Source organism: Nothobranchius furzeri, chromosome 18 (genome assembly GCF_043380555.1).
Source record: "Nothobranchius furzeri strain GRZ-AD chromosome 18, NfurGRZ-RIMD1, whole genome shotgun sequence".
In the NCBI taxonomy this organism is placed as follows: domain Eukaryota; kingdom Metazoa; phylum Chordata; class Actinopteri; order Cyprinodontiformes; family Nothobranchiidae; genus Nothobranchius; species Nothobranchius furzeri.
This window is the reverse complement of record NC_091758.1, coordinates 7,702,594-7,845,065: the sequence shown is the minus strand read 5'-3', so window position 1 is coordinate 7,845,065 and position 142,472 is coordinate 7,702,594. Positions and strand designations below refer to the sequence as shown.

General features: G+C 45.7%; 6 protein-coding genes, 2 long non-coding RNA genes and 1 other non-coding gene across 22 annotated transcripts; 8 read left to right on the top strand and 1 right to left on the bottom strand.

Moving 5' to 3' along the window:
- Positions 1-8,327: 8,327 nt before the first annotated feature.
- LOC107372643 (uncharacterized) lies at positions 8,328-12,180 on the top strand. Of its 5 annotated transcripts, XM_070546913.1 has the most exons (9): positions 8,328-8,432; positions 9,653-9,991; positions 10,067-10,237; positions 10,428-10,637; positions 10,723-10,841; positions 10,914-11,000; positions 11,113-11,129; positions 11,392-11,579; positions 11,753-12,180. In XM_070546913.1, the coding sequence occupies exons 2-5, from the start codon at positions 9,653-9,655 to the stop codon at positions 10,801-10,803; spliced, it is 801 nt and encodes a 266-aa protein (XP_070403014.1). In that variant the 5' UTR covers positions 8,328-8,432; the 3' UTR covers positions 10,804-10,841; positions 10,914-11,000; positions 11,113-11,129; positions 11,392-11,579; positions 11,753-12,180. The 5 variants fall into 5 exon arrangements, with proteins under 5 accessions (XP_070403014.1, XP_070403016.1, XP_070403013.1 ...); XM_070546915.1 differs by lacking the exon at positions 10,723-10,841 and having other exon boundaries at positions 10,842-11,000; XM_070546912.1 differs by having other exon boundaries at positions 10,723-11,000.
- A 22,181-nt stretch (positions 12,181-34,361) lies between these two features.
- Positions 34,362-35,930, bottom strand: LOC139063859 (uncharacterized). Its single transcript, XM_070546768.1, has 5 exons — positions 35,924-35,930; positions 35,567-35,758; positions 35,086-35,099; positions 34,693-35,004; positions 34,362-34,613 (listed from the first exon to the last, which is right to left on the bottom strand). The coding sequence occupies exons 1-5, from the start codon at positions 35,928-35,930 to the stop codon at positions 34,362-34,364; spliced, it is 777 nt and encodes a 258-aa protein (XP_070402869.1).
- A 3,761-nt stretch (positions 35,931-39,691) lies between these two features.
- LOC139063884 (uncharacterized) lies at positions 39,692-43,976 on the top strand. Of its 2 annotated transcripts, XR_011517182.1 has the most exons (4): positions 39,692-42,784; positions 42,869-42,926; positions 43,002-43,071; positions 43,190-43,976. It is a non-coding gene; the product is annotated as an uncharacterized lncRNA (long non-coding RNA). The 2 variants fall into 2 exon arrangements; XR_011517181.1 differs by having other exon boundaries at positions 42,869-43,071.
- Positions 43,977-70,966: 26,990 nt separating this feature from the next.
- LOC107374019 (uncharacterized) lies at positions 70,967-84,816 on the top strand. Of its 9 annotated transcripts, XM_070546905.1 has the most exons (6): positions 70,967-71,326; positions 82,543-82,867; positions 82,947-83,218; positions 83,453-83,639; positions 83,750-84,049; positions 84,167-84,816. In XM_070546905.1, exons 1-4 carry the CDS (start codon positions 71,205-71,207, stop codon positions 83,493-83,495), a joined length of 762 nt encoding a protein of 253 aa, XP_070403006.1. In that variant the 5' UTR covers positions 70,967-71,204; the 3' UTR covers positions 83,496-83,639; positions 83,750-84,049; positions 84,167-84,816. The 9 variants fall into 9 exon arrangements, with proteins under 9 accessions (XP_070403006.1, XP_070403005.1, XP_070403012.1 ...); XM_070546904.1 differs by having other exon boundaries at positions 83,750-84,816; XM_070546911.1 differs by lacking the exon at positions 70,967-71,326 and adding an exon at positions 72,204-72,341 and having other exon boundaries at positions 83,750-84,816.
- On the top strand, positions 79,531-80,423 carry LOC107374018 (uncharacterized). The gene is made up of 4 exons (XR_011517206.1): positions 79,531-79,664; positions 79,779-79,866; positions 79,955-80,074; positions 80,153-80,423. It is a non-coding gene; the product is annotated as an uncharacterized lncRNA (long non-coding RNA).
- Positions 81,107-81,212, top strand: LOC129163746 (U6 spliceosomal RNA). The gene has a single exon (XR_008563545.1). It is a non-coding gene; the product is annotated as a U6 spliceosomal RNA (small nuclear RNA).
- Positions 84,817-88,130: 3,314 nt separating the features above from the next.
- On the top strand, positions 88,131-94,630 carry eapp (e2f-associated phosphoprotein). Its single transcript, XM_015942161.3, has 6 exons — positions 88,131-88,318; positions 89,868-90,046; positions 90,225-90,338; positions 90,406-90,514; positions 90,592-90,720; positions 94,046-94,630. The coding sequence occupies exons 1-6, from the start codon at positions 88,239-88,241 to the stop codon at positions 94,320-94,322; spliced, it is 888 nt and encodes a 295-aa protein (XP_015797647.3). The 5' UTR covers positions 88,131-88,238; the 3' UTR covers positions 94,323-94,630.
- A 1,394-nt stretch (positions 94,631-96,024) lies between these two features.
- On the top strand, positions 96,025-101,281 carry sptssa (serine palmitoyltransferase, small subunit A). Its single transcript, XM_015942160.3, has 2 exons — positions 96,025-96,355; positions 100,627-101,281. The coding sequence occupies exons 1-2, from the start codon at positions 96,253-96,255 to the stop codon at positions 100,728-100,730; spliced, it is 207 nt and encodes a 68-aa protein (XP_015797646.1). The 5' UTR covers positions 96,025-96,252; the 3' UTR covers positions 100,731-101,281.
- Positions 101,282-115,666: 14,385 nt separating this feature from the next.
- Positions 115,667-121,205, top strand: egln3 (egl-9 family hypoxia-inducible factor 3). Its single transcript, XM_015942162.3, has 5 exons — positions 115,667-116,140; positions 118,316-118,435; positions 118,863-118,999; positions 119,839-119,912; positions 120,369-121,205. Exons 1-5 carry the CDS (start codon positions 115,781-115,783, stop codon positions 120,401-120,403), a joined length of 726 nt encoding a protein of 241 aa, XP_015797648.1. The 5' UTR covers positions 115,667-115,780; the 3' UTR covers positions 120,404-121,205.
- Positions 121,206-142,472: the final 21,267 nt, after the last annotated feature.

The window sequence follows — 142,472 nt, the reverse complement described above, 5'->3', positions numbered from 1 at the left end:
CAACAAAAGGCTGGCGTTAGTACGGCTGAAGCATCTAAAGAGGAAGCTGGACAGAGATCCCAAATTCAAAATAGACTACGTGAGATTTATGGAAGGTGTCTTCAAGGATGGAGATGCAAAGAAAGTGGAAAACCAAGCAGAGCTGGGGAAAGTCTGGTATATCCCACATCAAGGAGTTTACCACCCCAGAAAACCAGGCAAAATCAGAGTGGTTTTCAACTGCTCTGCAAGGTATGAAGGCACCTCCTTAAACGACCATCTGCTAACAGGACCTGACCTCACAAATAGCCTAACAGCCATGCTGTGTCGCTTCTGTAAATATCCCATCGCAGTCATGTGTGATGTGGAGAAAATGTTCCACAGGTTTCATGTGAGCAAGGATGATAGAGACTACCTGCGATTTCTCTGGTGGGAAAATGGAGACACAAACTCCGAACCCAGAGAGTACCGCATGAAGGTTCACCTGTTTGGAGCATCATCCTCCCCTGGCTGTGCCAATTATGGCATGAAACACTTTGCCAGCCAATGTGAGAAAGAGTACCCCTCCGCAGCTAGCTTCATCCAGAAACATTTCTATGTCGACGATGGTCTCATAAGTGTAAAGTCAGTGGGTAAGGCAATTGAACTGGTCAAAGATGCCCAAGCTGTGTGTGCCAAAGGAAAGCTGCACCTTCACAAATTTCTCTCCAACAGTCGAGAGGTCCTTGACTCTGTGGAGGTTGCAGCGCGTGCTACGGAGGTGAAGAACGTTGATCTTAATCACGATGATTTGCCAGTTCAAAGAGTACTAGGTAAAAGGTGGAACACTGAAAATGATAGCTTCTCCTTCAAGGTGTCACTTGAGGAGAAACCGGCAACGCGCCGAGGGATCCTCTCAATTGTGGCCTCCTTTTATGACCCTTTGGGGTTTCTAGCCCCAGTCATTCTTGAAGGAAAAAAAGTGCTGCAAGAGATGTGTCAGAGAGGCACAGGGTGGGATGAGCCACTACCCAAAGACTTGAAGTTAAGGTGGGAGACTTGGATGAAAGATTTGGAGAACCTGGAAAGAATTGAAATTCAAAGATGCTTCATACCTGACAGCCTTGGTGAGATTCAGAGAGCCGAGCTTCATCATTTCTCTGATGCAAGCAGTCCAGGGTATGGCCAGTGCTCTTACATCAGAGTGGTAAGCAGAGAAAGGGTATGCTGCTCCTTGGTCATGGGCAAGGCGAGGGTTGTACCAACCAAAATAGTCACCATACCGAGACTAGAGTTAACTGCAGCAGTAACCTCGGCATCTGGGAGCAGCATGTTAAGGGAGGAGCTAGAGCTCAAGTTTGATGACGAATATTGATCTTAATGAGGAAATAACAGAATGCATTGACAAAAAGAAGCATGCAATAGGGTTGTTTTTAGATCTGAAGAAAGCTTTCGATACAGTAAACCATGATGTATTGATGAGAAAAATGGAAAAATATGGTTTCAGGGGTATAGTATTGGACTGGATAAAAAGTTATTTATCAAATAGACAACAATACGTGCAAATAAATCAACATAAATCAGGACTAAGACAGATACAATGTGGGGTGCCTCAAGGATCAGTCTTAGGACCTAAACTATTCATAATGTACATAAATGACATTTGTAGGGTTTCACAAGTTTTGAAGTTTGTATTGTTTGCAGATGACACAAATGTTTTTTGCTCGGGGGTGGAATTGCAACAGGTCCTGGATGTGGTCACACAGGAAATAAATAAATTAAAAAAATGGTTTGATGTAAATAAACTGTCACTAAATTTAGAGAAAACAAAATTTATGTTGTTTGGTAATGAAAGAAGACACAATGAATTAGATATAGTAATTAATAATGTAAAAATTGAGAGAGTATATGAAATAAAATTTCTTGGGGTGGTCATAGACAGCAGAATCTGTTGGAAGCCACACATCAAATATGTTAGGGGGAAGCTTGCACGGGGCATTGCTTTATTGGGGAAAGCTAAGTATATTTTTAATCAGAAAGCACTTTATATGTTATACAATACGATGCTACTGCCATATTTGAGCTATTGTGTAGAGGTCTGGGGAAGCACGTACAAAAGTCATTTACAGACATTAACAACAATGCAGAAAAGGGCTATCAGATTAATAACAAATGCAGGATATTTGGATCACACAAATGAACTTTTTATTAAAACACGGATAATGAAGTTCCAGGACTTGGTTAAATACAAAACAGCACAAATAATGTATAAAGTAAGAAATAAATTAATGCCTGATAAAATACAGAAACTGTTCACAGAGAGAGAAGGAGGATATAACCTGAGAGGAACACTAAACTTAAAGATACATAAGTTTAGAACAACATTAAAACAGATGTGTATCACAATAATTGGGGTTAAATTATGGAACAATTTAGAAGAAGAAATTAAAGTAAGTACAAATATAAATGTGTTTAAAATGAATTATAAAAAACATATTCTGAACAAGTATATAGTAGAAAATAGATGATTTATGTGAGTGTCCTTTATTCTAAGGAAAAGTAAATTGTATCAATTGTAAAAAGATGTTTTTTTTTTCTTTTGTTGTTTTTTTTCCATATAATTTGGTGGTTTTTGGTGACTTGTACCACTTTGTTTGTTTTAATGTCGGTTTTGTGTTAGATTTAGTAAACAAGTAAAAATTACTTGTATAAAGGGGTAGGGACATATAAGTTTCCACTTCAGCCTACTCCTTTTCAAACACAGAAGAAGGGATGATATGTATTTTTTCTGTTTGTGGTATTTTTTTAAAAAAATGTATGTTTTCTTTGTTTGAAATAAACTAAACTAATTCTTAAAAATTCATATTTTTGGACAGACTCAAAGGTCGTGCTTGGTTACATCAATAATGAAGCAAGAAGGTTCCATGTGTCCGTGGCCAATCACGTTCAGAGAATTCGAGAAAACACAGATGCACGGAAATGGTATTATGTTGACACAGGAGAAAACCCTGCTGATCATGCATCGAGAGGCCTCAAAGTAGCTGACCTCATCAAGTCAAATTGGTTCTCTGGCCCAGGCTTTCTATGGGAAAGAGAGATAGCCACCAAACAGGCTACTTCAGATTTGCTGGTGGGAAACCCAGAGGTGAGGACTACTCAGGTGTTGAAGGTTGAGGCAGCAAGACAGTTTGACATCCAGAAGCATCTGCTGCGGTACTCAAGATGGGCTACAGCTGTCAATGTCATTGCTCGTATCCAGCGGCTGGCGAAGAGGATCAGGACCGCTGAGCCTTTAAACGTGGAAGAGAGAAAACAAGCTGCACAGACTCTCGTCAAGCTTGCACAACAAGATGCCTTTCAAGAGGAGTTAAACACACTCAGCCAGAAACTAGGAAGACTGCCTTGCAACCACCCACTCTTTCAGCTTGACCCATTCCTCCAAGATGGCATAATGAGAGTAGGAGGAAGATTAAGGAAGGCATCTGTGCCTCTCGAGTTAAGACACCCTGTGATCCTTCCTAAAGATGGTGTTGTTACAAACCTCATCATCGCACACCATCATACCAAGATACAACACCAAGGCAGAGGACAAACCCTCAATGCACTCAGAGTCAATGGTTACTGGATCGCTGGTGGAAGTAAGGCTGTAGCCCAATACATCAGGCAGTGCGTACAGTGCAGGAAAGCCCGTGCACCACCAGAGGAGCAACGAATGGCAGATCTACCTAGTGACTGTGTTGATCCCACACCACCATTCACTTATTGTGGTATGGACTGCTTTGGTCCTTTTCACACCAAACAGGGTCGCAAAGAACCAAAACAGTACGGCCTCCTCTTCACGTTTTTGCTCAAGGGCAGTGCATATAGAGATGCTGGAGGATTTGACGACTGACGCGTTCATCAATGCTTTGCGCTGCTTCATTGCCCTTCGTGGAGCTGTTAGGCACATTAGGTCTGATCAGGGAACTAATTTTATAGGGGCAAGAAACGAGATGGCAAAGGCTCTGAAAGAACTTGATAAGGAAAGAGTGACTGCATACCTAGCAGAAAAACAGTGTGACTTCCAGATGAATACGCCCCACTCTAGTCATGCTGGAGGTGCATGGGAGCGCCAAATCCGGACAGTGAGAAGCGTACTGAGCACGGTCCTTGCCTGCAGTGTGGGAAGGTTGGATGATGCCTCATTAAGGACATTCCTTTATGAAGCTATGTGCATCGTGAATAACTGCCCACTCACTGTTGATAACAACAACGACCCCAAAAGCTTGGAGCCACTCACACCGAACCACTTGATCACCATGAGATCCTCAATCCCACTTCCACCTCCAGGTAAATTTGTCAAGGAGGACCTGTATGCTAAGAAATGGTGGAGAAGGGTCCAATACCTGACTGAGCAATTTTGGCACAGATGGAGAAAGGAATACCTGGCCAATATTGCTCTGAGACAGCGATGGCATACACCAAGACGTAATGTGGAGGTGGGTGACATTGTGATTCTCAAAGAAGAAGATGTTCCTCGCGATGAATGGAAACTCGCTAGGGTTGTGGAAGCACGTGAGGATGATGATGGACTTGTACGGAAGGTGACAATCCAGACTGGTTATCAGAAATTAGGAAAGAGAGGCGAACGCCTTGTCCAACCATCCGTCATTCAAAGACCCATTCAGAAATTAGTGGTCCTGGTAAAAAAAAACTACTAAAAAATGAGAAAAAAAATGTCATTCATTTATTAGATTTCCCTTCTAAAATACAAGTTGTCATTATGCTGTACTTCATGCACATGTTGTGGAGATGTAAATTCTGTTCATATTGTTGAGTTCATTTGTTGAGAAAAGAATATTGTTTATGTCAATGCAAGAGTGATTTAACATAACAACATGGTGCTTGGGAATTACCATTGATTTAATGAACAATACAAGTGTATTTACATTCACAGTTGTAATAATCAAAGGTAATTGGTAGGAGTGTAACTTACGTTGAAATGTTTGTGTTGGTTGCCATGACAACACCAGCAGCACATCTGAGATCGTTATGTTGTCTCTGTTTGTTTTCTTTATTTGGTACTCATATTTGTGTACCTGTGCAGTGGAGTGATACATCTTTCTTATAAGAAATGTTTCTGTTGAGATTGTTGTGAGGTAGTCGCTTCCTGTGAGTCGCGGGAGAGACGACACAGAGCGGTAACACGACGGACTTTTTGCAATATACATCTTTTCTACTGCTGGGTTTACAAGGTGTACATGGTAAAAAACGTTATACTGTTCTTTGTTTAACACTTGTGCACTTTATGAAAGGAAATAAGTGGCTGAGATGAATATCATATGTGCTATTGATATTATTTTACTTGTTTCTAGTTTTCATGGTGCTCCATTATTGTGAGAGAGAAATAAAAGAATTGTGGACATCAGTACGAAGCGTGGATTCTTTCGACCAGAGTAGCTATAGTCTGAATGGCTTAAATAAATATACTGTAATGAGTGTGTTTAAAGTGTAAAATACAGAGGTGTGGACGCGAGTCACATGACGTGGACTCGAGTCAGACTTGAGTCATTATTTGAACGACTTCTGACTTGACTTGATAAAATCTATAAAGACGTACGATGACTCGGACTTGAAAGCCAATGACTTGCGACTTGAATGGTCTTGCATCTGTTGACTTGATGATGACTTGAGCGTATTTTATATTTTAACACAAAAGTGGCGCAGACATGGACAAAAATCCTGATTCATTCTTGGTTCTGGGTGATGTTGTTCTGCTGAATGCAGCAGCACTTTCTGCTGTTTGAGTGAATAAATGAAGCTTTAAGAAGCTTTATTTCTGGAATTTATTCATCATTGTCATTAAATTGAAGTTGGACAGATGATTTAGTTATGACTTGAAAATTCAAAGTTAAGGACTTGACTTGCAATTCCACATCATTGGCTTTGGACTCGACTTGGACTTGGTCTTTACTCTATACTTGACTGGAAAGACTTGTGACTTGCAAAGCAGTGACTTGGTCACACCTCTGGTAAAATATGTAATTTAATCTAAATTCACTGAAGTAAGATGGTTTGACATTAAATGTTTGTAACGTTTCTGCAGCATGATGGTGGACACCTCATTGTCTCACAATGGCCAGGTCAAATTCTGACTGAGGAAGAAGAATTGTATTTAGAATAAAATAGAATAGAATACTTTATTTGTCAATTCTTCGAATGTGCTTGCCATACAAGGAATTGAAATTACGTTTCACACTGTCCCATGCGTAGACATTTACATAAAGTGCAGATGCACAACAATAACAAAACAAAAAACATCCCTAACAATAAGATAATATTAAACAGGTAAATATCGCTAATAATATACAAAACATATAGCAGCAGGTGTGTGCAATTTCTATGCAGAGGTAGTTGTTTACAATCAGAAATGTTTACCCCATTATTGGTTCAACCACTATTTCCTTTTTGTATAATGTGTATGTGTGTGGTGTGTGGTGTGTGTGTGTGTGTGTGTGTGTGTGTGTGTGTGTGTGTGTGTGTGTGTGTGTGTGTGTGTGTGTGTGTGTGTGTGTGTGTGTGTGTGTGTGTGTGTGTGTGTGTGTGTGTGTGTGTGTGTGTGTGTGTGTATTTATATAGCACTTTCCACAGAAACAATCACAAAGTGATCCACAAAAGCACAGGTGTGATTGTTTTATACATACATTTGCAGGGTTTGGGTTTATGAGGGGATTCTCAGGTGTTTGTGTCAAAGCTCTGATGGAAAGACAGGGAAATATTTTGTTCCATTTGTTCCATTAGGTTGACCAATCAAATGGCCTATTTGTTCCATGTCTTGAGACTGACATTTTTGCCGACGAATCAGAGAGCTGGATTGTCACAGCCTGTCCGAGCGGTCCGCCATTGCTCTGCTCCGAGATCTGAGAGGTGAGAAGTACTATCTTTTATTCTTTTTATTTGTAATAAAAAAAACTTACAAAAATTAAAAGCATTACAGCTCGTTTAGGAGGATTAAGACGTTACAGGACTTTGTTTTTACCGTAATGTCGTGAAATGTCAACATTGTTTTAGCTAGCGTGCTGCTGCATTACGCTACTGTTAACCAATGCTTGTATTTACGGAATTTTTTAAATGAACACCATCCTGATTGCATTAATAACCACGTGTAAGTGTTTATTCAACCATGTTGTTCATCATCACGATCGTGCATGTTTGTGCTCTGATTAGTTTTATCTTCACTTATAGAAAATCCAGCCAACAACTGGGTTTGCTAGTTAGCTTTTGGCTACCTAGAAAATGTGAGTGTTTGTTTCTTATGCTGTTTATTTCACATAAGTACGGAGCCCCTCTCAATGTTCTATTCCAATCCTTCCTATCTTATCTATTAAAGGTCTTCTGTTAACTGACAGAAAATGCAACAATCTTACAATAAGATCAGCCTTAAATGAATCTCTTTTTCCTGGAAAAACAAACAAAAATAACATAATTTACAAATTTGATAAAATATCTGTTGAGAAAATAAGAACTATCTACCTAAAATTACCTATACCACCGAAAGCTAAAGAAACCCACTTTAAAATAATGAATGCAATCTATCCTTCAAAAGAGTTGTTAAGAGCTCGTTTTAATATTGATAGCAACAACTGCTCTTTTTGCGAAAATCACATAGAAACTATAGATCATATATTTTATGAATGTCAGAAAACACAATTGTTCTGGAAAAAGCTAGAGATGTGGATCAGAACTAAAATACCACTCCCAGTTCACATCACTAAAGATATGATAATATTTGGGATTATATTCAATAATAAAGATAAAGAACTCTGCTATAATATCATCCTCTGTTTAGCCAAATTTTTTATCCATAAACAACGAATTTTGCAATCATCCCCTGTCTTCAATGTTTTTTTAATAGAATTTCAATTATATTTAAAATCCCGGAAACAACTCAACAAATATAGTGAAAATCTATATAACATGTTAGCTGAACTTCCAAAGTGATTTCCTAATTCTATATGATATATGCTGTACCCTCATTGAAAGCTGTACTTGTTCTTCATGTTCTTTTGTCTCTTGTTGTTCTCTTTTACTGGATACTTACAAATGTTATATTAACTGCTCCTTTTGAATTTAAGTTTTGAACTTAACATTGTCAAGGTGCCATGTTTGTTTGAAAATTTACTAAAAAAAAAACAAAAGAAGTACGGAGCCCCTCTGATGACATGGTCCAAAAAATAAATAAATTGTGGCCATGAAATAGCTATAACGTGCCCACGAAATACTTATTTGTGGCCACGAAATAGCAGGATGAGGTAATCTGCTCCTGATTTTAATAAATAACACCTGACCCCGCCAGTCACCAGTAGGGGCGCTGTGGGTATAAATAGCAGACTCGGGCAGTGTTTCCTTCCTTGTTTACGGAAGTAGCTGCACTACCCAAACAGAAGCTGTATTTTGGAACCGTGGCAGCGTAAGCTGGATGCGTGTGGATCGCGGTGAGTATTCTGATCAGCTGTTAAAAAGCAGATTGGTGATAACTGATATAGGCTATATACAGACAGAGGCGACATTTGGAAGCCTGACGAAAGCTGTAACGCTACCGCGTGCTGTTGGAAAAGAAGCGTGCTTGCCTTCTAGGTGGTATGTCGGCTGTCGGCGTGGTATGTATGTATGTGCCCGCCCCCCCCCCACCCCCGCCCGCACACTCAGTAGGAATATTCTTTTCTTGGGTTAATAAGGTTTATTACCACTTTTCTTTTTAGGGCCCGAGGTGTTGTGGTGCTATGACAAAGTGTTTTTGAGTCACTGCTGTGATTCCCCCCCCCCCCCCCCCCCATGTGTGCCTAAAAGGTACCAATTTTATTTTCCTTGGGTGAAATTCCCAAGGTGGCATTGTTTTAACCTTTTTACTTAACATTCTGTTTAGTACCAGTAAACCCCATACCACCTCCGCCTCGCCACATTAAGATATTAGCTTCTATTTTGGGATGACGTATTAAAGTCGGGTCCGCTCCAGCCAGTGACTCCGAACCTGACCACATCTCCTGTTACTGCAGCATTTGTTATTCCAGTCCGCGTGGCAGCGGATCACAGATTCAGCCACACCATAAAACAGCAACAAGTCGGTCTGAGGCAAAAGTGGACCTCATGGCTTTTCCATCTTTCCCCCTATAGACATTTGATTACGCACAAGTAGGTGATCAGTTCAGGTTTACGCAGAGCAGAAGGAAGGAGAGCGCTCTGGCCGCACAGGTTAAACGTTCCTACTTTAAGAAAACTATTAAATTGCATTGTTTATGTGCTACCTGGGCACTCTAAATATTTATTTAAAATGAAATCAAAGGAAACTGTAATGGTATTGAATGTTCATTAATTACTATTTAAAAAATGAAAGTGATGGGGAAAAAGGTCGATCTATGACAGCTGCAGGCGCGTTCCAGTGGAACCACGGCTCACTGGTGCACAAGTGAGCACATCTGGGCTGGGCAGCTATTTCGTGGCCACGAATAAGTATTTTGTGGGCACAATTTATTTATGTTTAGGACCATGTCATCAGAGGGGCTCCGTACATAAGACAGGACAGCACGTCATGTAAACTAAGCATTAATGAAAAATAAGATAATCTGTTACTGATCAGCAGTTGCTCAGGTTTTGTATGAACTGTAAACCTGGTTTTCCTGCAGCTTCTCATCCAGTCTTTTGCTCCTTTATTTAGATGGAACATCCAACATTTACAAAGGCCAAGAATGGGACCCTGATCCTCAAGGCCTCAGATGAGGCAAAGGCCGTGGGACCCCAGAGGCAGGGGTACAGGGCCAAGCAGCCAGAGGAGGTGGAGGCGGAGGCAAGGGCCCACGTCGCCAGCGAGGGTGGCGATGTCAACAACGCCACCCTCGTGCTGAGCCAGTGGAAGGTCCAGTTTGGGACGTACCAGGGCAAGACTTTCCACTGGCTCCTGCAGAACGACGTGGGCTACGCCGTGATGGTGGTGGTGGCTTCTCACCAGAAGGAGCAAGAGAGAACTGGCTCTCAGTCCCCTCTGATGGCCAACAAGGTGGGATCTCTCAGCTCCCCTCCTCTGTGCATAACAGAGTTTGATCATTCTAACCTTTACTTTGTGAACACACAGGACGCCTTCACCCGTTACTCCTTGGCATGCCTGGAATTTGCTGAGGCAGTCCGGTTCCGGCAGGCGTTTGAGGAGGCGCGGGTGAAGTCCCTCCAGCCTGGTCAGGAGGGACTGGCCCTTGTTGGCTTTGGGGACTTTAAGTTTGAGAGCCTGCAGAGCCAAAACGATCCGGTGGTTACTTTTATTAATAATGATGATGATGGTATTATTTATAATAATGGTAATAATCCACTTAGTTTGTAATAATCCACTTAGTTTGTAAGTTCCTTTCTAGACAGTCATGGTCTCCCACCAATAGAGTCAAAACACAACAACAACTTACAAGTTAGTCTAAATGAACTTCTGTGTCTCACCTGTACAGGTTTGTCAACTACCTAAGGAGGACGACGCCAGCTCCAGGCTCGCAGATGGAGAACGCTGTCTGCTACGTGAAGAAGAGGGACAGACAGAGGGAGGGCGCTACTGCTGCTGCTGGTGCTGCCACCACCTCCACCCCAGTGGCTGCATCCTCCTCCAGCTGCAGCAGAGTGTCTGTCTCTCCTTCCTACCAGGGGCCGAAGGCTGCATCTCAGTATGTTTTCTGTCTATTTAATCTCTGATGGTTTACAACACTTTAAAATAACATTCTGTTAAACAAACACTTTGTCACCTTTCAGATTTGCAGCCTTTGTGTCTGGGTGGCGTTCTGTGTCTGCAGTGGAAATGCAGGCAAAACTGAAAAAGATGGTGGCCCCTAAGTCTGTTTAATGATCTCTTTTGTATTCTTGTACTCAAGGTCAGCACATTGAGTGTTTCACACTCACACTTTCTGGAGCAGAAGCCTGATGTTTGATGGTTTGATTTCCAGCCTCCTTCAGACCAGCTCGTCCACCCACTTCATCTGGGGAGCCCAGTGATGAAGAGCTGGTCCAGGCGGTAGCTGACCAAGGGCAACGTAAGTGACAGAAATGTGCTCATTTCATATTTTGTTGGTAACAGTCAGATGTGAACAGATGTTGACTCGTTTCTCATTTTTCTCTACTTCATAAAAACTTGTGTAACGACAGATGAACTGGGAGTGTCAGTAAGTTTGGGTTCAGTTACACTTTAATTGGTTGTTGGTAACTCACAAGTAGCAACCCGCTGCCTCTAACTAGTCTCCATCACTGATGTCATGGTCTGTAGATGTCACCTTGCTCTGTCTTGCCTAATAAACACACCTGGTGCTCATTAATCGTCAGATCCTCGTCTCTCTAGCTGCTTCCTGCTTTGGCTTGTGGTGTCTGTGCAGCTCACAGTTCAACTGAATTGTTACTAGTCACTAACTCGTGGCCCTTGTGCTTCAGCCTCTGGAGTACAGGCACCTCTCCTGCTCCCTCCTCCTCCTCCTTCCCCGCCGCCTCCTGTGGCTACAAACAAACAATCTGCGGGACGGGAGGAACCGACAGATGAGGAACTCCTGGAGGCCACGCAGGAATCTCCAGCGCTCCCTGCTGCAGTCCTCCCTCCCCCACCTCCTGCTGCCAGCTCTAAGGTGAGGCATCAGACATTAATTCAATTCAAAGAAACTTCATTAATCCCAGAGGGAAATTGGTTTCAGTACACAATTCTGAGAGCAGACATATGGGCATAGACACATGACAAGAGTTGGTGACTGCAACCCGAGTCGCCTTTCTCACTCTGCTGCTTTGTTTTCCCTTTCTCTAGTTGCTGCCGGAGTCCTGGCAGGCAGCTCTGAGTGGATCGGCCGGGTGCTGTTCACCAGGGACCGTGCTGGGAGGCCGCGGCTCATCACGGAGCTCAGTCCCTGGTGGTACCCTCCCCAGCCCCGGGCGGTCTACAGTCAGCCTCCCGCCTCTCCCGACCCCTTCTTTGCATGTCGGCTCTTCCTGTGGATGCCTCACAGGATGTGGCACCTGCAGCTGACATGCCCCCAGCCTTTGTGCAGCGGCATCCTGATAAAGGCTGGGCTCTACAGGACCATCCGGAGGGTCCCGGACATCAACGACTGGTATATCATGGCCACTGAGTACCTGGAGTGCCGTCGATGTAAGAAGAAGGTCGGAGGGTGGTCGTAGGGCATCGTAAGGCAGCTGCCCCCCACCTACAGCTGCCAGTTTCTAGCTGTACTCACGTACAAGTATGAGAGAAGTGAAACTGTGTGCTCGTGTGGGTGTGAGTATAATGTGGTAATGTTTGTTTTGTTCACGCAGGCTGTCCTGTGACCAGAGGGTGGTTGCTATGCTGAGATCTCGCACTCTGGGCAACAGTGCCACTCAGCTGTGCAACACCCTGCGGGAGCAGCATTCCGACACCTGGATGCGGAGAGCGATTCAGTACCTCGGCGTCTGCGAGCAGTTCCTGGCCTTGGGTACCACGAGGGGGCAGATCGCACCACCTCCCCAGATGCCCCCTGTGCCCTCACCCGTCTGGCTGCTGACCGTTTACGGTTACGACGTGCTGACGCGGCTGGACGAGTTCAAGGCCAGGATCACGTCCACCTTCGGATCTATCCTAAAGATGGATTCCACAAAGAAGGTCGGTCACCGCGTTGTGTTTACTTGCTGCTCGTGAACAACAGTTCTGCTGGTCTACGCAGGAAGTTCTCTGTGTGCAGGTGACGGAGAAGCTCGCAGGTGCCGCCTCTGGCACAGCCGCCTGGGCTACCAACGTGGGCAACGAGCACGGCCAGGTCCTCATGAGCGTCCTCACTTGCTGCGAGGGCTCAGAGGGCCTGTCCAAGATGGCGGCCGGACTGATGAGGCGGTACCGATTGGCCGAGGTACCTGCCCCCCAGCTCATCTACGTGGACCGCGACTGCTGCAGACAGGACGGCGTGTCCAAGATGGCTGCCTTATTTCCGGTATAAACTTGCATCGTTGCTGACTGACTTGTTTAGTTGTTTATTTAAATTTTCATAGCAATGATTCGTTATTTTGTTGTGAATTACTTTAATGGATCACCAGGTCACCTGAATTTCTAAACAATGTCTTTCTGAAAAATTTAAAACAGACACCCAAATAAATTTCTGTAAAAGACAATTTATAGAGCAGTGAATGTGTTCGGGGTTCTGATCTTGACTGTGGTGCAGGTAAAACATGGTGTGCAACACTCCAATGACTAACCTCTCTGTCGCAGGAGTGGGAACAGCTCATAGTTCGGCTGGACATCTGGCATCTGATGCGCCGCTTCTCATCAGGTGTCACCAGAGATCCACAAGCTGTATCCCACATTCATGAGGCAGCTGTCTTACTGCATCTTCGAGGTGGACGCCGAAGATGCTCGCCGTCTCGTGGGAGCAAAGCGGTCCGAGCTGGAGGGGACGCACAGGATGGTCAACCTGACGGACGCTGATGTGATCCAGTGGGATCAGCAAGGAGGAATGGAGGCTCCACTGCCGCAGGAGGACGCGTGGAGCCGAGGAGTCGACGCTCCTCATCCAAAACCTCCTTGACACCTTCAGAGGGCCCGCAGGACACAACACTCTGAACATCCCGTTGCTTGACGCTCTCCGCATCCAGGTCATCTGGGACACGCAGAGGCGCCACCTCAGCTCCATCTAGGAACCCCTGGTGTGCAGCTGTACACCCAGACGGGCAGTCTGCAAAAAGGAGGGGTCAGGCTGCCCGTCTATCGCTGCGTGAGGGGCTCCACTTCCCTGGAGTCCTTCCATCTCCACCTGAACTGCTTCATCCCAGGTGAGAAACCAGAGTCTGTCAAGAAATCTGTTTTATTTCTGTAAACTGTTCATTTTCAGGTGTCAGTAAAAGCTTGAGCTGATTTTCTCATCTAATCACACAGGAACGTCGGCCAGTGCCAAGTACTTCCAGGCGTTCCTGATTGAGGGACTGGTCAGGTGGAACGAGGACCGCGCAGCGGCAGCTGAGGGACACGAGGCGCCTCTGCTGTCCTACAGTGGCCACCTCAGACACGCCCCTAACCAGAAGAGCCAAAGGGTGCTTGGTCATCAGATGGTGAAGCCTGCTGCTTACACAGGTAGAGGAACAGAGAAACACGTTTTATTTACTCGTGATGTTTAATGACACTGTGCACCAATACTTTGCTAAGAAGGGCTTTGAACCGTTTACATTTCCACAAAATCTCAGGTGAGCTCATCGGGGTGGAGTACCTGTTCCAGCAGACAGGCCGCGTGCTTGAGGACGTCAGCGTGGACCCTGACGCTCGGGACGAGGCTGCTGCCGTCATCGACCTGGACGAGGTGGACGTGGGCGACTTTGTCGCCGCCTTCGTCCTTGACGTCCCGTCCACCAGCACTTCAGGAGCAGCCCGGTCAGGTGATCCAGCTGTCGCAGCCGGGTCTGAGCCAGCACATCCTGCCGCCCCTCCCGAGGTCCCTGGAAGCCAGACTCCTGAAGAGAAACACTCCTCTGATTCAGAGGTCTTTGATCCCCCGTCTGCTAATCATTTCACAGCTGACCCACCTAATTTTGTTTTTTCACGTATTCAGAGATAATTCAGATTTTCTTTGTTTCTCAGAAGGAGATCCAGGGTCCTGACGGCCAGCCAGGATACCAGCATGTCCTGAAGCTGGCTCAGGCCCTGGTGGAGCTCAGGAGTCTCCAGGGGCTGTCTGACAGCAGGGTAGACAAGACTCATCGCGCTTTGGCAACGCCTGCCAGAGCGTGACAAACAACAGATCGTCTACCCTAGCAGATACCGGGAGAGGCAACCAAAGGGGCGGTTCAAGGCAGCGAAGGGGAAGGACACCTCCTGTCTAGGGATAGTGAGTCTCCAGCGGTACGAACTTTTTTCCTGAGTCTCTGTTCTCGTCGGTGTGTTCTGTCCATTAAAATGACTTCCCCATCTTTATCTTCCAGCTGCCTTGGAGGAGAACCCTCTGGCGCTGCAAATTGGCCAGACGCCAGCCGTGTGGTGGAGGCCATGTGCAGCCAGCTCTGCCGTCTGCACCCTGCAGCCGGTCGCGTGGACGGGGTCAGCAGGTCACGCTGGTTCCTAATCCGCGACGACTACATGGCCGTCAGACAGGTGGTGCTGAATTGACCGAGGCTGATGGCTCAGACCCAGCTTCAACTCTGAGCTGAACCAGAAGACCATCTCTCAATGGTGAGAACTGGTAGACCTTTGCTCGTGTTTCAGACTTCAGGTTAAAGCTTGCAGCCTCAACTCCGCTCATCCTCCTGTCCTTCCAGGTTCAGCCATAGACAGAAGGGGTGGGAGAAAGGTGTGCTAGAGCAGAGGACTGGTGCCGTTTCTGCTCCAACTTTCTCCCACCAGCCCATCCCTTCTGCCAAAGGGCTGTCCTCCGTACAGGTGGGAAGAGGACAGCCCTTTAAATACAACCTCCCCGAGGAGCAACAACCTGGTCCCTCCTCCAGGGGACTGCCGCCGCCACCACTACCTCCACCTGCTCCTCATCCCGGCCCCTCTACCAGCTGCAACCTCCCTCCTTCTTCTGCTCAGAGCCTGCACGCCATTCGTCCCTGCCTGGAATCCACTCCGCTGACTCCTCCTGTTCTGACTATACCTAGGACAACAGCATTTAGGAGGAGAAAGGCAGCGGAGGCTGTTGCTGCTGCTGGCGTGCAGGCTCCACTGATCTCTGATCAGCTCCTGCTCTCGGATCCGTGTTCATCACAGCAGCTGAGTCACCATTTCACATCAAGACTAGTTTCTGTGGTTCTGATTTCACCTCCCCGAGTCAAGAGTTGTGAATTTACTTTGATTTCAACTTGTTTTAGTTTCAGTGGGTTTAAGGTGAGCCAAGGGAAACATTGTTGTTTAGATCCTTCTGAGGTTCTTTTTATCATCCAGACTCGTGCAAAAACATCGTTTAGATGTTTTAGATCAGATCTGACCATCAGGAACTGGATCTCCTTTATAAAAGCACACGTGTAGAAATCACCCTTCACTTTAATTTCCCACATGAGCTACAGTTAGCCTTTGTTTTTCATCAGGAGCTCAAACGTTATCCATTTCAAATGTAAACAAGTTTCTTCACTTAATTGTTTTAAAGTAATCGTTTGTTCCATTTTTATTTAAATCTGTGGCAAAATGGTGCAGAAATAAAAATCTGATGTGACAGATATCAGCACATAGTTTAAAAAAATGCATGTTTGTATTTCAGATCAAAACATTTACCTGCGTTTTTATATGTGAAATATTTAAGATTTTATTCCTGCAGGTTTATTTTTACCCCTAAAAGAGCGCCCATTCAGCTGATCCTAAGTTAAAGAGCAAGTCACCCCTTACCAGAGTAATACTCCACTCCCACTTCCTGTTTGAAAAATGCAGCAAATGCTGTTGCCTAGCAGACTGAAATGGCAGAGCCGACGACAAATACACACATACACGCAGGCTCACAACGACATTGTGATCTCATATGGTATCAGCTAACGATCTAGGGTACCTCTTAGCCAATAGCGATGGCAGATTTAAATTAAAATGTAGTGCAGAGTTTTTACCTGACAACGGCACAACACTGACAGTTTTAGGTAGAAAATTAAAATTTTAACTAAAATGCACTAAAGTACTAAACTATTGACTTCACGTGTCTGCAGCACGATTAGACACACATTTATATAGTTTATCAGGAAAAAAATTTGATTTAGAGGTGATTTGCTCTTTAAACGGAGATAGCATATTCTGTCCTGCAAAACACGAAAACACAAAACTTAAATCTTGTCTGATGTTTGGTGGGTTCCCAGCCGCTCTCAACACTCAATCAATGAATCCAGAGCACAGATCCAATAATTCTCCAGATCAAACTTTTCCTGCTGCTTGAAGCTTTGAGGGAAAGTTATTTTACTGCAGGAATCTAAATGCTGAGCTTTAAACATGGAAATTCCACACCTGCTGCTTTTTCTGGATTAGCTTTTTAAACTTTTATCCGTTAATGTTTCATAACCAGAGAGTTGGTGTGAGTTAAGGACCGTGCAGGATGGAGAATCAACCAGCAGGTGGCAGCAAATGCAGAAAGATGCAGGAAATCAGCATCAGAGCGACTCTTCTATCTTTGGGTCATGGCTGAAATGGACAAAACCTTGATATAAACTTATTTTATGTAGCAGGATGAGGTAATCTGCTCCTGATTTTAATAAATAACACCTGACCCCGCCAGTCACCAGTAGGGGAGCTGTGGGTATAAAAAGCAGACTCAGGCAGTGTTTCCTTCCTTGTTTACGGAAGTAGCTGCACTACCCAAACAGAAGCTGTATTTTGGAACCGTGGCAGCGTAAGCTGGATGCGTGTGGATCGCGGTGAGTATTCTGATCAGCAGTGGCGGCTGGTGAAAAATATTTTTGGTGGGGCTGTGCTATTTTTTTTAAACAAACTTGTGCTTTCTGAGCTTTGTGCTAGTGATGATGATGTGAAGCCTTTTGAACCAACAAAGCTTTACAATCCAATTGTATTGAAAAAAGGTTCAAGGTTCAATGCTTCAAAACTCTGAGGACATCTGCTGGTTAATGTTTGTATTTCATTGTATTGTCAGCCAATTCTACTGAAAATGAATGGTGTATTGAACTTTATGGACAAATAAAGCATTAAAAAGCTTCCTCAGGATCATATAATAGTATCTTGAATTTGAACATTACATTAAATATACTAAAATTGCTTTTCTTGGTGTGAATACTTGAAATGAAACAATGTTTATTTTTATGGGATACGTGATGAAATATATCTAATTTACACATATTAACATTCTCTACATATTCAAATATTTTACTTTTCACATTTCTATTGGATTATTAGGCAGGAATAATTAGCTCAATTTATGTATCTTTTTTAGAAATAGAGTAACAAAATGAAGATTAGAAAATTCACATAAGGATAGGACATACTAAATTCCATTACATGTACAACCAAACTGAAAAGCTCATCAACTATTATATTAATTACAAATAAAAGAAAAAAAATCATACCAAACTAGATTTTAATTTAATTAAAGGAAAATGACAGACGGTCTAAAAGATATAGCCCTACAATATGCACCAAGTATTACTACTATAAAGGTAATTTACTAGACTAGACCAAATACATTTTCAAACCTTATTTGGAGAGATTACATTGAAACATTCCCACATCTCAGAACGCCCTCTTTTTGCTACAGGGTCCATTTTTGCGACTCGGTGTTTTATCACTGAATACTGAATCCTGAACCGTCAATCTCAGGTCATATAAACCCTGTATGGCAAGCCAAATAAGCATTTATTCTGATATCAGGATGTCAGCCAGAATTGTCATGAACATGTAAGCCATTTCTGTCCACTTGTCAACTAGTTAAATATCTTCGTCTTCGTCTTCCTCCGCTTATCCGGGTCCGGGTCGCGGGGGCAGCATCCCAATTAGGGAGCTCCAGGCCGTCCTCTCCCCGGCCTTGTCCACCAGCTCCTCCGGCAGGACCCCAAGGCGTTCCCGGACCAGATTGGAGATGTAACCTCTCCAACGTGTCCTGTGTCGGCCCGGGGGCCTTCTGCCAGCAGGACATGCCCGAAACACCTCCCCGGGGAGGCGTCCAGGAGGCATCCTGACCAGATGCCCAAACCACCTCAACTGGCTCCTTTCGATCCGGAGGAGCAGCGGTTCTACTCCGAGTCCCTCCCGAATGTCCGAGCTCCTCACCCTATCTCTAAGGCTGAGCCCGGCCACCCTACGGAGGAAACTCATTTCGGCCGCTTGTATCCGCGGTCTCGTTCTTTCGTTTATTACCCAAAGCTCATGACCATAGGTTAGGATTGGGACGTAGATCGACCGGTAAATCGAGAGCCTGGCTTTCTGGCTCAGCTCCCTCTTCCCCACGACAGATCGGCTCAGCGTCCGCATCACTGCAGACGCCGAACCAATCCGCCTGTCGATCTCCCGATCCCTCCTACCCTCACTCGTGAACAAGACCCCGAGATACTTAAACTCCTCCACTTGAGGCAGGACCTCTCCCCCGACCCGGAGGTGGCAAGCCACCCTTTTCCGGTCGAGAACCATGGTCTCAGATTTGGAGGTGCTGATCCTCATCCCAGCCGCTTCACATTTGGCCGCGAACCGACCCAGCAAGAGCTGAAGGTCAGAGCTGGATGAAGCTAGGAGGACCACATCATCCGCAAAAAGCAGAGACGAGATTCTCCTGCCACCAAACTCGACACACTCCACACCACGGCTGCGTCTAGAAATTCTGTCCATAAAAGTGATGAACAGAACCGGTGACAAAGGGCAGCCCTGGCGGAGTCCAACCCTCACTGGGAACAGGTCTGACTTACTACCGGCTATGCGGACCAAACTCACGCTCCTCTGGTAAAGGGACTGAATGGCCCTTAACAGAAAGCCACCCACCCTATACTCCTGGAGCGTCCCCCACAGGGTGCCCCTGGGGACACGGTCATAAGCCTTCTCCAAATCCACAAAACACATGTGGATTGGTTGGGCAAACTCCCATGCCCCCTCCATCACCCTTGCAAGGGTATAGAGCTGGTCCACAGTTCCACGGCCAGGACGAAAACCACATTGCTCCTCCTCTATCTGAGATTCAACTATCGATCGGACCCTCCTCTCCAGTACCTTGGCGTAGACCTTTCCAGGGAGGCTGAGGAGTGTGATCCCCCTATAGTTGGAACACACCCTCAGGTCACCCTTCTTAAAGATGGGGACCACCACCCCGGTCTGCCACTCCCTAGGAACTGCCCCCGATGACCACGCAATGTTGTAGAGACGTGTCAACCATGACAGCCCTACAACATCCATAGCCTTGAGATACCCAGGACGAACCTCATCCGCCCCCGGGGCTCCGCCGCTGTGTAGTTGTTTGACTACCTCAGCAACTTCTGCCCCTGAGATCGGACAGTCCATCCCCAGGCCTCCCAGCTCTGGTTCCTCCTCAGAATGCGCATTGGTGGGATTGAGGAGCTCCTCAAAGTATTCCTTCCACCGTCCGACTATAGCCTCAGTTGACGTCAGCAGCTCCCCATCCCCACTGTAAACAGTGTGAGCGAGTTGCTGCCTTCCTCTCCTGAGGCGCCGGACAGTTTGCCAGAACCTCTTTGGAGCCGATCGATAGTCTTTCTCCATGGCCTCACCAAACTCCTCCCACGCCCGAGATTTTGCCTCGGCAACTGCCACTGCTGCACCCCGCTTGGCTATCCGGTACCTGTCTGCTGCCTCCGGAGACCCACAGACCAGCCACGCCCTGTAGGCCTCCTTCTTCAGCCTGACGGCTCCCCGAACCTCTGGTGTCCACCAGCGGGTACGGGGGTTGCCACCACGACTGGCACCGGCCACCTTACGACCACAGCTAGCAACAGCCGCCTCGACAATCGCAGAGTGGAACAAGGCCCACTCGGACTCAATGTCCCCCACTGCTCTCGGGACGTGGTCAAAGCTCTGCCGGAGGTGGGAGTTGAAGACCGTCTTGACAGGTTCTTCTGCCAGGCGTTCCCAGCAGACCCTCACTATGCGTTTGGGTCTGCCAGGTCTACGCGGCATGTTCCCTTGCCATCTGATCCAACTCACCACCAGGTGGTGATCAGTTGACAGCTCCGCCCCTCTCTTCACTCGGGTGTCCAAAACATACGGCCGCAGGTCAGATGATACGACTACAAAATCTATCATCGACCTGTGACCTAGGCTGCCCTGGTACCAAGTGTACCGGTGGGCATCCTTATGTTCGAACATGGTGTTCGTTATGGCCAAACTGCGGCTTGCACAGAAGTCCAATAACAAAACACCGCTCGAGTTCAGATTAGGTGGGCCGTTCCTCCCAATCACACCCCTCCAGGTCAAGCTGTCATTGCCCACGTGAGCATTGAAGTCCCCCAGCAGGACAATGGAGTCCCCTGATGGAGCACTATCTAGCACTCGTCCCAGGGACTCCAAAAAGGGTGGGTACTCTGAACTGATATTTGGCCCATAAGCACAAACAACAGTCAGGACCCGTTCCCCGACCCGAAGGCGCAAGGAAGCTACCCTCTTGTCCCCCGGGGTAAACCCCAACACACAGGCAGAGAGTCTCGGAGCTAACAAAAAGCCAACCCCAGCCCTCCGCCTCTCACCCGGAGCAACTCCAGCAAAGTAGAGTCTCCAACCCCTCTCCAGGTCTCGGGTTCCAGAGCCAATGCAATGTGTCGAGGTGAGTCCGACTATATCTAGCCGGTACCGCTCAACCTCTGCCACAAGCTCCGTAGTTAAATATCGAGGGTGAAAATGTGCCCACTAGTTAACTAGTGACAGCAGAAATGCGCACTAGTTAACTAGTGAACACATTTAGGCTTCAGTAGTTAACTAGTTGACACAAAACTGCTCACTAGTTAACTAGTAAAAGCAGAAATGCATACCAGTCAGCTACTTGAAGGTATTTGTCTCACTAGTTAACTAGTGAGGGTCAAAATGTGCACACTAGTTAACTTGTGGTAGACATAAATGCACACTAGTTAACTAGTGAACACACTGAGCAATACTAGTTAACTAGTAAGATATGAAACATTTTAACTAGTTAACTAGAGAGAATTTAGGCCTTACTAGTTAACTAGTTGACATTTAGGCTGTCACTATTTAACTAGTTGACACAAACATGGCTAACTAGTTAACTAGTGGACAGAAATGGCTTACTTGTTCATGACAATTCTGGCTGACATCCTGAATTCAGAATAAATGCTCATTTGGCTTGCCATAAACCTGCGCCTCTCGGTTTGCGTTGCTTTAAATGTTTGAAACAACTTGTGAAGCGGTCACGTGGGTGGAAGGGTGAACGAAGCATCGTTGCTCATTGGTCACGTGACTTTCAGTAAACAAATCAAGCTCCGACACAGTGCTTTGCTCTGCGGTGGTTCGTTTTGGTGATACAAGCTTCGAATCCTGCGTGTCACAGGTAACATCACTAACTTTGTGCACAACTTCACTATTTCCTGAATTAAGCACAGCTCTTTTATTTCCTGTCTTATATTACTGGACAAAGGGATTAATCCACGTGTGTCTGACTATTGGCACACTGCCTTGCGGACCAAGGTTGAAAAATACTGCATTAAATTGCACATAAAATAACATGACCATATATGGTCTACATCCACATTACTGTTTGTGAAACTAACATACTGGAGAATTTCATCACAATAATATTAAATAAACAAGTATGTACCTGATCTTTTGCATACTGTTGGTGAAGCTCTGGATGACCCCTGTGATGGAGACAGAGTCAATTTTCCTCTTCTGCAGCTGGTTGAACAGCATGTCCACATGTGGCATGATCTTGTGACACAATGCCAGCAGAAAGCCGAAATCTTCTTCCTCCAGCATTCTCACAAAGCCTCCTGCCTCTCTCTCAGTGATTGGATCAAAGTCATTCGAGTCTCTGATCATCTGGAAACATCTGAGGAGGTCATCCTTGTGCTCTTACACTGTGTTGACATCTCTCTCTTGGACAAAATGTGGTTCTGATCCACTTCTTCATTGTGTTTCTTCACTGCAAGCCTGTGCTCGTCTCTAGCTGCATGGCAATGTTAGCTCTGCCTAGCATAGCTAGCTTCACCGTGTTGTCCATGTGTGCCCGGGATAACTCATGTTTCTTCACCTTCTCAGAAAAATGTTTCATGTCCGTAACTCCTGACTCAATCCATGCCTCATCTGTCACAGTCGTTTGGAAAGCAAAATAACGCATTAGCTTGATTGCATCCAGCTAGCCAAGCCTTCCCAGAAGCCTCGTGTGTACAGTTTACCTCTCTCCTTCTCCTGCTGGCTTATCTTTACGTCGGGCTGATCTGGTCCAAGCTCTTTGACATTAAGTTTTTCCACAATAGTTCACCTCTCGAACAGATACTGGAGAAGATACCAAACTGAATTCAGTGGCTGCTGAGATCCGGTATCCTGGTTGTAGGCTCACTGGCGTCCATTACATCTGCGTCACGAGACTCTCCGAGTTCTACCGAACACCAACGAAAGCCTTGGCGGTAGCTCTATTGCCCATCATGCTTCTGAAACGTTCTGAAACAACGTTGACGCTGATTGGATACATTCCCATTCCTACCCTTTGATTTTCTTGTCAGCAATTGGACAGCGGGTCTTGTCCTGTTTGGGCGATTGAAACACAGCACACAACCTCCACCGCTCGGCAGAGATCGGCAGAGACCGGCAGAGACCAATATATATATATATATATATATATATATATATATATATATATATATATATATATGATTTATTTTTGTTACAAAACACACGATTAATTTAGAATATGTGATTATTGTTAATTTTATTTTATTTTTTTAAATAAAAATTAAAAAACACTGGGGAAACTGGGAGGGCGGCGCCCTATCGCCCTCTACTGGCCAGCCGCCACTGCTGATCAGCTGTTAAAAAGCAGATTGGTGATAACTGATATAGGCTGTATACAGACAGAGGCGACATTTGGAAGCCTGACGAAAGCTGTAACGTTATCGCGTACTGTTGGAAAAGAAGCGTGCTTGCCTTCTAGGTGATCTATTGCTGGTTTTCCACCTTAGATTTAGCCAGTGGCTATAATCAGGTGGCAGTGGCAGAGGCTGACCGTTCAAAAACTGCTTTTTGTACTCCCTTCGGTGTGAACCGTATGCCTTTTGGACTGTGTAATGCCCCCAGTACGTTCCAACGATTGATGCGGAGGATTTTTGGGGATCAACAGTGTCAGTCATTGCTGATTTATCTGGATGACATTGTGGTTTTTTCCTCTAGTGTGGACGAACACCTGCAGAGACTGGAGGTTGTGCTGGAGAGGCTCCAGAAGGAAGGCCTGAAGGTGAAGTTGGCCAAGTGTTCATTTTTTAAGCAGGAGGTCAGTTATCTGGGCCACATAATTTCAGATCAGGGTGTGGCTACGGATCCCAGTAAGATGGAGGTAGTGGCTAGGTGGCAGACTCCAACTACCACTTCAGAGCTACCCTCATTTCTGGGCTTTGCCAGTTATTACCGACGGTTTGTGGAGGGTTTTGCAAAGTTGGCGGCACCCCTCCACAAGCTAGTTGCTGACACGGGGAAGGGAAGGGGTAGAAGGAAAACCCAACCTGAGTTTGGTGAGAAGTGGACTGAGGAATGTCAGGTGAGTTTTGAGGCCTTAAAGCAGAGACTTGCCACCGCTCCTGTCTTGGCTTACGCTGACTTTTCCTGTCCTTTTATTTTAGAGGTGGATGCAAGCCATGGGGGACTAGGCGCTGTTCTGTCACAAGAACAAAATGGGAAGATTAGGCCCATAGCATATGCAAGCAGAGGACTGAGGCCCAACGAGCAGAACATGCAGAACTACAGCTCCATGAAGCTGGAATTTTTGGCGCTGAAATGGGCCCTGACTGAGAAATTCAGGGAGTATTTATTGGGTCAGAAGTGCCTGGTTTACACGGATTACAACCCATTGAGCCATCTTTCCTCGGCTAAGCTCGGTGCGACTGAACAGCGCTGGGCAGCCCAGCTGGCCTCGTTTGATTTTGAGGTGAGATACAGGTCAGGGAAGAGTAACATCAATGCAGATGCATTATCCCGGCTGCATCCCCCTGGAGTCCAAGCCTTGGGTGGGATGCTCCCTTTTACACCTCTTCCTGAACCTCTACAGCATGCGCTGCAGAAACAGAGACCCAAGGCAGTACAGGCTACTATGACTGCATTTCCCCAGTACACCACTTCAGATTTGTGCGCTCTCCAGTAGGGCTGCAACTAACGATTATTTTCATAATTGTCGATTATTTTTTCGATTAATCGATTAATCGGTTTGTTATTGTTTAGCTATTTAACCTATACAAGTGATGAATACATTTCAGTTAAGAAAAAGAAAAACATAAGAGAACTGTGCAGTTGACTGCAATCTATTTTATTGCACATGAACACAGTCAGCGGTGTAAAATGAGCTAAACAGTGCAAAATATCAGTCCAGAATAATTTTTTGGCATCAAAATATAAGAGGTAAATTCCATAAAAAATAATGTAGAATCTAGAATAGAGTTTGTAAGTGGTATGCATTGCTGGGGGGTGAGTGTCTTGTTCCCCATGTAGTTGTCCATCGTTGCTTGTTTTTTTCTGCATGAGAAACACAAATTGACTGACATAAGTACACATATAAAATAAAGCAGCACACACACTACAACACTAAATCAATATTACATTATTTGAATTAATTAACAATATACAGTGATCACTTATTTTGACAAAAATGTGTTGTGAGGCATTTTACAGCATTAGATAGTAAAACAGCCTTTTAACAGTAAAAAAAATGACTTTCTGAATTTCTCCTGTATTTAAAAATTGAAAGCGTACAACTATGCCGCGTTATATGCACCTGGACACAGCTTGTCTGTGTATTTTTCTCCGCGGAGTTGTCCTTTTTTGAATGAGGAACATAGTGATGGGTTTGTGCCGTTTTTCTCTTAACGAGAACATTCTTATAAACAGACATGCTAAATTTGGCAAGCGGATGATACACAACACGGAGATTCACGATTGCATTTAGTCAATCAGAAGTAGAACAACATAGACTGACGCGGCAAAAAACATGTTTAACATCCACTATAACAAACTCGGCTCCCAAATTTGATCTGCGCTAGCTTGTTTATTTTCTGTTACTTACCGGATTTACCGGACTTTCCTCTGCTGCATCAGCCACCACATGTTTTCTTCTCAAATGTTCACTTAGGGACATCGTGCTTCCGTGCCATGCTAGATGGTTTTTGCATATTTTGCAGGTCACCCGTCTTTTCATGGCATCTAGAGTGAAGTGCTCCCATACTCGTGAGGTTTTTGTCCGGGGTTTCTCTTCAGTTTTGTCGCTTCTATTTTTCTTCCGTATTTCTTCTTGTTCCGCCATCTCTCACAGCAAGATGCGCGTCAGTAACGTTATACGTCATGAAAACCGAGGGCACTAATTGGCTCGTTTCTTCTTCTACGGCTCCACTGGTAGATCAGTGGCTCATTACTGCCACACACTGGCGGCAAATTTAACAGATTGTAACCGATGTCAGATTGTGGTAAAAAATAGACTTTATGCGGTAAAATGTGATCATTAAACAACTAATCGATGACTAAAAAAGTTGTTAACTATTTTAATAATCGATTATAATCGATTAAATCGATTAGTTGTTTCAGCTCTACTCTCCAGCAAAGTGATCCGGTTATTCGGGAAGTCGTAGGGTTTTGGAGAAGGAAGAAGCAGCCAAGTCTGGAGGAGCGCAAGTGTCTGTCACAGTTGGCATTAGTGTTGTTGAGGCAGTGGGACCGGTTGCCTGATAGGAGGGGAGTTCTGTACCGTCAGGTTACCCTTCCCCGGACCACAGCAGAACCGCTACAGCTAGTGTTACCAGAGGCCCTTAAAGAGGAGGTCTTAAGGGAGGTTCACCAGAAGCATGCTCACCAGGGGATCGAGAGAACGTTAGAGTTGCTCCAATGTCGGTGCTACTGGCCTGGCATGTCTGGGGACGTTGCAGAATGGTGTCGTAAGTGTGAGAGGTGTCAGATGGCCAAAGAGGGGCCTATAGTGGGCAGCTTTATGGGTCATTTGCTGGCTTCACGACCGAATGAGATCCTGGCTATGGATTTCACGGTGTTGGAACCTTCACGAGATGGGACGGAGAATGTTTTGGTACTTACAGATGTATTTAGTAAGTACACGTGGGACCAACATGCTTCCACTGTAGCACAAGTCCTGGTCAAAGAGTGGTTTTCAAAGTTTGGAGTCCCCGCCCGTATTCATTCAGATCAGGGCCGGAACTTTGAAAGCTTGTTAATCCGACAGTTGTGCGAGTTGTATGGTATCCAAAAGTCACGTACCACTCCTTACCACCCTGCTGGTAATGGGCAGTGTGAGCGGTTTGCACAACTTACTGTTACCTGTGTCCAGAAAGAGGGAGTGGAGCTCCTGTTTACCACAGTTGTGCTTTTCGTACAACACAACATTACAGCAGTCGACAGGAGAGTCTCCATTCTTTCTGATGTTTGGCCAGGAACCGAGGCTCCCAGTGGATTTCCTGCTGGGAAGGGTCCAAGAGCCTGTGAGTGGCAGTGTTCACGACTGGATCGTAGAGCATCAAAACCAGCTGCAGATGGCTTTCGAGGACACTAGGGAACGGTTGTTGGAGGCTGTCGCAAAGAGGAAGAACATCCATGACCAGCGGGTGAAAGACTCTACACTGGAAGAGGGTCAGTATGTGCTGATAAGACCGCTAGGCTGGAAAGGTCGACACAAGATCCAGGATCGGTGGGGCAGGGTGGTGCACAAGGTTCTGAGGGTCCCGGTAGAAGGAGGCCCAGTGTATACGGTGGCACCTGCTGACGGTGTAGAGAAGGTGAAGAATGTGCACCGGGCTATGCTGAAGCCAGTGGTTTGGGCTGGATCACCTGTTGAGGTGATTGCCTCTGGTGGACATTCAACGGCACAGGATCAAGTGGAGTCTTCTGAGGAAGATGACTGGGTACTAGTGAGAACAGGCCCGTTACAGCATACCCAGCCCAGGGCGGCTTTGGTTTCCCAGCCGGCTCAGTTGTTGCACCCTGGAGTTCAGCTGGATCAGGAAATGCCTGGCTCTGGTGGAGTGCAGGCCCCTGTGGAGGATTGGCCACCATTGGCTGTGCCATGGACACAACCTGAGGTCTCGGGCGGTACTATCATGCGACGGTCACAGCGTACAACAGCGGGGCGGCACTCGAATGTTCACCATCTCCCAAGGTCGGTGGGTGTCTCTGTGTTACAGCTGGCGGCGCCCCCTGATCAGTTGTCTAGTGCTTGGAGTACTGTTTTTAGACCGTGGACTTATAGGTGGGGTTGGATTAAAAGTTTTAATCGTCGGGACCACTATTTCCTGGGGGGGGGGGGGAATGTAGCAGGATGAGGTAATCTGCTCCTGATTTTAATAAATAACACCTGACCCCGCCAGTCACCAGTAGGGGAGCTGTGGGTATAAATAGCAGACTCGGGCAGTGTTTCCTTCCTTGTTTACAGAAGTAGCTGCACTACCCAAACAGAAGCTGTATTTTGGAAACGTGGCAGCGTAAGCTGGATGCGTGTGGATCGCGGTGAGTATTTTGATCAGCTGTTAAAAAGCAGATAGGTGATAACTGATATCATAGGCGTCAGTTTAACCGGGGACGCCGGGGACATGTCCCCGGCAAAATTTGTGATTGGCAGCTGTGTCCCCCCCACTTTCAAAAAAGCCTGCTGATGAGGATTTTTGTTTTACCAGCTCAGGGGTCGGCAACCTGTTCCCATCAAAGAGCCATTATTACCCGTTTCCCACAGTAAAGAAAACACCGCAGTAGCCGCAGCGTTGTGGGCGGGGCCTACCCTCAGACAGCAGAGGGCTGCTCACAACCAGGTGACAGCAGCAGGTACAGGTCGCTCGCATGGACATCGCACCCGTGGGGGATGCAACACCCACACTTTTCCAGCTGTTTTGCTCACCTCCACACCAGTCTGGTTTCTTTACGTCGCTCTCACTCTGTTTGCCTCATCTCCTTCTTCACCTCCACTTCTGACAGCCGATGTCGGGTTTCCAGGAGAGCAGGAGAGGGAGGGAGGGAAGAGCTCGACTGAATTCATAATTTTACATCTTGACATTAGCTGTACAAAGTCTAAGTTTGATAAAGTGAAGAACAACAATTTGCAGAGGTTTATAACTGGCGCGGCGCCAGGTTTTCATTTTTGGGTGGGCCACGGTAATTTTGGCCGGACCTTAATAAGCAGTGACTTAGTGAAGCAGGCAGGTCGCGCTAGAAAATTTAGTTTAAAAAGACGTCATAAACGTGTTCCCCCGTAATTTTAATTTCTAAAATATGAAGTAAAAACTCACAATTTAATTTTCATTCATTTGTCATTAATATGTAGTCTACACCCGTGCGTTAAGTGGACCATCTTCCAGTAAACGCAAAGCATCCAGTCCACCTCTCCAAATGCGTAAAATGTGCACCACAGCCGTTAGGCGCCCTGCGCGCACCGTCAGCTACATCAGTCCAGACAAGAGCAGAGCAAATAGAATAGAGGATTATTCCGTCTGGATGTGGATGGAGATTACATTTTACAGCAGCCTGATCATCATTTAAATATAACCATCACCTGTCGTCTAGTCCATGCTATCAGCATTATTTTAATTGGTGTGTGTGTGTGTGTGTGTGTGTGTGTGTGTGTGTGTGTGTGTGTGTGTGTGTGTGTGTGTGTGTGTGTGTGTGTGTGTGTGTGTGTGTGTGTGTGTGTGTGTGTGTGTGTTTTCCACTTCCAACACTGGTCTAACCAACCAGACCAGCGTGTCCAGTAACATATTAATGTTACAATTAAACAGTTTCACTTCATGTAGGCTAGGAACATTTCACCTGCCGTGGCCCGACCGCTTCTGCTCCACATAAACTTTGTGCGTGATCAAATGTCTCTACAGGAGCTTTCTGCGCTGCTATTCTGCCTCAGACTGGATGCGTCATGCGTGTCCATATTAGAGACGGGAAAAAGCGCTGTTCAGCCAAAGTTTCATAATTTCATAAAAAGAAAATTTTTCCAAGCTCATCCATGCGCATCAGTGTGCGTCGGGGTAATTCTTTCAAAACAGCCAGCATCCTTGAGTTTATCCGTCAAAATAAAAGTCTAATATAAATATCTGTAACCTGCCATTTAACTGTTTTGCCTTCTTGTGAAGATTGTTGCAAAGAGAAACAACTAAACCTGATTAACCCCAGAGCCACGCGCACTGCGCTGTACGTCGTGACTGTAAATGAGGGGAAATGATTTAATCGGATCCTTTTCTTTTCAACATGGTTTAATGTAAAGTTTCATTCAGTACAAACTTTAGTTACACCAATCTAACGAGACGGAGCCTGGATTTGTATTCTGAACAGTTTAAACATGTTTAAAACGGAGACATGCGTGACGCGTCTAAAATTCGCACCTGCTCCGCTATTATGGAAATTAAACTAACAAGGTGAATAACATCAAATTATTTTAGGCACAGACAACATCCCCCACACTTTTGAAAATCTTGCAACGCGCCTGGTCGCTCGTGTACGTCAAAGTTATCTTTCATAAGAAGATAATCAATGAAACGATTTATATAAAGATGATCCAGAAGTTGTAGCCCGTCTCTGCCTTCAATATTTTGATATTTTTCACCCTGTTGGTGGTTTTACTGAGCAGGTGCCACTTTTGTCTTACGTTTCTTTTAAAAACATGTCTAGACTGTTCAGAATACAAATCCAGGCTCTCAGAACCAGAGCGCATGCGGGAAGATTCCTCCCACTGAAGCGAGTGTTTTCCAAACCCTGTCTCTCAGAGAGACTTGTCACTTAGAAAATGTTCCCTGATTATGAAACTTTGGCTGAATAGTGCTTTTTCCTGTCTCCAATGTGGCGACACATCCAGGAGCCGTCTGAGGAGAATCCCAGAATCTGACATCCTCTTCAGCTCAGGAAGCGCCTATGATTACGCACAAGCGTGACGCGTCAACCCGGTCTCACAGTAAGACCGGGTTGGAACTGTTCAGGTTTACGCAGACAATCTTTACATTTAGAATTAGCATAAAGATGTAAAATTAATGCAGTAAAATATAAAGCTTTTTATTTAAATATCCATTCATTATTTTACAAGCACAGAGCATCAGATGGATGGAAGAGCCGCATGCGGCTACAGAGCCGCCGACCCCTGTGCTAGCCTACTTTATTGTCCCCAGCAATTTTTAAACCCCACTCAAGTGTATGGTTATTGTCCCCAGCAATTCTGAAAACAAACTGACGCCCTTGACTGATATAGGCTATACACAGACAGAGGCGACATTTGGAAGCCTGACGAAAGCTGTAACGTTACCGCGTGCTGTTGGAAAAGAAGCGTGCTTGCCTTTTAGGTGATCTATTGCTGTCGGCGTGGACCCGAGGTGTTGTGGTGCTATGACAAAGTGTTTTGAGTCACTGCTGTGGACCCCCCCCCCCTCAACCGAGGAGCGGTTCGACAGAGCGGACCAACCTATTGGGATCTGTTTGGGCCGCCGCTCACTCGGAGCATAACGAGGATTTTAACCAGTGCTGGTGCTCCGCCGCCAGACGTTCTCCCACCCAGCGTGTTGGTTGGAGTGGAAAGGGAGATCCTTCCTCCCCTCTGACGCACGAGGATTCTGGAGCACTATTGTACATTTTAACAGAGTTTATTTTATTGTGGTTTTTAACTTTGATTTGTTTTGTCCATGCTGGAGCCAAGGGTGGTGGCAGTGGTTCTTCTGTGTGCGAGTTGGTGTGGGCCCTCCTTCACATCTGTGTGACTGTTCACTGGTGCTTCGGGTGATTTTTGGTATTTAGTTTGTGTTGCTAGAACCTCCAGTGGGTCCACCTTACCTTGGTAAGCTCCAGCCTGGTAATACTAATTATTTTCTTTCCCTTGTTTTAATTCTTCCTTTCTATTTTTAAATTGGTAGTTTAAATTGCTGTCCTTTTTAACAAAACATGAAATAAAATTGTGGACTGTGCGTACACCTCGTTTCTGCCGCCTTTGTGGGAGCATTGAACCCATGTGTGCCTAAAAGGTACTGATTTTATTTTCCTTGGGTGAAATTCCCAAGGTGGCGTTGTTTTAATCTTTTAACTTAACATTCTGTTTAGTACCAGTAAACCCCATACCACCTCCGCCTCGCCACATTTACATCAATTAAAAGAAAATTAATGTGAGAAAATTCTGTTCAACCAGCCATTTCTGTGGTCTTTGACGTTTGTCTTCTTTGTAGGTGGGAAGACAAAAGGTTTCAGAACCGTGTGTTCCCGTGGAGGAAAGAAGAGCAGACCGTGCTGCTCTAAAAGCACGGTCTGCTCTTCCTTCAATTTTCAAGAAACTCCTGAAGACCCTGCTCTTCAGAGAGCATCTTCTAAACTAGCACCCAGCCTGCACCCGTCCCCCTCTCTACTGTCCACTCCTTGTTTCCTCCTCTGCATGATTGATGTCACGTTGTTGTTGTTGTTGTTGTTGTTAGCCTCAAGGGCAACATGCCGATTATCACTTGTAAGTCGCTTTGGACAAAAGTGTCTGCTAAATACATAAACATAAACATAAAAGCGTAAAAGAGCCCGGGCGTCCAGACAGGAAGCTGCTGCTCATAACTGTCACTGGGTTTTGTGCCAGCATGAAGTCAAAGTTATCAGCTGGTGGATATTTTTTTGACTAGGTGTTTTGTCATCATTCTGCCATCTTTACTGTCAGATTTTTAAAAGCAGAAGTTCAGATGTTTATGCCCACATGTCATGGGCATGGGGGGGTGGGGGGGTCACCTGCAGGAAGAAGCAGAAGAAAGTTTTGGAATGCTTTTATCAGTTTTCTGTAAAACAATGACAATAGGAGAACCTCTCCTTGGATGATCAGTGAAAATGACATCACAAACTATTGTGTCCAATCTTCTTTCCCCCTTCAGAACACAACACGGCGCCCCGAGAGATCGAGCCTTTGTCGCCGTCGCCCCAACCATCAGGAGCTATAAAGCGCTGTATAAGTCTTATGAATATCATTATTAACTCATCTCTATTCCTCATCAGGGTCAGGAGCTGGCGTCTAACTCATCGACATATATACGACTCCAGTAGACATGAGGTGGAGGACACGTCTCTGGACGGGTCTCCAGTCATCACACACACACACACATGATGACCTTTAATAAAGCCAACATGCATGTTTTTGGTCTGCAGGAGGAAACCAGAGTGAACCCACACATGCACAGAAATCAGCCAGAACGACTTTGTTTTGCAGGTCCCAGTCATTCCTGTGTGTGTGTGTGTGTGTGTGTGTGTGTGTGTGTGTGTGTGTGTGTGTGTGTGTGTGTGTGTGTGTGTGTGTGTGTGTGTGTGTGTGGCGAATTAAACTTGTCATTTGTTTTAAGGACAACGGAGCAAAGAAGTGTTTTTATTAAGCTTAGAGGTGAAGAGTGAAGCTGTTTACACACAACCACAGAAGTTCTTCTGTGAAAAGTAGTTTTACATTCGGGGATTTACACAGCTGACACGTTTTAATGAAGTAAAAAGTTTGTGTGAAGAATATAATTTTTATCTTCTCGTGTGGATAAATGTAAAAATGTGTTTATTGCCTTTTTGTCACCTGTGGTCTCTGATTTTCTCTGTAGGATTGCAGGTGTCCAGGGTCAGGAGAGGCTTTACCTGTTGGTCATCCTGGGAGAGAGGCCTTCTAGTGTCATCATGTTATTGTTATTAAGCTGTTTGATATTTGAACACATTTATTAAAACAAATACTAACTGATAACTTCTTCTGGTCACTGATTTTATCACCAATTTTATTATTACAGATGTTTTTGAACATGTTACATGAACAGAAAATGAAAAGATGGTAAGGAGACAAGATTATTTATAATACGTTACACTTATTTACAGATCAAAACCAGTATGGACCAGTTATGTACGGTTAAAGCAGGATTAACCTGAGTGACTCTTCCTGGATCCTTTATTTAAACTGAGTGAGCAGGAAGTCTTTAACAGTGCAGCTGGATCTGCTGCAGGAGGATCCAGACGTGGATGGAGGGCTGGAGCAGACCCGTGGCTGGACGTTTCTGGCCAGAGGAACATCATACAGGACGGTCTGCAGAGAGAGTTTTGGGACGCTTCCTCTCACTGTCCACTCCATCGTCCATCTACAGGGCCTGCTGGGCTGGCTCAGACGACGGCTGTTATGGGCCATTCCCATCTGTACCGGGCCGGGTAGCCCCAGTCGGCCCCAGCCTGGCCCGGTTGATTCCACACATCCTTGCCTTAAGCCCATGTGGGCTGATTCCACCCACCAATCAGAGGCTTGCTCTAATGGAAGGTGTGAATTTGCTGTCAGCAGTGGGTGTGTTGGCCCTGGTCGGCCTGAAGCAGACCCCCTCGAGAAGAGGGCTGAGAATGAGCCTTGGTTGGCCCGGAAAAATACCAGGCCACCCAGATATGTAAACAACCTACGCTACCCGGCCCGGGCCGACCCGGTACAGATGGGAATGGCCCTTTACATCTCTGTGAATTACTTGCCTGTTAACAGTAGTGGTCTGCTGGTACCTCCTCCACACACATCTTCCTCACGCTTATCCTGCAGACCCACAACTTCACCAGCACCAATGCAGATGTGCAGCACAGTGCATGCTGACCTGTAATAGATTAAAAACTGTTTTTTTTTAATGTAAAACAAAACATAACCTGCAGTACACTGGTTCTGTTCAGTTTAAAGAAATGCAGCAGGGAAAACTACAGAGAATTTACATTTTTAAGACAAATCTAATCATTCTTAGAAATTTTTTATTGTGTAGAAATTCAGGTGACCTGGTGATCCATTAAAGTAATTCACAACAAAATAAGGTATCATTGCTATGAAAAATTAAATAAACAACTAAACAAGTCAATCAGCAACGATGCAAGTTTATACCGGAAATAAGGCAGCCATCTTGGACACGCCGTCCTGTTTGCAGCAGTCGCAGTCCACGTAGATGAGCTGGGGGGCAGGTACCTCGGCTAATCGGTACCGCCTCATCAGTCCGGCCACCATCTTGGACAGGCCCTCGGAGCCCTCGCAGCAAGTGAGGACGCTCATGAGGACCTGGCCGTGCTCGTTGCCCGCGTTGGTAGCCCAGGCGGCCGTGCCAGAGGCGGCACCTGCGAGCTTCTTCATCACCTGCACACAGAGAACTTCCTGCGTAGACCAGCAGAACTGTTGTTCACAAGCAGCAAGTAAACACAATGCGGTGACCGACCTTCTTTGTGGAATCCATCTTTAGGATAGATCCGAAGGTGGACGTGATCCTGGCCTTGAACTCGTCCAGCCGCATCAGCACGTCGTAACCGTAAACGGTCAGCAGCCAGACGGGTGAGGGCACAGGGGGCATCTGGGGAGGTGGTGCGATCTGCCCACAACAGGCAAAGAAGGGGTCAGGAGAGGCGGGAGGCTGTTTGTAGACCGCCAAGGGCTGGGGAGGGTACCACCAGGGACTTAAGCTCTGTGATGAGCCGCGGCCTCCCAGCACGGTCCCTGGTGAGCAGCGCCCGGCCGATCCACTCCTGCTGTTCTGCAGTCAGAGCTGCCTGCCAGGACTAGAGAGAGAAAATAAAGCAGCATGAGAGGGAACCCTTAATGTCTGATGCCTCACCTTAGACAGGGTATCTGCAGGTTTAAGGGAGCCAAATTTAAGACTTTTTAAGACCTTTTTTAAGGCCACTTTGACCAAATTTAAGCTACTTTTGAAATTAAATTTAAGCTATAATTTCTAGCTATTGCCTGGAACCACGCAAAAGTGGGATTAACCATCCAGTTACCATCAAACTTGCACTTCCCCATGGCGCAAGCTCCCACTAGCTTGACCAGCTAATGTGCTCATCTAAAAATATTCCCCTTTCACAACCAACTGAATGTGTACGGTTCTGCTTACGCCAACATCATACACAAAAAATGCTGAACACTAACTAGAAATTCACAAAATTTAATAGAAACAAAATGATTTTGTTTATTGGGTCTTTGGTAATTTAAGACCTTTGGAAACTGTATTTAAGGATTATTTGTCATTTGTAAGGATTTTTAAGGCCTTAAATTTGGAAAAGCAAATTTAAGACTTTTTAAGGACCCGTGGATACCCTGCTTAGAGCTGGCAGCAGGAGGTGGGGGAGGGAGGACTGCAGCAGGGAGATCTGGAGTTTCTTGTGCGGTCTCCAGGAGTTCCTCGTCTGTGGGTTCCTCCCGTCCCGCAGATGGTTTGTTTGTAGCCACAGGAGGCGGCGGAGAAGGAGGAGGAGGAGGGAGCAGGAGAGGTGCCTGTACTCCAGAAGCTGAAGCACAAGGGCCACGAGTTAGTGACTAGTAACAATTCAGTTGAACTGTGAGCTGCACAGACACCACAAGTCAAAGCAGGAAGCAGCTAGAGAGACGAGGATCTGACGATTAATGAGCACCAGGTGTGTTTATTAGGCAAGACAGAGAAAGGTGACATCTACAGACCATGACATCAGTGATGGAGACTAGTTAGAGGCAGCGGGTTGCTACTTGTGAGTTACCAACAACCAAGCAAAGTGTAACTGAACCCAAACTTACTGACACTCCCAGTTCATCTGTCGTTACACAAGTTTTTATGAAGTAGAGAAAAATGAGAAACGAGTCAACATCTGTTCACATCTGACTGTTACCAACAAAATATGAAATGAGCACATTTCTGTCACTTACGTTGCCCTTGGTCAGCTACCGCCTGGACCAGCTCTTCATCACTGGGCTCCCCAGATGCTGTGGGTGGACGAGCTGGTCTGAAGGAAGCTGGAAATCAAACCATCAAACATCAGGCTTCTGCTCCAGAAAGAAAAAAACACTCAGATTTTCTAGGTAGCCAAAAGCTAACTAGCAAACCCAGTTATTGGCTGGATTTTCTATAAGTGAAGATAAAACTAATCAGAGCACAAACATGCACGATCGTGATGATGAACAACATGGTTGAATAAATACTTAAACGTGGTTTTTAATGCAATCAGGATGGTGTTCATCTAAAAAATTGCTTAAGTACATGTATATATTAGTTAGAGTAGATAGAGTAGATAGCGTAATGCAGCAGCACGCCAGCAAAAACAATGTTGACATTTCATGACACTACGGTAAAAACTAAATCCTGTACCAACTTAATCCCCCTAAACAAGCTGTAATGTTTTTAATTGTTAAAAGTTTTTAGATTACAAATAAAAAGTATAAAAGATAATTACTTCTCACGTCTCAGATCACGGAGCGGAGCAATGGCGGATCGCTCGGACAGACTGTGAAAATCCAGCTCTCTGATTCGTCGGCAAAAATGTCAGTCTCAAGACATGGATCAAATACGGCCATTTGATTGGTCAACCTAATGGAACAAAAAGAACTGCACTCGGTTCGTGAAGCGTTCCTCTTTTTTTTTAAATAACATAATAACCCTAAATGACACTGTTATGAAGCAGTTAGGAGCGTGTCCCCCTGCTCAGTTCCAACATTTGACCAATCAAATGACTGGGTTGTTCCAAGTTAGAGAAGCAAGGGTTTTCAGCATCTAACCAGAGAGCTGGATAGATCCTTTCACTCCGAGCTGGCGTTCCTCCGCTACTGAACTGACTGAGACGTACAATTGTTACTTTAAAACAACAGTTAGACTTTTAACATGTTAAAAAAACAGTTTGTTGTCTTACAAGCGATGTTTAAGATATGGTAGTATTTTCTTCTGGCCTCAGGAGGAGGAGAGTAGTGTGAAATGATCTTTCACCACGTCCCCAGGGTTAGGGTTAGGGTCAAGAATACAGAGAGCTGGTGGACCACTTTGTGGCGTGGTGTGGGGACACTCACATAATCTTGAATGTGAACAAAACAAATGAGATGATTTAGAAAGAAACGGGAATAGCTCAACGTGCATTATTGGGGAGATGGGGGAGGTGGTGGAAGATTACAAATACCTCGGTGTTCATCTGGACAACAGACTGGACTGGAGACACAAGCGTGAAGCCTTCTCCAAGAAGGGACAAGGTAGACTGTATATCTTGAATAATATTTTAGATCCTTCAAGGTCTGCAGCAAGAGGCTGCAGATCTTTTACAGGTCTGTTGAGATCTATGGGCCACCAGCTGTTGGGGCAGCAGCATCAGAGCCAGCAGGGACCTAAAAAGGCTCAACAACCTGGCAAAAAAGGCTGGTTCTGTTCTGGAGACGACTGAGAACCATGCACTGGAGATGATGGTGCAAAGAAGGATTTTTCATAAAATCAATAACATTATAGACAACACTGAGCATCCTCTTCATGCAACAAGCATCTTCAGAGCTGCTGTAACACAGGAGATCTTCCTGCCCACAACCTTCATCGTCTTTAACCGCTCAGAGTTCCAACTGAGCTCATTGTTTTATTGACTGCTTTGAAGAATTAGTTAAGACAACACTTAACTTCCTTCTGGGATTAATAAAGTAATTTTGGACTTTAGACAGAGAACCTTAGTTCTGTGGAGTCGATGAAGAAACCCAATAATGAACCGGTGACACTGCTGAACTCAAACATGTTTGTGATGTTCTCTAACGTGTAATAAATGTGGCTTGTATAAAATCCACTCCACCGCCTGCTGCTCAGCAGCAGTTTCTCCTCCATCACAATAAAAGCTCACTGCAAGAATTTAAACACTTTTATTTAAATTGATGAGTCCCAAAGATAAGAGAATGTCTATGCCTAGGGCGACTTCATTCATAGAGGAAGGTAGCGGAGGCTACTGCTGCAGCTGCTGCTAGCGTGCAGTCTCCACCATCAAAGACAGCCCGCCTGCAGCAGATGTGGTCAGCCCAAGCGACTGGACACTGGCGGCCACACACTGCAGGCGTGTCCTACTGCACATCTGTTGGCGGAAAGTCTGTAGAGGGGTGGAGGGAGGAGATGAAGAATAACACTGGAGGGAGATTGGATGTGTCGAGGAGGTGAGGGACCAAGACAGAAAAACTGTCTTCACTTTTTTGGATTTTTCTTTTTAAAGACTTGCGACTAGGGCTGTCGCGGTTGAGGAATTCCCCCTGCGGTGATTCAGGGTGGCTTAATATTGCGGTGTGCGATATTATTGCAGCACTTTTTTTTATTGCAGTACTATCTAAACATAATGTTTACACATTTAAAAAAGGTTAAAAATTGCCGTGCCTTCTTTTATAACACTTTACTGAATGCAGATCAAAGGGCAGTAACAACACAGATCGCAGTAACGTTTGTTTCTCCGACAGTCGGAGTCCGACTGAACTTAAAAACAACAAAATTCAGGAGAAGGTTAAACTTTTAAATGCAAATTTGGCTGCAGCATCTAACAAATAAGAAACAAGTCCCCATTTTGTTTAGTTGTTTAAAATCAAGCATAAAAATTACATGTACCGGGCGCGGGGCACTATCATTTCACTTTCACTTTCACACACACGAATGACGGTGATTTATAGCTCGGTCACGTCCTTGTTACCCACAAGGATAACCAGCATGTTAACCGTATACGGTTTGAGAGAGGATCTGAGAGGGGTGGCAACATTTCCAGCAACACTGAAAACCCTCTTGGATGGTGCGCTCGTTGCACTAACGCACACGTACTTGCGTGCAACTCTGGCGAGCAAAGGGAATCTCTCCCGGTTGTTAGTCCACCATGTCAGGGGGTTTTCTTTAGGGTGGATGCATTCCTCCTGCAGGTAGCGAGTGAGCTCCAGCTCGGCTCAAACTCTCTTGGGGTCGGTTGCAGAAGCAGTGCTTGTTCGGGACTTCAGCAGGTCTCTGAGCGTTTATTTATTTATTTATTTATTTTTGCCGCTGGTGGCAGTTCTGTCTTGGCCAAGGACTCTGGCTGCGCAGCAGCTGACGTACTGAAAACCAAAGTGCTTCCAAAGGAGCGAAGTAACGTTTCGTTTTGATACCAGTGCAGCCATCCTTCTCAACATGCATCACTGAGTTGAATCAAGTTCAGTAATCGCGGTGGCCCATGATGCAGCACTATGGGTTTCTTCATATTGCGATATTTCATTTTTGCGGTTACCGTGACAGCCCTAGTTGAGACTTTTTCTTTTGTTTCATATATATGCGGCGAGGCGGAGGTGGTATGGGGTTTACTGGTACTAAACAGAATGTTAAGTTAAAAGATTAAAACAACGCCACCTTGGGAATTTCACTAAAGGAAAATAAAATTGGTACCTTTAGGCACACATAGGTTCAATGCTCCCACAAAGGCAGCAGAAACAAGGTGTACGTACAATCCACGTACAATCCTGCGGTTTCCAGTAGCCCTAAGGTCTGTGATGATATTGAGAGGGTCTCGGTGTGTGTGGATGGACATTCCGACACCAGATCTCACTCCGGCTTCATTAGTTTAACGTGTGGTTCGCTATGTTTCTAATCATCAATCGTTTTCGGAACGTGACACCTGACATGACACTTTTCCACTACCTGGTGGAACGTTACAAATTCACTCGATCCTTTGTTGGATGAATTTTTAACAGTTGAGATATCCTTTGAGTTTTTTTTTCAGGTTACCTGCCTTCAGCCAGGGTCCTGTTACTAACTCACATTTTTAGGGACTACTAATCTGCTGATTTACATTTTAGTACTGATTTACATCTCTATCTTTTAATAGTTCTTTGTGTAGAGTGATTATGTTTGATTTCAGGGTTTAACTTGTTAAAATTTCCCTTACAGGGCTACAAGCACATTTGCCCTTCGTATGATTTTCTTTATATGAGCCTTTAATCAGTGCAGCCTGATGATTTTCACATATCAGTTAGGACTTAAGTTCTTTTATTTGTGTTTTCTCTGCATCACCTTTTCACATGACAGGTAGAACAGGGTGCAGAACATTTCTTTAGATAATTCACAAAATGCCATCACATGGTCCAAAAGGTACCCATAGATAGGTTTGTGATTATTTTCTTTGATTTGCATCAAACGCAATCTATCGTGTGGGCTGCCTCACTCTGTGTCTCCTTCTCCTGAGCTCGTCTGGCCTCCATTCTGTGAGGGTCGTCTTCACCTTACTCCACCTGGTTTCCTGCCGCATGGGGCTTCGGTCGTGGTTCGAGAGGTATCGAGGTCTTCGCTGGACTTCGCCTGCCCACATCACCTGCTCAGCTCCGTGTGGACACATGGGCTACCTTATCCTTTTGAAAATGCCTTTGCATTGTTGCTGATGAAATTGACTGCTATTGAAAAAGCTCTGCTTTCAAGATCTCCTAAGTGGATTACTTTACAATGATTTGCAACAGTTTTGCCTTAATCACCTAATCAGGATTTAATCCTTTCTTCACGGGACGTGGGGAGACGCTTCCCTTCTCCTGCCTTCATCTGGAACACTGTAATGTCTTCCTTCATGGGTACATCACGTTGTTGAGGTCACGATGTCAGGTGGTTTTCGCTTGACCACCATGTCGTCGTGAAAGGGGGAATTGTAACGTGAGGAAGTATGGGTTTTCTGTGTCAAAAGTTGTATTTGCCCGGCTGGGTCAAAGCTGGGTCACGCAGCACCTTCACCCACAGATTAAGACTTAAGCCGCCAGCAAGTCTGAAGGACTCCACAACATCCAACACCTGCATCTCCAGAAGAAGGACTTCACACACAGCCTAGTCATAATAAAACAGAGTCTTAAAGAGCAAGTAACGTCTAAATTAACTTTTTTTTACTGATGAACTGTATAAATGAGTGTCTAATAGTGATTTAAATGTGTGTATTCATTATTTTAGCATTTTGGTGCATTTTCTTTAAAAATTAAAAATTCTGCCTAAATACCACAGTATAGCGCCACCTTCAGCTTAAAACATAGAATTTGACTCATTTTGAATAAATTTTAGCCAATGGCTAAAGAGTAAGATACTACGTAAACCAGTAGAGTACTACGTAGCAGCTCTGTGTCAACGTTATAAAGCAACGAGCGTCTCGGCCACGCCTTGTGGCGAGTTGGGAGTTGGATTTGCAAGCGAGTGTAGGAGGTTAGCGGTAGTTCAGCATTAGCATATAGCATTAGCATATCCTAGTCTTTAGCGTAGCCTTTAGTGTTATACATACTTATTTAGTGTTAGCTTGGCTGTTGGATATTGTAGTTTAGTTAGTGTTTGGCTGTTAGTGTTATTAGGAAAGTAGTTCGGGTTTAGTGCTCCATATCGTGTTAGTATGCTGTGAGAAGGTGTAGTGTAGTATGGTTGCGGTGGCTCTGTGGGGTTGTACTCCTTTCCGCTGGACTTAGAAATTAGGCGCCAGTGGTTGCGCACAATCAGTGTCTGGAAAACATTCAGCTCCCACCTGGTGCTGTAGTTTGCAACCAGCATTTTACCCGCGATTCTGCACGTCTCCGTTTGAAGAGGGAGGCTGTGCCCACCGTGGCTCTACCGTGATTTTGATGCAGCCCACCGACTCTGCTCCCCCACCATGACGGGCTCCAGTCTGAGGTAAGTAAGCTAAATAAAAGTTAACATCTTCTAAAGACAATTTCCTACCTAAATGCAAAGTTTGCGAGACGTGGTTCACTCCATTTAGCTAATATCAGCCTGCACTGCCTTCGGGCAGATTTGTCAAGTTCACAAAATGTGGAACGGGATGTAAGGTTAGAATCAGCGGCGAATCGGAACATATCTCGAAGCCCTGGCCGACAAAACGGTCCACATGACTGTCAGGCTCAGAGAAAATTCGGGTTGCTTTTGTGTCAGTCGGCAATTCTGCAACAGTGACTCTTAACGCAGCACTAGTTGACAGACATCATTACAGCGTGAAATCCAGCACAGCGTGACCCGGTTCCGTGAGGAATTCTGTTTAGGAGGTCGCATTTCAGGCTCTCCACATCATATGTGACTGACTTTTACGTTATAATAACGATCACACACTAGGAATGTTATAAAGCGCCTATATAGGACAGTTTCTTTTGTATATTATCTGACTTTATAAACAACAATGTGCTTCTATTTTTTTTTTTCAGGCTAAATCTACCCAAGACATTGGCTGTCAGACTGATTTAGCTGCAAGAATGCACTTGTCCAGGCTGACGTGAAGCGTTACCCGTAGCAAAGGTGAATTATTTTTAATAATCTTCTATGTAAACATTTTATTATTACCTTCTAGTTTTAATTTGTTTTACAGATCGTTACACGTAATTTTATGCTCTTTTAAGCATTTATAAATGTGCTGCTTCTTTGTTTTTTATAGAGCTCACAGCTGCAGTGTGTCTTGTGACACAGGGACCATGACGGAAATTCATCTTCCAGAAAGTCCCAGAGCAGCGTCCACACCCCTGAAAAGACCAGGATGTGAGGTGTCTGCTGTTGATTCCAGCTTCCACCTCAGTGACACTGCAAGCTCAGTGAACTGTTCAAGGTAAAAAAAAATTAAAACATTTCAGAATTTTTAAGATATTAACAATTAAATAAACGTATGTGATTACATCATGACATCATGAAGGAGGCTACTGATTCTGGCCCTGTGACACTTGGTGGTGACGTGTGAGCTGATTCACCTGGTAAATAACTTTTACATTAAATATTTTGTTCTTTGCTATCAAAAGTAAATTAACTAATAACCTGCATTATTGCAGGACACTCAGCAAAATATGGACTCTACACCATGAGGCAGACACACGTTAATACTCTATAAGAGCACATAAGGTGAGCAACACCACAGATTATTATTATTACTGTACACTGTCCTGGATTTGTTTTCTTTCTGCATCTCATCATTAGCCTGGCTGATCACCTGATAACTCCTGTCATCTGGTTGTGACAGCATGAGGACGTCCTCACACACCTGTAACCTATCAGCTCATCTGGCAGAATAGAGAGAGAAGAGACAACACCACATCTCCTGTTCCTAGAAAGCCTTCAGCCATCCTTCGATGACTGAGAACCTCCATCAGCTCTGTCTCCTGTCTGCCTACAATTTTTATAATAAATATTGTGTTTGACAAGTTTTTTGTGCTGCCAAATATCTCATTTAGATTCCAGTTTTGATATTTTAATGGATATTTATAAATTACATTAATTGAATTATCACATTGCATGTTTAACTAGCTCTATTGTGATGAATTAAACTAGCACCTCATTGTTAAAAGCTCGTTTTAATTTCAAGCATGTTTAAGTATTTATGGACATGAACAAAAACAGGAAATATATAAATTGAGATTTATTTAATTAATATAACAAATAAGGGGGAAAGAGTAATTGAAAGGCACATTCTTCTGGAAGCTCCTGATCCTGACGACACCAGAGACCAGCTGCAGACACCAGAGGATCACCTGCAACCAAGAGCAGCTAGTATCAGTAAATAAATAATGAAATCAGGGCAGTTTTAGTGGGCTGAACACATTACAGAATGATTTTCTCATGGGATATTTTCATAACTTTATGCAGCAGACTGTCCTGGACAGCTGCTATCCAGCACGTTTCAGTGGTTTTCCTGCTTTAACAGGTTAGATTAGCTGTTAAGCAGCTCAGCTATTTGTTGCTGATTAAAACCAGGTGTGTTGAAGCAGATAAACCTCTAAAACATGCTGAATACTAGCTCTCTTGGGCCGTGGAGCAAAACCCTACAGCTAATCTGATGCTATGGATAATGGCTACTTACAATTCAGAGCTGGTTCTGTTGGGTCGGTTCCGGTAATTTCAGGCAACTCACAAGCTCAAAACAATAAGGCTCAGGTCCGCTTGTCTCCTCCAAATAGACTTGGTCCCTTTCTTCTCGAGTGTCTGGGTAAGGAGGGGGAGAAACGTCCTCCACTTCTAATGACTGCTCAGAGTGAAGGGAGCTAGCTTCGTCTAGTTAGCCATCGTCTTCGTCACTGCCGCGGTTCCGCCCTCTCGGTCCTCAAGGTAACGCCTACTAATGTTGCAGTTTTTAAAATTGATACGTGGGTGGAGTAAGACTCTGAGGGGGACATTACCACGTCTTTAAGCTTTCTTTGTTTATTAATGTTAAATAATCATTTGATCACTTTGCTCATTATAAATGTATTTTAATCAAATGAATGATTATTATGCTTTGGGTAATCATAATGAACTATAAAGAATCAGTATACTTAATTAAATAATGTTTTTGAAGATGTTTAGCGATGACCTTCACACCTGCTCATACAGGTCCGTATCCACAGTAACTTTAAAACACATTTGCTCTGACGCACTACAAGTTTGCTTTGGGAAGAGAAGTGGTTTCGGTAAGAACGAGAGTAAGTTTGGATGAGAGCTGGAGTGCGGAACGAACGCCACGGGGAAAGGAGCCCTGCAGGCTCCTGTTCTCCCACCACGCTATTTCTGTCAAGCCAGACAGAATAGCTGAAATGCAACCCGCTAACGCAGACTCGTCCCAGAGTCTTTTGATTTCTGAGTTAATTTAAACTTGAGAAAGCGCATCTGCCTAAACGCTTCAGCAATGTGTACCGAGGTCAACCCTGGACTGGACCGTCGCATACCTTTGTCTCCTGTGCCAGCCAAGGTGTGACCTGGATAAACATCCTCCGAGGTCCGGATCTAAAAGGGGGTCCTAAGTACAGTGAGGCAGAACACGATAGATAGCGTTCTGATGCTGTTTTTCTAATAAGAACTAAAGTTTAATTGCAAAACATCATTTTTCACTCAGTTCACCTTTTCTCTCCCTGAAGCAATCTCAGACACCTGCATGCACGCATTCATAATTCCATCATCCTCAAATTTTAGCACATCCAACACAAGGTCTATTTGAGCAAGCTTAAAATATCAACTGTTAAAGATTGTCCAAAAAGGTTGCCAATGTTGATTGTCTTTTCCTATGTTTGTCATTTCAAATCGTTAGTTTAAATTGAAGAAATAAATCTCTTAAAATTTAAACTTGCCTTTTCATTTAAGTGAAACACAGACAAGCGGATACGATCGTCAGTTTATCGATGAAAAAAACCTTCTTATCTCTATAACATTTGGTTATTAATTTGTTAAAATTAATATTCCAGATTATTATGTAGAATGGTTCATCTTTCATAAAAGAGCCAACAACCATTACGCTACAACAGCAATTTAAACTACTAATTTCAAAATAGAAAGGAAGAATTAAAACAAGGGAAAGAAAATAATTAGTATTACCAGGCTGGAGCTTACCAAGGTAAGGTGGACCCACTGGAGGTTCTAGCAACACAAACTAAATACCAAAAATCACCCGAAGCACCAGTGAACAGTCACACAGATGTGAAGGAGGGCCCACACCAACTCGCACACAGAAGAACGTTGGTTAAGTATTGTAACCCCAGATTCTATGAGTCTAGTCGCAGCCCTTAAGCGAGCTGCTATTGGAAGGGTGATCTCAGCATCAGCCATTCATGAAGAGCTTAAATGTACGCCCACCACGTGGGCACCCCTTGTGGGTTATATAAGTGGAGCGACTCCACTGTTCGCCTACGATGGCTCTTATCCTAACAGAACCAGTGGGGCCAAGCGGCTTAAGGGCTGCGACTAGACTCATAGAATCTGGGGTTACAATACGTAACCAACGTTCTATTTCGTCTAGTCTTAGCCCTTAAGCGAGCTGCTATTGGAATAATGCGCAGCTGGATGGGTTTACGCCACACTGGTTAGCTCAACCAATGGACACACCCAACATGTCTCCTTTTAGTGGGGGTAGCTCAGCCTCAGCCCAGGGCTTAAAAGGCTGAGGCAGCCAGAGAGAAGAGTGGGGCCCCCACTAAAAATATCATCCACAAGAGGATGAAATTCATTCAAGCAGGGCTGATGAGGTGCCATTATGCGTTCACTCAGCCTGCTGAGGTCCAAGCACTGAACGAATGATGGATCCTGAAGACACATCTCGTAAATAATAACGAGTAAGGGAACAGGGTGAAGCCAATGAAGCAGCCTGACAAATGACTGCCATTGACACACCACTGTGGGGCGCCACAGAAGAGGAAATCCCTCTGGCTGAGTGAGCCCTGAGTGTCTCAGGAGGATCCAGCCCCAATGATGTGTAAGCGAGTGAAACGGCGTCACATAGCCAGAGTCAAAGGCGCTGGGCCAACAGCGCGTGCCCAAGGGAAGACTCCCTGTAGTGCATAAACAGGCTTTATGAGCGGCGAATCCCTGAAGTGCGTGACACATATCGTGAGCGCGCGCACCGGGCAGAGAAAAGGGGAAGCCGCCTCCTCCTCAGAATTATGGGGAGGAGGAAAAAGTCCAGCCAATGAAATTGACCTGGATTTGAAGGAAGTATTAATGTTTTTTTGGGCACAAAGGCTGGGTTGGGGCAGAAAACAGCAGACCCGCCATCTGCCCGGATCCTGAGGCATGCAGGAGCCACTGAGAGGGCGGTCAGGTCGCTCACCCTCTTGACTAATGCCAGTGCCAGCAGCAAGGCAGAACCACCGTTAGATCCCACTGGGGAATTAGCGGACGGGACACAGGTCTGTTCCTCCTGACACCTTTTAGAAAACGTTTTGTGAGGGGATGATTGAAAACAGACCTATCACCAAAACCCTGGTGACAGGATGAGATAGCTGCAGCATATATTTTAATAGTGCTGAATGCGAGGCCCCTGTCCATCAGTATCTGCAGAAACGATAGGACATCCGCCAGCTGGTAGGAGAGCGCTTGAACATTCCGCTCTGCGCCCCAGTTCTAGAAAGCTGCCTATTTAGCAGTGTAAGATGCAACGGTAGAGGGCGCCTGCGCACTCTGAATCGTGGTGACCACACCATGCGGCAGCCCAGAAACCCTGAGCGTGACCGCTCAGCGGCCAGACCCACAGCCGATGGCCTATTTCCGGAGGATGTTTGATTATCCCATCCGCCTGGGGAGAGGCGTCCTCCCTTCGCGGGAGTCTCCACGGGGAGCCGGACAGTAGCGCTTGCAGGTCCGGAAACCATGACGCGGACATGCGTCTGGGAGCCAAATTACCGAGAGCTGTTCTGACAGAACTCGGTCCAGGAGACGGGGAATCAGAGGGACTGGTGGAAACGCATAAAGGAGCGCTCGAGGCCTGGGCCGGTGTGAGAATGCGTCCGCTCTGATCGGGGGGTGGTCCCGGAGACTCAGGGAAAACCACAGGCGACACTGAGCGTTTTCGCGAGCCGTGAACAGATCCACAGACGGTTTCCCGAACCTTATCCAGATCTGTGATATCAGTGCGGGATGCAGACGCCAGTCGGAGTCACGGGGACCCCCTTCTCGACAGGATGTCTGCCGCTACATTCAGGATCCCCGGAATGTAGGTGGCACAGCAGGTGGACATGTGCCCAACACAGTAAATATGTGGCTATGCGCAATAGAGGGGGAGGGGGATCGAACTCCCCCTTGGCGATTTATGTAGGCTGCCGCCACCTGGCTGTCTGTGTGAACTTCGACATGACGGCCATCGAGAAGGGCAGTGAAGTGTCTGAACACATTCCTCACTATCATAAGCTCCAACACATTTATGTGCTCGTGCGTGTGGGAGGGCCAGCGATCTGGCGCGTATGGGACAAGCACGTGCCCTCCACCCCAGACAGTGACGCATACGTAAACACAGATACGTGTGACGCAGGACGTCCGATGGGAATCCCGTGTGAGATGATGCAGGGATTCCCCCAGTGAGCGAGGTCCCCGCCCACTGAGGGGGGAACCCTCAACATACGTCTCTTCTGACGCATCGGGTGTACCCGGAGGCAGATGAACCAACTTTGCAGGCGCCTTGAGTGCAACAACCCTAGCAGCACCACCGAGTGGGCTGCAGCCATCATGCCCAGAAGTCTCATGACCAACAGGGCTCTCACGATCTTGCGGGGTTGCACGCGGGAGATCACCGTGGTGAGATCTGCCGCTCTCACCGGCGACGAACGTGCTCTCATTAGGGAGGCGTTCAGCTCCACCCCGAGAAACATAATCGACTGGGATAGAAGAATGGAGTTCTTCCCCCAGTTTATAGAAAACCAAAGGGTTGACAGATGCTCTGTTAAATTCCTGGTTTGCTCTGACGCCCCGCCTTCAGACCGGGCGCATCGGAGCAGATTGTCCCGGTAAAATAAAACCCTCGTTCCCGCCGTGCGCAGTGGCTGCAGCGCGGTCTCCAGACATTTGGAGAAAGTGCGCTGGGCTAGCGAGTAGCCGAAGGGAGGCATTCGTGCGCGCGTTCCGACAGCGGACGTGTGCTCGAGGTCACGTGAGCAACGCCTGAGGATTGGTTTCGCGCCCTTACCGTCGTCGCTCGTACCAGAGAACTGGGAGCGACCCATGGAGGGCTGTGCTCGAAAGGGCGAGTGTGAAACAGCTGGAAGAGGCTGATCCGCACCGCAGAGCGTGGAGTCCAAGGATGAAGGACGAGTGGGAGCTGGGCCCGTGCACGGGAACGACAAAGTGCCAGCGGATGGAGCTGCGCAATGTGCGCGCTTTGCTCGTGGTCGCGACAGCGCCATGACATCCCGTCCCACCCAACGTTGTGGGGGAAGCGGGATGAGTCGGTCCTGGCCGTAGGCTGGGGGTGGTGCGCAAATGGAGCGCACCCTTACAGCTAACCGTATAACATGACCGAGTCCGACTGTGTGAACATGCAGATGTGCTGCAGTGCTTGGTGCGGGGAACATCATGTGTGGGGATTCGGCAGAAGGTTCTGCAGAGGACTGTAGGATTGTGCTCTCGATGTGACGTTTTTTGGGTTTTATTTCAAAACCAAATCATTCACAGAGTTAACATTGCAGCCATAAGCACACACATTCCCCCCAACGAGTCGTTTTCGTGGTCGTTTTCGGCGAGTTTCCTGTGACTGAGAATGCCAAGGCTGTCTGCTGGCTCCTTCGGAACCGTTGGCTGGCTCCGCGGGGCGGGTCGTGCAGCTGGGCGCATGGAGTTTCCACGCCGTTCGTCCCATCCTCTGGGGGAACGGCCGGAGTGCGAGGCTGACCGAGAGTGGACCAGGTGTCGCACCGTGGCTGAAAGTTCAGCCGCTGAGCCCTCTAGATGACGCTCGTAAGATGGAGAGAACGTCAGAGGTGATGTGGCCTTCCAGCATCTCCCTGTGCAGGTGTTCAGGAATGGAGGGCAGGGCCGTGAGCCACAAGGCCGCTGGATAAGGGTCTGCCAGGCAGCAATGCGAGCAAAACCGGTGAGTACAGCAGCGCACAGATTGAGGATGGCATCAGCAGTTTTAGTAATGATGTTTTTTTGACTCGACAGGAGAGTCAAGCTCCTCCACCATTTTGGAAACGCCATAGGCGAGAAGGCGATGTTATTTCCTGCAGCGCCAGTCTGGAAGGCGCACTGGTGTGTGCGATCGGCGAGCCGCCTCAGCAGCTGGTTGTGCTTAGCGGGAACTGCTCGCGGTCCAGTGAGGTGGTTCTTGACGCCACACAGCGAGGCCAAGTCCGGCTCCAGTGGGGGAACGGATGGCCAGCCCAGGTCGGAGAAGCCCTCGACCTTGGTAATGGGCGCATATGTGGAAATTGGCGCCTCGAGCCTGGCAGGCTCGGAGAAGGCGGCGGACCAGCAGCTCATGGCAGCGGGGAAGCGCGGCCAGACGGGTTCTGGACGGCGCGTCTGTGTTGCCCCGAAAATTCCCGCCAATTCATCTGCCTCAGGGGAGCCGGTTCTGGAACGGCTAGCCGCTTGCGGGTCGCAGCCGCGGAGATGATGGCGGGCAGCTCCTGGAGCAGTGTTCCAACTGCTGGCAGGGAGGAGCGAGAAGCCACTGGGGCAGAAGTACCCGCTGAGCAAGGCTCGTCGACCTCCGTGTTGTACAGGAGGGAATAATGCCTGCGGCAGCCAGCCTCGTCATGCTCCTCACGAGGCTCGTCGACCTCCGTGTTGTACAGGAGGGAATAATGGCTGCGGCAGCCAGCCTCGTCGTGCTCCTCACGAGGCTCGTCGACCTCCGTGTTGTACAGGAGGGAAAAAGGGCTATGGCAGCCAGCCTCGTGGTCGACCTCCGTGTTGTACAGGAGGGAATAATGGCTGCGGCAGCCAGCCTCGTCGTGCTCCTCACGAGGCTTCTCGACCTTCGTGTTGTACAGGAGGGAAAAAGGGCTATGGCAGCCAGCCTCGTGGTCGACCTCCGTGTTGTACAGGAGGGAATAATGGCTGCGGCAGCCAGCCTCGTCGTGCTCCTCACGAGGCTTCTCGACCTCCGTGTTGTACAGGAGGGAAAAAGGGCTATGGCAGCCAGCCTCGTGGTCGACCTCCGTGTTGTACAGGAGGGAATAATGGCTGCGGCAGCCAGCCTCGTCGTGCTCCTCACGAGGCTTCTCGACCTCCGTGTTGTACAGGAGGGAAAAAGGGCTATGGCAGCCAGCCTCGTGGTCGACCTCCGTGTTGTACAGGAGGGAATAATGGCTGCGGCAGCCAGCCTCGTCGTGCTCCTCACGAGGTTTCTCGACCTCCGTGTTGTACAGGAGGGAAAAAGGGCTATGGCAGCCAGCCTCGTGGTCGACCTCCGTGTTGTACGGGAGGGAATAATGGCTGCGGCAGCCAGCCTCGTCGTGCTCCTCACGAGGCTTCTCGACCTCCGTGTTGTACAGGAGGGAAAAAGGGCTATGGCAGCCAGCTTCATCGTACTCCTCGCTGTCGATGACATCGTCCAGTCGGTAGGAGCCAGCCGGCTCCTGGCCGACGTTGAAGACCCATAACGCCTTGTCCAGCGAGTACGTGCCAGCCACCGGAATTTCCTCATCGGTGGAGGGGGTGAAGTACTCGACCCGGCGGACCTATTCAGCCACGGGCAGAGTGGCACAAAACGGGCACGAGGCCTGGGGGTCAAGGCCAGGCCAGCGTGGTGAGCCCTGAGACAGACCTCACATTTGGCGTGCAGGTCGCCGCTGGAGATGAAGCCGTCTGGCAGGCCGGGCAGGTCCTGGCGTCGCTGGACATGGTCGGTGAGTAGATTTTTCTTGTATAATTGCTCTTAAAGGAAGCTCTTAAGCTTGGCGTGAAGAGAAAACGGAGGCGAACAGTGGAGTCGCTCCACTTATATAACCCACAAGGCGTGCCCACGTGGTGGGCGTACATTTAAGCTCTTCATGATTGGCTGATGCTGAGATCACCCTTCCAATAGCAGCTCGCTTAAGGGCTAAGACCAGACGAAATAGAACCACTGCCACCACCCTTGGCTCCAGCCTGGACAAAACAAATGAAAGTTAAAAACCACAAAAAAATAAACTCTGTTAAAATGTACAATAGTGCTCCAGAATCCTCGTGCGTCAGAGGGGAGGAAGGATCTCCCTTTCCACTCCAACCAACACGCTGGGTGGGAGAACGTCTGGCGGCGGAGCACCAGCACTGGTTAAGATCCTCGTTATGCTCCGAGTGAGCGGCGGCCCAAACAGATCCCAATTTGGTCCGCTCCATCGAACCGCTCCTCGGTGGGGGGGGATCACAGCAGTGACTCAAAACACTGTCATAGCACCACAACACCTTGGGTCCTAAAAAGAGAAATGGTAATAAACCTTATTAACCCAAGAAAATATTCATACTGAGCATGCAGGGAGGGGGGGCGTGCCGCACAGACATACCACGCAGACAGCAATAGAGCTCCGGACCCCACGTGACTCTCAGTTAGTAGACGCCATTTTGGCAGGTAAAAAAATGTAAACAAACACATGAACGTGAACGGGATCAGCTTGGATTTTACTTCGTCGGAGTTTACTTCACACTTTAAAACCGAAGAAATCGTTTTATATAGTCAGAAATTAAATAGACTAAACATCTCCAACCCTTACCTTGCCCCTGGGATACTTTTTAAAAATGCCAGAAGCTGTCTGAGCGGACTTCTTACCGACCTGGCCGGGGAACCCCTTGGGATTCCCCCGGAGGAGCTGGCCTAAGTGGCTGGGGAGAGGGAAGTCGGGGCCTCTCGACGCTACTGCTCCCGCAACCCGACTCCGGATAAGCGGATGAAAATGGATGGATGGATGGACAAATAACATAGATTTACACATAAGTAGTTTAAATAGAGTGCTGTGCTGTTTGAATGTATAAACTGAACGCCAAGAGAAATCAATAGTTTGATTTTTTTTCCGTGAATAAAATAAATATGTCAGGCAGGAGTGTCTCAGGATCTGTCTGAGATCTGTCTCGGCGAGACAGATAATAGCAATCCAAAGTGCTTTTTATGTGTGATCTGACAATTGATCAACCATTGCTTAAAAATGAAATACCGCTTAGCCGGTTAATTGCTGTGATCATAAAACACGTAAACGGCAGCACGCAGAAATCACAAGGCAACGTTTTACGTGATGTTTACTTGCTGCTGTGAGTAATAAGACAGAAAAAGCCACGCCAAAATAAGTTTAGGAAGCCCACTAAGAATCGTAATAAAAGCATTTAAAATAAATACCATACACAGTTGAAGAAACGGTTTAAGCAGATGTGGAAAGAGTACTAAAATGTTGTACTTAAGTACAAGTATAATTACTTTCATGAAATTTTACTCAATTACAAGTAAAATTACCTGCCTCAAAATGTACTCAAGTAAAAGTAAAAAGTAGCTTATTTCAAATGTAGTCAGAGTAAAAGTTACTTAGTTACTTTTTTGACTGTGCAAGGACGGGCTCTTCGGAATAGTTAAAAAAAAGACAATGGGGTATAAATGTCAAAGTGGCCGTTTTTTTTATTAAATGAACAAATATGCATAGTGAAGTACAAAGGCAGTTACACTGCAAACTAGTAACATAAATTAGGTTATAGTCACAAGCCCATGACTTTTCTCTGAATGACACCCCCCCCCCCCCCCCCCCCGGCAGATCCTGATAGGCCTACCCAGTCTCTCAGCCTCTCCAGTAGCAGGTGATGGTCAACAGTATCAAAGGCTGCAGTCAGGTCCAGCAGGACCAGAACAGAACAGTCCCCTGCATCACTGTGAGTCAGAAGGTCATTAGAGACCCTAAGAAGAGCTGTTTCAGTAGAATGAGCTCTACGAAAACCTGACTGGAAGCTATCATAGATGTTATGTTCATCAAGAGCAGCTGTGAGTTGTTTAGCCACAACCTTTTCCAAGATCTTGGAGATGAACGGAAGTTTAGAGATGGGTCTGAAGCTGCTATGGAGAGAGGGGTCGAGACTCGGTTTTTTAAGAAGCGGGTGGATTACAGCTTTCTTAAAGTAAGCAGTGACCTGACCAGAAACCAGAGAAGCATTAATTATAGAGAGCACGCTGGGACCGATGGACTGAAAAGCACTTTTAAACAAAGATGAGGGTAAAATGTGATGACTGTTGCTTGACTTGCTCCGCCCCAGCCTCTGCCATCTGGTCAAGGTGTCTTCTCATATTGATCAAACCTGTTGAATGACAAATACATAACACATATTTAATATATCTGGCAATTAAGTTTTGATAGAAGATGCAACAAGAATTGCTTTTAGTAATACATGCCTTACAAATACTATAATTTGTGTCGACAGACTCGTATAATTGAACTTTAAGTATGTTGACAGGATTGAAATGAATAAGAAACAGATTAAGGTATGATATTAAATTATTAAAAATTACCTGCTTCAATGATATTGTGCCTCTCAGTCCAGGTGGTCTTGAACTTTGGAAGAAGGATTGCAGCAGCGTCTTCCATCATCTCGCCAGAGTGCTTTTGGACACCATCCTGAATGGCTCTGAAGAGTGGCAGACACATCTTGGAGACAGTCTCCAGTCTGCTGAGCTTTTCTTTTAGCTGGAAGATCACTTGAGGGGCGGGACTAGGAAGCTCAAAAATGACCAATCAGAAAAAAAGGAAATCCCGACTGTACCACTCGACGTGGTAGATTTCTAGTTGTAGTAAAAAAAATAGCATCTGACAATGGTGCAAACATCTTTTATTTTTTAGAAGAAATGCTTTTAGCGCTTCTACTTGTGGTTTTAAAGACATCTGTGTCATTTAGACCAGAGGAAAGAGCCGCAGCGAACTCCGTCTTCGTTGTTTATGAGAAATTGAGCATCGCCGTGTATGACGTGAATTAAACAGGAGTCTGGCAGGCCAGGCTATCTTTCTCGTACCATTAGCGCCTATTTTCTTCTCCTACCCATCATTCATTGCACTGTAAGGTCACTGAACACATGCTTCACACTAAGAAGTTCAACTCACCTGTTGACCCCTCAGACATCCCTGCATTAATCCTTCTCACAAGCTTTGATCTTCTTAAGTGATCCTCCAGTCATCCGAATAGTCAGTTAGTGTTTCTTATCCTTTCCTTCGTACCCCGTAACACTCTCGTAACTTAAGCACTCAGTTATTCTGGTGCGCGCCGCCGCCTTCAGCGTCGGCAGCACTTCCGTGTTTGGGTCTTACAGTATAGACATATATACATAGACACTTCATTAAGCGCTGGATCGATCTCGAGCGCGTTAAGACGCTTCTACATATGTATATGTTTATACTCTCGTCTCTCTTCTCTGTGGTTGTGTCTGAATCCAGTGCGAACCGTGCCGACACAGTATTTTGCAATGTTGTTTTTTTTACTTGGTAACGGATAAGATAAAAAATGTAGCGAAGTACAATACTTACAAAAAACAATACTTAAGTAAAAGTAAAATTACAGATTTTAAAATCTACTTAAAAAGTATAAATGTGCAAAAAATCTACTCAATTACAGTAACGCAAGTAAATGTAATTCGTTACTTCCCACCTTTGGGTTTAAGTACCTGATATGAAGCGGTCACTGCATAAGTGAAATCCTTTACTCTCGGGGTCCCACAGTTTCATTTAAGCCCGGTCACTAGCACGTTTTATTACAACGATCCAACGTTTGCGGCGCTCCAGATCTTGGGGGATCCTGTAGAAGGATCTTCCCTTGACTTGTCCCCGTCTGTTCTGGCATCCTGGGGCACAACAGGAATGGACCATATTTCCCGTGTGAGATTTATGACAACAAATAGTCTAGCTGCAGGCTTCTGCCTGCCAAAATGGTGCCGTTTCGATTTGAACTGTTGCATGCTGGGAGAAGTGACGTCAACTCCCGGAGCTCTATAGATCACCTAGAAGGCAAGCACGCTTCTTTTCCAACAGCACGCGGTAGCGTTACAGCTTTCGTCAGGCTTCCAAATGTCGCCTCTGTCTGTATATAGCCTATATCAGTTATCACCAATTTTTTTAACAGCTGATCAGAATACTCATCGCGATCCACACGCATCTAGCTTACGCTGCCACGGTTCCAAAATACAGCTTCTGTTTGGGTAGTGCAGCTACTTCCGTAAACAAGGAAGGAATAGGAAACACTGCCCGAGTCTGCTATTTATACCCACAGCGCCCCTACTGGTGACTGGCGGGGTAAGGTGTTATTTATTAGGAGCAGATTACCTCATCCTGCTACATATATATATATATATATATATATATATATATATATATATATATATATATATATACCGTAAATCCTCTAATACAGTCCCGGGCCTGTATTTGACTCAAGCTCATCAAGCTCCAGGTCTTTATTGGAAGGAGGGCCAGTATTAGAGGCAGGCCTCTATTTCTATTTGAGCAAAATGAATAATGTTCGCTGGAGTTTTTGACAATTAAAATTGCGCCCACATTTTCAAAGTTAAACACATTTCTTTTAACAACCGTAGTTTCTGCTTCAGCCATCTCCCCCCTCCCCTGCTTCAGCCATCTCCCCCCTCCCCCTGCTTCAGCCATCTCCCCCCTCCCCCTGCTTCAGCCATCTCCCCCCTCCCCCTGCGCAGCGGCCGCAAACTCACTGATGCACCTGCAGCCTCTCGGAGTTCCTGCTGCTCTAAACATTAAAATAATTATTTCATTTTCTGTTCCTCACTTCTGATGACCTTCAATGGTGTCTGTTTGTTGCAACCACCAGGTACAAAAACTAACTTGTTTTTATTTGACTGTTTTTCTGTCCTGTCTGTTTATTATCTTCCTGCATCTCCTCTCAATCCTAAAGAAAAACTGCTACCTGGGTTCATATATATTCACCTCATGAGTTACCTTTGAACTGCAGTTCTAAAAGATCTACCGACCGCAAAAACAGCGGAGCGCTCACTGTTTGGCGGCCGTATCAGTGATCAGTGCGTCGGAGGACAAGGTGATGCGCGCAGCGCCCCGCTCCACAGCATGCAGCGAAACGCATCAGGCGCAAAATAAAAGACAGAAAACATTAAAGGAAATGAACTGACATGAACGATCGCGTGTTAAATTAGTTTTGAGGTGGCGACACCTGATTGTTACTGTGGCCGTGCTCAGGAGGCAGATCTACCGACCGCGAAAACAGCGGAGCGCTCCCTGCTTGGAGGCCGCATCAGTGATCTGTGCGTGGGAGGACAAGGTGAAGCGCCCCACTCCACAGCAGCGATACACATCAGGCGCAAATAAAAGACAGAAAACATTAAAGGAAATGAACCGACATGAACGATTGCGTGTCAGTACCTACGGTCTGGCCTCCCAGAGGAGGTGGAGGCGGAGGCAAGGGCCCACATCGCCAGCGAGGGTGGTGACGTCAACAACGCCACCCTCGTGCTGAGCCGGTGGAAGGTCCAGTTTGGGACGTAGCGCAGGAGCTTGTCACCTGCTGACAGCAGGCTGCTGTCTTTTCCGAGGGCTGCATCTTGCCGGTCATTATCACGTGACAGCGACTAGTCGACGACAGGCATAAAAAGTCACTATAGTGAAGTTGACTAGTTCATACACCCCCTACTGCTGCTCTCCAGAGTGTTCTGCAGCATAATCAGCACGTTCTCTCTGAACTTGATAGTGTAATGACCTGGCTGGGGTTGTAAGCCAGGTGCATTCTGGGTATTGTGTTATACGTGTTTCCTATCGTTCTGCTAGTTCCTATGTGTTGATTTGCATGTTGTGTGAGTGTTATGTAAGCCACAGGGAAGGTGATGTGTGTTCTGTGGAGCGGGTTGAATTAGCATGGTTAACTGACACCGTGACTCTGTGTGGTAGGAGCGTGATAGAGGATCGTGTCTGTAGCGTTACAAAGCGTTGAAGAAAAAGCCTAATAAAGGTCTGTGTGAACCTCTATTGCCTCCTGCTGGTTGATTTGGTGACTATAACCCTGCCGTTGAGACGCTCATACTTGCTTGTTACCACATTCCACCTGGCCACAATAAGAGACCGGCCATTATTCAAAATCTCAAGGCCAAAACTCAAATCTGAGGTTCAAGATGGCGCCGGTGTACGTGGCAAGCCGTCTGTCTCCTGTCGGATATTTTATCTTTTTATTATTTTTAAGTGTTTTCGTGTGTAATGTGACTTTGTTGCTGACTTATGACCGAGAGGCTCTTCTAGAACTTCGATCAGCTGCTGGCCTGGTGAAACCGGGTGCTTGGACGGGCTGGAGGAGTTGCGGTTTTTCGTCCTCCTGCCAGTGCCGCTCGGCTCCACTACTTGTGCCTCGGCGGCTCCTGGATCGGGCTAACTGGAGGAAGCGTCGTAGGGGTCATGGAAGGCGTGGTGGACGGCGGGTGAGACTACGGTCCAAGCTGTCACGGTCCCGTAGGGAGCTTGCTGAGCTGACGGGTATCAGCTGTCATCTTGTGGCGCCATCACGCCTGTTGGAGACAGCTCCGTCCTGCCTCGTGCCGTTGGTGGGGTTTGAGGAGGAGACTGCGCACCCGCGCTTTCGTCCAGTGTCTCGGTACCGATGGAGGGGAGTCAACCCAGCGAATCTCCACCCGGTGACCTGTACGGGGGTAGCATCCACGTCCCTAGGCTTAAACAGCGCTGAGCCGACGACTCCACATCTCACACGGCTAGGTCTGGTCAACGCCAGGTCGGTAATGAATAAAACTTTCATTTTGAAAGACTTCTTTGTTGCACAGGGGTTGGAACTCCTGTGCATATGTGAGAGCTGGCTTCCTATGGGAGATTCGAGTGCTTTACTGGAACTGCTACCAGTGGGTTGTAGCTGTTTTAATGTCCCGAGGTCTTCTGGCAGAGGCGGTGGACTGGTTGTCGTGTATAAATCTCACTTCAACTGTAAACAGCTTATTCCATCAAATCCTCCTTCCAGCTTTGAAATGTGCCTGTTTTAACTTGGCCCACCTCCTCTGTTGCTCGTGGCATTGATATATCGTCCTCCTAAATTTGATGTGGACTTTTTAAAGGACTTCTCTGGCCTCCTGTCTGTAAACATGCTAAAGTATGATCATGTTTTGATTCTTGGTGATTTTAATATTCATGTGTGTTGCCCTGATAAGCCATTCGCCAAAGACTTTTTACATCTGTTGGGCTCCCTTAATCTGTCACAGTGGGTCCTGGGTCCTACTCATGTGCAGGGACACACCTTGGATTTAGTGATGTCTATTGGTCTCTCTGTTGCTGGTGTAGAGATACTGAGCCTGGTTTTTTCTGATCACTCACCCATTTTATGTGATTTTAACTTGCCCTGCATGCCTGCTGTGGCTTCCTCTCATGTGAGATTCCGTCGTGTTTTAAATGCAGCAAAGGTTATTGAGCTTGGTGAGCTCCTATGTGCAGAAGGAAGTGAGCTACACACAATGTCACTTAATGCAGAGGAGCTTACACTCCAATTTGACAGTATTTGTAAAAACATTTTGGATAAAATTGCACCTCTTAGGATTAGAAAGAAGAGGCCTAGGCCAGAACCATGGCTCTCTGATGATGTTCGGGCCTGCAGGCAATCCTGTAGGAGGGCAGAAAGGAAATGGAAGAAAGACAGACTCCAAGTCTCTCGTGAGATATTCAGAGAATCTTTGTTTAGCTACCAGCAAACTCTTAAGGAAGCAAGGGTGAAGTTCTTTGCTGATATCGTGGAAAAAAATTCTCATGATCCACGCACTCTTTTCTCCGTAGTAAATTCGCTACTTGAGTTCTCTGATTCTAGCGCTTTGCCTCCCACAGTTGAAACTTGTAATGACTTTCTTCACTTTTTTGTTGATAAGGTTACATCTATTCGAGCTGCCATTACAAACTCACCATCTGACTCTCTACTCCCAGAGCCGCTCCAGGCTACACTGGAAACATTTGAGACTGTTACATTATCAGACTTGGAAAAACTGGTCGCTCAGCTCAAACCTTCTGGCTCTCCTTGTGATGTGCTGCACCCTAGAATTTATAAAGAACTCTTTCCAGTGATAGGCCCTTTGCTGTTGGCAATCATAAATGGCAGTCTTACTTCTGGTATGGTTCCGTCCTCGTTTAAGAAGGCTGTTATTCATCCCATGTTAAAAAAGCCGGGGCTGGATGTGACAACCTTAGCTAATTACAGTCCCATCTCAAAACTCCCTTTTCTTTCCAAACTGCTGGAGAAGGTCGTGTATTCACAATTGGTTGCCTTTTTGGACACAAATGATTTATGGGAAACCTTTCAGTCAGGGTTCAGGAAAGGTCACAGCACTGAATCTGCTCTTTTAATGGTTTTTAATGACACGTTTTTAGCCTGTGACATGGACAATGATGTTGTTCTGCTATTGCTTGACTTATCTGCAGCTTTTGATACAGTTGACCACGAAGTCCTTCTGGACCGACTACAGCATTGGGTAGGGATAACTGGGCAGGCCCTCCAATGGCTTCACTCTTATCTTCAAGACAGGACATTTAGTGTTCAGATGGGTGAGGTAACGTCACCCAGCGTGAAACTTCATTGGGGTGTGCCACAGGGCTCTGTCCTTGGTCCTCTCCTATTTGCAGTTTATTTGCTTCCTCTTGGAGTCCTCCTTCGCCAGCATAATATGAAATTTCATTTCTTTGCTGATGACTGCCAGATCTATCTCCCTCTTCAACGTGGGGAGGATAGATCTGTTTCTCCTTTACTGGATTGCTTGAAGGACATAAAGTGCTGGATGGCTTCTAATTTTTTACACCTAAATGAGAGCAAAACGGAAGTTATAATACTTAGTCCTGGCAGAAGAAATGGCTCTGGTGCTGATATTGACCTTGGCCCATTGACACCCTATGAAAAGAAAATGGTCAGTAATTTGGGGATTAAAATCGACTCAGCACTTAATCTTGACACTCATGTAAATACAGTGGTGAGGTCCTGTTTCTTTAACCTGAAAAGACTATCCAGGATCAGGCCTCTGCTGTCCAGAGCTCATCTGGAGTCTGTGTTGCATGCCTTTGTCCTGTCTCGGCTGGACTACTGCAACGCTCTGTATGCTGGTCTGGCCCAGTGCACGGTTGCACGGCTCCAGTTTGTGCAGAACTCTGTGGCTAGGTTCCTGACAGGCACTAGATGTCGAGAGCACATTACCCCAGTGCTGACTGCTCTGCACTGGCTCCCGGTAAAATATCGAGCTCAATTTAAAATCTTAACTCTCGTTTACAAGGCCCTCCAGGGCAGTGCCCCCCCCGTATATTATTGCGCTTTTGAACAGGTATGCTCCATCTCGGGCTCTTCGCTCAGCCGAGCAGGAACTTCTGGTGGTCCCCCGGTCGAAGTTTCGATCGAGGGGTAGTCGTGCTTTTTCTATTTTTGCTCCAACTCTGTGGAACGAATTGCCACTGAGCATTAGACAGGCTCCATCCCTTCAAGTTTTTAAGTCTCGTTTAAAGACTCATTTTTATCTGATTGCGTTTCAGCGCTAGGGTCACTTGAATTGCCCTAACATTATGGTTTTAACTATTCTTCTTTTTATATCGGATGCTTGATTTTATTTTGTCTGACATTTGTTTTTTTAATCGATTGGTCTTATTCCAATATCTCTTATCTGTAATACTGTTTGCTTGCTATTTTATGATTTTATGTTTTTATCGTGCTTTTATGCCCATGTATTGAGAATGTTTTTCTTTTAATGATGTTGTTCAGCACCTTGGGCTTCGGATAATGTTGTAGAAGGTGCTATACAAATAAAATTTGATTGATTGATTGATTGATTGATTGATTATTCACCTCCGCTGACTCTGACATCGGCCAAAATTGGAGACCCGGCCTTTAATTGAATACCGGCCTGTATTAGAGGATTTACGGTGTGTGTGTGTATATATATATAAATATATATATATAAACGAAAAACACTTTAAATCTTTGAATGTTTTTATGATCTTGGACACAGGTACATTTATTACATATGTTTTATAACATCACAAATATATTTCAACACAGATGTATTTTTTCATATATATTCTATAATTTTACATGTGTATTATCACAAATATATTTCACAGCTCAGTGGTTCTTCATCACAATAATAATTAAATTTAAAGTGGTAATTGTGAAAAATTATTTACGTAATAATTAGTGTTATTATACAGATTTCGCATACATTTCTACTTTTGTATTCGCACTGAGCGGGAATCAAACCCACGCACTTCGACTCCCGGACAAAACAGTTTAAAAAAACACCGAGAAGAATGAGCAGCAACCGCAGTTCCTCGTTCCATTTGTTCCATTTGTGCCATAAGGTTGACCAATCAAATGGCCGGATTTGTTCCTTTCTTGAGACTGACGTTTTTGCCGACGAATCAGTGAGCTGGATTGTCACAGCCTGTCCGAGCGTCCGCCATTGCTCTGCATTGCTCTGCTCCGAGATCTGAGGGGTGAGAAGTAACTATCTTTTATACTTTTTATTTGTAGTAAAAAAAACTTACAAAAATTAAAAGCATTACAGCTCGTTTAGGGGGATTAAGACGGTACAGGACTTTGTTTTTACCGTAATGCCGTGAAATGCTAACATTGTTTTAGCTAGCATGCTGCTGCATTACACTGCTGTTAACCAATATATACTTGTACTTGTGGAATTTTTTAAATAAACACCATCCTGATTGCATTAAAAACCACATGTGAGTGTTTATTCAACCATGTTGTTCATCATCACGATCGTGCATGTTTGGGCTCTGATTAGTTTTATCTTCACTTATAGAAAATCCAGCCAATAACTGGGTTTGCTAGTTAGCTTTTGGCTACCTAGAAAATCTGAGTGTTTGTTTCATATGTTGTTTATTTCACATAAGACAGGACAGCACGTCATGTAAACTAAACATAACATTAATGAAAAATAAGATAATCTGTTACTGATCAGCAGTTGCTCAGGTTTTGTATGAACTGTAAACCTGGTTTTCCTGCAGCTTCTCATCCAGTCTTTTGCTCCTTTATTTAGATGGAACATCCAACATTTACAAAGGCCAAGAATGGGACCCTGATCCTCAAGGCCTCAGATGAGGCAAAGGCCGTGGGACCCCAGAGGCAGGGGTACAGGGCCAAGCAGCCAGAGGAGGTGGAGGCGGAGGCAAGGGCCCACATCGCCAGCGAGGGTGGCGATGTCAACAACGCCACCCTCGTGCTGAGCCGGTGGAAGGTCCAGTTTGGGACGTACCAGGGCAAGACTTTCCACTGGCTCCTGCAGAACGACGTGGGCTACGCCGTGATGGTGGTGGTGGCTTCTCACCAGAAGGAGCAAGAGAGAACTGGCTCTCAGTCCCCTCTGATAGCCAACAAGGTGGGATCTCTCAGCTCCCCTCCTCTGTGCATAACAGAGTTTGATCATTCTAACCTTTACTTTGTGAACACACAGGACGCCTTCACCCGTTACTCCTTGGCATGCCTGGAATTTGCTGAGGCAGTCCGGTTCCGGCAGGCGTTTGAGGAGGCGCGGGTGAAGTCCCTCCAGCCTGGTCAGGAGGGACTGGCCCTTGTTGGCTTTGGGGACTTTAAGTTTGAGAGCCTGCAGAGCCAAAATGATCCGGTGGTTACTTTTATTAATAATGATGATGATGGTATTATTTATAATAATAATAATCCACTTAGTTTGTAAGTTCCTTTCTAGACAGTCATGGTCTCCCACCAATAGAGTCAAAACACAACAACAACTTACAAGTTAGTCTGAATGAACTTCTGTGTCTCACCTGTACAGGTTTGTCAACTACCTAAGGAGGACGACGCCAGCTCCAGGCTCGCAGATGGAGAACGCCGTCTGCTACGTGAAGAAGAGGGACAGACAGAGGGAGGGCGCTACTGCTGCTGCTGGTGCTGCCACCACCTCCACCCCAGTGGCTGCATCCTCCTCCAGCTGCAGCAGAGTGTCTGTCTCTCCTTCCTACCAGGGGCCGAAGGCTGCATCTCAGTATGTTTTCTGTCTATTTAATCTCTGATGGTTTACAACACTTTAAAATAACATTCTGTTGAACAAACACTTTGTCACCTTTCAGATTTGCAGCCTTTGTGTCTGGGCGGCGTTCTGTGTCTGCAGTGGAAATGCAGGCAAAACTGAAAAAGATGGTGGCCCCTAAGTCTGTTTAATGATCTCTTTTGTATTCTTTTACTCAAGGTCAGCACATTGAGTGTTTCACTCTCACACTTTCTGGAGCAAAAGCCTGATGTTTGATGGTTTGATTTCCAGCCTCCTTCAGACCAGCTCGTCCACCCACAGCATCTGGGGAGCCCAGTGATGAAGAGCTGGTCCAGGCGGTAGCTGACCAAGGGCAACGTAAGTGACAGAAATGTGCTCATTTCATATTTTGTTGGTAACAGTCAGATGTGAACAGATGTTGACTCGTTTCTCATTTTTCTCTACTTCATAAAAACTTGTGTAACGACAGATGAACTGGGAGTGTCAGTAAGTTTGGGTTCAGTTACACTTTGATTGGTTGTTGGTAACTCACAAGTAGCAACCCGCTGCCTCTAACTAGTCTCCATCACTGATGTCATGGTCTGTAGATGTCACCTTGCTCTGTCTTGCCTAGTCACCCTCCCAAACACACCTGGTGCTCATTAATCGTCAGATCCTCGTCTCTCTGGCTGCTTCCTGCTTTGACTTGTGGTGTCTGTGCAGCTCACAGTTCAACTGAATTGTTACTAGTCACTAACTCGTGGCCCTTGTGCTTCAGCCTCTGGAGTACAGGCACCCCTCCTGCTCCCTCCTCCTCCTCCTTCTCCGCCGCCTTCCTGTGGCTACAAAAAAACATCTGCGGGACGGGAGGAACCCACAGACGAGGAACTCCTGGAGACCGCACAAGAAACTCCAGCGCTCCCTGCTGCAGTCCTCCCTCCCCCACCTCCTGCTGCCAGCTCTAAGGTGAGGCATCAAACATTAATTCAATTCAAAGAAACTTCATTAATCCCAGAGGGAAATTAGTTTCAGTACACAATTCTGAGAGCAGACATACCGTAAATCCTCTAATACAGGCCCGGGCCTGTATTTGACTCAAGCTCATCAAGCTCCAGGCCTTTATTGGAAGGAGGGCCAGAATTAGAGGCATTTGTATTTGAGCAAAATGAACTAATGGTTCGCTGGAGTTTTTGACAATTAAAATTGCACCCACATTTTCAAAGTTAAACACATTTCTTTTAACAACGGTAGTTTCTGCTTCAGCCATCTCCCCCCTCCCCCTGTGCAGCGGCCGCAAACTCACTGATGCGCCTGCAGCCTCTCGGAGTTCCTGCTGCTCTAAACATTAAAATAATTATTTCATTTTCTGTTCCTCACTTCTGATGACCTTCAATGGTGTCTGTTTGTTGCAACCAGCAGGTACAAAAACTAACTTGTTTTTATTTGACTGTTTTTCTGTCCTGTCTGTTTATTATCTTCCTGCATCTCCTCTCAATCCTAAAGAAAAACTGCTACCTGGGTTCATATATATTCACCTCATGAGTTACCTTTGAACTGCAGTTCTAAAAGATCTACCGACCGCTAAAGCAGCGGAGTGCTCGCTGCTCGCCGGCCGCATCAGTGATCGGTGCATCACCGGATGACAAGGTGATGCGCCCCGCTCCACAGCGAAAAGCATCAGGCGCAAATAAAAGACAGAAAACATCAAAGGAAATGAACCGACATGAACGATCTCGTGTTAAATTAGTTTTTGAGGTGGCAACACCTGATTTGATAATGTTACTGTGGCCGTGCTCAGGACGCAGATCTACCGACCGCAAAAACAGCGGTGTGCTCGCCGCTTGGTGGCCGCATCAGTGATTGGTGTGTCACTGGAGGACAAGGTGATGCGCCCCGCTCCACAGCAGCGAAACGCATCAGGCGCAAATAAAAGACAGAAAACATTAAAGGAAATGAACCGACATGAACGATCGCGTGTCAGTACCGACGCTCTGGCACAGCGCGTTGCCCCCCCGAGCGCAGGAGCTTGTCACCTGCTGACAGCAGGCTGCTGTCTTTTCCGAGGGCTGCATCTTGCCGGTCATTATCACGTGACAGCGACTAGTCGATGACAGGCATAAAAAGTCACAATAGTGAAGTCGACTAGTTCAAACAAGCCCTATTGCTCCCCAGTGTTCTGCAGCATAATCAGCACGTTCTCTTTGAACTTGATAGTGTGATGACCTGGCTGGGGTGGTAAGCCAGGTGCATTCTGGGTATTGTGTTATATGTGTTTCCTATCATTCTGCTAGTTCCTATGTGTTGATTTGCGTGTTGTGTGAGTGTTATGTAAGCCACAGGGAAGGTGATGTGTGTTCTGTGGAGCAGGTTGAATTAGCATGGTTAACTGACACCGTGACTCTGTGTGGTAGGAGCGTGATAGAGGATCGGTGTCTGTAGCGTTATAAAGTGTTGAAGAAAAAGCCTAATAAAGGTCTGTGTGAACCTCTACTGCCTCCTGCTGATTGATCTGGGGACTATAAACTAGTGATGGGAATTCCGGCTATTTTTAGAGAGCCGGTTCTTTTGGCTCAGCTCAAAATAGAGCCGGTTCTTTTGGCTCAGCTCACCAAAAAGAGCCGGCTCTCAAGTGGCTCCTCAGATTTTCTGTTGTGTAGAGTACATTTATAACCAAAATAATGCAAAACTTTATGTAAAATGATTTACTAATGTAAAAAAATGCTATATATCATATATTTATCATTTCTATGGGTTTAATAACTGAACACTTTCAGAAATCTCCACTTTCCGATGTCGCATTCTCCTCTCTCTCGCTCGCATTTTTCCTCCTCCTCATTCCCTCTTGTCTCCCTCCTCCCACATGTGCTCTGCTGTGTGTCTGAGTCTGATCCTCCCTCTTCCCGCCCCTACTGCTCTGTGTGTGGACAGTCTGGACATGCAGTTACACATGTTGACCAATCGCCTGTAGCTTTCACCAAAGCAAAAGGGGAGGGGGGAGGGGAGGGGACGGCTCCCAATGACGAGCCAGCTCCCGTCGTTCACTTCAAAGAGCCGGCTCTTAGAGCCGGCTCGTTCACGACTGACACATCACTACTATAAACCTGCCGCTGAGACACACGGTGTCCTACAATATCAAATTTTCGCCTCCTCTTAATCTCCGCACGGTTAAAGGTCTATCACTGGCAAATCAAAAGTGAGACGAGGACACAACCGCCCCCCGTACTTGCTTGTTACCACATTCCACCCGGCCACAATAAGAGACCGGCCATTATTCACCTCTGCCAACTCCAACACCGGCCAAAATATGAGAATTGGCCAAAATATGAGACTCGGCCGTTAATTGAATGCAGGCCTGTATTAGAGGATTTACGCGAATGGGGGTGAGGCGGTCAGTAGTGCAATTCCCCTAAACGATGGTTGGTCGATTGTTCAAGTATGACAAAGTGACCCTGTGGAGATGCATGATGGGTAATTTTGTCACCGGGGCAACTCAAAGGAGAAATTGTTTGACATTAGGGATGTTGTATGCTCTAGATTAACAGTAGATTGTAAGTGACGAGCAGCTGCTCGTAGCTGCAAGTTAGTTGAAAAAATGCCAACCACCATCTACTGTCTGTGTATGTTATGGGCGTGCTCTCAAAGATGGCGGTCCACCATTTGCATATTTTCCCCCATTGGTTCTACATTTCATGTATTTCTGGGGTCCTGTGATATAACTTGCAGTCAGTTGATGTCTTGTGTAATACTGAGCAATAATTTGTGCTTAATTTCAGTCAAATCTTGAATAAAATCATGAAACAAAAGCATTTGTTTTGTTTTTATTTTGTCTGGTTCCATCTGGTGGCCCAAAAAATCCATTACACTTACCTGTATGTTATTGTTACATGTGGATTTGTTTGTTGTTAATCAGTTGTTTATTTAAAAACAGTCCTTGGTGTTTTACAAATTCACAACTTTCTTCAGATGTGGGATTAATATTCTGCTTTTAATTCAAAGTTTGTAAATTTCTAGAGAGAATTTATTCAATTTTAAATGCTCACACTGTGCTCAAAAACTCACCATCTCATAAAGTCATATAAATTCAAGCAGTCCAAGATGTGTAGATGACAATTCAGGACACGTCAGGACGTTTGTTTTACTGTAACAAATATTTTATTAAAAATTGGAAATGGTCAATAACCATCAAAATTATTGTCACAAGCTTTAATGTTGTTAAAAAATACAAAAATAACAGTACAGATGACAAACATCAGCATCAATTATTTCAAAATAAATGTGTAAAAAATGCTAAACAAAGTTACAGCTGACAAACAGCATTGGTTTGTGCAAAGAAAAAACAAAAACAAACCAGACACAAACTTTGACAGTAAGAAAAAAAAAACATTTAAATAAAACGACAGCTGCAGTGCATCTGCGTCTGTGCAAATCAAGCTAGCTCCAACCGGCTCTGCAGAGCTCAACTGTACCAAGTACAACAGAAACTAAACAGCAGCGGTATCGCCTTTGGAGTCTCTGTGAATTTATAGTCCATCACGGGGTAACTCGGCGGAGGGAGGACGGCAGGCTGAGGAGGTGCCGGAGGAATGTCAGCCGCTGAGATGGAAGTCAGCTTGGTGATGGTGGCTGGCTGTCTGGTGGCGTGGAAGCTGACGAGTCTCTCTTGATGAGATATGAATTCATGCACCGTTTTTGAATTGATTTTTGGTAGAGGAATGCCCACTCTGCTCAGAACAGGGTCCTCTACCAGAATCCGGTGCTGCACCTGCTCGTACGCCTTCAGGATGGCCGTCTTCTCTGGGCTTTTCTTTGACCCGTGGGACAAACGCAGCCACAGCATCTTCACAAGCGTGTACATCAGTCTGTTGTGCTGAGCGCTGATCTTGTGTGCTGGTGTGTAGCGTTTAGACATCTTTAGTTTCTGCACCACAGCAGCTTCAACCAGGTCGTCCCTCTTTGTCCTGCAGTACAAAGTGTTTCCCCAGTGACTCCTGTACAGCTGAGTGAACTGCTGCGGCTGCTTGTCGTGCTCCTCCACAGCATTCCAGGCTTTGAGGATGCCATCCCTTGCCTTAGTGGTGACAGAGAGCTTGTTCTCCGTCAGCCCAACGTACACAAGAACAGAGCAGAACCTTTCCAGCTGCTGGAAGCCAGGGAGGGGGTTTGCACTGCAGACGTCGTCCTGTGGAAAAAACACACATTTTTCGTTAAAATAAACCACTAAATATCCAATAGTGACCAAAATCAAATGAATGAAGTGCTTACAAAAGCTGGGTGGTGCACAGTCGCCGTCTCATTGTTGGTGAAAGCGATGTGGGGCAGGTCAGCATCCAGGGCTCCATCCTCTGCATCGCTGTGATAAACCTCGTCGGTCTCTTCCTGTTCTGGCTGTCCAGGCTGAAGCACCTCTTCATCAGGTTCTGGACCATCCTGCGGGTGGTGGAGGGAGTAAGTGATGGACGGAGGCGGGAGATGTTACGCAAGTGAAAATAAGCAGACCGGGTAATATTGTTGATGTGAGATTGAAAAGAAAGTGTGCTGTCGAGGATGACGCCCAGACTCTTAACATGAGGGGAGGGAGTAACTGCTGAGTTATCAGTAGAGATGGGGAAACTGTTAGATGTAGAGAGAACGTGAGGTGTGCCTACCTACCAGGAGGACTTCAGTTTTAGAACTGTTCGGTTTGAGGAAGTCGGAAGTGAACCAAGAATGGATTTCTTGGAGACAGAGGGTAAGGGAGGAAGGTGGGAGTGAAGTTGAGGGTTTAGTTGAGAGGTAGAGCTGGGTGTCACCCACGTTAACAATGAAAATGAATGTCGTGTTTACGGAAAATGTGACCTAGTGGGAGAAGGTAAATGATGAAAAGAAGGGGCCCCAGGGGCACACCAGCAGAGACAGGAAAATGATTGGATTTAGATGACTTCAGCTGACTTTAGTTTCCTTTCAGATAAAACATACGACCAAGACAAACAGATGGAGACCACACTCACTTAGCCGTGAGCACGGCAGGAAAACCAGCTTGGTGAGCCTCACTAAGCTGGGACAAAATAGCAGGGTCCCACGCAAGCCACCGTCCCACGGTGCCGCCATCTCCAGCTCTTGCAGCCTTGGTGCACGGCCCGCAGCACAGCACCTCAGTCAGCATTGTGTACCAGCTGGACACGTCACAGATGTGGCGTACCTGTGGGACAGATGGGAGAAAATGACATTTATTTTCAAATCGTTGTTTCACACTTTGGTTTTTGTGAAAAGTCACATATTGTGTTAATATCTGATGATGAGACAAATACCCGGTGATGGAAGCCAGATTTGTACAGGTGCACGTCACGTCCTTTCCCCGCCCACCCATCTCCACGCGGACACTTCAGGGAGCATCTCCAGACCCCAACAGGTCTCCAAACACCAGCTTCCCCAGACGCTGCTGTCGCGTTGGTGAAGAGACGCCGTTGGCTCTGAGGAGCTTCTCTGCACACTCGAGGGCAGTGGCCTGGTACAACAGCTCTGGATGGGGCACAGGAAACCACAGCTTTTTGTCCCTATAAAGGCCAGACTCCTTGGTGGCCAGGAGTACGGGTTGCTGGCGATTCAGGGGAGCTCCTGGGTTGACTATGCGAATCACTGGTGATGTCATCTCCAGACCTGTGCACAGAAAGTTGTTTACATCCTGTTTCATGAAACAACTGTTATATTTGACTGAGACAGTCAATAAGTCATGCATAACAAAAATGCATCTTTAGGCTACTACTACTCCCAAAATTCACCCACCAGTGCAGCCCTGAATCCCTGCCTCTCTGCATCCATTGTGCCCGGAGCTTGTTGGACAATTGTTTAACAACCAGATTATGATATAAACACTTTACGATGAACCACAAGACGCACTTGTGTTATGACTGACATATGCATGGTCATATAGTCATTGAAAGCTAAATAAAGACTAACCTGAACGATCTAAGCACCAACAGCTTTGAAAGAGACAAAAAGCAGCATGCAACATCACGTGGAGTGATTAAAACGAGTTTATTTTTTTAATCTTATCAATATTTAACTAGCATAAATGCTACTAGCATTTTCGCTACTTAAATATTACCAGATCGGATCGTAGATCGTAGAAAAAATGGTTTAACCATTTTTAGGTACGATTGTAACTCAACCTTAAAAGAAAAGTTTGTTGTTTTATTGTTTTCTGGCCTCATCCCCCCAGCCTCTTCGCCTGTTCTGTGATGATATCAGTTCGAACGGGTAAAAACTCGGTTAAAACACAATGACACACACTAATCGCGGGTAACTTACGAAGAAAAGTTTAGAACTGACCTTTTTAAAACACGTAGTTATGTATTTTCCCGCAGGTAACGGTGTCGACGTATCCAACTCGCGCTCGGGTCGCCGGCACCGGAATGTTTGCTGGGAATCCGAAGGCGCACGCGAGGAGCCGAGTCGAGTCGAGTCGAGCCGACCAATCAGAAGACGGAACGTCAGTTTCACTCCCAGCCAACCGGGAGGCGATGTCCAGAGTCGCACCCTGGACGAGCAGCCAATCCGGAAGCCGAAGTGTCCGTGGTCGACCCTGGACATTGCACCACCCTGGACCCGACGCCTGCGCACGATCGGCCGGTTGCTGTTCACCAGGGACCGTGCTGGGAGGCCGCGGCTCATCACGGAGCTCAGTCCCTGGTGGTACCCTCCCCAGCCCCGGGCGGTCTACAATCAGCCTCCCGCCTCTCCCGACCCCTTCTTTGCATGTCGGCTCTTCCTGTGGATGCCTCACAGGATGTGGCACCTGCAGCTGACGTAACCCCAGCCTTTGTGCAGCGGCATCCTGATAAAGGCTGGGCTCTACAGGACCATCCGGAGGGTCCCGGACATCAACGACTGGTATATCATGGCCACTGAGTGCCTGGCGTGCCGTCGATGTAAGAAGAAGGTCGGAGGGTGGTCGCAGGGCATTGTAAGGCAGCTGCCCCCCACCTACAGCTGCCAGTTTCCAGCTGTACTCACGTACAAGTATGAGAGAAGTGAAACTGTGTGCTCGTGTGGGTGTGTCCAGCAGAGTTTAATGTGGTAGTGTTTGTTTTGTTCACGCAGGCTGTCCTGTGACCAGAGGGTGGTTGCGAGATCTCGCACTCGCACCATTTACGGTTACGACGTGCTGACGCGGCTGGACGAGTACAAGGCCAGGATCACGTCCACCTTCGGATCCATCCTAAAGATGGATTCCACAAAGAAGGTCGGTCACCGCATTGTGTTTACTTGCTGCTCGTGAACAACAGTTCTGCTGGTCTACGCAGGAAGTTCTCTGTGTGCAGGTGACAGAAGAAGCTCGCAGGTGCCGCCTCTGGCACGGCCGCCTGGGCTACCAACGTGGGCAACGAGCACGGCCAGGTCCTCATGAGCGTCCTCACTTGCTGCGAGGGCTCCGAGGGCCTGTCCAAGATGGCGGCCGGACTGATGAGGCGGTACCGATTAGCCGAGGTACCTGCCCCCCAGCTCATCTACGTGGACCTGCCCCCCAGCTCATCTACGTGGACCGCGACTGCTGCAGACAGGACGGCATGTCCAAGATGGCTGCCTTATTTCCGGTATAAACTTGCATCGTTGCTGACTGACTTGTTTAGTTGTTTATTTAATTTTTCATAGCAATGATTCGTTATTTTGTTGTGAATTACTTTAATGGATCACCAGGTCACCTGAATTTCTAAACAATGTCTTTCTGAAAAATTTAAAACAATCAGACACCCAAATACATTTCTGTAAACTGTTCATTTTCAGGTGTCAGTAAAAGCTTGAGCTGATTTTATAATTAATCACACTTGAACGTCGGCCAGTGCCAAGTACTTCCAGGCGTTCCTGATTGAGGGACTGGTCAGGTGGAACGAGGACCGCGCAGCGGCAGCTGAGGGACACGAGGCGCCTCTGCTGTCCTACAGTGGCCACCTCAGACATGCCCTTAACCAGAAGAGCCAAAGGGTGCTTGGTCATCAGATGGTTAAGGACTTCACCAAGCCTGCTGCTTACACAGGTAGACGAACAGAGAAACACGTTTTAACCCGGCTAGCTTGGATAAAGAAGATGAAGGGGGTTGCTTTGATTATATTTGTTCATATATGTCTTCATCACTCTTACTTGAGTTAGAAGATCAAGGTCTATCGTATTTACTGTCTTTAAAATATGTTGTTTAGGAGTGCCACACACATCATAAACTAGATAGGCTAACCCATCTGCTAAGGTTACACGTTCTACCAATAATCAGACTGGTGATGGAGAAACTACCACACCGTCTGATGGTGGAGCCCCAACGCCACTACCCTCTCTATATGACAAACCACCCTGTGGGATTGAAAATTTCGCTGTCCTGAGAGATATGGCCATGTTCCACCGAAAAGAGTTCAAGATACATGGTGGCCAGATAGGTGATAGTGTGACGGACATTAGCTATAATAACATCAGTAAACAAATTGATGAAGGATTAAAGGAACAATACACACAAAGTGAAGTGATTCGTGCAGTGTTGCGGATCATAAAACCTGGACACTTCAAGGACGTGTTAATAAGTAAAGATGAGATGTCTATAAATGAACTAAAGAGCTTTCTGAGACTGCATATGGGGGAAAAGGGCACCACAGAACTCTTCCAAGAACTGATAACAGCTAAGCAGCTTGAACATGAAACACCACAACAGTTTCTACATCGTATGGTGGGTTTGAAACAGTGGCTGATACTCGCATCAAAACAGAAAGACACTGAGATTATATATGAAGCAGAAACTGTACAGAATGTGTTTCTGCACACAGTTTATCAGGGTTTAAGTGAAAAACACGAAGATATAAGGCGTGAGTTAAAACCTCTCCTCTCAGAAAAGTCTGTTTCAGATGACGCCCTTCTAAGACAAGTCATCAGAACAACCGGCGAAGAGAGCGAAAGAAGACGGCGCCTTGGGCGTAACCCACGTGCCAAATACGCTTATGCACAGAGGGGGCAGGTGACTTCAGGGAAGTTGGGAGACAGTAAAGAGGACCCCCACTCCAGAAGTAAGGATGAAGACATGCAGAAGCTGAGTGCACAGGTGCATGCATTAACACAACTAGTGGAATCGCTGACACAGCCAAAACCAACTGATACGCGACCCCAGGCTCTACCACTGGAGTCTTGTTATTGTGCCAGCTATCAGACAAGACCACAACAACATAAAAAGGTTAAACAACATGGATGTCCCTCTTGCATTGAACAGAAGCTTGCTAATTGTCAACACAGTTTTTCATGTGGTGAAGAAGGGCATCGTGCGTTAGGCTGCCTAAACTGCAAGCAGTCGGGAAACCAACAAAGGTCACATGTGAGGGGCGACCTGTGATCGAGGACAACATGCAGTCCCAATCAAATGGTAACAATACTAAACAAATTCCACAGTGCCAGCAGCAAACGTGTTTTACCAACATGTCTGCCACTGACGAGCCTACATCTGAAAGAGTGGCACAGTTAATTGGAAAAAAAAGTCTGCTAAAGTGTAACATGAATGGTTACGCCGTGACAGCTCTGCTTGACACGGGCACCCAGGTTAGTCTTGTGGACAGAGCCTGGAAGCAGAAATACTTACCTTGACAATTAGCAAGCTTCTGTTCAATGCAAGAGGGACATCCGTGTTGTTTAACCTTTTTATGCTGTTGTGGTCTTGTCTGCTAGCTGATAGCAACTTTACTAACGCAGAAAGGGGAGCTAACACATCTGAAGAGGTGGCAGTAACGATAGGCCATCATGATTTTGTTCTTAAGCAAGGGCAAATAGCTATTATAAAGTTTCCAGTGCCTGTTAGCTTCACCCAGTCGGTTGCTCTGTTTGAACTTTGCACTGATTACGATCAGGTTGAGCGGCTGGATGTGGGAGATGGTCTAGTTGAAGTACATCACACAGAAAAACCCTTTGTTGACATTCCAGTGGGCAATATAACAAAGCATGAAATTATACTACCTCATCGCACAATGCTAGGAAACATCCAGTGCATTGAAAAGATTATTGAAACTGACCAGACAACTAGAACTGACACACAACCCACAATCAGTGGAGATAACAACACAGACACAGCAGCAGGTTGGCACCCTCCAGTCGACATCAGTCATCTAAGTCCGAGAAACAAGTTGTTGTGAGACAGATATTGTTGGAGGAATCCAAAGCTTTTGCTCTCAATGACACCGATATTGGCTGCATTTCAAATCTACAAATGACAATCAGTTTAAAAGACGACATACCGGTACACCGCTCCTATTCGGCCATTCCTAAACCTCTTTACAAAGAAGTTAAAGAATACATTCAAGATTTGCTAGCCAGGAATTGGATAGTTAAATCCGAATCACCATACTCTGCTCCTGTAGTCTGTGTGCAGAAAAAGGATGGCACACTGAGGCTCTGCGTTGACTATCGCCTTTTAAATCGTAAGACCATTCCACATCGACATCCACTACCGAATCCAGGACCAAATGAACACACTAGGGGGATACCACTGGTTCTCTATATTAGACCAAGGGAAGGCGTATCACCAGGGCTACATCTCCGAGGGATCCGGGCACCTCACTGCTTTTATAACCCCCTGGGGTCTATGTCCGCATTCCTTTTGGCCTGTCAAATGCCCCAGCAGCTTTTCAGAGGTGTATGGAGGAAGTCCTGGACTCCTTAAGAGATGAGTGCTGCAGTCCCTATCTGGATGATGTGCTTTGCTATGCCAAGACTTTTGAGGACCATGTGGAAGGGCTAAGGAAGGTCTTAAGGGCTCTTCGACGACATGGCATAAAACTCAGACCTACCAAATGCAAGTTATTCAGGAAGGAAGTGCGCTATGTTGGAAGGCTGGTGTCAGCCGAGGGTGTGCGTGTTGACCCGAAAGACATAGAAGCAGTCCAAGCCCTCAGGGAAAAGACACCAACTACAGTTGGAGGTGTCCGAAAACTGTTAGGTTTTCTGAGTTACAAGAGAGCTTACGTGCAGGACTTTGCAAGAACTGCCAAACCACTGTATGATTTATTGCAGATCAAAGGGAACCATGCCGTTCACCCTCAGCAGAAAACCAGTAAAGGAAAAGCTGGACAGCTTTCTTCAAAAGTCCCTATTCAGTGAACTCAGGAACACCAGCATGTTCTGGACAGACTAATCCACATCTTATCCACTCCACCTGTGCTAGCTTATCCCAACTTTGACTGCCCTTTTGTATTACACACAGATGCATCGGCCGAAGGCCTTGGAGCTGTGTTGTATCAACGCCAAGATGGAAACCTGAAAGTCATTGCATATGGATCGAAGACACTGTCTCCCGCAGAGAAGAGGTACCACATGCATTCCGGGAAACTGGAATTCCTCGCCTTAAAGTGGGCGGTATGTGAGAAGTTCCGCGATTACCTCTTCTATGCTCCTTCTTTTTTGGTATACACAGACAACAACCCCCTGACTTTTGTCATGAGCACAGCCAAACTAAACGCTGTAGGCCACAGATGGGTTGGAGAGTTGGCTGATTTCCGCTTTGAAATCAAATACCGTCCAGGCAAAGCCAACGGTGATGCGGTCACCCTCTCTAGGTTGCCTCGTGACATTAGTAAATATGTGGATGAATGCTCAGAGACCCTTTCGAGAGAGTCCATTCAAGCAACATGGGAAGGGACCCAGGCTTCCAGAGACAAAGATGTGGCTTTTGTGGCTATCCTGGACCTTTCGCATCAAGGCTTGGAGCCCTGCACGCTGGGAACTCAGTCTTCCATAAGCCATGAAGAGCTAAGACAAGCACAAAGAGAGGACAAAGTAATCGGTGAAATCATCAAACTGAAAGAACAAAACACACAACTCACAAGTCACACCAAGAAGGCTATGAGTGGTCCAGTGAAGAGACTGTTGCATGAGTGGGAAAGGCTACACATTGAAGATGGGTTACTATATAGAAAGACGGTACAGAGACGAAAGTTGGTTGTGCCTGAAAAATATAAACTGATAGCAATAAAATACCTGCATGATGAAATGGGACATGTAGGAGCACAAAGAGTGACCAGTCTGGCCAGAGACAGATTCTATTGGCCTTACATGAAAAAAGACATTGAGGTTTATGTAACAAGGAAATGCCCCTGTATGAAGAAAAAGAAACCAGTAAGTCATGTCAGGGCTCCCATGGGCTCTATCGTCACTGCGTCCCCCCTGGAACTGGTGTCCATTGATTTTTTGCACCTGGAGTCCAGTGTAGGTGGCTATGAGTATATCTTGGTGGTGGTAGACAATTTCACAAGGTTTGCTCAAGCTTACCCCACTCGCAACAAATCAGGAAAGACAGCAGCAGAGAGGGTATTCAGTGACTTTATTCCAAGGTTTGGTTATCCCCAAAGACTCCATCACTACCAAGGCCGGGAATTTGAAAATAACCTTTTTAAGGCCCTGCAACAGCTTTCGGGGGTTGACCACTCTAGGACAACACCTTACCATCCCCAAGGTAATCCGGCTGAGAGGTTCAACAGGACACTCTTACAGTTACTTCGCACCCTGACAGACAGAGAGAAGACCAGATGCAAGGAGCACTTACCTCAAATGGTTCATGCTTACAATTGCACAAGGCATGAATCAACAGGCTATTCACCCTTCGATTTATTGTATGGACGGCACCCACATTTGCCAGTGGATCTCCTCTTTGGTCTGACACTACAGGAGGAAGCCACATCTCTAAGGGGATTTGTGGAAAAGTGGGCTGCGAGGATGAAACAAGCCTACAAAGTTGCCGCTGAACACAGTCAACTATCAAGTGACAGAGGGAAACAACATTATAACCGTTAAATGAAAGAGTGGTTCTGCAATCAGGTGACCGTGTACTCGTGCGCAACTTGAGTGAGAGAGCTGGTCCAGGAAAATTAAGGTCCTACTGGGAAGACACAGTATATGTGGTGAAAGAACAAATGAATAATAGTCCTGTGTACAAAGTGTCCCCAGAGAAGGGCAATGGTGGAACTCGTACATTACACCGTAACCTTCAACATCTGGCGAATGACTTACCGATTGACATGTCACCACCTTCACTGAGGTTGAAAAAGGGCAAGGGCAAAAACAAATCACCTTCACACATGGAAACCAGAAATGAAAGGTCATGGAAAGGAAAAGGAAATCAGTCCATGAACAGTGATCTGTCGTCTTCTTCAGATGAAGAGGAGGAGGGTTACTGGGTTTGAATACCTGCGAGGCAGGAAGCTTTCCATGCACCTCATAAGGTCATTCCGGAAATGGAGGACGCCCATTGCCACAATCAATGCACACCATGCAATGAAACGGGGAGAGACTTCTTAAAAGAGGAAACAGCTGGTCCATCATGGAGTCAAGAGGGAGAATTTGGAACAGAGACACAACCACAAATGCTGAACAACACTCAGGCAGGCTCAAGTCCAACAAGGTCACAGATGGTAAACCCCTCCTCAAATCATCTGACCAGTTCCAACCAGTCAGCCTCTGGTCAGTCCATGGATCAAAGAGCTTTTGTTCGGAAATCTACACGTGAGAGGAGGCCTGCTCAACAGTTGACTTATGAGTCTTTGGGACAGCCCTCCTATTAGCCAAAACATATGGTGAACTCTATATCTACAGATGGGAGGGGGTATTCACAAGTGGGAGGGGCAGAACCTTATTATATTCAGGCACTTTTCCTTCTTTTGCAAGCGCCTCAGTTGATGTGGCCATGGCCAAGTTGGTGTTGCCTGGTGGCCAATATACCACTCATGCTAGCCCTTGTTGGGGGACAGTTATGTCACTCTGAATTTGAACCTTTGTGTGTGAATCCAGATGTTTAACTCTATGTTGTGTTGCAATGCCAGGAGCCTTCTTTCTTTCTTTTTTGTTGGGAAATATGTGACGCACACAGAAAGATGTGGTCACATTTTTCATATTGATGCTTTAACCATCGAATGTAATGTATTCCTGTGTGAAAAAAAATATATATATATATATTTAATGGATTCCAGGCTAAAAGGAAAAGAAAAAAAAAACTTAAATAGAGTCTAAGGACATTGTTATTATTAGTCTTTGTCAACTGTTCTGTAAAAGTAATGACCTTAATGCCAGTAGAGGGCAGTATGATACTTGGCCGGGACCACCGAGAGTTTGGAGCGGACGTTAGCTTTTCCTCCTTCTGAGACGAGGAGCTGGCGCAGCAACACATACTGATGTCGTGTCTGCTCGTTTGACTGTTTTAACAGGTTAGTATCGTCATATAAGAGCGATAAACAGGTGAAAACGGGAGAAAACCGTGTGAAGATGTGTTAATCGTTTTTGGCGAAGTTTTGTTCTTAATGTGTGGTTAATGAGCTGTAGGCACGCGGCCCCATGGCGAAGTTGATATGGCGGCACATTAACTGCGTCATGTTTATTTGGATTTTACCCTGTGTGCTCCATGTAAAACGAATGGCATTGCTGAGAAAGAAGGGTTATTTTGTTCATGTAGGTGAATAGTGAAAATAGGCAAGGTAGTTGATGAGAAGGAGTTGTTATTTAAAGTGGTTTACGTTTATATTATTTTAAAGCTCATGTGGAGTAGAAATATTTTGTATTATTTTAAAGCTCATGTGGAGTAGAAATATGTTATTAAGTTTGTTCCATTAGTGTTTTATTATTTTATGAACATGTAGTGATGAACCAGTATTGTAAGAACATGTCAAATGCAGTAAAATAAGTGTCTGACTATTCAGAATTGGTCAAAGGGGAACTGGTTAAACAAAGTGAATGGTAGTGAATGTTTTGCCTGACATGGTTAAAAGTGTTAATATAAATTCTGCGACAGGAGCTGACGCAACACCATGCTGCTCGTTTGACTGTTTAACAGAAATTATAGCAGTCTGACCGCGACCTCTGGTGGTTAGTCAACGCAATTACAGTTTATTTTGTTTGTTTTCCACCTACGACAATCCACTAGAATAAGCCTTTACTCTTCGGGTAATTAAAAGAGGGCAAACAGCTGTTAGGCGTTTTATTCAACCGATATAGTAAAACAAGCAGGTTTCTTGATAATGGACCAGACAGATCGTGTGTGTACTGTTTAAGAGTGCTGAGAAGTTGGTCAGCGGGACTAAAACCAACGAATACCATAAATATTCAGTGTAACACAACGAGTTAGGTGTTATTGTTATCACGTGTGCAGTGCTAGAGCCACGGTGTTTTCATAGCGTTTCTGAGATGAGTTAAACACATTTATCCTCAACGTTAAAGCCGGTGTTCCGGGAATTTCTCTTACCCCGTAAACCGTCCTACCCGTCGTTCTTGCGCATGCGCACAACACAAAAAGGGAAGCACGACGCATCCGGCTGTGATTTCATGCTACTCCGTTGTCAGATTTGCAGGAAAATAGGTAAGTAGTTAAGTATTAGTACTTTTTATTGATTTATTTAAGCCTTTGTGATTGTTTGTCAATATTAAATTAAAGTCGCTATCTGCTTTCTGCACAAAACTGTCGAATTTGCAGCTTTGGTTAAGTCTGCTGTGGTTACTGGACATGTGGTATTTGGACAACACTTCTGAATCCGCAGCTTCGGTGTTTTAAGGCTGTTTCGGTAATGTCGCTATTTAATAAGTTAAATTATTTGCATTGTTAACTGCACATATTGAAGCTCAGAAGAAAATGTCTACTTACATTCATAGATATGGAGAAGAATTGGAAAGACATTTACACATTCATTTCTGCGGGCTCCTACCCTTCAGGATATGACAAGGCTCAGAGGCAAAACCTCAGAAGATATGCCTCAAAATTCAAACAAAAGGGTCAGTAATTTATTGTTAATCCTAACAACTCATATATGTGGTTACATTAAATTCTAAATATATATTGTTTTACTGCAGATGGAGAACTCTTTGTTGGAACCAGAAGAGTAGTAAAAACCATGGATGATGCCAGGAAGATTTTTCATGAGTTTCATTCATCTCCAATCGGAGGACACACTGGCACACACACAAAACGCTAAATGCAGTGTGTTCCAGATTTTACTGGTTTGGTATGACAGTTGACATTAAATTTCTTTTTCAGTTCTTTGTCCCTGTGTTCTGTTGGATCTATAAATGTCAAATATATGTATCTGTAAATATATTCAGTAAATATATACTGTAACTATAATGGAGTGAGTTCATTGTCAAAGTTTTTATAGTCAGGTCTTCCAATCACTTCAATGGTGACAGCTGTATAACTTAAGCACCTTGGCATGCAGACTGCTTCTACAAACAAGTGCCAAAGCATGCTACCTTTGTTATTATAAACTACAAGCATAAGAATTATGTGCCAAACCATGCTACCTTTGTTATTATAAACTAGAAGCATAAAAATTTCATGCCAAACCATGCTACCTTTGTTATTATAAACTAGAAGCATAAAAATTACGTGCCAAAGCATGCTACCTTTGTGAATATGACCTACAAGCACACTTTAATGGGTAAAAAGAAGTGTCAAACCGTACTGGCTTTATGAATATCAGCTACAAACATACTCTGGCAAAGTTAAGTGGTAAACTGTCATACCTACTTAAATTTGTGCTGGAATTATTGTTTGGCAGCAGAAATGTGCATAAATTACGTTCAGTAGGACGTTTTGTCAAAGTAGGACGTTTTATCAGAGGACACCGTAAAATTATCCTACGGGTAGGACGTTTTGTCAAAGTAGGACGTTTTATCAGAACACCGGCGCTTCCGTTTGGTCCGCCCACTTCTCCCATAATGCATCTGGGTCCTGTGATCAGCACCGTAAGTTACTACACAGCCCGAACATTGAACACTTGAATGCAGCTCAGGAATCGCTCTTTCGTCGTGTTAGCTCGCTAACACATATACTAAAATTGGAACGATACAGAGAAGATTAGCATGGCCCCTGCGCAAGGATGACACGCAAATTCGTGAAGCGTTCCTCATTTTTCTTTTTGAATAACATAATAACCCTAAATGACACTGTTATGAAGCAGTTAGGAGCGTGTCCCCCTGCTCAGTTCCAACATTTGACCAATCAAATGACTGGGTTGTTCCAAGTTAGAGAAGCAAGGGTTTTCAGCATCTAACCAGAGAGCTGGATTGTTTCAACTCTGAAATAGATCCTCTTTCACTCCGAGCTGACGTTCCTCCGCTACTGAACTGACTGAGACGTACAATTGTTACTTTAAAACAACAATTAGACTTTTAACATGTTAAAAAACAGTTTGTTGTCTTATGAGCGATGTTTAAGATATGGTAGTATTTTCTTCTGGCCTCAGGAGGAGGAGAGTAGTGTGAAATGATCTTTCACCACGTCCCCAGGGTTAGGGTTAGGGTCAAGAGTACAGAGAGCTGGTGGACCACTTTGTGGCGTGGTGTGGGGACACTCACATAATCTTGAATGTGAACAAAACAAATGAGATGATTTAGAAAGAAATGGGAATAGCTCAACGTGCATTATTGGGGAGATGGGGGAGGTGGTAGAAGATTACAAATACCTCGGTGTTCATCTGGACAACAGACTGGACTGGAGACACAAGCGTGAAGCCTTCTCCAAGAAGGGACAGGGTAGACTGTATATCTTGAATAATATTTTAGATCCTTCAAGGTCTGCAGCAAGAGGCTGCAGATCTTTTACAGGTCTGTTGAGATCTATGGGCCACCAGCTGTTGGGGCAGCAGCATCAGAGCCAGCAGGGACCTAAAAAGGCTCAACAACCTGGCAAAAAAGGCTGGTTCTGTTCTGGAGACGACTGAGGACCATGCACTGGAGATGATGGTGCAAAGAAGGATTTTTCATAAAATCAATATTATAGACAACACTGAGCATCCTCTTCATGCAACAAGCATCTTCTTCAGAGCTGCTGTAACACAGGAGATCTTCCTGCCCACAGCGTCTTTAACCACTCAGAGTTCCAACTGAGCTCATTATTATTACTAGTATTTATTTTAATGACTGCTTTGAATAATTAGTTAAGACAACACTTAACTTCCTTCTGGGATTAATAAAGTCATTGTGGACTTTAGACAGAGAACCTTAGTTCTGTGGAGTCGATGAAGAAACCCAATAATGAACCGGTGACACTGCTGAACTCAAACATGTTTGTGATGTTCTCTAACGTGTAATAAATGTGGCTTGTATAAAATCCACTCCACCGCCTGCTGCTCAGCAGCAGTTTCTCCTCACACGAGTGACAAGTATGAGAAGAGTGAAACTGTGTGCTCGTGCGGGTGTGTCCAGCAGAGTTTAAAGTTGTAATGTTTGTTTTGTTCACGCAGGCTGTCCTGTGACCAGAGGGTGGTTGCTATGCTGAGATCTCACACTCTGGGCAACAGTGCCACTCAGCTGTGCAACACCCTGCGGGAGCAGCATTCCGACGCCTGGATGCGGAGAGCGATTCAGTACCTCGGCGTCTGCGAGCAGTTCCTGGCCTTGGGTACCACGAGGGGGCAGATCGCACCACCTCCCCAGATGCCCCCTGTGCCCTCACCCGTCTGGCTGCTGACCATTTACGGTTACGACGTGCTGATGCGGCTGGACGAGTTCAAGGCCAGGATCACGTCCACCTTCGGATCTATCCTAAAGATGGATTCCACAAAGAAGGTCGGTCACCGCGTTGTGTTTACTTGCTGCTCGTGAACAACAGTTCTGCTGGTCTACGCAGGAAGTTCTCTGTGTGCAGGTGACGGAGAAGCTCGCAGGTGCCGCCTCTGTCACGGCCGCCTGGGCTACCAACGTGGGCAACGAGCACGGCCAGGTCCTCATGAGCGTCCTCACTTGCTGCGAGGGCTCCGAGGGCCTGTCCAAGATGGCGGCCGGACTGATGAGGCGGTACCGATTGGCCGAGGTACCTGCCCCCCAGCTCATCTACGTGGACCTGCCCCCCAGCTCATCTACGTGGACCGCGACTGCTGCAGACAGGACGGCGTGTCCAAGACGGCTGCCTTATTTCCGGTATAAACTTGCATCGTTGCTGACTGACTTGTTTAGTTGTTTATTTAATTTTTCATAGCAATGATTCGTTATTTTGTTGTGAATTACTTTAATGGATCACCAGGTCACCTGAATTTCTAAACAATGTCTTTCTGAAAAATTTAAAACAATCAGACACCCAAATACATTTCTGTAAACTGTTCATTTTCAGGTGTCAGTAAAAGCTTAAGCTGATTTTCTCATCTAATCACGCAGGAACGTCGGCCAGTGCCATGTACTTCCAGGCGTTCCTGATTGAGGGACTGGTCAGGTGGAACGAGGACCGCGCAGCGGCAGCTGAGGGACACGAGGCGCCTCTGCTGTGGCCACCTCAGACACGCCCCTAACCAGAAGAGCCAAAGGGTGCTTGGTCATCAGATGGTGAAGCCTGCTGCTTACACAGGTAGAGGAACAGAGAAACACGTTTTATTTACTCGTGATGTTTAATGACACTGTGCACCAATACTTTGCTAAGAAGGGCTTTGAACCGTTTACATTTCCACAAAATCTCAGGTGAGCTCATCGGGGTGGAGTACCTGTTCCAGCAGACAGGCCGCGTGCTTGAGGACGTCAGCGTGGACCCTGACGCTCGGGACGAGGCTGCTGCCGTCATCGACCTGGACGAGGTGGACGAGGGCATCCAGGAGGACGTGGGCGACTTTGTCGCCGCCTTCGTCCTTGACCAGCACTTCAGGAGCAGCCCGGTCAGGGGGTCCAGCTGTCGCACCCGGGTCTGAGCCAGCACATCCTGCCGCCCCTCCCGACGTCCCTGGAAGCCAGACTCCTGTAGAAAATCACTCCTCTGATTCAGAGGTCTTTGATCCCCCATCTGCTAATCATTTCACAGCTGACCCACCTAATTTTGTTTTTTCAGTATTCAGAGATAATTCAGAAATTTGACTTCTTTTTCCCATTTTCTTTGTTTCTCAGGAGGAGATCCAGGGTCCTGACGGCCAGCCAGGATACCAGCATGTCCTGAAGCTGGCTCAGCCCCTGGTGGAGCTCAGGAGTCTCCAGGGGCTGTCTGACAGCAGGGTAGACAGACTGTGACAGACACTGTCACTTTCTGGCCACTAGAGGGCCTCAGTACTCTGCCTGCACAGTTGCAGGCTGTTGGATTAATTGGGCCTCCCTGTTAAAAGGCAGCTCTCATTCTGAGAGAGACATCAGTTGGGCATTGGCACGGAGGTGTTGACGCTCCTCTCTCTCCTTGTTCAAGACGTTAAAGTCTTGTGTGTTACCTGAGTGGTACTCCCAGTTTCATTACCTGAGTGGTACTTATTGTTTTGACACCTTAGTGGTTCTAGTTTCGCTGCCTGAGTGGTATTTTTGGTTATATTGATAGTAGTTTGTGAGTCCTCATTTAATGAGAGACTTTGCTCACCCTTTTGGTGCAGCTTTTGTATTATTCCGTGTACCTTTATTCCAGCCCTTTTGCGCTGAGCTTTTGTTTATTAAATCGTTTAATTAGTTAGAAATCCCTTTCGTTGTTTATACCCAGCATTTGGATGACCTTTTTGTTTCCGTTTTCAGCCCAGAGTGCTGTTTGTTTTAATAAACTTCCTTCTAAGAGTTTTAAATGAGTTTGTTTCATTCACATACATACCTTTCTTTACTCCCTCCATCGTGCTCCTAGCGAAGCCAAGGGACGTAAAACGGACTCATCACGCTTTGGCAACGCCTGCCAGAGCGTGACAAACAACGGATCGTCTACCCTAGCAGATACCGGGAGAGGCAACCAAAGGAGCGGTTCAAGGCAGCGAAGGGGACTTTTGAACAATCAAATGACTGTTGTTCCAGTTTTGAGAATTACGGGTTCTGAGCATCCAAAGCTGGATTTTGTTTCAACTGAAATGTCCTCTGAGCTGTGATATATATGATAAACTAATCTTTCACCATAACCTCAGTTGGCAGTTAAGTCTTCATGCAACAAGCATCTTCAGAGCTGCTGAAGGAGGTCTTCCTGCCCACAGCCTTCAGCGTCTTTAACCACTCAGATTTCCAACTGAGCTCATTATTATTACTAGTATTTATTTTAATGACTGCTTTGAATAATTAGTTAAGACAACACTTAACTTCCTTCTGGGATTAATAAAGTAATTGTGGACTTTAGACAGAGAACCTTAGTTCTGTGGAGTCGATGAAGAAACCCAATAATGAACCGGTGACACTGCTGAACTCAAACATGTTTGTGATGTTCTCTAACGTGTTATAAATGTGGCTTGTATAAAATCCACTCCACCGCCTGCTGCTCAGCAGCAGTTTCTCCTCACACGTGGTTTTCGCTCCACGTTTGCTGGCTGTTTACCTGTGAACCACACCTGGTTTGTTGTTGGGATTTCTGTCCTGTCACACTATTTCTAACCTTCGTCCTCAGTGGTTTATTAATTTCCTCACCCACGCTCCTGTTTTCCTGTAAACCCCAAAGATGTGCTATCGACACGTGAATAGGACGGGAGATTGGATGCGTCGAGGAGCTGAGGGACCAAGCTCTTTTCTTCAGTAAATAAATGATCCGACAAGAATACCAACAATCTAAATGTGTTAACAACAACCTGCTGTACACATGGACATGTAAAGAAAGGAACTTCACAATAAAAGCTCACTGCAAGAATTTGAACACTTTTATTTGAAGTTATGAGTCCCAAAGATAATTAAGAGAATGTCTATGCCTAGGTAGGCTTCCTTCATAGAGGAAGGTAGCAGAGGCTACTGCTGCAGCTGCTGCTAGCGTGCAGGCTCCACCATCAAAGACAGCCCGCCTGCAGCTGATGTGGTCAGCCCAAGCGGCTGGACACTGGCCACACACTGCAGGCGTGTCCTACTGCACATCTGTTGGCGGAAAGTCTGTAGAGGAGATGAAGAATAACACTGGCGGGAGATTGGATATGTTGAGGAGCTGAGGGACCAAGACAGAAAAACTGTCTTCACTTTTTTGGATTTTTCTTTTTAAAGACTTTTGAGACTTTTTCTTTTGTTTCATATATATATATATATATATATATATATATATATATATATATATATATATATATATATATATATATATATATATATATATGTGAATGTTGAATGTTTGTATGATCTTGGACACAGATACATTTATTACATATGTTTTATAACATCACAAATATATATCAACACAGATGTAATTTTTCATGTATATTCTATAATTTTACATGTGTATTATCCCAAATATATTTCACAGCTCAGTGGTTCTTCATCACAACAATAATTAAATTTAGAGTGGTAATTGTGAAAAATTATTTACGTAATAATTAGAGTTATTATGCAGATATCGCATACATTTCCACTTTTGTATTCGCACTGAGCAGGAATCGAACCCACGCACTTCGACTCCCGGACAAAACAGTTAAAAAAACACCCATTAGGTTGACCAATCAAATGGCCGTATTTGTTCCATTTTTTGAGACTGACATTTTTGCCAACGAATCAGAGAGCTCGATTGTCACAGTCTGTCTGAGCAATCCGCCATTGCTTCGTTCTGCAATCTGAGATGTGAGAAGTAACTATCTTTTATACTTTTTATTTGTAACCTAAAACTTTTTTAACAATTAAAACATTACAGCTTGTTTAGGGGGATTAAGTTGGTACAGGATTTAGTTTTTACCGTAATGCCGTGAAATGTTAACATTGTTTTTGCTGGTGTGCTGCTGCATTAGGCTGTTGTTAACTAATATATACATGCACTCTCTACTTTTGGATTTTTCTTTTTAAAGACTTTTGAGACTTCTTCTTTTGTTTCATATATACATACATACATACATACATACATATATATATATATATATATATATATATATATATATATATGTATATATATATGTATATATATATATATATATATATATATATATATGTATATATATATATATATATATATATATATATATATATATATATATATGTATATATATATAAATATATATAAATATATATATATATATATATATACATATATATATATATATATATATATATATATATATATATGTATATATATGTATGTATGTATGTATGTATGTATGTACATTTATATATTTATATATATATATATATAAATATATATATATGTATATATATATATATATACATACATTTATATATTTATATATATATATATGTATATGTATAAATATGTACATACACACATATATACATATATATGTATGTATATATGTATTTATATATGTATATATATATATATATATAAACGAAAAACACTTTAAATCTTTTAATGTTTTTATGATCTTGGACACAGATACATTTATTACATATGTTTTCGGAAGGTTGCAGGTTCGAGTCCCGCTCAGTCTGTCGCTGTCATTGTGTTCTTGGGCAAGACACTTAACCCACGTTGCCTGCTGGTGGTGGTGGGAGGGACTGGTGGCGCCAGTGCTCGGCAGCCTCGCCTCTGTCAGTGCGCCTCAGGGCAGCTGTGGCTACATCGTAGCTCTTCCCCACCAGTGTGTGAATGTGTGTGTGAATGACTGATTGTGTTGTAAAGCGCCTTGAGGGGTTCCATGACTCTAGAAGGCGCTATATCAAATACAGGCCATTTACCATTGATAACATCACAAATATATTTCAACACAGATGTAATTTTTCATAAATATTCTATAATTTTACATGTGTATTATCACAAATATATTTCACAGCTTAGTGGTTCTTCATCACAATTATAATTAAATTTAAAGTGGTAATTGTGAAAAATTATTTACGTAATAATTAGTGTTATTATGCAGATTTCGCATACATTTCTATTTTTGTATTCGCACTGAGCAGGAATCGAACCCACGCAGTTCGACTCCCGGACAAAACAGTTTAAAAAAAAACTGCCTCAACCCTCCAGTCCACTAGAGGGCGCTAGGGTAGTTTGGAGTTGGTTTTCCACCAAGTGGAAAGGTGACATAGAACTAGTCGTTTTCTGTCACTACGTAGAAGTAATTATGTTCCCATAGTTAAACTTTCAGCCGTCAGAATGAACATGCTGAATAAATCACAGGACTTTGACTCATATGAAGTCGAAGAGCCAAGTGACGAGGAGCGGGCAGCGAGCAGGTAGGGATCAAATAAACTACGGTTTCTAACATTAGCATCGTGGCTAGCATCTCCGGTGTTCTACATGAACTAGACATCAGCTCAAATGGTGTGTGGTGGATGCATCGGACATAGGTGGCTCATCAAAGCCTGATCAAAACTATGCGAATGTAAACAAACTGTTCATAAACGTAATTGATGTTGGTATAAACGCGAGTAAAGCATGTTGCCTTCTATCTTATGTGACATCTGTTTGTGAGCAATCGTTCTAAAATAAAAAAGAGGGTCAAAATGATCACAACTGAAACAGCGTTGAGGCGCGTTAAGGTGAGGTTGGTGTTTTAAATTAACTGGTGATTCGTCCCTTTACTGGTTCAAACAGCCTGTTTATTATGATCCATGGAAATGAACATGGATTTAAGCTGCTTGGTTTGAACCCACACGGGCTTTTAGAAACTCGTTTTCTTGGGTTAATTTACGACAAAACTAGAACGAGAGTTTTGTACATCTTGTTAAAAAAATAATAGAGCAGACTTGTACACTGTGGTCCAGATGAAACTCAACACAACTTTTATACAGTATTATTAAAACACTGTCGACGAGAAGAGATGCTAGTACATACTCAGTCCGCTAACAGATTCACTCTCTCAGAAGAACTCAAGACCTTATCCCACTGAATCCAAGACCCCAAGGCCACAATGCCCCGAGCATTATCTGGTTGTTCTGCTCTGGTGTTTCTGTTTTATGTGACCTGGACTCATAGAGTTACTTGGCTGAAATATTTTCCCGTTGCATGTGATGTCATACTACTCACTGGAACACCTCTTTCTTCGTGGTGGAAGTGAAGGGAACAGTTTGTCCAAAAGAAGCTAGTTTGTAGCCTTATATTGTGCTTAGTTTGTTGGTATTGCTGTAAGGTGGTTATCGCTACTAACAGACGAGCTTATAAACTCAACTTGTTTTTATTTTAAATAACTTTGATGGGAACGGAAGATGGAGACGGACAGCAGCTGTCAATCACTTGTGTAGTAATAGTTAAAATAAGGGATGCAGCACCAGTGCTGCTCATTTGTTTTGTCGGGTAGATTTTCAGTCATCTCTAGGGATGTAAGACAATATCGATATGGCAATATATTGTGATATTTTTTCCAGCAATATTACATCGATATTCAAAAGCCGTGTATCTAATTCTTGAAAGAATTTACATGCAAACATTTGTGTATTTTCTTTTCGTTTTGTGCAATTTAATCGCCGCCCGCTAGTTTGCAGCAGTGTGCAACAGGTTTTGTTTCCACCATTGAAATGTAAATCCCTCCATCATGGTTCAGATACCTCATGTTAAACATGTTACGTATCAGTTTGGACTGTTAAACATTCTTACAATAAATTCAGTAAAAAAAATTGCTTGTAACGTCTGACTGAATGTATCGCAATATATCTTGATATATCGTATCGTCTCCCCTGTATCGTGATATGTATCGTATCGCCAGAATTTCAAAAGTACACATCCCTGGTCATCTCAGACCAAACATTTGAGGTTTTTTATTTTCTTCTTGTGGTTGTGTTTCAGTTCAGAGGATGAGCTGGATGTGCTTCTGAACGGGACAGCAGAGCAGAAGAAGAAGCTGATCAGAGAGTATCTGACGGGGGAGAGCGAGTCGTCCAGTGAGGATGACTTTGAAAAGGAAATGGAGACGGAGCTCAGCTCCACCATCAGGAACATGGAGGGAACCTGGGCACCAGCAGCTAGTAGGACACCAACAAATGTTATTATAACTAGTTTAGTTGGACCAAGGAAATTGTGTCCTGTTTTGGACGTGGCAACTAATGATTGTGTGTGATTAAATAATCATTGTGGCCCTCCGCGACTGCTATGAAATCATTCCTGAGAGTTTAAGTGGTGGTGATGAAGTTTCTCTTTGTTCAGACAGCGGTGGTGAAGGAGCAGGTGCCGGTGGCGTAGGAGGTTCCAGTGTTCCCAATCCACCGATGTATGACGAAGTTTACTTTGATTCTGACTCAGAGGACGAGGACACACCAAGTACGACGTCACTTTACACGACTTCATCTTCACTTTGATTTTGGTTAATTTCACCTGTTTGTTACAGGCAGCTCTACCAGCTGGAAGCGGAGACAGCGTGTAGTTCCTACCAATGATGAGCTGTTGTATGACCCAGACGAGGATGACAGGGACCAGGCTTGGGTAGACGCCAGACGGTAGTTCTGTAAAACACTGCCACTAGTACTTTTTTTGTCTTCTTGTAGGCCGTTTACCCATTTCTGTTCCTGTTCAGGTATAACAGCAGAAAACAACCAAATGCAGCCTCCCGGTCCAAATCCGGCCAACCTCGGTGTTTACCCAACAGTGATGCTGTTCTCAACTGTCCCGCCTGCATGACGACGCTCTGCCTGGACTGTCAGAGGTCAGGCACAACTATCCTGCTGTGTGTTCTTGTTGATTGTGTCAGCTAGCATGAACCAAAAACAAAGTTGTATGGCAATATCACAACGGGTTGCACTAATGTTCCCTAGGGTGCACGACACATCACAGATGGGTCCATATCATTTACAGTGTCACGCATGTATCAGAGCACAAAGGGAACAATGGAGTTTCATCATTTTAGCTGCGTGTTAGCTGCCTCTGACTCATGCATCAGTGTAGTGTAAGGTTGGGCGACTGGACTGTCGGCGATGGGCCAGTCTTTTTTTATCAGCAATATTTTTTATGCCATGAATTAGTCTCTCAGATGGGACTTTGCTAATGTTCATGTCAAATCAGCGTCTTGCTCTATGTGCACATACTCATTACACATCATTTGAAAGCTTGGAGTCTCGTGATTCCAATGAGGTATGGCAATCGAGGGTTCAACCGTATCAGTCAGTCTAACTCACTGGTTCGAAGCTGCAGCATTAACAGAACAGAGCCATTTTCAAGAAAGATGGTTTACATCCAGATGTCCTGGTCCACAGCAAGTCCTGTGTTCAGCCCAGCAGCAAGGACTGCAGACAACATGCAACGTTTCCCTCCGATGAGTCTCATCATCCTCATTAGCATCCAAACGTTAGCTTCTAACTTTTTGAGTGACACAATCGCCCGTTGTCACGCGTGTGGCGCAAACCAACTGCATCACATGTGATAGTCGATCGATACGTCAAATAGCCAATGAATTTCAGAAAACGGCAAAGTGTTTCCTCGTGGCCTGCCTCCACAAACTGAGTAAGCACGACTGTGATTGGTTGAATGCCTCCTGTGGTGTCAGGCCCACAGAACGCGGTTATATCAGCCATCGTTTCTTTCACCCCTAGTGTTTACTAGGGTTTGTTTACTAGTCTGTTTGTTAAACAGACTAAGGTAAACTTGTTATGTGGTTAACTTTCAGCATCTGCACCATCACTGGTTGCCACGGTAACCGGTGTAGCGGTAAACCCCAGTAAAAAGGTGGACAATAATCATAACCGTCTTGTTTTTTTTAAATATATTATCTCGGTGGATTACCGTGGCTGCGGTGTAGGCGCGGTGACCCTTACCAGCCACCGTATCATCTGCTGAAGTTGCCGGCGGCACATGAGCACTTTGTTGTTTACAACCAAAACTTTCTTGAAGCTAAAGCTGAAATAATGGTCAAAGGAGGAGACGGCAGCGCTCAGGACATTTATTATCCCTCAAAGAAGACAAAGTGGGAAGTATGGGCATCTTTTGGATATTTGAAGAATGCCGAGAGACAGCTGATAGAAGACGGCTATCCTGTTTGCAGCACGTGCAGAAAAAGTGTCTGTGAAAGGCAGCAACGCTTCAAATCTCATGACACATCTGCGTGACCATCACCCACAACTCTACAGCCAACGCAAGGCAAGCTAACGTTAGCATTTTAGCTAAAGTGCGTGATCCGAGGATTTGGGTTGAGGTAGAACGCAACGAGTCGCTATATAAAGCAGCCGCAGCGCCGCTACCTGCATATAAACCGTGTCGCGGACACCCCCATGTTGAAATGACGCTATGCATTACGGGGCTCCCAGGGGCAGATAAGAGTTGGTCTCTCTCCGAGAATAATTATGAATTTAACAATGATTACTGCCTGATGACATTTTCCCACATCTGCAAAGCTCACTGGAAGGACACAAACCGAGGACAATATTTTCCTGATATAGGGTTTATTACTCAAGTAAGGGTAAAAAAGTATCTGATTAGAAGGCTACTTGAGTACTGAGTATCATCTGATCTAATATTTTTAAATGATGACATCAAACAGACATAAAATAAGAAGTTATGGGCAAATATTGGTATTTTAAAGACTAAAGGGGAAAAATGTAAACAAATAAACTAGGGCTGTCACGGTAACCGCAAAAATGAAATATCGCAATATGAAGAAACCCATCGTGCTGCATCATGGGCCACCGCGATTACTGAACTTGATTCAACTCAATGATGCATGTTGAGAAGGATGGCTGCACTGGTATCAAAACGAAACGTTACTTCGCTCCTTTGGGAGCACTTTGGTTTTCAGTACGTCAGCTGCTGCGCAGCCAGAGTCCTTGGCCAAGACAGAGCTGCCACCAGCGGCAAATAAATAAATAAATAAACGCTCGGAGACCTGCTGAAGTCCCGGACAAGCACTGCTTCTGCAACCGTCCCGAAGAGAGTTTGAGCCGAGCTGGAGCTCACTCGCTACCTGCAGGAGGAATGCATCCACCCTAAAGAAACCCCCCCGAGATGGTGGAGCAACAACCGGGAGAGATTCCCTTTGCTCGCCAGAGTCGCACGCAAGTACGTGTGCGTTAATGCAACGAGCGCACCATCCGTGAGGGTTTTCAGTGTTGCTGCAAATGTTGCCACCCCTCTCAGATCCTCTCTCAAACCGTATACGGTTAACATGCTGGTTTTCCTTGTGGGTAACAAGGACGTGACCGAGCTATAAATCACCGTCATTCGTGTGTGTGAAAGTGAAATGATAGTGCCCGGCGCCCGGTACATGTAATTTTTTATGCTTGATTTTAAACAACTAAACAAAATGGGGACTTGTTTCTTATTTGTTAGATGCTGCAGCCAAATTTGCATTTAAAAGTTTAACCTTCTCCTGAATTTTGTTGTTTTTAAATTCAGTCGGACTCCGACTGTCGGACAAACAAACGTTACTGCGATCTGTGTTGTTACTGCCCTTTGATCTGCATTCAGTAAAGTGTTATAAAAGAAGGCACGGCAATTTTTAACCTTTTTTAAATGTGTAAACATTATGTTTAGATAGTACTGCAATAAAAAAGTGCTGCAATAATATCGCACACCGCAATATTAAGCCACCCTGAATCACCGCAGGGGGAATTCCTCAACAGCGACAGCCCTAGAATAAACAAAATTTAGACACAAACTGAGGACAATATTTCCTGACATACAGGGTTTATTTAATTGTGTGAAAATGTAACACGTTTAAAAAAAAATACTGCGATAATACTGAAAACCGTGGTAATTTTGGTCACAATGACCATGAGGTTACATTTTCACACCGTGACAACCCTAGTTGGTTCTACGGTGGCCAACTTGAATCGGGTTGATTTCATACATTAATCAGTTGTAAATCCACTGACGACCATTGAGTTTCGTTAAAATGTGCCCAGTGTTTAGATATTTGGTTGATAGAACACACACTCATCGTTTTTTCATGTACTAGAAAAACTTGATGGTCTGTTCACTGAAAACTCGTTTGTGACATCCACACCTTGTGTGGTCTGAAGCTTCTTGTTGCGTTCACTCAGGCATGAGAAGTACCGGACGCAGTATCGAGCCATGTTTGTGATGAACTGCACGGTGAAACGAGACGAGGTGCTGCGCTACAAAACCAAGCAGCTGAGGAAGCAAAGAAAGCGGAAAAGAGGACAGAAAGTCGAACCCCCTGCAGATGCACCAACCAGCTCCACGGACCCTGATGAGGTTTACCACCCAGTCACATGTTCTGAGTGCTCCACAGAAGTGGCTGTGATTGATAAAGATGACGTCTACCATTTTTTTAACATCCTTGCCAGCCACTGTTGAGGTCGACTGAGGGTGCTGTATTGTAGACTTTTTTATTTGTGCCATCAGTTTCCCTCTCAACGCTGAAGTTTGTGCTGCTCAGAGGAAGCTAGTGGTGAGGGATGCTGCACTACCACTCATCAGAGGGTTCTCTTCTCACCTTGCATCATGTATTATTTTAGTTTTCCTGGTTGAGGTGGACACTCCTGCTGTGGCCAAGAGGACTAAATCTTTTGATCTGAATGATCTCAAACAAGTCATTTAAACCATCCCATGTCATTCCTAATTTAAAATAAAAATACTTGGATAGACAAAGGAGGGGAAAACCACAGGTTTTGTTCTGGTTTTCTTTTATCCTTAACACCACGTCATTACCACGGATGCTGCTAGTCTCTTGAATTGGAAGGGTGGTGAGTCTCTGACTCAAGTGGAGAAGTTTGAGTGTGTTGATCTCATTCCTGAGTGATGGTAGGATGGAGGAGAGATGGACCAGTTGGTGAGGGCTGGGTCTTCAGCGATGAAGGTGTAGCTCTGGTCAGTCACAACGAAGGAGTTGAACCAAAGACCTGGGACGTGGTTCATGACCAAAGATGGAGTCGCATGTAAATAAATGATAAATGACCCGCACTTGTATAGCGCCTCTCAGAGTAAGGACTCCAGAGCGCTTTACACTACAGTGTATCATTCATCCATTCACACACACATTCACACACTGATGGTGGTGAGCTACGATGTAGCCACAGCTGCCCTGGGGCACACTGACAGGCGAGGCAGCCAAGCACTGGCCCCACCGGTCCCTCCGACCACCACCAGCAGGCAAGGTGGGTTAAGTGTCTTGCCCAAGGACACAACAGCAGAATTCTCTGTCTGGAGCTGGGATCGAACCTGCAACCTTCTGATTACTGGACAACCCGCTCCACCTGTTGAGCTACTGCTAGAGCATAGAGGCTGTTTTCCATAGCAGGTGTGACTTTTGCATCTTGTGGTGGATCTGTTGGGTAAACTGGGAGCTCAACAGGAGCGGTGTCAGACCAGATGTTTTTCTGGATGTGTTGCTGAAAAGTCCAGTTGTTGTTTGTTTTGTTAAGGTTCTTGTATGAAGGCTCAGTAAAGTCTGCACCCTGACCTACTGGGTATTGGGCAAATCATGCAATGTGAACATATATTCAGCCAGCCGGTTTTTTTTTTCTGTTACTGACTGCACCTTTAAATGTGGATGCACCAGGTAGAGAAGTCAGCTAGTCTGAATATTACAATGCTAATATCCACTTCTGTTTCTCATGTGCAACAAAACCCCTAAGCTCACAGACCACAGGTGCACCTGTTCAGAACGCTAACTAGCCAATGGCTGCTTCTAGATAGGGTGAAGATGTTACCAGACAATCTGGTCCCACAGCCATCTCTGGGGTTTACAGAGAATGATTCAAATTGATCAACAATCCAGTGAGCATCTGTTGTATGGATGGCATTTATTTTTTATGCCAAGAGAAGTCTGGGAAGTCTGATTTGAGATATGATATAAAAGTCAGAAATAACCACAAGAGACAGGAAAACCATTAGCTGATCTGATGATCTCAATTTCAGCTGCAACATGCAGTCAGAATCGGACGCATGGCATCTGCATCTTGCCCAGGGACACTCATGTTTATGTTGATGTATTAAGGGGACACTTTTGTCCAAAGCGACTTACAAGTGCTAATGAAGCCACCAGGTAGTCCCTGAGGCTAACAACAAACACTAATCAGTCCTAGGTGGTAATGAGGCAGCTAAATGAGCGACAACGTACTGTGTAAACGCACCTTGTAGCACTGTCTCTTATTTTGAAAACCGGAAGTTGTGGCTCCCGTGTTGCGTCAGAGGCGCGTATCGGAAGACGGAGTTGTGATTGACTGATTTTACCGACGTCACACTACCAGGAAACAGTAGCAGAAAGGTAAGGGAAGTTGGGACCATGGCCCTCGGAGACTGTTGGAAGCAGTTGTCCTGGTTTTATTACCAGTATCTTCTGGTGACTGCGCTCTACATGCTGGAGCCCTGGGAGAGGACCGTGTTTAGTATCCTTTTGTGTGTCGGACACCCAACCGGGAAGTGCGTAGAAGCTAACGCACTAGCAGAAGCTAACATAGCGTCGAATTCCAATGCTACAACACTTTGTTTTGAGTAAACTGAAGTGTCTTTGTGAACGGAATACGACATTTATCAAATGTGAAGGGTTTCGTGATAAACCATGTATCTGAACGATTAAAGTTTATCTGGATTTTACGGTTAAAACCAAGAGAGGTCGAGATTTTAATAGCTTCAAATAACCGATCAGGTTAACCTATGAACCCATTTCCGGACAAGGCTGAAGTTCGCTTCTGATTCGGGAAATGGCTAAAGGGCCATTACACCCAATTTTTTTCTACTCTGACCATCTTTAATCTGCTCTTGCTTAAAAACTACAACACCCACACTGTTCAGACCTGTTCTAGATTATTCTACAATAATAGCAGATCGCATACAGCCTTGTTTGGGATTTGTGAAACCTTTCCCTGATTTGTGAAACTTCAGCAAAACCAGATTTATGCATTTTTCAGCACCTGCCTGACACTGGAACCGCTCTAGCTCAAGAAGTAAAGCACCTACACTATTCAAACCTGTTCTGTTCTAGATTATTCTACTATAGTAGCAGATCAAACAAAACACAGTGTGGGATTTGTGAAACCTTTCCCTGATTTATGAAACTTCAACAAAGTCAGATTTATGCATTGTTTAATGTGGTTTGATTGGCTTCCTGTGCAACTGCCTGATTATAAACTTAGCTTAAAGTTAAAGCAATTTGTGTTTGATTAGTGCTTTCTTTCTTGTAGTAATGCTTCCCCACAATAAATTATAGTGCTGGAAAGGCTGTTTAGTCACTATGAGGTATTGGACTCTTCAGACACCCAGAAGCTTATCACTTACACCAGTTTCTTGTAAAGCTAACTTGGTGGCTGCTGATGGGAGACATGTAATGGTGCGTTTTCTCCTCTTACAACAACTTGGATTAGAAAAATGTTTCCTGTAAACATTTATTTAATCACCATTCAGTCACACACGCTTTAACTGAATCCAGTGATTGTCTGCAGCAGCCTCCAATTCCTGCTGGAATATCTGAATATCTCTGCAGAATAGGGCTGTCGCGATCGAGGAATTCCCCCTGCGGTGAGTCAGGGCAGCTCAATATTGCGATATTATTGCACCCCGTTTTTATTTATGTACTTAGCAAATTTGTTTGTTAATTACTAAACTCATGGCAATATTTCCTTTGAAACATTGTGCTTACACATTTAAAAAAATGTTAGAAAAAAATACATGGCCATTTTTAACACTTTATTGAATGCAGATCAAAGGGCAGTAACGGCATTCTCTGACTGAACTTAAAAACAATATTCAGGAGGTTTAACTTTGAAATGCAAATTTGGCTGCAACATCTAACCGAAATTAAAAAAAGTGCCCTACTATGTCCTCGATCAGCGCGGACTTTACCTCTCAGCATGCGCTGTCGCGAGATTTAATCAAGTGCGGTAATTGCGGTGGCACGTCATGCAGCGCGGTGGGTTTCTTAATATCGCGATATATTGTTCTTGCGATTATTGCGACAGCCCTACTGCAGAAATAACCACGTAAAGTAGCATGAACAGTGGGTTCACATCAACTACTCGATGATTGTTTTTAAGACTGCATCAGACCTCTTTGTGGCTCATAAATCCAGTCAGAATTAAATAGCTTTTTAATGACAACACAACAAATAAAACCTTTTTTATTTCAATCTGACTCAGATCACTTTCATAATTCAGGAGTCGAGAAGCAGGAAGACCTACTAAATGTAAACGAACAACACACATTATCGTTATTTTCTTGGATCTGAATGTACGACATCGTCTGAGCTAGGGTTGGGCGATGGGACGAATGAATGCTGTTACAGGAGGCGATTTGTTTGCCCATTAGTTTGTTATTGACAGATATTTTACATGTTACACACAGAGAACATCGCAGCGGTAACAATCAAGAAAAGGTCTCCATCCATGCATCAGAGCGTTTTCTCACCTCCTTCGCCTCGCTGCTGACAGTGGGCGTGCAAGCGGCTCGCTGAGGAGGAGCTCGGAGAGCGTCTGTCTGTGACGCACTCGACGTTGTGCACAGCAGCTCTGTGTCGAGTGGAAAGTGGAAACCCTTCCGACTTTCAGATAGTCTAGAAGACCTGGTTATTTCATTTGGAGAAATGTTTCCTGATTTAAAACTTTGGCTTAAGTAGCGCTCATCGTTATTCAGCACCTGCTTTGAGTGCATCAGCGGAGCGCAGATTCATCCAGAACAACATTTAAACAGAGTCTGTCTGAGGCAAAAGTCCACAACCTCAAAACCTCTACAGCAAGCTCCTTAGGGGCATCTGATCAGACCAGGTCAGGTTCACGTGGAGCAGAAGGAATGTACGTTCGGGCCACAGCAGGTCAAATGCATTGTTTATGTTACTGGGTCACTCTGTTCAGCTTGTTTGGACTAAATATTAATTAAAATAATTGGAAATTTAAGAAACGATTATTCATTATTTTAAAAATGAACGTGATAAATACATAAATGGATCGTGCAGCCTTTGGCAACGAGCAAATGCTGCCTCCTCAGAGTGCGTCCAAACGCAGCGGCGATTCATTTCATTTTCTACTCGTATAAGAAAGCAACCCAGTAGCCTGTGTTCAGAAATAAACATGTTATAGCACAGCGGTGGGCACCACAGGGAAACAAAGACACGGCTTCTTTTTAACATTTTAACCGTGTGTAAAGTGACTGGGGCAGTAGGTACCTAAATCACTGCAAGTAAGACCTTACTAACGGATGGCCATTAAGGTCAAAAATCTCTGGGAGTGCATCCTCCAGCAAAATGACAAGAACATCTGGATCCCTTTAATCAATCGCAATGACTGTCAAAGGAGGTGGAAACCACAGGTCACCTCCAATGACAGAATGCAGAGGTAAATGTGTAAACGAGCATTTATTAATGTTGAAAGTTTTGTAGTTATTTGTTACAAATCAGCAAATGCTTTTTGTCCTCACGGGCTCCTGTAGAAGGAAACATGGCATCCATCATGGCGTCGCCCGCTCCCATGTATTTTAGAACAGATTTTATGGTTATCTGTTATGAAACTGCCAATATTTTTCAACAGCCGGGCATCTTTTAATTCATTTACAACATTCTGATGGATATTTCCAGAAATTAACTCATTCACTGCCAGCCGTTTCCTGATCGGTAAAGCCGTTCACTGCCATCCTTTCTCACCGTTTCTTTAAGTCACAGAACGTTGCGCGCTAGGATGACATCGACGCCAAAATAACCAAAACAAAGAGTAAACCTCTTACATCAGGAAGAATGTGCGTTTCGAGCGTTATCCATTCTTTCATAATCCGTTGTTGAATTGTGATCGGCAGAAGCTTTTCTGGTTTGCGCCTCACTTTTTTTACAGCAACAGCCCAAACAATCTCCTAACTCATGGATTTTCTGATCACGTGACCTGTGACGTACGCGGACGAAGATTGGCTTTAGAGCTGAGATGTTTTTTCTCACGGTGCGGGGGCTCGTTCCGATGCCCATATAGTGAAAAACTGCAGTGAAATTGGTAGTGAATGGTTGGATTTAAAATGGATTAAAAACTACACATTGTCACTTTAAAATGAGCAGTTTATAAGTAACTCTACCAAACTACAAATACAAAATTAAATAAAAAGGAAAAATCTAAATTTCTCTTCCAGCAAACATTTGCGCTGCACTTGAATAAAAAAAAATCTATGTTTTGGGCTTCTTCTGTGTTTGCTAATCAGTCTGTGTGTCACAACGTCACATGCATGGATTTAAACATCTCGTCTGTCTTTGGCAATTGGCGGTGGGGAAAATGCTACAAATCGCCCAACCCTAGTCTGAGCTGCACACACCCTCCAACATGTGGAACGTCCATATTTACTCTTGTAAACAGCTCGCCGTCTCCTTCTGAACATGCAGGTCACTTTGGGGTTGCAGGACGTTCAGACTGCAGTCTGAAGATGGCAGCTACATTTAAATCCTAGCGTAAACAAAAACAGGAAGGTAGCAGAGAACGTAGCCTTATTTGACTTTTTATGCTTTTTCAGATTTTATATGACCCGCATACATTCCTCTTCTCAAGCTTGTCCTCTAAGCCCTTTATGTTGTAGCTCTGCTGCTTTAATGGGTCCCGGTTGAATCAGTAGTTGGGTTAAGCTGTGGCTTTATATTTTTCCTCCTCTCAGTGGAAACTGAATCTGTCGGATCGTCCTCCTTAACGCTCCCACCCAGATTCTCTGTTAATCTCTGTGGCCGGCATGGCCATCTACACCGGCTACGTGTTCATGCCGCAGCACATCATGGCCATCCTGCACTACTTCGAGGTTGTCCAGTGAGAAGGTGATCCTGGCCGTCCACTAACTCGTCGCCGGGGTTCGTCCTTGTCCATCGGTCCACCAACTGTCCGGGCCTCGGCAGAACTTTTCTCCTTTTTCACCCAAACTAATTCATCAACAAAGGTTAAAGCTGTGAACACCACTGGAGCCCACGTAGGACCATTCAGCTTTCTGTTGAGTCTGAAATTTCCAGTAGTGTTTAGTGTGGTGGAAAAGCACCGAGCCCCTGTTGAAGTTCGGCTTTTTCCCTCACCAAAGTGCATTTTACCTTTTTGAAAATCACTTAAGTGTCCTGAACTATTTTTTCCCCCTTATTTGTTTGTTTTCTCTTCATTTAGGCCTCAAATATCTTTAGATTACTTCTGTGACACAAGACTGAAGGGCATAATCTGGGATTGGGCTCAACTGGTCTCATCCTGTTGATGTCTCCTGTGTTGTGAACGGGTTAGGGTTCTGTAACAATAATATGCCGCAGTCATTTAGATTTTCATCATTAGTGTTGGGGGTTCAGGCCAGTGATGAAAGATGAGCAGAGCCAGGAAGTGAATCCAGATTGGGTGTGTTGTTTTGTTTTATATTTATTTACTGGAAACGGATGAATGTTCAACCCTTCTGCTTCAGATGCTTCCATGTTCTGAACACGCAGAAAGATGATGACTATCTTATCATAAAGGAACTGGTTTTCTAAATGTTTGTTTCTGTCAATGTTTTCGAACGCGCCAGTTCACAAAAATACTACAACGGACTACGTTTCAGGGCTGGAGCTTTCTTCAGTTAATGAGAAAAAATACAGGAAGATGAGGAAAAAGTAAATTCATCCAGATAAATGGAAATGAGCTCATTTTAGTAGCCGGTAAATCCAGCCTTTTGACGACACAGCCGACCAACCAGACTAAAGCTGCCTCTGGATCGGTCCTATTTGAGGTGGAGCTGAAGTCCTCACTGACAAATCTGCTCTAGTAGCTGCTGCAACGTTCCTGGGCTGCTGCTGGCGCCGGTTTCATTCACTTCTCAGCTGGAAAAGGATGTTAATGGTTGTAATTAATCAGGTGAGAGGAGCAACGTGAAGTACAAATACTTTTTTATCATGTTTAATACAAGGGAGCATTAGGGCCACTGAAAAAAGAAATTATGTCTCTGACATCTGAGTTATTTTGTTTGTTTTTTTCCCCGTGTCCCTAATCCGCTTCCATAACTTAAATATTGACCCCCTTTTAGAAGGAAAAGCTACTCCAAACCAAACCTCGATCCAGAGGTTTGGAGGTTTCAGTCCAGTAGATTGAAGTTATTCCCAAAATCTCTGTGTTGGTTTCTTACTGCCGCTTACGGTTTTAAAAACCGAGTTAAAGCAGTAGAATTCTGAGAAGTACACGCCGGTATTCTTAAGATAAGAATAAGCATCTACAACTCCAGATGACAGGCGGGAGGGGCGCTGCTTTTCATAAATTTGAGAAAAAAATGTCTGTATTTAGTAACTTTAAACTGTAAAGCAAACTACTGCAGATTCCTCACCAAACTGTGACTTCCTCCCTGCCAAACTGTATTTTTCCTTCATGATGTATACTTGTATACATGTTTGTAAAGTTTTATATGTTGGCATAAAAACTTTTTTGTGAGCTAACTGCGAAACGTTTCAATATATCAGGAATGCATTAAAATATTTGGCTACGTTTGTTTTACCTGGTTTGTCATTTTTAGGGTTACAAGATGAATGTAGGAAGATTTTGAATGATCACAGTCTTTTTTTTTTGGCTCAAATGGATTTAATAGAAATAAATATACTTTACTTTTTCCCAGATTTATTTATTTACAGGTGATTACACTCCTGAGTCTCCCTGGTAAGGTCTTTTCAGGGGTTCTGGAGAGGAGGGTCGGTCAGATTGTCGAACCTCAGATTCAGGATGAACAGTGTGGTTTGGGTCCTGGCCGTGGGACACTGGACCAGCTCTAGGGGGATCCTGGAGGGTGTGTGGCAGTTCGCCCAACCAATCTGCATGTGTTTTGTGGATTTGAAGAAGGCTTTTGACCTCGTCCCTCGGGGGGCCCTGTGGGGGGTACTCCAGGAGAATGGGGTACTCAACAAAAACATGGGTCTTAAGGCGAGTCTTAAAAAAACCCCAGTGAGGGTGACTGACGCACCACCAAAGGCAACTGGTTCCAAAGTGCAGGTGCCAACATCGAGAATGCACAGTTCCCCCATGACCTGCACTTAGTGCGTGGAATGATCAACAGTTCCCTGCCGGCTGAACGAAGGGCCCGCGAGGGGGCATGTCTATGCAAAAGGTTGCCAAGATATGCTGGAGCAGTTCCTTGTAAGGCCTTGTATGCCAGCACCAAGATCTTGAATTTTGCCCTGTATTGCCCAGGCAACCAATGAAGGGATGCTAACATGGGTGATATGTTCCCTGCGCCTAGTGCCTGTCACGAACCTAGCGGCTGAGTTTTGTACTAACTGCAAGCGTGCCGCACCCTGACTAAGGCCGGCATACAGTGCATTGCAGTAGTTGAGCCTTGAAAGAACAAAAGCATGTGTGACATTCTCTTTTACGGCCCCCAGCTCGTCTAGGAGATGATGGTTTGAGGGCGTAAAGAAAAATGTGTGTAAAACCAGACCAAACCAAGATTTACTCTCTTAGAGGAGTTTATTAACTAAAAACACTGCTTTATGCAGGCAAAGGAAAAATGAATACAAAACCAAAAGGACGTCCACACTGGGGAATTAATGATAATACAAAACACAAGGACCATCCAGGACTGGGCAAAGAACAATAATCTTAATAAACACAAAACGCCGGGACTAAACCGGGAAACTAAGGGAATGAGTTAAACACAAAAAGCTCCACCAGAAGGGTGAGCTGAACTCTTTAACGAGTAAGAATAAACACAAAAACTCCACCAAAAGGGTGAGCTGAACTCTTTAACGAGAATTCTAAAGAAGACGAAAAAACGAGCTCTGAACTAGGAAGAAATAACCAAACCACACAGGTTGCACAACGAGACTAAATAAGTCAGCTCTAGGAGGGAAAAGAGGAACACCAGCTTTAACACTCAGGCCTCTGCTAAGCTTCCCTCCTCGAATGACAGAGGGAGCTGCCTTTTAAAGGAAGCTCCCTGATTGGATAATGTGCGACACCTGGCTCAGCTGGAGCCAGGAGATCAGGAGGAGCACCGAGGCCATCTTGTGGCCACAAAACAGACAGCGTCTGTAACATTCTCTAAATGTACTCTGAACAGCAGGGGCTTAATTCTGGCTAGTTGGCGTGAATTAATAAAACACGATCGCACAACCCGGTTGATTTGCGCATCGAATTTAAGGGCTTAGTCCAGTTGCACTCCCAAATTTTGGATGGTGGTCTTCATATTAGATGCTAAAGGGCCCAGATTCACAGCATCACATGGGCGTGTAGACATGCCAGGGCTAAGTACAATTACTTCAGTCTTAGCGTCATTCAGATGTAAAAAGTTTGTAGCCATCCAGGAGCGCACATCCTCTTAAGACATCTACAAGCTTTGATATTGACCCATCGACCCCCCGCTGAACGGGGAGGTAGATCTGACAGTCGTCAGCATCAAAATGAAAACGCATGCCGAACCGCCGAAGAAGATTCCCCAATGGTAGTAAGTAGATGGCAAAAAGAAGCGGACCCAATACAGACCCCCGTGGCACACCCCACTTGAGTCCCGCCCAGGTCGAGGAGGTTTCACCTACACTGACACAAAAACTTCTGTCTGATAAGTAGGAGTGTAGCCATTGTAGGGCTGCACCGGTAATTCTCGCCCAATGTTGCAGCCGATCCAAAAGTATGTCATGATCGACCGTGTCAAAGGCCGCAGACAAATCTAACATCAAAAGAATGACAGCATCCCCCCGTCACAAGCTAAAAAAAACATTAAGAACCATCAAAAGTGCAGTCTCGGTACTGTGACCTGCTCTGAACCCTGACTGAAAGATCTCCCAGAGTTCGTGAGTGTCTAAAAATGTAACCAACTGTAAATATACAACCCTCTCAAGCAGCTTAGATAAGTAAGGTAGATGTGAGATAGGTCTGTAATTGGCTAACAGTTTCCTCCATCCCCTTTTTTTTCAGCAGCGGTCGTACAACAGCCCTCTTAAAAGTAAGGGGAACCACTCAAGAGGCCAGACTGGTATTTAAGATAACCAGTATATAAGGGGCCAGAACAGAAAAAGCCTCCTTAAGCATCATTGGGGAAAGAGCATCATAAGGGGAACTAGAAGGTTTTTGCTTAGAAATTAGTTCCTCTAGCTCTGTCAGATATAGTCTGGAAGGCTGGCAGGTTTGCCCTAAGTGGCATAGGTGCCACGAAAACAGGAGTGCGGCCTACTATAGCAACCCGAATCATCACTATCTTGTCCACAAAGCAGTGAAGAAAATCTTCACATGTCCCAGCCATCGCAGCCATGGGCCTGGAGGCAGAAGTTGCAGTTTCCAGTACTGGATCAATCACCTTAAAGAGAGTGCGTGGGTCATGAGAATTTGATTCCACAATGTTGGCATAGTATCTGATCCTAGCCTGTCGTACCACTTCCCTGTGATCAAAAAGTGGCTTTTTATAAATTTCATAGGACACATGAAGTTTGTCTTGCTTCCACTTTCGCTCAGCTCTCCTGCAGGCCTGCCTGGAGGCCTGGGTCTCAGACATCCACGGCTCTGCCCTATGCTCTTCTTTCCTAATCTTAAAGGGAGAAACATCATCAAAAACAGATGTGCATAGTGTATCAAAACGAGTAATAAACTATTCAACAGGGAGGTGGGCTAAGAGAAGATCCTGTCCTGCTAGACTGAAGCACTCACTGAATCTCGCCACCTTAGCAGGATTTATGGCACGACTGCGCCTCTCAGGAAGAGATGGAACACTAAAATTACATAAAATCGGAGAGTGGTCTGAGAAAACAGGCCTCAACGTGTCCACATTAATGGACTGAAGACCAGAGGAAAGAACTAGGTCAAGAGTGTGTCCCTTCACGTGTGTAGAACCCTGAACCCACTGAGAAAGATTCAGGGAACTTAATAGGTGCAAAAACTCCTCGACCATCGGGTTATCAGGGCAACAAATATGGATGTTAAAATCTACTACAATCAAAATATTATCATATTTCAACACATTCATTGCCAAGAGATCAGCAAAGTCTTTTAGAAATTCCACAGTCAGTCCAGGCGGGCGATAAGTCAACGCCACAAAAAGTAGAGGAAAAGGTCCAAGTTCAAAAGAGCAAACCTCAAAACTAGAAAACATGTTTATTTCTGCTGTGAAATTGGTATTTTTAACATGGGAGTAATGAGGATTTGCTCACTTCTGACACCAGCCCCAGCGGATGAGGGCGGAACCGCACTTTTTGTCACTTCTGTGTTGGCTTCAATTTCAGACCCGAATTATGGGGGCTTGGTTGCCACATGTTTCACCCTCCGCAAGGCCTTAACCAGAAAGGCCAAAAACGTCCTCTTATCCTTCACCGCCACCACACCTGCCCCTTCATCCACACCACCAGCCGACAGATGCCCCGACCCCAACACACCACCACTCTTCAGATTCAGAAACATCATTCGACACACTGTATACCACCCCCTTAACCAAAGCACCAGAATGCGACTCAAACAGTCACTCCCACCCCCATAAACGTCTCGTCTCAGCACCTGGAGGCGCTGGGCCCTCATCCGTCAAACCACCGTCAACAGTCCATGAAACAGTAGCATCCAGCACATCTCCTATCACCGCACACAGCTCCCATGTATGATGTCTCAATGACACATTTTGATGCCAAGAATGAGTTTATTTTCAACAGGCGGCAAAAGTTATTTTAGTTCTGTGTGAAAAGATGTAGTGGAGTACAACTGCTTGTCTCACCAAATTGAACCAGGCATGAAGAAGAGAAGAAAAATTATGGGCCATTCCCATCTGTACCGGGTCGGCCCGGGCCGGGTAGCGTAGGTTGTTTACATATCTGGGTGGCCTGGTATTTGGGCCAACCAAGGCTCATTCTCAGCCCTCTTCTCGAGGGGGTCTGCTTCAGGACCAGGGCCAACACACCCACTGCTGACAGCAAATTCACACCTTCCAGTAGAGCAAGCCTCTGATTGGTGGGTAGAATCAGCCCACATGGGCTTAAGGCAAGGATGTGTGGAATCAACCGGGCCAGGCTGGGGCCGACTGGGGCTACCCGGCCCTGGCCGACCCGGGACAGATGGGAATGGCCCATTATTGAGTTTAGCAAGCTTCGACTCCTTCCAGGATGAATAGAACATTAATCCCGCTGATTTGGCGGCCCGCCAGTCTGAAGTTGCAATTGCGTTTTTCTGGCCACAGGGCAGTGGGGGGTCTGAGTGACTTTTCATTAACCCTGTAAAGCAAGGGTCTCCCAACACCTTGCTCGCCTGAAAGCAGCCATTGAGCTATCCTGCCTGACTTGTAATTAGAGGAACAGATTTTAAATTTGAAGGCAAGTCTTCGCCCGTTTAAAGAAGACAGGGTGACATCAGTTATTCAGACCTGGTTTTACATAAACATCCTTAGGAAAATATTCTGGGTGACAGTAAAGTCCAAACAGCTTGTTAATGCAAATTAAAAGCAGTGTGTTTATGAACACAGGCTTCAAACACTGGACATCTCCTGTGATTTAGTTTCAACAAATTTCCCACAACTGTTTCAGCTGATTATCCCATTTAGTAATAAAACACGATTGTGAACGCTCTCTCGCTTTACTTTGTGGTGCCACAGCTGTAAGACCCGTGGATCAGCTGATCCAGAGGCAGAGAAAAAGGATAAACCTCCAACTGTATTTTAATATTGTCAACAAAAATGCAGCAAAGCATCATTTTAACAGCATTTATTGAAGAAAAACTTTCACGAGCAAAAAAAAAAAAAAAAGATCCAATATCAGGAAAGCAGGAAGAATTGTTGTTTCTGTTCTAACATTTTACTTCAGTTCATTCTATTTAGATGTTTGTGTTTTAGCTTGTATTTTTTAAAATATATTCAGCTTCATGAGAAACATTGTGTTGCCATGCATCCATCCATCCATTTTCATCTGCTTATCCGGAGTCGGGTCGCGGGGGCAGTAGCCTAAGGCGAGAGGCCCAGACTTCCCACTCCCCAGCCACTTGGGCCAGCTCCTCCGGGGGAATCCCAAGGTATTTCCTGACCAGGTGAGAGACATAGTCCCTCCACCGTGTCCTGGGTCTACCTTTAGGTCTCTTCCCAGTTGGACGTGCCCGGAAAACCTCACTAGGGAGGCGTCCAGGAGGCATCCTGACCAGATGCCCAAGCCACCTCAACTGGCTCCTCTCGATGTGGAGGAGCAGCGGGTCTACTTCGAGCCCTCCCGGATGACCAAGCTTCTCACCCTATCTCTCAGGGAGAGCCCAGCCACTCTTCAGAGAAAACTCATTTCGGCCTCTTGTATCTGCGATCTCGTTCTTACGGTCACTATCCAAAGTTCATGACCATAGATGAGGGTAGGAAAGTAGATCGACCAGTAAATCGAGAGCTTCGCCTTCTGACTCAGCTCTCTCTTCACCATGACAGACCGGTACAACGCCCGCATCACTGCAGATGCAGCACCAATCCGCATATCGATCTCACGCTCCAGTTTTCCCTCACTCGTGAACAAGACCCCGAGATACTTAAACTCCTCCACTTGGGGCAGGACCTCATCCCTGTCTCGGAGAAGGCATTGTATCATTTTCCGAATCAAGACCATGGTCTCAGATTTAGAGGAGCTGATTCTCATCCCAGCTGCTTCACACTCGGCTGCGAACCGCTCCAGCTAAAGCTGAAGATCACGTTCTGATGAAGCCAACAGGACCACATCATCTGCAAAAAGCACAGGCCTAATCCTCAGGCCACCAAAACGGATGCTCTCCACACCTTGGCTGCGCCTAGAAATCCTGTCCATAAAGGTTATGAACAGAATCGGTGACAAAGGGCAACCTTGGCAGAGTCCAGCTTTCACTGGAAACGAGCCAGACTTACTGCCGGCAATAAGAACCAAGCTCTGACACCGGTCATACAGGGACCTAACAGCCCGTCTCAGAGGGCCTGGTACCCCATACTCCCGGAGTACACCCCACAGAGCCCCCCGAGGGATGCGGTCAGACGCCTTCTCCAAATCCACGAAACACATGTAGACAGGTTGGGCAAATTCCCACGCACTCTCCAGGATCCCCCTAAGGGCATAGAGCTGGTCCAGTGTTCCACGGCCAGGACGAAAACCACATTGCTCCTCCTGAATCTGAGGCTCAACAATCCGACGGACCCTCCTCTCCAAAACCCCTCAATAGACCGTACCAGGAAGGCTCAGGAGTGTGATCCCCCTGTAGTTGGAACACACCCTGTGGTCCCCCTTTTTAAATAAGGGAACCACCACCCCGGTCTGCCAGTCCAGTGGGACTGCCCCCGATGTCCACGTGATATTGCAGAGCTGTGTCAGCCAAACATAGCCCCACAACATCCAGAGCCTTAAGGAACTCCGGTTGGATCTCATCCACCCCTGGAGCCTTGCCACAGAGGAGCTTTTTAACCACCTCAGCACCAGAGATTTGAGAGGCCAATTCAAAGTCCCCAGATTCTGCTTCCTCACTGGAAGACGTGTCTGTGGGATTGAGGAGGTCTTCGAAGTATTCTGCCCACCAATCCACAACATCCTGAGTAGAGATCAGCAGCACACCGTCCCCATTATAGATAGTGTTGGTAGCGCACTGCTTTCCCCCCGAGGCGCTGGATGGTGGACCAGAATCTCCTCAAAGCCGTACGGAAGTCTTGCTCCATGGTCTCACCAAACTCCTCCCATGCCCGGGTTTTTGCCTCGGCGACCACCTGAGTCATGTTCCGCTTGGACTGCCGGTACCCGTCAGCTGCCTCTGGAGTCCCACAGGCCAAAAAGATCTGATAGGACTCTTCTTCAGCTTGACAGAATCTCTAACCGCTGGTGTCCACCAGCAGTTTCGGGGGTTGCCACCACGACAGGCACCGACGATTCTGCGACCACAGCTCCGGTCGGCCGCCTCAACAATGGAGGCACAGAACAGGGTCCATTCAGACTCAATGTCCCCCGCCTCCCCCGGAACATTTTGGAAGTTCTGTCAGAAGTGGGAATTGAAGCTCTTTCTGACAGGAGACTCTGCCAGACATTCCCAGCAGACCCTCGCGATACATTTGGGCCTGCCTGGTCTGACCGGCATCCTCTCCCACCATCTGAGCCAATTCACCACCAGGTAGTGGTCAGTTGACAGCTCCGCCCCTCTCTTCACCTGAGTGTCCAAGACATGCGGCCGCAGGTCAGATGAAACAACAACAAAGTCAATCATCGAGCTGGTTCCAAGAGCTTATATGGACACCTTTATGTCTGAACATCCATGACTGGCACAGAAGTCCAAAAACGAAACACCACTCAAATTCAGATTGGGGGTGGGGGGGTGGGGGTGGGGGGTTCCTCCCAACCACACCTCTGCAGGTCTCACTGTCATTGCCCATGTGAGCGTTAAAGTCCCCCAGCAGAACGAGGGAGTCAATGAAAGGAGCGCTCTCCAGCACCCCCTCCAAGGTCTCCAAAAAGGATGGGTAGTCTGAACTAATGTTTTGGTTCATAAGCACAGACCACAGTCAGAACCCGTCCCCCCACATGTAGGCGGAGGGCGGCTACCCTCTCATTCACGGGGGTAAACCCCAATGTACAAGCACCAAGATGGGGGGAAACCAGTATGCCCACCCCTGCTCGGCGCCTCTTAGTGGGAGCAACTCCAGAGTAGTAGAAAGTCCAACCCCTCTCAAGGAAACTGGTTCCAGAGCCAGAGCCATGCGTTGAGGTGAGTCCGACTATATCTAGTCTGAACCTCTCAACCTCACACACCAACTCAGGCTCTTTCCCCTCCAGAGAGGTGACATTCCATGTGCCAAGAGCCAGCTTCTGTAGCCAAGGATCAGACCGCCAAGGACCCTGCCCTCGACTACCACCCGTCACACACTGCACCTGACCCCTTTGATCCCTCCCACGAGTGGTGAGCCCATGGGAAGGGGGGCACACGTTTCCTCTTCGGGCTGTGCCCGGCCGGGCTCCATGGGTGAAAGCCCAGCCACCAGGCGCTCGCCAACGTGCCCCACCTCCAGGCCTTGCTCCAGAGGGGTGCCCCGGTGACCCACGTCCGGCCGAGGGAACATGGTTTCCATTTATATAATTCATCATAAGAGGTCTTCGGGCTGCTCTTTGTCTGATCCCTCACCTAGGACCAAGTTTGCCATGAGGCAGAAAGCATCAGACAACTTAGCTCCTAGGATCATTGAGACAAGAGATTCACACACTTCTTGTGTTTTGATGTTGACCCAGGTGTCATCCACATATCTGTACCAGTGGCTGGGTGCTCTCCCTTTAAAAGAGCCAAGAGCCTTTCACCTATGTAGCCTTACACCTATGTAGCCGGTGTATCAGAGAAACTCAGGAGGGGTTTCTCCAAACACAACAAACCAGTGTACTTCAGACCCAGCAACACACTCAGACAGAAACTGGTTCACCCGAAAGACAAAACTCCTAAACACAAACTGAACAATGTGGTGTGTGCTGTACAGTGCAGTGAGGAATGCCCAGACCTCTACATCGGAGAAACCAAACAGCCACTTCACAAGCGCATGGTACAACATAGAAGAGCCACCTCCACGGGACAGGACTCAGCAGTTCATTTGCATCTAAAGGACAAATGTCACTCTTTCGAGGATGCCAACGTTCACATTTTGGACAGGGAGGACAGATGGTTTGAAAGAGGAGTAAAGGAAGCCATTTATGTCCACTGTGAGCAACCATCTTTGAACAGAGGCGGTGGTTTACAACTGTTAAGTGTTATGTTCTGATGTTGTGTGTTTATGTGTATATGTCGGGTTTGTTCTTTTTATAGGCATGGAAAAACGGAAGTGACGTGTGTGTGTTACCTTTGACCTGTGACATTAGTAAATAAAAGCGAGCTCCTGGCGAAAGATGGGTGTGTGAGCGGTACCCGGATGTAATGGACTGGCCGTCTGACGCCGAGCTCTAAAACGGTGAATCTTTAGAGTCTGTGTGAGTTTCATGAGTTAACCTCCATAGCTGCAACACTTACACTTCAACTTACGTCTTGATTCCGCTGTGTTAAAACGACATTGGCTAACAACAACACCAACTGTCTGCCATCTATAATCCAGTTTTGAGATCCCTTCCCAGATGCCTCAACGCCCACGCATATCCTGGGCCATCTGACCTCAGGAATTCACATGATAGGGTGGGGCCAGGCTTCACAATGAGCTCACCCGAAACTCTGGCTGAATAGGACCCACACCCACCCTCACACCTTGGCTCATGTGTTTATGTAGAAGATCATCAGGGGGTCTTTTGTTCCCTCTTCGGGGGGAAACTCCCACTGGGTTTGAATCTGGGACTCTCAACCATTTGACCTTAGAACTGAAGAAGCCTCTTGGATGAGAGGTGAAACGTCTTCAAGCAACTCAAAGAAGCCCGGACGCTTTTCTTTCAAAGCTCCTTAGACTACAATGACCTGGATGACTGAGAACCTTCACAGACACATTGGCTTTAACAATCCACTCAAAACCAGAACTTTTAACTGTGGCCAGCAAAGATTCCTCATTAACCCTGCAGGCTGAAAGTTTCATAAAAGGATGAACAACTAAGTCCTTCAGTGGTACTTCTGAGTTAAAACATGCTCATGAAATATGTATGTTGAGTAACCAGACAGGTAGGTTTTAACATTGCAAGTCTGCAACGCTTGGCTCCAGAGGGTTAAGCAACTATTGCGTTGTTGTACTTATTAACTCCAACCAGTTTTAGAGGTTAATATGCTTGACTGTTGTTTTTAATTCACCAAAGACACTCTGGCCATGATGATTTAATATGCAGGGCTAATGTAGACATGTGTGCAGTGGTTGATCCAGGTTGGTGTTTGAGCTGGGGTGATGCTGGGGTCTGAGCATCCTTATTGGTGGTGAAGGTTCTCAATCATCCAGGTCAGAGGTCACGGTAATCCAAAGGATTCCAATGAAGGCAACTGGACGTCTTTGGTTTCTTGAAGACATGTTGCTTCTCATCCGAGGGGATCAGAATTGGCAAAGCTCCTCGGATGAGAACAAAACGTCTTCATTGGAACTCTTTGGATCGTCCTTATTGGTCCGTTGCTGGGAGACCGCTCTAACAGGAACAGGGAGAGATGCGCTAAGTTTATTTTCCATTCATTACTGTTGTTAGCAAAACTTATATTATTATATTATTCACTTTATTTGATTAATATTTGATCATTTTAGCAAACTAAATAACTTTCTAAAGTTCTAAATATTACAATTTTTTAATTACACGAATTTAATGAATTAAAAGTAAGTTTTTTCGATTGTTCTAACTTTGCTCTGAACAAATCTAAAGGTTATCAGTCGAATCTGCTCAAAATCCGCGTGAACACTATCAGCTGAAGGAGGCACGGCTGCACGTGATCAGGAAGCTCTGTGAAGCTTGATCAGCAGCACGTTCACTGAAAACTTTGGTCGCGCGCCAGGGCTACATGCGGACCGCGCAGTTCACAATGGCGGCGGACACTCCCATTGCGCGGTCACGTAGGATATTGTTCCAGTTTAGTTTTTAAACTTTGAATGAAACTTTTGGATATGCTTACATCTTACAAGCTGGTGTTGATTGTTTTATTCTGATTAAAATGCATCCTCCATCATTTGGTCCAGGGAGAAATCCGTTTTACTGTTTATTGTTCATGGGAAGCCTTCCTATGGGTGAATGTTTGACGCAGCTGAGCGTGGGCCCTGCCCCCATCCACCCCCATCCCTTGTGTTCCGGAGAGAACATCACATTCAGCACGTCGCACACTTTGCTCACATTCACACAGTAAAGCATCTGTAGCGACAGCGGAAGTTGTGGAAGTTGTCTTTCAAAATAAAGCACACCATTGGAAAACCATGTGGCATTTTAGGATATAGCTGTGTAAAGGTCATCACTCGAGTTTTTGAGTCTCACAGGACGGCATCAATCTTCCAGTTGGTATATTCCCTACCTTTTGAGATGCTTTCTAATTCTGTGATTAGAAAATGCATAAAAACTTAAATGATGGTTAGCAACACATTTTAAGGATTTGTGTTGTATTCTGTCAACTTGTTCGTAAAAACATATTTATTATAAACAGCACAGGTTACTAAATGAATTTGATTATTTTTGGATTCTTGCTAAAATCTCCATCTTATTGTTGGGAAGAGTAGTCATACTTAAGTCCTTTAGAGCAAGGATGTATTTGTGTGCTCTTCGACAGTGTATGGCAGATTGCACTTTTGACCAACATCCACAGTGGTGAGTACTTCACGTTGTTCGTTGTCCAATCGACCCTTTGCACCGACGTCACCTAATCACGTGGGTCCACCATGGTGGACGGCAAAAGCATGTAAACAGTGAGCGACACAAGTACTAAACAAAGGGAAAAGTAGAGCCTGAAATTGTTTTTGCGATCAAAACAAAAACAAAACTCCTCCAGCATTCCTTTAATTAGTTCATGTCCAGTTCAGTTATCAGAAGAAGTAGCACATCTAGCGGGGGCTCATAGAGAGCGGTATGTTAACTAGCTTACCAACGTTAGCTTACATTCTCTCTGCAGCTGTTCACCAAACATGTTGCTGACTTTGCCTAAATTCACCCCTCTGGATTTATAACTTTATGTTGTAAACAGCGTTTCACTTTACACCAAAGCTGATTGTTAAAAAGTCCGGATCCCTACCAACTTCTGTTGCTGGTGGTGTTACCGGGTTGAGCTGCTGCTCTCACACCGGAATGAGAAGATCTCTGAATGGCGACACTCATATAAATAAGTAATGTCATTTTAACACACGTAATCATACATCGGAGCTTTAATATTGTTAATAATTGTCTCACTTTACACTACAGTGGACGGAGTGCAGCCTCTGTGGTGAAATACCCGTCCATCAGGATTATCAATAACTTTTATAAACACATCACATTTATCCCTGTCCCTGTCTTCCTCGAGAAATAAAAGAACCTTAATCTTACCCGGTAAAAACATGTTCGCTGCAAATCTTAGGCCTGCTAGTCTGCTTGATTGATCGCTGCAGTTCATCTCTGTCCTCACTGTCCATCAAAGTTATTTAAAAAAAAGAGTTGAGTTTACATCCGTGTCTCTTAGTGCAGCCAACCACACAGCAAGTTAAAACCATTTTCCTGTCAAATCAACTAAATAAAAGTGATAAAAGGCTACAAACTGGCTTGTTTTGGCTAGCTTTGCTGGCGTTTCAACGGGTGTAAATGGTCTTTTTGCCGTCCATTATGGCGAAGGGGGCGGTCACATGAGTGGCGCGCAAAGGGTCAATAGCATGTAGAGATAGTTTGAAAAACAACCGTAGGTCCTGCCCTATGACTGAGCTCCATCTATGGGTCGTGGCCAGACTATTTAATGTATATGATAACTTGCCAGGGTAGGCATCCCTCTGGAAGCCTAAATCAAAGTCAGAAGGTTTCAAAATGAAAATAAAACCAAGAACATTTTGTGGAAATCCTCTGGTTGGAGATTCACTTTCTTAAAAAAATATTTGACTTCAAATTACCTTCTGATGAGCAGTCGTTTAACTTTAGTGCTTAAACAAATTTATTAAAGGACCTAGTATTTCTTTTAAATAATGAATCCATAAATAGTTACTATTTTTCTGAACCCGAACAACAGACTACCTGTTTCCACCGATTCTTACAGAGAATGTTTGCCTACATTGTTGTGACATTTGCATTTAGAACATACCATTTTAAGTATTGTATTGTAATTGTGTGAGGTAAATTTTAAAGCACCGTTTAATATAAGAATTATTTAGCAAATTGGATAACCTTGTCATTTTTAAATACGTGTGATTTATTTTGGAAATCCTTAGCGGAAGTGGTATGTGTACAGTTTTCCAGCTGGACAGCTTATGAACCCAAACACTAGCACGTCCGCTCAACTGTTCCGCAGAGAGCGGGCACGTCTTGGTCTGAGTCCTCTCGTTCCGGCTGAGCTTTAGCGGTCACCATGCCTTTTATCGAGCATATGTCCAACGCGGACCTGGAGCGGCTGGCGCTGGACCGGGTCGTGCCGGCCCTGCTGACCCACGGCTTCTGCTACGTGGACGGACTCCTCGGGGAGCCGGCCGGGAGCGCGGTGCTGGACCAGGTGAAGGAGATGCACCGTTCCGGGGAGCTGCAGGACGGCCGTCTGGCCGGCACCGTCCCGGGCATCAACAGGAAGAGCATCCGCGGGGATAAGATCGCGTGGGTGAGCGGCACCGAGCGGGGATGCGAGGCGATCAGCTTCCTGCTCGCCCTGGTGGATCGGCTCATCTCCGTGTGCGCCAGCCGCCTGGGTAATAAAGCCATCCGAGAGAGGTCCCAGGTAAGAGCTCCACCTGGATAAACTCCATGGAAACATTCCCGTCATTCCTGAAACCTAATCCAAAATATGTCTCACTGGGAGAACTTCAGCTTTCTCTTTTATCTTGTCACACCTGTAAGCTGTCCATACCTCAGGCTGGAGTAGAGCATGTGTTGATCATAATGAATTACCAAAAAACTACTCTACATAAACTTTTAACCAATCAGGAAATGTGTATTTTCATGGAATAAAATGTTTAATCCCAAGCTGTTCTTGACTTTTCCTGGTCTGTAAGTGTGTTGGACAGCCTCCACTCGTGTTTGTAAACAGCCCACACCTTTAGTCACATTTAACTTCCTTTCATTTTAATGTAACTGCGGCACCATCATCCTTTTGACAAAATCTGATTAAAAAATCTACATTTTGGTTTATTTTCTGATGCTTAGTTGTTGTTTTTTTAGCCTTTTGGAGAAAAAATTCATTACTTTTTCAAGTTTACTTTTCCCAAAGCGTTTCTCGGAGTCTAAAAATAACAACAATGGTAGAATTCAAATGAATGAACTAGTTTTACTTGTTTATGACATTAAAAAAAACGTTTTGACAGAAGAAAACTACACAATCTCGACTCTTAAAGACACTGGAACCAGGTTTCATTGATATTATGTGATCGATGGCCCCACCACCAACCAATTTTTAAACATTTTCAAAATGCTTTTTTCCCCTTATTTTTACAATTTTTATATATTTTGTTTTTGTGAAGCGCCTCGTGATTTTTATCTTGAGAGTCGCTATAGAAATGATATTTTCTTCTTCTTCTTCTTCACCATTTTTAATTTATAAATTAGGATTAAAAAAAGATAAAGAAATAAAGTTTGTGATTAAAACGAAGGCTTGGTGCGTTTAAAACCTGGAAGAATGCACTTTCAGGTGAGAAAGCTCGATTCTTCCTGTTGCTGTGGGATTGGGATTATATCCCAAAATTATACAGTTTATAAAAGGCATTCCTCTGAGGGTGTGTGTAATCTGTAATAATCTGGGTCAGGTTCACTTGAGAACGTGTCAACAGACTGTTCGTGACGGTTTTTTCCTGCGAGGAAACCCCAAGCCGTGCCATCTGATAAGCATCTGCTGCCCTCAGCTCAGCGGACACTTCCTGTTTAGGTGTGGAGTTGACAGCTAAGCAGTGAAAATGGGTTTCCTCCTCCTCATCCACTCACTTGTTATTGTAGACGACCCGGACGTAGCTCACAGGACCTCCAAGGATAATGGAACATAAAATGGCCCACGCACAGTCAAACCTGAGCCAGCATGTGTGCTGTTTGAGTCATGCAACCGAGGTCGTAGCCTTTTAACCGCAGGATACACCTCTGGTGATATTCACAGATCCTACTTCCTGTCAGCTGGGCTGACATCATTTATTTTACCCCAAATGTGGGTTTTACTGGACTTGTGTGTTGGGCGACAGGTACTGCACCTAAACGGGATAGCTGCTGATACAAAGATGGTCAACATTACGAGGAATTCTTTTACTGATCTGGAATTATCTTGGACCGTTTTGTAATTTCTGAGTGTTTTATACGGAGGTTTTAATCCCGTCTCACCTGAACAACTCTAAAACGAGTTTTGTTGCTGGCGGTGCCACTTCCTGCCTCTAAAGCTGAGCTTTGAGGGAACTTATTTCCCGATTTTTCTGGTAATCACTCCTGAAGTCAGCTGAGGTATATTTGAGAACCCCATCAGCAGACTAGTTTAGAGCCTTCGGGGTTCTCAGCTACGTGTGCAGGTTTGAGACTCTTATTGTGAAGGTTTGCAGGAAGTTTTGTGAACACTGCAAGCCTTCACCGTGTGATTGGTAAATCGAGCTGCTAATCATAAGTAACTTGGTTCAAAACAAACCCAGAACCCTTTGAGACACAAATGATAATCGTGACAAACGCCGTCAGAGGCGTTTGGCTAGTGCTAGCTTAGGTTTCTGATCATTAAAGGTTTTTTGTATCAACATATTATTACATATTACATTTAAGTACAAAAGCATTACAATGCCATTTAGTTTAGCTTAGCCCAGAAGGCGTCGTGAGCGCAGATGACCATACCACCCCAGGCAGCTTGGTTCTCACGCATTCAGAACGTTTGTCTCTAGCTGAAGGACACAGCCGTCTGGTCTGATGCACCTTCTCCCTGTGTGTTTACCTTTAGGCCATGGTGGCGTGTTACCCAGGAAACGGAGCAGGTTACGTCAAACACGTGGACAACCCGAACTGTGACGGACGCTGCCTCACCTGCATCTACTACCTCAACAAGAACTGGGACCCCAAGGTACAGCTCACACCTCTGCCGCTGCGATGGCTGATTGTTGCAAGCATTACGTTACAAGCATTTCCCCACACGTCACATATTGTGTAAAAGCAACGATATTGCTTCTGTGCCTCAATAACTGTCCAAAGGCCAACCTGCACTCCTCCTGAAACACGTATGCAAACCGTAACAAGATGGAAGTAAAAAGTGATTGTTAGAATTGGCCCAGTTTTACGTATCAGACTGATGAGATACGTTAAAACAACCTTGGTCAATGACGATGTTATGCTGCTACATCCCTAGTTTTAGCGTTTCAACTAAACCTATTGTATGGCGCTTTAAAATGTGTAAGTTATTGAAAATCCCAAATAGTATTTTGGCATATAATTGTATGCAGAAGTACTCAAAGTGAGTGGGAGAATTGAAACCTTTGTGTTGGTCTTGGTAGGAGCATGGAGGAGTTCTGAGGATATTCCCAGAGGGGAAACCGTACATGGCTGACATAAAGCCGTTGTTCGACAGACTTCTGATCTTCTGGTCTGATCGGAGGAACCCACACGAGGTGCAGCCGTCTTATGCCACCAGGTAACTTTGGGATCCTAACTGGTGGTTACCAGTAAAACTGGGGATGTTGAATACTGCCGCTGTTCAGGTTTTCTACAGTTATTCATCTTCAAACTGGAAATATAAACAGCTCCCTAAATGTTTGGTACAACTGAGATGTTTTAAAGGTAGATGTGAATAATGTATCTTCTTCCTTCTGGTTTAAAGAGAAATTACAGCTGCCTGCTGTAGCTAGCGCTAACAACGAGCTAATGCTAACACAAGCTAAGTGATACCATCACGCACAAAGTTAAAAAATGAACAAAAAAAATATTTCTTACAACTCTAGTAACAACAAAGCCTGGTCACCATGATTTCGTAGCCTCCCTCCAACTAGTGTAGCCCACACGGATGTTCACTCTGGTTCTAGCTCTTTGCTTCATCTCCAAAGACATTACTCTTTCACTTCCAGACTCCGCCATGATGCCAACAAAAACAGCAAAATTCTTCCTTTTCGTTGTCTTGTACTTTTTATTGACAGTCAACTGAAAAAGCTAAACGCTAACCTTTTATATTAGCCACCAGCACAGTGAACAGCTAAGAGCAGTCAAACGGGTAGAGACCTCCACCTAGTAAACCCACGCATGTCCCCAAACCTTTCAGTGTGGTTTCTGGTCAGCAGAGGGCTGCACAGTGCTGTCCAGTCTGAAGCTGGTAAAGTTCCTACCTCAAGAATCACTGAAACCACTTTGAAAGCAGTAGCTTAAAGTATTAAAACCTTCTAGTGTTGCATTAATGTTTCTAAGTAGAAAGACTGTTTTTGATTTGCTAAAATAATGAAATGTCAGAAATGCTTATATTAGGTCTTGTTGATGTTTCAGGTACGCAGTCACTGTTTGGTATTTCGACTCTAAGGAGCGAGCTGAGGCCAAGAAGCGCTTCAGAGGCCTGACAGGTAACCCAAATAGCCAGCTTGTGTTTAGTAGATCACAGATGTTTCAGTCGATGCCCAAAACAAGTTTATTTTCCGTTGTTGGCGTCAGTGTTTCCCCTACATTCAACAAATCCAGTACTACAGGTGAAATTAGAAAATTGTGCAAAAGTCCATTGATTTCAGTAATTCAACATAAAAGGTGAGACTAATGTACCAGGTGGGAGCTCTGGCAGCTTCCTTACCTCATGCCTGAACAACCTCAGCTGCGGAGGAGCAGCAGCTCTCCTGAGTCCCTCCTGGATTTTTAAGCCCCTCAGCCCACCATATTTCTACGGACCATGAATGTTTTCGAGTCGGTGGTAGCAGATCCAGGTCTAGGTAGACTATTTACTGAATTGCTGCAGGGCTTTCCAAATCTTACTGGTTTAGCTTAATCAGCTGCAGTTTGTCTGATGTTTCTGTTTTCCTTCGTTTTAGCTTCTGGCGAGGAGCAGAGCAGCAACTCCAGCTGATGGGGATACACGCTGCCACCTAGTGGAGGCTTTACCTCATCCCCCTAAACCTCCAAACGGCTGGAACGAAGAGTTGGAGCTGAACAGATTTTTTTTACGTCTTGGACTCAGTTGGAGTTATCTGGATTTTTTACTCTTCCACTTTATAAACTCTGTTTTTCCAACTTGTCCAACTCAGTGTCCCAATACTGAAGAGAGAAACCTTCCTGAAGTGCTGCTTTCACCCGAGAAACCACAATTTTTGTCTTGCTCCGACTTCCTCCACTTCTCACTGATGTTTGTGCAATAATCTGTCAAGTTTCTACAAGTTTCTGATGAAGAGGGAGAGTTGGCAGAAAACTCAGGCCTGCACAGAGACTTCTCAAACCTGTGTGATAAATGCTATTTACTGGATGTTTTCCCACAGATATTTAAGGTGGAATGTGGTGTTGCTGCATCTTAAAGATGGGGAGCACAAGGATACAGATCAACTGTGTTGGAAATGTTTTTAACTGAAGCTCAGAAGTGATGAAAGCTATTGTAAATAAATGACTGATGCTGGTTTTGGGACCTTGAACAAGGTTTTCTAAAAATCTGCTTAGAAAATGACTTTTGTAAATATTTAAACAAACGAGTAAAGTTCTAACCAGATGTTTTAAAAGTTTAAACACTTCTTGAATAAAGACTTATGAAGTGAAAGTAAGAACACTTTCTTTGTGATGAAAAAGATACGTCAAATTAATAACTATCAATCTGGTGTACTTTGAGAAAACAGTGTCATGCTGGTAAGAATGTATAATAAAGTTTTCATGGTATTTTAATAACACATAAATGTTATCCTGCCTTTCTATGATCCATGTTGAACACTCACCATGACTAGTAACTGGGATCCACTGAAGCATTAACGTTGAACTGATTTTATTTTTTTTACCAACGTAACAAAGCAGCTGGGCAGAGATCACCATTGAATGCATGAGCATGCAGAACTTGCAAAACTACTAGCCTAGTGAACTAGACCAAATACTTGCTTTGCAAAGTTTAGTCTAGGAACGCTCCATTGGAACCTCAGCAGCTCCTACCAGGACTCTGGCTAGCCAATCACAGCTCTCTAGAGGGGTTTCAAACACATAAAGAGCTGTGATTGGTCCATAATGGTGGGCCAATCATAGTGCTCTATCTGCTTAGTGAACAAATCACAGAGCTTTATCCGCTTTGTGGGCCAATCAGGGCACTCTATATGCCTGGTGGGTGGGATGATGCAACAGAGTGAAACAAGAGTATGTCACATTCATTGTCCAGTGGAATGCGGAGATCATTTGAAAGACAACGGTAGAACCCGCCCCACAACCGAGAGCCGTCAATGGAGCGTGGCCAGACTAAATAATACATTTATTTAGTCTGGCTTACCAGGCTACAAAACTACAGGTGCTGGCCATAAAACTAGAATTTCATGGCAACATTGATTTATTTCAACTCGCCTCTGTCAGTGCGCCCCAGGGCAGCTGTGGCTACATCGTAGCTCATCACCATCAGTGTGTGAATGTTTGTGTGAATGGATTCCAAAGCGCTGTAGTGTAAAGCGCTTTGGAGTCCTTACTCTGAGAGGCGCTGTACAAGTGCGGGTCATTATTTCAGTATATCAATTCAAAAAGTGAAACTTGTATATTTGATTACTTCAGTACACAGAAACTGATATTTTTCAAATGTTTATCTCTTTAATTTCAATTATAACTGGCACCTAATGAAAATCCTAAATTCAGAATCTCAGAATATTATCAAAAGGTTAAATATTGAAGACTCCCAGTGCCACACTCTATCCAGCTATTTAACTAAAAACACCTGCAAAAGCCTTTACATTGTCTCTCAGTCTAGTTCTGTAGACTACACAATCTGCTGATTTGACACCTTGCACAAGGAGAGCAAGACACGAAAGGTCGTTGCTAATGAGGCTGGCTGTACACGGAGCTCTATGTCCAAGCACAATAATAGAGAGGTGAAGGGAGGGGGAATATGTGGTAGTAAAAGTGTGCAAGTAACAGGGATAACCACACTGGAGAGGATTGGGAAATTAAACCCATTCAGAAATGTGGGGGAGATTCATAAAGAGTGGACTGCAGCTGGAGTCAGTGCTTCAAGATCCACCACACACAGACGTACAGTAGATGGTTTCAGCTCTCGCAGTCCTTGTGTCGTCACTCTTCAACAAGAGACAGCATCAGAAGCGTCTCACCTGGGCTAGAGGCAAAAAGGACTGGACTGCTGCTGAGTGGTCAAAGGTTAGGTTCTCTGATTAAAGTAAATTTTGCAATTTCTTTGGAAATCAAGGTCCCAGAATCTGGAGGAAGAGAGGGGAGGTACAGAATCCATGATGCTTGAGGTCCAGTGTAACGTTTCCACAGTCAGTGTTGGTTTGGGGTGCCATGTCATCTGCTGGTGTTGGTCCATTGTGTTTTCTGAGGTCCAAGGTCAACGTAGCTGTCTACCAGGAAGTTTTAGGGCACATCATGTTTCCTGCTGCTGACCAACTCTATGGAGATGCAGATTTTATCTTCCAACAGGACTTGGCACTTGCACACAGGTTGAACGTAACATGTTTCACAGTAGTGGGAGAAATAGCAAAGGATATGTTATCATAGAAAGGAGAAAACTCTACAACAGACCTAGGTCAGAGGAATACAGCTGTATTCATCTGGGTCCAAGTAATATAGAGAGACCTCATCAGCGTGGACCACGGCACCATGAGGGACTGACACCCACAGAGTTTGGGATGGCAGTTCAAACCGCATGGACACGTTGTGGTGATCCAAGAAAGCGTTGGCTTCAAGCGCGGGGGTATTGACTAACCAGCGCCAACCAAGGATAACTGCCGTAGTCTGGAACACGTAGATCGGGGTGTAACTGTCAGGACATTTAGAATCTCTCGCCATCTCACCTATACCACACACACCTGTGGCTTTGTTGCACAGAAAAGGGGACACAGGTACGAGGTGAAGGCCTTGAGTGAGAGAACATGATGCAGATCTGGTACTAGACGGACGTCTGGCGTGTCGTCATGGAAGGTGAGCAACGGCGGCGTATGCAATTTGACATGAGTGTCATCCACCCAGTTACCAACATTGACCATGTCCTTCAGTCTGTAGATCTCCCCTGGGACACGATTGGTAAGTTGATGATGAATGCACTGCCCAAAGAGAAAGCTAGGTGAGTCTGAAGGGCAATCACAGTTTAGCCCTACTGAGCATGTCTCAGACCACGTACAGAGACACTAGGTATGGAGAGATTCTGCCCATGAGGAAGGCATCTACAGAAGCACTTACGTCCTGACTGTAGTCAGCATCTGAATGTGAGCATAATCCCTAACTCCCTGACGTGGGTACCAGAAATTTCAGAATTGGCAATTGCGAATTTCTGGATCTGGAGTAGCATGCAGGAGATGTCGGGTTTAGAGTGCCACACCATCGTGCAAGTCCACCTTTTGAAGGCTTGTGGCTGGGATGCACTCTGGACAGCCGTGGGACAATGACCCGATGCAGCCAGAAAGAACGGCGTCAGCCTGTAGTGGTACAGGGTGACCATCTACCCCCCTTTGGTAGGTGAGGGACCCACTGCAGAGTGAGGGGTCTCCAGTGCCGACTGTAATGGTGTAGGATTAGTGAGTCCATCATCCCCCCGTTTGGTAGGTGGTGTTCCCACCACAGGGCACGGGGCCTCTGGTGGAGTGTCAGTGTGACTTTCAACCCCCCCTCAGTAGGTGGTGGTCCCACCTCAGGGTGAGAGTTATTAGGTGCAGAGATGATGTAGGCACTAGGGTGGCCACTGACTAGAGAAACACTAAACTGACTGGCCACCTGGGCAGCGCTGTTGTTGTGAACAACACCTAAGGCAGAAATAAGGTCTTGGGGGAGCTCCATGGGCAGCGGTTGAGTCAACCAGGCACAGAGCTACCACCCACAGATGTTAACAATATGCATAAATAGGAAGAATGATGTCCACGTGGCAGGGGTGTGATGGTGCTCACTCCTCACCCCTGCCACGTGGACCCAAGGGATAAACCATCAACCCTGTTCAATGGTCAACTTTCCTCATGGGGTCACACCCATTAGGACAGTGGGAGGGTCATAGAGACTCAATATTGACCACAACCAAGTCGTGGTGACTTTCGGTACCCCTCACCTGCTGGTGAGGGAACAGCCCCCACTGCCAAGACCGAGGTGGTGTCGGGAGACTTACCTGATATTTTAGTCCTCCTGAAGATACTACCCGCCATTTTCCTGAGATCACTCATGAAGGTGAGCTCAATGTCCACAGTGCCCATAGGGAAGCTGTACTGAGCATGTAAATTCTTAAGGAAAAGTTCTTTTATTCATTTAGTTTATTATGTGAAGTGCCTTGAGTGACTCTTGTCATGATTTGGCACTATATAAATAAAATTGAATTGAATTGAATTTGAAATCTTTGTCCTCCTCCATCCCCAGCATACATTCAGAGCCGAAGTACACATCGAAAAGCTGAAGATAGAAGAAGAAGAAAGAAAATATCATTTCTATAGCTCCTCTCAAGATAAAAATCCTGAGGTGCTTCACAAAAACAAAAAATGTAAAAATATAAAAAAAAACATTTAGAAAATGTTTAAAAATATATTTAAAATGAGCAAAAATAGACAATTGTGATTAAAAAAATGTTAAGAAAGAGAGAGAGTGAACAGGAAAGAGGGAAATCAGTGGATCTTGAGGAAGGTGGAATAGGAGGGGAGAGCAGAATAAAGAGAGAGAGGTGAAGAAGGTCATACAAAAGCCAGCCTGAACAAGTGAGTCTTCAGCTGCTTTTTGAAGGAGACCACTGAGTCCACTAACCTCAGGCTCAGGGGGAGAGAGGTCCAGAGTCTGGGGGCCACAGCAGCAGATGATCTGTCACCTTTGACCTTTAGCCTGGTGCTGCACAACCAGTAGGCTTTGATCACTGGACCTCAGGGACCTGCTGGGGGTGTAGGGACTAAGAAGATCACCAATGTAGGATGGTGCTTGTCCATGTAAGGCCCTATAGACCAGAACCAGGATCTTGAAATGAACCCTGAAGTTGACTGGCAGCCAGTGAAGCTGGAGGAGAAGCGGGGTGATGTGGGTGTGTTTGGAGGACTTGGTCAGAAGCCGAGCACAGGCGTTCTGAACCACCTGTAGACGGTTCAGGGAGGTTCTGCTCAGACACGTGAAAAGAGAGTTACAGTAGTCTAAAGCCTGATTTATGCTTCTCCGTCTGTGTCAGTGCGGAGATACGCAACGCCATTATCCGTCCTTGCGTAGGGCTCCGGCAGGCAAGCAAGTATGTACGGAGTCGAGCCCACTTTTTTAAACATCTGTAGAACGAGACGGATGTTGGGGTTATTAGGAGCGAACAATTCGTAAGCTTTAACTTACTTTTGGATTCTTCAATAAATTCTGTAAATATGGGAATATTTACTGATTTATTAATTAATTAAGATATTCTTAGATATACGGGGCACCATTCCCCTTTAACCGGGGAAAAATTGAATCCAAAACTCTTATCAGTCTTTCTTGAAGTTCGTAGAATCCTTGGAGCAGAGACTTCTCTTCGACACAACAAAGCTACTGGAGACGAAAATCTGAATTTTATAATGTTTAATTAACAATTTGTCAAATGAATAAACAGTGGCATAAATGAATAATAACCATGTGATATAATAAAAGGATGTACATTCAAAATAATGTTCAAGGTGTTTTGTGTGTATGTATGTGTGTGTGTGTTTCTAAAATGGAGTCTGTATGCAAGATGGCTGACCCCTTTGTCTGGCTAAAGTGTGAGTGGCAACTTGCACTTTAACTTCCAAGGCACTTAGAATCATCAGTAACTTAACCTTAAATTCACTCAAAACATTTCAAAGGATCATGAAACAACACAAAGGATTAATCACAAATAATATCTTTTAGTTTAACCACGTGGCCAAGCAGAAAACATTTAAAGATACCAAACAATGATCAATAAGCAGTTTATTTATTCAAAATGACCCGGCGGACGTGTTTTGGGAACGAAAGAGGAAAACACGAAGCTACTTTTTAAGCAATAGCGCGGTTTTATTGCTTATTCTGGACTATAGAGGAAACGGGAGAAGAAAAGGAGAGAGAGAAATGAGTTTTCTGATCACCAGAACAGTGAAGCGTCCCTCACTGTTTTGATTTGACGGTTCTCCGTATTTCTCCGCAGTTTGGCGTCGTCCGTCGGTTTGATGGGTTTCTCCGTTGTTTCTCCCCACGAGTGTTTCTCCACGGGCTGGACACAAAGAGAACGAAGTTTCTTTTGTGCTGAGTTTGACAACTTACAGCGTCTCTGAGAGCTGGATGGAGCTCCGCTCGTTCCCAGTCAGGTCCTGATGGAGTTGGAGTGTAGTTTCCAGCAGTTCCGTGGGCTCAACTTGGGCATTTAGAGCTTCCGCGTGCTCAAGTTGTCGGAGCGTTCGACAAGCATGTCCTTACCGCCAGGTATCCTGGGCAAAAGAACGAGGTTTCTTTGTCTCTGCTGAAGATTTATGGTCTTAGTTCGCGGGAAAAGCTCCACGGCCTCCCGCACATGCGCAGAACGTGTTTCTGGTATTAGGCGGTGACATCATCCCAATGCTTCCGTGTGCAAAGCATCATGGGAAATGAAGTTTCTTGGCGCTGATGTGGTTATTTGCTTTTCAGAGCAATTTAAGCACAGTCATTTTGGAGAAAATCACTGCATAGTAATTTCCTCATGAGGTCAGACCCTCAACATTCCCCCTTTTGGTTTCGGGGATCGCGCCCAAAGCTCGATCGTCGGAAGCACAGATGGGTTTGTTCCTCATGAACGTAGGTCGACTTGATTGTCGGAAGCACAGGTGGGTTTGTCCCTTAGGACGTTGGTCTCCTTGGACGCCTTTGTCTTTGGTCTTTGTCTTGGATCCTGGCGCCTTTGGTCTTTGTCTTTGTCTTGGATCCTGGTCAGGCACAAAACAAAAGAGGATAGGAAATGGGATAGTCCCCAACGCGCATAACGAGAAGAAGCCACTCACGCAGGTGGCACGCAATGAAGATGTCGTCCATGCGAGAGGTAGTAGTGTAGAAGGAGGAAGGTCGGTGGGCGGTTAACTCCACGAGGGGACACAAAGGCATCTCACCGCCGGCCATACAGTTCAGTTTATGGAGCACGCGGTGATGTACGAGGTCCATAGTTCGCAAACGCGCATTGACCTATGTGGTCCCAAGATTCCCCCCTTTTTGGTCCAAAGGGCGGATCAGGACAGTCTTTGGGCTAAAACAAGGACCATAAAACTAAGAGGTACTACCATGTGCTGGTGCGTCAGACAGAGTCATTGACAGACTGAGCTGGGCCGGCACATAACCACTAGTTAATATGTGACCAAGTAAGAAACAAAAATACAGAAAACCCCCCAAAAAAAAAAACATGTAACATATAACATCCAAGAAAATTCATAGCAACCTTGAGGTCTCATAAAATACATTCTTAGGTCATACATTCAGTGTGTAGCTTATAAAGAATGTGACATAATGCAACACTCAGATAAAAATGTGAGGTAGACTAAAGTAAGAACTACTCTTAGGGTTACAAAATAATAAAGAAAATGTTGCTCACCCCCTTTAGACAGGTGTGGTACATTCACGCTTGGAGTCTCCCCGAACGCGGTCACGAGGCACACCGTAGGTGAGCAAGTGCATCTTATCTTGGAGTTTCTTAACACGCCTGTAGGCGGAATAAGCAATCACGGCCGTGATGAGCCATCCCATCCCCAGGGCGACCAATGTGCAGATTAAGGTGGTATAATCTGTGTCAATGTAGCGTCTTGGGCGTCAAAGTAAGTTCACGCGGGGTTTGTGTGAACTTAACAAATTTGGTTCCTTCAATCAGTAATTGTTGGTCAATTTCTAAATCGAAGGCAAAGTTATAACCCTGGAAAGCGTCCATGATCTCAATCTCCGAATCATGCTGTTCGAGGTTGAGGTGATGGAGTGCCAGGTTTCTAGTTCAAAGTGGAAATGCCTACCGTCCTTTCAAATACCAAAGTTCAGCATCGACTTAAACCTATAGATGTGAGGTGTCACAATTATGGGAACATGTAACAGGAAACCGAGTTCTAATTTTTCTGCATCAACGTGAATGGGAATTGCACTACCTAGGCTGTACGCTAGGTGGATTTGTGAAAGGTGCACAGTAGAGGGGTAGCAGCTGTCAAGCTAACTTTGAGCAGGTCCAGTGGTACCAAGTACGGGGAAATACGACTTTCAACCAAGCTATCCAGCGTGGAACTTACTTCCCTGAGCAGGTCCTACATCAAATCTCTCACCACTCGTGTGTACACAATATCCTGAGGTATGGTTTCAGACAAAGTCTTGATTGCACGTAGAGATCCATTAATCAGAGCCTAGTGTAGGTACCAGAGTACCCTGTAAGGTTTTAGTAGGTACATCCTGTTAGCGGTCTAGGAAGGAGTTTCTCTTGGTTAGTGAAAGTGACGACGGGGGGGGGGGGGGGGGGGGGGGGGGGGGGCTGGTTCTTTGTCGGTTAGTACATGTTAGTGGGTTAAACGTGCACTTTCCCCCCCTTTCCATTTCCATGCATAGAACTATGTAGAGACTACGTCTACCTCCTGCGGGGAGTCTGGTCTCTGTACCCGCGGGGATGGTTTGACGTAGGGTTTGATTTGGTTTGCATGCACCCATTTGTAGACAGGCTCCTGTCTCGCTTTGGTGATGCGTAACCTGTATGCAACTGGAGAGAGTTTTGCCACGATCTCAAATGGTCCTGACCACCAGGGCAGGAACTTCTTAGCTTTGCGTGCCGGTTGGGCGAACCGAAAGTAGAATACTTTGTCACCCACCTCGTATTCGCGGCTGGTTGTCTTTTGGTCGTAGTAGGCTTTAGCGCCTTCTACGTTGGTCTCCAGTTTCTTCTGAGCGTGCGCGAACGTAGCTCTGAGGTGTGTTTTTAAGTCTGCCACATACTGATGAGCGGTATAGGCAGTGGCAACACTGACATCCTCTGGGTGATACAGGAGGTGCAGTGGTAGAGTCATCAGTCTGCCGGTCATCATCTCAAAGGGCGTAACCCCCGTGGATCGCTGGGGAGTGGACCGTATGGCCATCAGGACCAGAGGGAGCTTGACGTCCCAGTCCTTCCCAGTGGAGCAGACGTACTTTTTGAGCATGGAGACGACCGTGCGGTTCATCCGTTCGACCTGTCCGGATGACTGTGGGTGATAGGGGAGGTGGAATCTCACTTCCACTCCCAGAAGTTCAAACAGGGACGTCATTACACTGGATGTGAAATGAGTTCCTCGGTCAGAGTCAATGCAGAGTGGAAGTCCCCATCGACTGAAAACGTGGTTAATCAGCAGTACAGCGGTTGTGACGGCTGTATCGTTTGGCGCTGGAAGGCACTCCACCCACTTCGTGAAACTGCAAGTTACAGTTAGCATATATTTGTTTCCTCTTGCCGATTTGGGAACCGGTCCAACCCAGTCGATCTGCAGGTGGGACCAAGGGAAGGTTATTCCCCTGCGTTGCAGTGGTGCTCTAGCAAGCGGCTGGGAGGGTTGAAACTGGGCACAGACGAGGCAGCCTTGGACATAGCTGTGTACGTCCTTGGACATCGACGGCCAATATGCTACTTCTGTCAGTGACGCGAGGGTAGCTTTTGCTCCGCGGTGACCTCCAACCGGAGTGTTGTGGGCGTAGGCAAGCATCACTCCTCTGTGGTCGAGTGGAACAACCCAGCGCGGCGGGCTGTGATCGTCACGCATGTAAACTAACAAATCGTTTTGTAGTTTCAGGTGCGCGAGTTGACGATGCAGGGTTACCAAATCTCGGCTTGCGCCAGTAGGTGGTGACGGTTGTTCAGGCATCGGGCCCTTTTGGAGAAGCTCGCGGATGAGCTTCAGGTCAGGATCTTGTTCCTGCATGGTGACTAGGTCCGCGTCATGTGGTTGTCTGCCTAGAAACACGGGTACCCCCAACGTTCTGAGGTTCGTCTGCCTGTTTAGCATGGCGACGAGTAATCGCGCAGACCTCGTGAACGGCCTTGGGTGGAAGCCACTCGTCTTTGAATTCCCAACAGGTTCCCTGGTCAGCACCGAGCTTAGCAAGGCGGTCAGCTTCGTCATTACCATCTTTCTCCGGACCTAGGGTCCTGGAGTGACCTTTGACCTTTATCCAGTAGACCATTATGCCTTTCTCAGTGGTGAGCAGATCACACGCTAGGAATAACTCCGAGTGTTTCACGTCTCTGTTCCTGGCGTTTTTCATGTGGTTCTCCTTCCACATGGGGAAGTGAGAAATGAAGCTGTGTCTAGCGTAGTTTGAATCTGAGCAAAGGACGATTTGAGTGATGTCCAAGGCTGCCGCCTGCTGGAGGGTTATCAACACTGCAGCGATTTCGGCGTACTGACTAGACTTTTGGCCCAACCGGTAGTGATTTGGTTGCTTAGTGTCACAGTCCACCCAAACGACTCCAACCCCGGCACGGAGCTGGCCTTCGTGAAGGTAGGCACATCCGTCAGTGTAAACTTTCGGAAGCCCTTGGCAAACATTCTCATCAAAGTAGCGATGATTGTATGCGGTTGGGTAGACTGCGGCAGGTGTGTCCAGGGGGCCCATGACGGAGTCAGAGTCACAGTGCTGGCAGCCTGCTAGCCCTTGTCCTAGCGCTAGCTTGGTGTTCTGACCATACTTGACCTCAATGTTGTATCCTTGGAGCACCATCATCCACGTCGCAATGCGGCTGTTTGACACTCTTCCTCCGCGCAGACGCTGGCTGTTTAAGAAGGTGACAGGCTGATGACACGTTTCAATGATCACTTTCTGTCCACCGATGTAACTACGAAAGTGTTCGACGGCCCAGACTGTAGAGAGGAGAGCTCTCTCGCAGTCTGAGAACTGGAGTTCCACCTTGCTCAGAGGCTTGCTGGCGTATGCCACAACTCTCATGTCCTGATCGTGTTTCTGCTTCAAAGCAGCGCTCAGGCAGTGAGGGGAGAAAGTCGCCTCTATGAAGAACTCCTTATCCTTGTCTGGGTAAGCCAGACAGGGTGCGGACGCCAACTTCTGTTTTAGAAACTGGAAGGAGTCTTCTTGGGGTCTGTCCCACACGAAAGGTGTGTCGTTCCGAAGCAGCTCAGTGAGGGGCCTTGCTATTTCAGCGTACTCCTCAATGAACTGCCTGGAGTAGTTGCAGACTCCGAGGAAGCTCCTGAGTTCAGTCAGATTAGCTGGGGCTTTGATGTCCTGAATGGCTCTAATGCGTCCCGCTTGGGGCTCGACTCCATTAGGGCCAACCAGCAGTCCAACATACTCCACTTTGGTTCTACACCACTGTCCTTTGAGAATCGCCAATTTAGCTCCGGCGTCCGCGAGCTGTTGAAGCACATGACGGAGTTCGGCCAGGTGCTCCTCGAAGGTTCGACTCCTCATCAAGATGTCATCGACATATATGAGGTTCCCTCTGGAAGCAGCATCTGACATGGCTTTGTGGAGGAAGATGTTGAACTCTGCAGGTGAGTTAGAGTAGCCAAAGGGGCAACGGTTCCAAGTATATTGGCGATTTCCAAAGGAGAAAGCCAGTTTATACTGGTCCGCCGGCTCAACCTTCATGGTCCAGAAGCCGTTGGCTACGTCAACCATAGAGAAGAAACGAGCATCTCTGACTCTGGCTAGCTCCTGATCTAAATGGATCATAGGCCACCTGGAGAGAGGCACTTGTTTGTTCAGTGCACGATAGTCTATGGTGAGACGCCATTTCCCAGTCGGTTTCAGAACCGGCCAGATGGGAGAGTTGTAAGTGGAGTTACACTCTCTGATGATGTTTTTCTCCTTCAGCTGATCAAGGATCTCCTGGATCGACTCATAAGCAGCGAGGGGAATCTTGTACTGACGTACAAAAGTAGGAGGGGCATTCGGGTTCGTCGGAATGCGAACCGTATGCAGGTTTGTGAGTCCACAGTCCAGGGAGTCCCTGGATAAAACGGACTGAAACTCATAGAACAGGCTTCTAAGCTGTGCTCTCTGCTCCTCTGATTCCAGCGCATCCGCTTTGTCAAGCTGCTGGCTGACTTCGGCTTCAAAGCCGTCATAAGGTTCAGAGGAGGAGGGTCTCTGGTGTTCCGGGCTTTCAACCGGTGACTCAGAGGGTTGAGTATTTATTGCAAAAACCGTTAGACACTGACCGTTGTCAGTATCTAAGGTTGCACTGCAAATGGGTTTCTCAGGAAGGGCTTCCTGCCGCTTGATGGTAATCATTTGTGAGGGGAAAGTACTGAATGTGTCTACACCAACCTGTCTGTCGTTCAAGAACAACGGAAGTTGTCCGATCACGGGGACTGAAAGTTCGAAGTCATGGAATGAGCTATCTATCAGCATGCCCGAGGGCTTTCCTGCCGGCATGTGGATAGGACTCCGGGTCGGATTTTCGACCAACAAGTAGGCAGAACGATTGTTCAGCTCCAAGAGTGGCATGCCACAGATGGCTAAGTTGAGCTCCAAGAAGTGTGGTGATGGCTGGAAGAAGGCCTGTGTGCCTGGCAGCTTCTGATGCTTCATCAGAGTCAGACGAACAGGCACCCCTTTGACCAATGGGGGCAGAACCGTGCTGGCCTCAACCACTGCACGGCAGGCCTGTGGAATGGTCTGACCGGACAGCAAGTGTTCAGGGCCTTCTGAGCCAGGCTCAGAGGATGGTGTGGCACGGGCCCAAAGGACTTGATTGCAAGTGTCCAGCTGGGCACCGAGTCGAACCAGCAGATCTGCTCCAATGAGTGCAGGTGGATCAAGCTGTGGTATGATGCTGAATGTATGTGTGAGCTGTCTTGCTCCAAGCTGGATAATCAGAGAGCAGACCTCTGGCGCTTTCAGGAGCCTCTGCGGCCAAGTAGGTGACAAGAGCCGATGGCTACGTGTTACACTGACCAGAAGGGGGTCCTTCTGACGCAGGTGTTCAAACGTCTGCTGGCTGATGGCTGACTTTTCTGACCAAAGAGCAAGGCGAGCATCTGAGATGTGGGTGCAGTTGATGGTAAGACCACCAACTATGTGTGGTGCATATGGCTGCAGGCTGACGTTCTTCAGCGAGCAGAGAAAAGATGAATGTGTGCGGAGCAGAGTTCCAGGAGCGGTTTCGTGCCTTTGCAGGCGGACATCGTCTGTGGGAGTTGTAGGGAGGGGCATGACCTTGGAACAAGGGTTTTGCGGCTCACTTAGGCTGACTTCAAGAATGGAGGATGGTCGGCTGCTATCTGGGTTCCAGGGCTTCGGTGTGTCCACCTGGGCCCACAGTTGACCCTTCTGGCAGTCGATGAGGGGAGCTAGACGTTCAAGCAGGTCCTGACCAATGAGAAGTGGTTCAGTGTCTAGCTGGCAGACATAAAACGGGTGAACCAGAGTCATGTCTTGGAAGGTGATGTCCAGCCATGCCCGGTGAGTGATACACTCCCGGGTCTGGGTGTAGCTGGTGATTTTCAGGTCACAGGGTTCTACCTGGACTGGTTTCCCAAGCGACCGCATGGTGTCAGACACGCGATGGAACAGTGTGGAGCACATCAGGGTGATTTCTGAGCCGGTATCCAGCAGAGCATCAACCTGTATGCATCCACCTACCTTGGTGCTACAGTACAAACGGCGAGCATGATCATGGTTTGTTAAGTCACCAAGGAACTTCAGAAATTTAGTATCAGGTTTCTCTGGGGGGTAGATTTCAGGAGACTCCTGTGATCTACCAGTAGTGTTCCCCCAGCTGATTAGGTAGGTCCTGGCCACGCTGGGGGGTTGAGCCACGCCTAGTCATGCGGACGTTGGCTCTGGGTCTGGCTTCTTAGAAGAAGACTTTGGTGCAGGGGTCTCATCTGCAGATCTCAGCTGTTCCTTCTGTTTAGCTAGGAACTGCTGAAACATCTCCTGGAGGTCGGCTTTGGTCAAGTACTCACCTGCGGACTTGCGTTCAGGACTTACCTGTTGGCGGCACTCCTTAAACCTTCCACTGTTCCGACCTGCCTGCCGTTGGTTTTGGTTGGGCCACTTCTTGTCTGATTGTCCAGACCTAGGCGGCCAATCAGCACCCCCCTTCCCCAGTTGAGGAGATTGGGACTGCTCTCGCGGTTTAACAGGTCTAGGTTTAGCAGATTTTGGCTTAGTGGGTGGAGCTTCTGTGCCTTCGAGCTCCAAACGCGGCTCGGCGTCGGGAGCTAGGTGCATGACGCGGTGATGTGCGTCAGGCTTTTGGGGGCTTTCCGCCGGCTTCCCAAGCCTGTTGAGCGTATCTCCTAATCTCCTGAGTTGTCAGTTTCTTCATCCGACAATACATTGAGACTTCGGAGCGAACACACTCGTGCAGGTTGTGAATGAACAGGGATCTGAAGGCAGGGTCTTCCTCGAGCCCAGGGCCGTTTCGACCTTGGAAATAAGCACTTTTGAGTCGGCGATAATACTCTCTGGGGGGTTCGTTCCTCCCGTGTTTGATGTAGAAGGCCCCCATTGTAGCTGACGCAGAGTCTGCATACGTGGCGTATTCATCCCTCAACGCTCGGCAGAGCGAGGAGTACCGATCTCGAATGTCAGGTGGTAGAGTTTCCATGAAACCGTGCACCGTTCTAGATGTGGTTTTCCAAATTAGCTTGAGCTTTTCCCTTGAAGAGGGTGCTGGAAGATCAAGCAGACAACGTTCTATCTCCCTGAGATAATCGTCGACGTTGGATTCATTGGTGTTAGGATCAAAGCGTTCTATGTCTTTAGCTAGCGATTCAATTTGACGTACACGGAGCCCTGACTCACGGTACGGCGCGTCATCCTCTGACTCTGACCCACGGTCTGTCTCAGAGGGTGCTGGATATCGCTGGTGTGCTCTGGGCTCCCAATGTTGACTCCTGGGGCCCAAATCGGGGTTCGGCATGCTGTGGCGGGCTGCTGGCACGTCACGTGGGTGTCCTGGGAGGTCCTCCTCCCGGGGCACGTCTGCGTAGTGCAGCCTGCATCTTTCAACTGGGGCTTCTGCGTAATACGCTCTGTCCGGGTACGGACTGGCGTATGATGCTTTGTCCTGCAGCTGGTTGCTGGCATGCCAAATACCGGAGTAGCTAGGATGGGTGGATGGTGGAGGTGCAGGTTGGGCTTGTGCATAACCCCAGCCGGCACCTTGCACCCTTCGTGGACTGGGGGAGCGGTCTAAATAGAGATGCCGCTCAGCTGGTCGACTTCTCACTGATTGAGAAGGCCGTGAAGATGAGGGTGGTGGTCTTCGAGGGCGAACTGCCCTCGGCCCCTAGGTGGTCCTGAATGCCCTAGAGTGTGTGTAGGGAACGGGCCCGAAGGTTGGGACAGATAAGCTTCATCTCTCCCCTGTGGCGTGCGTCCGTCCAGAGAGTCCCACACTACATACTGTTGATTATCGTATGGAGATGTATCAGGAGGTGGCCTACCTTTACGGCGGGACGACTGTCCCTCGCTTCCTCGGGTGGAGGAAACCAATTGCGGTTTGCCGGTCGTCCTGGGCGGACCCTGGTTGGCTTTGCCGGCTTGCTTTCGTACCGGTGTGGGAGAGGACTCTGGCTCAGCCTCAGCGTCACGGTGTTCCCCCCCTTCCCACTGTCTGTTGTCATCAGCAGAAGGGGGCGGGGTCTTCTCCCCATCTTCCCCAGAATCGGTGCTGTCTTCCTCCTCGTCATCCTTCTGCCTTCCATTTTGCTGCCTTTCAGCTAGCATGCTCTGGAGCTTCATGATCTCTCGATCATGTTGGAGTTCTCTCTGATAGAGGATCAAGGCTAACTTAGCTAAGTGAACCTGGATTGGTTTTGTACCATCCGGGTTTTCTATTTGATCAATTACAGCTTCTAGCTCGACGCTACGCTGTTCTTCAGTGAAATCCCTAGAAGGGTAGTCGGGTTCTCGAGCAACCGCGACCAGTTTGGACAATATTTGTCCAGAAAGTAGGCCAGGTTCATAGTCGTGGGCCGCAGCGCCACCTGGTTGCTGGGAGTTGGTCAGTTCACTACTCTGTCCCTCCATTTAACAACCGAACCAAAAATAGCCTAGAAGAGCTTCTGCAGATAGCTCAAGCTGCACCTTTTGGGCAGCAACTGCTAGCTTTGTAGCAGAAAACACTAAATTAACCTTTGTGCGCACAGGTTTTAGCGTTTTAAGATTGCACGGAATGCCGTGACTAACGCCTAAAATACTATTCCTTTCAGTATTTTAGCAAAAGCTGGTGCGTTGCCGTAGAAACGTCTTACAACACTTGCAGTGTTAAATGTGCTAGTAATTCCTTTCAGAATATTGGCAAACAGGGTGTTATCAGTCTTTGAGTGAAGGTTTCAGTTAGTTACAATAGCCACTGTGAGTTAAAGTCGCTAAATTAGCAGTTAATTTTAGCCTAAAAGGGTTAGTCAGACTTACTTACACACTGCACCTTTAATGAAGAACTGAATTTTAACCTAAAAGGTTAACCAGAATTAATTACACATTGCACCTTTAAGGAAAAACTGAATTTTAACCTAAAAGTCAACCAGAATTAATTTACACGTTGCACCTTTAAAGAAGCACTGAGTTACTGGTGAGAGTTCGATGCAGCTTCCTGCTCAGCGAAATCAGCACCACTCTGTTGCTGGTTCAAGGCTGAACAACTGATTATTTTTAATTCAGGCTCTTTGGATTTATTTGTTTGTTTGTGCCGGATAGAAATCTCTGTGTATCCAAGCCTCACACGGGCTGCACCAATTAATGTTGGGGTTATTAGGAGCGAACAATTCGTAAGCTTTAACTTACTTTTGGATTCCTCAATAAATTCTGTAAATATGGGAATATTTACTGATTTATTAATTAATTAAGATATTCTTAGATATACGGGGCACCATTCCCCTTTAACCGGGGAAAAATTGAATCCAAAACTCTTATCAGTCTTTCTTGAAGTTCGTAGAATCCTTGGAGCAGAGACTTCTCTTCGACACAACAAAGCTACTGGAGACGAAAATCTGAATTTTATAACGTTTAATTAACAATTTGTCAAATGAATAAACAGTGGCATAAATGAATAATAACCATGTGATATAATAAAAGGATGTATATTCAAAATAATGTTCAAGGTGTTTTGTGTGTATGTATGTGTGTGTGTGTTTCTAAAATGGAGTCTGTATGCAAGATGGCTGACCCCTTTGTCTGGCTAAAGTGTGAGTGGCAACTTGCACTTTAACTTCTAAGGCACTTAGAATCATCAGTAACTTAACCTTAAATTCACTCAAAACATTTCAAAGGATCATGAAACAACACAAAGGATTAATCACGAATAATATCTTTTAGTGGCCAAGCAGAAAACATTTAAAGATACCAAACAATGATCAATAAGCAGTTTATTTATTCAAAATGACCCGGCGGACGTGTTTTGGGAACGAAAGAGGAAAACACGAAGCTACTTTTTAAGCAATAGCGCGGTTTTATTGCTTATTCTGGACTATAGAGGAAACGGGAGAAGAAAAGGAGAGAGAGAAATGAGTTTTCTGATCACCAGAACAGTGAAGCGTCCCTCACTGTTTTGATTTGACGGTTCTCCGTATTTCTCCGCAGTTTGGCGTCGTCCGTCGGTTTGATGGGTTTCTCCGTTGTTTCTCCCCACGAGTGTTTCTCCACGGGCTGGACACAAAGAGAACGAAGTTTCTTTTGTGCTGAGTTTGACAACTTACAGCGTCTCTGAGAGCTGGATGGAGCTCCGCTCGTTCCCAGTCTTGGGCATTTAGAGCTTCCGCGTGCTCAAGTTGTCGGAGCGTTCGACAAGCGTGTCCTTACCGCCAGGTATCCTGGGCAAAAGAACGAGGTTTCTTTGTCTCTGCTGAAGATTTATGGTCTTAGTTCGCGGGAAAAGCTCCACGGCCTCCCGCACATGCGCAGAACGTGTTTCTGGTATTAGGCGGTGACATCATCCCAATGCTTCCGTGTGCAAAGCATCATGGGAAATGAAGTTTCTTGGCGCTGATGTGGTTATTTGCTTTTCAGAGCAATTTAAGCACAGTCATTTTGGAGAAAATCACTGCATAGTAATTTCCTCATGAGGTCAGACCCTCAACACGGATTATGCAAGCTTGTGATTGGTCAGGACGCCGCTGTTGTTTACAGCGCCGCCATTGCAAAGAGAGTCGAGGATAACTAGCGGCAGACACGAGAAGCTGAAGAATGTCTCGCGAAAAAACTCTAAAAATATGAACGTTTTAACCTCCCGTGACTGGAGGAGTGAAAAGATGCGCAGCAAGCGTTTTATTTGTGGGCGGAAATGACAGGAAACATGGGTTTAGAGGTGGGGAGCGCATGAAGAGGTGGGAGAATGAGAGACAAATATGTCCATGTTAAAAGTCTCTTATATACACAAAAACACAATATAAACACACTATCTTGGACCGATACATGACAGGATACCACAGAACAGTGCTACGCCCTCTGCTGTCCTGCCGGGCAATTGCTTTGCAACACTCTCCAGGAGACGGAGAAGTATGAGAGCAAAACGCTTCCGTCAATCTGTGCGCGTCTGTCCCTTGCGGAGCTGACGGAGAAGCATAAACCAGGCTTTAGCGTGAGATGAAGGTGTGGAGAACTGTCTCAAGTTCAGAGCGGGACAGACTCAGCTTAGCAACGTTCCTGAGATGGAAGGCTTGGGGATCTTCAGAGCGACCTTGCTTGATGGACATAGCCGATTTTAGGCCGGCTGCCTTGGCAGTGCCAGCAGACTCTTTTTCTATTGCCGCTTCCAGTTGAGTGTAATCGTTTACAATCTCATCCCACTGGTGGTCAATGAACGCCCCCACACCGTCGGAGGTCAGTCTTATCAGGAAGATCTTGTCCTGGAGTTTGACTCCAGGATAACTGTCAAAATGATGGCAAAGGTCACATGTACAAACCTGATGTTGTTGCAAGTCCCAGCCGGTCAAGACTTAGAAACAGTGGTCAGAGACAAGGGTCACAGAAGGGTCAAGAGGACAAGAGTTCAGGACTTGCTGGCGGGGACAGAACTAGGCCAAGGGTCAAGAGGCAGGCAGGCTTCTCTGGATCCACCCATGGCCCCACCCCTGGATCCACCTCTGGCGGGAAAAGAAGGACTGGACTGGAGTGAGGACAGCCCGTTTGGACCAGGAGCCATCTCAGGAATGCTGAAGGAAGACCTACAATTTGCTACCAACATGAAGATTTATGACCTGTGCTCCCATTCCAGGAGTGCAACATGTAACTTTTGTGCCCTCATGTGAATACTGCATGAAGTGATAATGACACCAAAATGTTTTGTGTAGAGCTAAAAAAGTGTATTTGGTATATGACCTCTTGACCTAAACTGTCAGGAGAGAATGACTTGTGACTCTTACATTGTTTAGGGCAGTCTCAGGAATGATATAAAAACAGCAGCCCAGATCGAAGCTGAGGAAGCGTTTGGGGAGATTCTCAGAAGACAGGAGCTGGTGTAAACTGACTCTCTTATTTAATCATTTTGAACTAAACCCTCCTTGGGGGATATCGGTTGTTTTTTATATTTACTCATTTTTGTATTTTTCTATTTTGTAATAAACTTTTTTGGAAAAGTAACATAATCCTGATTATTTCAGGTTTTCTCTAAAGCTTCACAAGTGGGGGCCCTGACCATAATTGCACAGAGGTAAGCATGTCGATTATAGGTCTCTGAATTATCAGGACTTACTTTACAGTTTATAATAAAATAATATAAAGAAACCTTAAGATAAGGGGAGTTTGACTCCCCCCCCACCTGCGAGTAACGAGTTGTCTTAAGGGCGATAAAACCAAAATATTAGTGGTTATTTTTGGCTCTGATTGCAGGTTGAAAAAGTCTCTATCAGCTGGAGGGTTGGATTAATTAAATAAATTGATAAATTTATGTTAGCCTGATCAACTAACAAAAATCATTTTATAGTTACCAACCTCCCACATAAGCTGTTAGAGGCGCAATTAATCCAGTTAATCCGAACAATTGCTGAGAGGATTGGCCTGCCTACAGACTTCACTCCAGTATCTTAACCAAAAGATAACGAGTTTAAAAGAAGTGGACTACTCTGGGGATACTATTCGTGCAAGTCATTTCACCTTTAAAATAAAAGATACGATTCTAATTAGGAGGTCCATACCAGGGTCTAGTACGATAAAACTCGCCGACATCCCCACAGAACCCTGATAGATGCATTGTCTCATAAGTTCTAACGGAACCGGTAAATGGGACGCGCACGCGACATGGCGCCTAACGTGGGGCTACAGAGCGAAGGTTCAAATATTAGATACCGGACTATCTCCACTATCTTTTATTAGCCTAAAAGACAGTTCTACAACTGTCTTTTAGGCTAATAAAAGCTTACGCGCTATCGACCTGATACGCTTTTAACCTTGGAGTGAAAACCGCACCAATTTCTCGAAAAGGAAAGAAATTTGGGAGAACGGACGATTAACTCAAAGAGGTATAAAGAAATCACGGCTTTCCGACGTAAGAAAAGCCAAGGATAAACGCTAGGCAAAAAATAAAACGGAATGAAGAGTAAGAATAAAGAATAAGACATGAAAACGAATAAAAATAAAATAAATAAATAAAAAAAAGAGAAACTTTCAACCAGCCATGGCAGATAGATCTTTAACGGTAAAACCGGAAAATATTCTCCTTAATGTGAGATTTGTCACCGGAGAAATTGCGACATTTCAAGGTGAACCACAAAGCGTTTTAGCAATATCCTGTAACCGAAGCTTTCAGAACGAGGCCGGCACAGCTCAAGCGGCAGCGGAGCGCTGTCCAAATGCTGAAACTCAAGTAAAGAATAATCATGTATTTCCATTAGTGGGTGATTTAGTGATTCTAGCAGAACAACAAAATGATCCTGTTTTTAATCAGATAGCGTGGTGTTGTTGGGCAAATCCAGCGAAACTCCCCACGGGCGAGCAATATGAGATCCTTCTGGGATTGCTTGAGCAAATACCAACTGGACCGGAACCTTTAGTTCTCACTCCATTTGGAGTCGGGCAGTACCGATGTGATCCGGGAGCGATGTACTCTGCTATGGCAGAGTTCGTGGTTCAACAGGCTAATGGTAGAACAATTTACTTCTTATCTAGAAGCAAAAATGAGGCAATTCAAATGAGACAGGCGTTATGTAACCGACTGGGAATTACGGAGCTCGAAGCGGAAATGTACCGAAGGAGAGCTGCGGTTGAAATGTCATCCTCATGGGATGAAGTCCCATCGGTTCCGACCGCGCCCCCTTTGTATCCAGCGCTTCGCGGGGAATTCTCTGTGAGCCCCGGTTCCGAGAGCAGATTTCCTCCACCCCCACCGAACCCGCCTGACGCGGTTCGGCCGGCGCAGTGGAACCCGTTTCTACATGTACAAACCCCTTCTCAGGTGCCCATGAGAGGAGCGGGGAGATCGCCCACTGAACAGCATGTTGCTGCGTGGGAGAAAGACGAGACTCAGAGACGGTCAGGGGCCGAAAGGACTCCAAACCCAATTCCTTTCCCCCCGTTAGAACCGCATAGTCCTGCGGCTCCTCCAAATCATGTTATGATAGGTCAAGAGCCGGTGATAATTCTGTCAGGTGAGAAAATAGATGCGGAGATCCGAGAGGAAGATGTGTTGATCTTTCTGAAAGATCCACAAAGTTCTGCCAGTACTACGTCCTCTCTGAGTTGTGTGAGGAGACTCTTAGGAACAGAAGGCCGGAACTCCATGATCCCGCTGGTAGATCGTAATTACGAAGCTGGAGAAATTACTACTCTCTTAGACAAGCAATTAGGGAATCTGGAAGGTCGTGTTAGCGCTATTTCCATAATTAACGTAGACCCTCATAATCCCGACATCTCTTTTCACCAAGCTTGGGAGCGGGTGGTGTCAGAAGCCTTGGATTTAGGAGCGCGACGGCTAGTGTTTAAGCTTAATAACAAACCCCAGGTGTGTCGGATAACTAAAGCATATGGTGCAGGTTTGGTGGTTTATTCCGAAGCCTCCAGCAGGCTCGGAGACATTCCGGTCGTAATTTTAGTGGATAAATCAACCTTACCGCGAGTAGAGAAGAAAGTCAAATATTGGTTTGAGGCCAGAG

What these genes read in the sequence shown, in the direction of transcription:
- LOC107372643 (XM_070546913.1), top strand. Translation starts at nt 9,653, where the DNA reads ATGGAACATCCAACATTTACAAAGGCCAAGAATGGGACCCTGATCCTC. An exon ending in CCCCTCTGATGGCCAACAAG is followed by an intron (nt 9,992 to 10,066) that starts GTGGGATCTCTC and finishes GTGAACACACAG; the next exon opens with GACGCCTTCACCCGTTACTC. An exon ending in TGCAGAGCCAAAACGATCCG is followed by an intron (nt 10,238 to 10,427) that starts GTGGTTACTTTT and finishes TCACCTGTACAG; the next exon opens with GTTTGTCAACTACCTAAGGA.
- LOC139063859 (XM_070546768.1), bottom strand. An exon ending in AGATGGATTCCACAAAGAAG is followed by an intron (nt 34,614 to 34,692) that starts GTCGGTCACCGC and finishes CTCTGTGTGCAG; the next exon opens with GTGATGAAGAAGCTCGCAGG.
- LOC107374019 (XM_054742031.2), top strand. Translation starts at nt 72,684, where the DNA reads ATGGCCATGTTCCACCGAAAAGAGTTCAAGATACATGGTGGCCAGATA. An exon ending in AGAGGACCCCCACTCCAGAA is followed by an intron (nt 73,351 to 75,527) that starts GTAAGGATGAAG and finishes TATTACACACAG; the next exon opens with ATGCATCGGCCGAAGGCCTT.
- eapp (XM_015942161.3), top strand. Translation starts at nt 88,239, where the DNA reads ATGAACATGCTGAATAAATCACAGGACTTTGACTCATATGAAGTCGAA. An exon ending in AGAGGACGAGGACACACCAA is followed by an intron (nt 90,339 to 90,405) that starts GTACGACGTCAC and finishes TGTTTGTTACAG; the next exon opens with GCAGCTCTACCAGCTGGAAG. An exon ending in CTCTGCCTGGACTGTCAGAG is followed by an intron (nt 90,721 to 94,045) that starts GTCAGGCACAAC and finishes GCGTTCACTCAG; the next exon opens with GCATGAGAAGTACCGGACGC.
- sptssa (XM_015942160.3), top strand. Translation starts at nt 96,253, where the DNA reads ATGGCCCTCGGAGACTGTTGGAAGCAGTTGTCCTGGTTTTATTACCAG. An exon ending in CTGGGAGAGGACCGTGTTTA is followed by an intron (nt 96,356 to 100,626) that starts GTATCCTTTTGT and finishes GCTCCCACCCAG; the next exon opens with ATTCTCTGTTAATCTCTGTG.
- egln3 (XM_015942162.3), top strand. Translation starts at nt 115,781, where the DNA reads ATGCCTTTTATCGAGCATATGTCCAACGCGGACCTGGAGCGGCTGGCG. An exon ending in CAGCCGTCTTATGCCACCAG is followed by an intron (nt 119,000 to 119,838) that starts GTAACTTTGGGA and finishes TTGATGTTTCAG; the next exon opens with GTACGCAGTCACTGTTTGGT. An exon ending in GCGCTTCAGAGGCCTGACAG is followed by an intron (nt 119,913 to 120,368) that starts GTAACCCAAATA and finishes CCTTCGTTTTAG; the next exon opens with CTTCTGGCGAGGAGCAGAGC.